We start from the raw sequence: 121,896 nt of genomic DNA, 5'->3' as shown, positions 1-121,896 counted from the left end.
AAGCAAGTACAATTGTAATAAATTTCTTTGTGGGGTTCAAGATGGCAGATTATGTTAGCTCAGACTTCTGTCTGTCTCTGGCTACAGTTTCCAGCTCCTCAGGCCAACTGGGAGATATAAACTTCCCAGTCGAACCTAAGACTTTATAACACATTTCCTTGCTAAAACTATGTAAAGCAATTAATGACTGGGCTTAGTTTAATACAGATGGCAATTTAAAGTAAAGCAAGCACTACAGCCTGCATTTTTATTTTATACAATACTTTAAATGCAAATTAACAAATTCAGAGACTAAACAAGAATGAGAATCCATGGCCAAGGTTCACTACTCAGCAGCTAAACATGAGTAGTTACAATTGAAAAAATACTGAAAACTTAAAATATACCTATACCGTACCTAGCCTCTGACAAAAAAACAAAACAAAATCTGAGCATTAAAAATGTACATGTATTTTTTGGAATTTCTATCCAACTTCTATTTATTTAGTTATTTATTAATTTATACATTCATTTTTGTGTATGTGAATTTCTAGAATCTATGAAATGCCAAGAACATCAAATCAACAAAAACAAATCTAATTGTCTCAGAAAAGTTGCATGTAGATAAGATGTGAATTGAGAAATTTTCAAGTTTTCAATTCTATATCATGCATTTAAATTAAGTGACTTGTACTATTATACAAGTTTTGTCCATATATTTATGAGCTTAACTGAGGTTGTTAACCTGTTAGTTGACTTCAGGTGCTACTGTAAATAGCCTACTATCTGTTTTTAAAGAAAAAAAATATTTGCATACAGCTTTAACACACACACACACACACACACACACACACACACACACACACACACACACACACACACACACACACACACACACACACACAAACAAAATTGGATGTTAGGTTTCGAGTTTTTTAGTTTTCTTTAATGTGCCTGAAAACATACAGACATTGATGGCCTGAAAATTGCCTCTAGTTGTTCATGGTCCACCTGGGATAAGTTTTTAACCAGCCTGTCACCAGTATTCCTGGGAAAGGCACTGGATGGATGAATTAAATATATAAATTAATTCATTTGCATATAAGTACCATTTATTTATTAATAAAATTAAAAATGTGTAACAACCTTAAACCATCAACTTATATAACCAGTAGAACAATTAATTTTACATGGGAGCTTTTTTACACTTAATTTACACATACCGCGGTAACTGCTGGCTTTAAATAAAAAATAGTGGGTAAATTATTACCACTTGTCATCGTTGGCCATTTCTTTCGTCCTCGGTGTATGGAGCTTGAGGGACATGGTCTGTATAAAAGCAATTACACTGAAATCTGTAGATTAACACAGCATGAATTATGTTCAAGCATGTAAAGCCAATATTAATAATTATCTAAACTAATTCATTTAAATAAACCAATCGATATACTCATGTATACAAACACTAAACCATGAAACTGTAACCATATATTCAGGTAAAGCTTCACCATAATCTTCTTGTCATAGTCTAAAACAATTCTGCTTACCAAAACAGTTGCAATTCTTCAGAAAACAGTCTCTGTAACTGTGAATTTAAACAAAAAATACTCAGACAAGTAAAATGCCGTTCTGTAGATAGGACCGACGAATGTACAGTATATAGATGGATCTAATATTTATCTACCTATTTTATCTGGTCATGGGAATGACATAGCTTTTCCGAAGTAAATCCTCTTGTAACATGACAATTCGAAACATTGCAGTATTTAAATGAAACCTTAAGGGATAGACTCATAATGTTTACACCCTTAACCATAGGACTACTACACACAGACTTGTCTCTCTGTGACAACAAAAATCAAGTTAAATCCTTCCTATTTTCCTCGGGTCTATCTGACCTGGCTGGGAAGTTTAATGAAAGTTTAATGTGTCATAACTTGGGTTTTCTTCTACATATTTGCCTGAAATTTACCAGGATTGTTCCAAATTATGAACTTTGCAAGGAAAATTAATTTTGTCTATTTTCGTTGAACTATGTGTTCAGACCACTATATATATGACCACTATATATATGCGTTTTGGATCGTCCAGGGTCAGTTGGACCCGGCCACATTTAGTGGGGCAATAGGTCACACTTTTGCCCTTTGCAGCACAATGAACAAACATACACAGAAGACACAAAAATGCACACATAAAATGTCCACTAACACAGGCACCCAAAACACACACTCACAGACCACACACACACATGCACACACAAACACACACACAAAAAAAGCTACATATTTGTAAATATTTCACAATTTTGATATGCCTTTGCCTAGTAGAGGGCAAAATATGATCTACCGAAATGATGCTACACACACACACACATGCGCGCACACACACACACACACACACACACACACACACACACACACACACACACACACACACACACACACACAAATGTAACAAATATAAGGCTGATCACACAGAATGGTGATAATTGTATAATAAGAAAACAGGTTTTATTATTTGCTGACATTAAAAATGGTCAAAATGGTTTCAAAACAATCTCCTGGCTTTGAAATATACCAGCCTGCAATTATGCATCAACTTTTGTGCCTCTATAGTGAAAATAATTCAAAATTTCTGTTTTACTAAAAAATGGGGCATTTTTGTATATGAATAAGGTTTATTATATATTTTTCTGCAAAATACATTTAAATAAAGGTGAAAATGGCCATAATATATACTTCATTTTTTATAAGCAGTCAAAACCAACAAGGTCAAGTTGACTCTCGCTCCTAATTTGTATAAGAATTCAGGAAAGGAAAACAGGAGGGTTAAGTAAACTAAAATTATTTGAATCTTTTGCTTACTTTTAATTTTAGTTTGTCTCTTACAAGAAAGTTTGTACAGCTAAACAATTAATAGTACAAAAATATAATTAGTGCTCTACTAGTATATTCCTACTGTACTGTAATTTAAAAAAAAAAACAGCTAGGGTTGAGGAGGTCTGCATTGATTTATAAGGTTATATATGTCTAATAAGTAATCCTTTGCTGCTCTAGTCAGCATTGTATTGTAAAATTATATTTTAACATGGCTGATATTTTTTTTGGTTTAGTATAAATGCTGAAATATAAATAGCATAACAGCAGCTAAGTTTGGATGTCAATTCCCTTGGAATCACATAGATTAAATAACGCTGGAGGAAAAAAAATAAATAATAATGCTTTCTGTGCGAGTCACTGAGAGGCAACATTGCCAGAGAGAGAATAGTGTTTAGTGTTAGTGTTAGTGAGTAGGAAGCCATAGATTTGAAAATGCAATAAATATTTTTTGCAATAAATATTCCTATTATACAATACACAACCCTCTAATTTATTACCAAGTTATCATTGGCTGGTTGATATAACCTGGTGGATATGTTGGGATAACAGAACCACAGTAACATATGTAATTAGCATTTGGGTATGCCTCCAATGAAAATCAACTGAAAAATGCCAAATTACCTGCGGGTAAGGTAGGTACACAACACATCAATCAGGTGTTAATATAACAGTATTTATTGTTATTCAGAATGACTGATATACAGCATGTCACTGGGAACCATGATGTAGATCTTTAATATAAGAATATTTAAAATTATATACATGCCAGAAGAGTTTATTTGCATGAGTTTAAAACATGAGTATAGCCTCTATTTTTTAACAATATTATAATATGACAAGATTCTTCTACTTGCTTGATTATCAATCATTATATTGCAATATAACATTTATATACTTTGAAAATCTCAGACAGAATCTGTATCCTGTATTTTTTCCTCTTTCCACTTTCTCAGGATATCTTCAGTTGCTTTTAGGGTTGAGTCATCCTGTTCATAGAAGAAAAAACAATTCAATGTTGCACTGTGATGTAATACATGTTCCACAGTATAAACTATATTTAAATGGCACTTATCGTACTCCCACAAACAGTTCTCTTATAATAAGCAAGTATCTCCTAGCTACTTTATTAATTAAATGTTTATCAAAAACGAATGTATTATTTTGATAGAACATGAATAGGCCTTGTACCACTGTAAAGAGTTCATACATCAAATCACCTTCACAAAGCAGATTCTAATGTAGTTCTGGAAATCAGCCTTGTGTTCCGGGCTGCAAAATGCAGATACAGGGATAGTGCTCAAACCCTAAAATAACATACAATAGACCTCCAGTTAATTTGACACTATAAAACAACATTGAATATATGATATTATTTTCTAATCAATATGATGTTTAAATCTCTTACCTTCTCTTTGATAAGCCATTTAACAAATCTGTAGTCATAAGGTTCATCCTTAGTGTTTGGTTCACCCAGATCAACTTCTACAGGAAAGACATAGCATTTAATACTGGGTACAGACTATATTTGGGTTTTGATTTAATAATCAGTATCCATGGAAAGAATGTGTAGCCTTACAAATCCATACACCAATTTTTCATAACAGGGTCGTCTAATATCAATTATAGGTAGGTTTACCGTTGCTAGCTTATAATCATGTTCAGGATGTTTTTAGACACTTGTGGAAAATAAACCAAGACAATGTTTAAATCTCTAAATTCACTGTCATGCTAAAAACCTGCTAAGCTACTCATTAGCTAGCTAAATTTCACAAAAGGTGGTAATAACATCTAGGTAACAACTTTATCCATAAAGTTTATCTATCTATTCAATATTTACATTTAAAAGAAATAAAAATAACCAGCTTTACTAGTTGCATAAACTGCAATGAATTAATTTACAGACTCACTAATGCAGCTCCAAGCGCCTTTGAGTCTGATTGGTGACAATATGTTTACTTTTAACATGTCAGTCATGTTCATTACTGATTTAGTGATTGGTTACAAGGTTCCACCCCTTTAAGAGTTCTCCCAATAATCACATGGAGAAGCTTAGAGAAGACAGGGAGGTGACCAAGAACTCAACTTTCACTTTTATTAAACTGATCATCAGAATTTATTTGATATTGTGACCAGATAGAGTTTCCCAAAAGAGCCTTCCCAAAAGACTTTTATACCATGAGCAAAAAGAAAACAAAAAAGGCTCTTTGGTCTGATAAAAAAACAAACAAAAAAAACATCGGCTTTCATAGACCGTGCTTTCCCATATGAAGGGAAATATGAATAGATCAAAGGCAGAGGCAGCCTTGATGAAACCTGCCCAGACAAGTTGCACTGCATATATAGATGCATATTTCCCAAAATAAAAACCCGAATTACCTATTGTAAGCAGTGTCGAGGGAAGCCTGGAGCCTATTCCAGAGGGACCATGCAAAACATGTATTACAATATCGGTAGGTGTTAATAAAAGGGGTTTAAGATTAACACTAAACTAAATCTAATATTTCAGTGTTTCTAATAAATGTATGAAACATTTAAATAAGTTGGGCAGTATTTGTGCAGATGTATTTGTGCAGATGGTGCTGCATTTATTATTATACATGTATAGTTACTCTGCAATATGTAATTATAAGCATTGTAGTTTTTTATTTTATTGTACTATACTTTTATACTGTGTTCTTTTTCACAATTTCCTTTCATGTAGGCATTTGTACAAGTTCCCTGATTTGCCTTGCATGTTTTATGATACTGTGTGTGAGTACTCACTCAAGGTGGAGATGTCTGTGACGATGAAGTAGCCGCCGTCAGGTACAAACGGTTGCAGCCCGATGCTCCTCAGGCACTCAATTAACCTGAGCCGTTTAGCCTGGAGCAGCATGAGTTGTTGTGTGAAGTAGCTTTCTTCTGTACCGAATGCATCATATTCCTTCTGAAAACACACAGCAACAGCCTCCTACAAAAAATAAGTTGACTTTAAGATCATGCAGTTGTTTAGTGTATTGCTGAATATATTTTATGGCTAAGATTATATTCCATAGAATTCATGTTTATTGTTTTGATTTTCAAAATCCAATTCCTTTGTACTCATTTTGGATTATGTACCTGAGTTGGAGTAGGACAATGCTGTATTGAGTTCTGATGGATTTTTTGCATGTGACCCAAGATGTGTCTTGGTCCTATTGCCCAGCCCACCTAAAAAAAATTAAACCAGTTTCTTACATAAATTTCTTATTGTACTTAGCAGACACCCTTATCCAGACTGACTTGTAATGTCAAGCTTGAATGTGAATTGAAATGTCAAGCTTGTTGAATAGATCAGGGTTTAAGAATACCATAAAGGTAAATCTATGTTAGAGAGGTTAGTACAGAAAGAAATCCCAAAGTAACAAGTGACAGAACAAGCAGCTGATTCTCCTCATGTTGCGTAATATAACCTACATGACCAAGTCAGGTTAGCAATGTGTGGAGAGAAGGAATGTTGAGATCTTTCACAAGGTGTCTGTGGTACAGTACAAGGTAACACAACCACAGCTCTGTCTAGTATAGGCCATCCACCAGGTGATTGTGTAAAGGTTACATTAGCCAGAGAAGCAACCAAGAGGCCAAGGGTATCTCTGAAGGAGTTGGAGAGAGAAACAGGGTAGATTGTAGATGGTCGAAGGACAGTCATCATCTAAATACTGCACACAACTCATATTTATGAAAGAGTGGTCAGAAAAAAAGTAACTATATATAAAAAGTAATATAAAATCATGTTTCTAGTTTATCAAAAGGTTAGGTTGTACAATCTGAACATTTTAATTCAACAGTGCTTATACTGTATCCCTTAGAACACAAGCCCGAATTCCCCCACCCCCCAGCAAAGCATGATGATGGTTGCATTATTTTGTAGGGAAGGCAATATGTATGGTGCCAACTATAGGACATTCATAAAAAAATCTGTTCAAATCTGGAAGCAAGAGACTTGTATGAAGGATCCTCTCAAGGTTTCTTCCTCATGTCATCTTAGGGAGATTTTTCCCAGCACACACACACTCTCATTCACTCACACACTCACACACTACAGACAATTTTCCAGAGATGCCAATCAACCTACCATGCATGTCTTTGGACCGGGGGAGGAAACCGGAGTGCCCAGAGGAAACCCCCGAGGCACGGGGAGAACATGCAAACTCCACACACACAAGGCAGAGGCGGGAATCAAACCCTTTAGGTGTGAGGCAAACGTGCTAACCACTAAGCCACCGTGCCCCCCCTCTGCATTCAATTCAATTCAATAAATTTGAACAAGTTCTGAACAAAGTTTCAGTGTCCCAATGGCCCTTTCACAAAATTTAGAAATGTATTAAAAATTTCTAAAATTTTCATTTGTATTAATCATCAGTTCACCCCTAATTTTCAGATTTTCAGTTCATCAGCAATGATTTAGAAAAGCATATATCTGTCTATATAAAAAACCCCATTGCATTTAAGAGAGCAAAAACAAGCCTTCAGGTAAAAAGGACTACTATGCATTTAGCATCAAACTCAAAAAGCTTCAGGAAATAACTGAATAAAGGGTCTTAATTCTTGTTTTAATGCAATATTTAACTTTTCTGTTTTTAGTAATATTTCAACATATTGTCAAACATTTTCATGATGTAAAAAAATCTGAATACATTCTAAACACAACAGCAAACTGTGATATATTTAATGAAAGTGGATTACACAGTATGACCCCATTACCTTCCATCCAGTGACGCCAAAGATCTTGCCTGCAGTCCCAATGGTAACAGTGCGCTCCCACATGCCAGGAAAAGTCGCTGTAAAAGGATATTTATCATTACATGATATATCACACACTGGTTCTAACTGAACTATTCCACTATATTACAAATTAAGAACTTTGCCTAGGTCCTAAAGGTTCTTAAATATATATTTTTCTTACCTATTTTAATATGTTGTGCTCCATCATACGTAAGCAATTCATATACCTCATCACTGATACAAATAACATCATGCTTTATACACAGGTCAGCGATTATCTGTAACTCTTCCCTCTGAAATACCTACAAAAGAAATAGTTTGCAAACAAAATAGTTTGTCTAGTTTGCCAACAATATTTACACATCAGATTAATATCTGGAGGAAAGTGGAGGGAACTCACCTTGCCCAGTGGATTACTGGGATTGTTAATGATAATAACTTTTGTTTTAGAGTTAAATTTACTGGTCAGCTCTTCAGAACTGAACACCCAATCAGCACTGGACACAGTTGGACCGGTGACTTTTCGCTGTAGGATAAACACAATCACCCCAGCTTTGTATGTGTAATAAATTATGGGTGAATTCAAAAATGTACAATCCAACCAAACAACCTTACAGTTTTTTAAAATGAACACTCACAGGCTTGAGGGGCACATGGATGGGTTTTCCTCCTGCCATTAGCGTCATGGGCTCATAGCAATGATAGGAAGGTTCTAAAATGATCACCTAGACCGATACGCATGAGAAAGATAGAGAAGGATAACAAAATTATGAACATTCCCAAAATAAATCTAGCGGAAAATCTTGACAGAAGAGTGAAGGTTATTAGTTATTAACAGTAATGAGGGACTTAATATTAATGTTAGTATTGAGCTATACTATTTATTATATATAACAACCCATTCAATCCACACATGCAAAGAAAACAAACCATAGATGTCCGTAAATTAAGTTATGTTTAATAATGTTAAATGACACAGGGAAAAAAGTATTGAACACGCTTATTGAAACATATTTAATACTTTGTACAAAAGCCTTTGTTGGTAATGAGAGCTTCAAGACGTCTCCTGTATGGAGAAACGAGTTGCATGCATTGCTGAGGTGTGATTTTGGCCCATTCTTCCACACAAACAGTCTTCAAATCTTGAAGGTACCGTGGGCCTCTTCTATGAACTTTGATCTTTAGTTCTTTCCATAGATTTTCAATTGGATTCAAGTCAGGTGATTGGCTGGGCCATTCTTTATTTTCTTTCTCTGAAACCAATTGAGAGTTTCCTTGGCTGTGTGTTTGGGATCATTGTCTTGCTGAAATGTCCACCCTCGTTTCATCGTCATCATCCTGGTAGAGGGCAGCAGATTTTTATCAAGAATGTCTCTTCACATTTTCCCATTCATCCTTCCTTCAATTATATGAAGTTTGCCAGTACCGTATGCTGAAAAACCGCCCCACACCATGATGTTCCCACCTCCAAACTTTACTGTTGGTATGGTGTTTTTGGGGTGATGTGCAGTGGCATTTCCCCTCCAAACATGGTGTGTATTATGGCATCCAAAGAGTTCAATTTTGGTCTCATCTGACCAGATTATATTCTCCCAGTATTTCACAGGCTTGTCCAAATGTTGTGCAGCAAACTTTAAACGAGCTTCAACATGTCTTTTCTTCAGCAGTGGAGTCTTGCGTGGTGAGCGTGCATACAGGCCATGGCGGTTGAGTGCATTACTTGTTGTTTTCTTTGAAACAACTGTACCTGCTGATTCTAGGTCTTTCTGAAGCTGTCCACAAGTGGCTGTCACAACTTGGCTTTTGGACAACACTTCTGATAATTCAGAAATTTTGCGAGGAGCACCAAGTCCTGGATGTTCTTTCCACTTACGGATTTTGGCCCAAACAGTGCTCACTGGAACATTCAGAAGTTTTGAAATCCTTCTGTAACCAATGCCATCAGAATGTTTTGCAACAATAAGGTTGCGAAGGTCTTAAGAGAGTTCTTTGCTTTTACCCATCATGAGATGTTTCTTGTGTGATACCTTGGTACCTTTTTATAGGCCATCAGTGTGGACAGAACCAGCTGATATTAATTTGCATTGACAAGGGGAAGGATTGCTTTCTAATTACTGATTGTCTTTGCTTTCCATGGCTTTTTGCACCTCCCTTTCTTCATGTGTTCAATACTTTTTCCCTGTGTCATTTAACATTATTAAACATAACTTAATTTACGGACATCTATGGTTTGATTTCTTTGCATGTGTGGATTGAATGGGTTGTTACCAACATTTACAATTTCATGTCAATCGCACCTTTAGAAATAAATTTACTGAGAAAAATAGTGACGTGTTCAATACTTACTGTAATTTATAATATAGTATATTATATAATATATATAATATTGATGTTCATGAGACCACAAACGTATGGCCATATAGAGCTCAATTGAAATTATACTCCAGTTTGTCCAATTTACTATAAAATCAGCATTACATTAAAAAGGATTTAATACAAACACTTTCTATTATTTACCGGAGTTTAGCTGTGATAAATATTACTTTAGGGGACTTACTTCATCGTCTTCATAAACCAGAGCTTGAACTGCACAAAAAATAGCCTGATAGGCTCCCATGGTAACCAGGATGTCCTCCATGGGATGGATGTCTCGGCCCAAAATCCTCCCAAAGAATTTGGCAAGGATTTTGACAAGAGGTGGATGCCCCTGTAGATCACATTACACCTTTCGTTAATAAACTGAATTTAGATGGGGTACTGATTAAGTTAAAAATCATTTTTAATTAAGAATCATCAAGGGAGAACCTGAAGAAATTTACTTTTTAGGATGGGTTGCTAAGAAAATACCTACATATCAACTTTAGGATAAGGGAAATGAATGTTAGTGGTAAGAATGTATGGAAAAAGAATAGCTCTCTTACATGACCACGTGTGTACTGGTGCATATGAAAGCCTCCATTGACAGCATTAGAGAGAGCCTCCTGAGCAAAGCTGGCTAGAGGAAAGTCTGGAAATCCTTGGCCCAGGTTCACAGCCTTGTAGTCAGCAGTTAGTTGCAAAAGCTCTAACCTTGTAGTAAACAAAATGGTGAAAATCAAAGTCTATATCATGTTGGCATGCTCCTGTGTATATTTATAATTAACCCAGGCAGTGGGTATAAGCTTATATGTAAATACAGTAACTACATTTTCTTTTATGACAAAATGTTTGTTTTTAATGTTTTTATATGACTCTGTTTAGGTCTAGCCCATGAACACTACAAATGAGTCTACAAATTGCGTGTGCATATGAAAAGTGGGAGAGGTTTCAGAGCAAACAGCATCGGTTTGCAAGTGAACATGTTTGGAGTAAGAGCACAGAAAATCTGCAAAACAGGACGTTTCTGATAAGCACTGGATTCATTCGTTATTGGAAATGCTATACCTGGATCTGTCTTCTGCACGGACTAACCATGCAAAGCCTGCTACTCTATCTATGTGGAAGAACTGAATTTCCATAAGCTCAAAGATGTTGGTTATTTAGTAAATATGTCATTTGGTTGTTAATATTACTACCAATTCTGTTTGTATATTTTTATATATATGTTTATTTGATCTTATGTTGTTTTACTTTTGTATTTATAAGGGTCCTGGGGTGCGATGGGATAGGTGTGGGATGGGGGGTGGTTCTGGTGTTTCATCATGTTCATATTCATAACATTCATTTAGTTCATAAGTTGGTGTGTTCTATCAGAATAAAAACAGTGAATTACAAAATAAAGATTAGTTCTCATCAAAAAAAAAAAAATCTGCAAAACAGCTTAAGTTATCATGACATCATGACTAGAAGGTGAAGGTGTCTACTGCCAGAAAAAAAGGAAAGCTAAAGCTCTAGGGTGTCTCCTAATAAAACTGAAGCATATTATCTTGGGATACCATATACTTTTGCTGACTGCCTCACTCCTGGGTGTGTGCCGCTTGCAGGACATGGTGTTGTGTAAAGCAAGAACCTGTTTCAAAGTTTATCCTGAAGAAAAACAATTAAATAATAATAAAAAAAAAACATTATAATCACACATTATATTTGTGTGAATAAATATGTATTTTATCCATACAGTATTACCTTCATTTCTATGCTACAAAATTACTGCAACCAAAGCTTGAACCAGTTTGACATTAGACAACAAAAGAAGCTAACAAGCAAATGATTAAATAAATAAAAAATATAATAGAAAAAGACAACACTATTAACACTTATTTGCTTACCAAAATAGCTGAATAGTTGAATAGCTCGACCAAAACTGACCTGATAAATTTTAACAAACCTAATAAGTAATATTTTGTTGTCTTCTTGATCTCTACTCTGCCTTGTACTTTATGGGAATTTACGGAATGTTGTTACCACTCCTCTAGACTTTCCAGTATTTAAATTATATGTTAAGAGTTGCCCTTGAATTTGCATGAATTACTTTTGGTTAACCAAAAAAAAGATACATATATAGTACTTCTGTCTTAACTGTTTCCTGATGTGTCTTATGAGGACATAAATAAAATGCAACAGGAACTGGAAGTATGCAGGTGTCTGTGGATTGGGGTAAAAGCTGTTACCCAGTCTGGGAGTCCTTATGAGGAAATGAGGAAATGAGAAAAGTAGGGGTGTGACACTCAACACAAAGGCTTCGAAGCTTGAATTGAACAAATGAAACTTTTCACAATGAAGCACTTTGCCAGAGCTTGATTTGTTTTGCCATAATCTGTGATCTGTGACTTTGATTTCCACACTCAAACACGTGATTCTTTGTATCCTGGAGACAATGCTTGTAAATTATTAGCATGGAACCAGTAGGAAAGAATATTCTAAACAGCATGAAAATAGTAAATAACAATGTCATAGTCCACTGCAGTTCCTTAATAATGTGTTCCTTTGTAAATGTTTGCCAAAACTTATATTTACCTAATTATATAGAAACCTGACCATCAGACCCATATTCAATTCAATTTAAAATGTAAAGTATAAAGGATAAAAATAAGTTACTATTTATCTCTAAAGATTTTCTTTAACGAGCAAGCCAGAGGTGATGGTGGCAAGCAAAAACTTCCTGAGATTATATGAGGAAGAAACCTTGAGAGGAACCAGGGGCAGAAGGGAACCTTGTCCTCATTTGGGTGACAGTGGTAGGTAAATAATGTCAACTAGATTTGTAAAGATCATCGCGACAAACTTTGATGTTGGCTTTGATGAAGCAAGTATTCACAAAGGCTGGTTCTTTTTGGAGGCAAGTGCACAGAAAGCTTACAGTATGAAATCTAGTGGAGCCTAGGGTGTCAAAACATTTGGAGGAAGTTCCCCTCATTGCTCTGAATGTTTTGATATATCACATGCCCATGTTGTGCTAATTTTTGATTTTGCTTATTTTGGAGCGGGGCTACACGTGACGTCACGTGGTGTCGAGTGCCGTCACCAGAATACCCGGTGGGGTGCCAATACTTTTAGAGAAAAGTGGCTACTGAAGGTTTGGACATTTCATGTCAATACTGCAGTTATTATGGGATTCTACTTATTATCATACTGCATAGAAATAGTACATGCAATTCTTAATGTTGATTGAATGATAGATAGATAGATGTGTGGTAAATGTAATGTAATGTACATCCCAAATGTAATAAACCTGGCAGAGTACGGTGTAAATCTTGCCGAGTTATAAACCTCCAAATTTTATAATGGGAGTCTATGGTAAAAAACCCATTTTGAGCTTCCGTACCGTGAATGCCGGAATTCGGATCACTTAGAAAAGTAATAGCAACAAACTTCAGACCAGGGTCTACTACATATCTGAATTTGGTGCATGTGGCTCGAAAGCTCTAGGAGTAGTAGCAATTAATGAAAAGTTGGCTAAGAAAAATATCTCCAGTAGCATAACAGAATGTTGGCTTTTACCAAGCCAACATAATAATGTCATATGGGCACGGTGAACATCTCATTGCAAAACAGTGGCCATTAATATCTGTTTTGTGACACATGTTGCTGCTGTAACAGCCTCCACTTTTCTGGGAAGGCTTTTCACTAGATTTTGACTGTGGTTGTGAGTAATTCTGCTCATTCAGCCTCAAGGGTATTAGTAAGATCAGGCAAGGAGGCCTGGGGTGTAGTTGGCATTACAAATCATCTCAAAGTTGTTCACTAGGGTTGAGTTCAGGAAACTGTGCAGGGACATCAGGGACATTGTCATGCTGAATCAGGTTTGAACCCCATAATTCCGGTGAGGGAAAATTACATTGCAATATATACACACACATTCTAGCCAATTTTATGCTTCTAACATTCTCGTATATAGTTCTGAAACTGTGGTCTGCTTTCTTGTCTGTAAAATGCAGATACACAGAGAGTACCCAAATGCTGAAAGAACATCCAAAACACATCCTGTGCATTTTCATTAAATAACAGGTGTCATTTGGAAAAGGTAAACATCTTGTGATTTATAGCTACCCTTCTCTTTAATAAGCGACTTGACAAAGCTGTAGTCATAGGGTTCATCCTTGGGGTTCAGGTCATTCAGGTCAACCTCTACTGGAGAAAGACATCAGATTTAATACTGTAAATGTGTCTTAACATTGTCTGTCTACTGTTTACAAATCCACCATTCCTACCAAGCTGCGCTTCATTTACTGCTAATTCAGTGTATGTGTGCTGCGTTTTTTGTAGGGAAATGCAGATACATGAGATTTCTACACTATCTTGTTTATAGTGATTACTCTATCAGTGAGTAATTAAATAAGAAAAAGTAGCTAGTTGAATTGGTTCTTACATTTGTTTGACTCCATTTACTGCTAGGCAAATTATTGCAGTTATTGAGGTTGTCATTAGCTTGATGACAACCACTAGAAAGATTTTGTGCATTTTTTGAAAATTAATCAAGGTGATGGTTCATCTGACATTGTCAAATGGAGTGTATATGTGCTGGGAAAATTTGAATGTAAATGCAGATAGATGCGATTTCTACACTATCTAGTTTATAGTGATCACACCATCAGTGAGTAATTAGATAAGAAAGAGTAGATAGTGGCATTGGTTACACTTGTTTGATTATTAGCCCTTAAGGAAGTTCTTGGTACTGAGCCCCTGTATTGTTATCATCCTGTAGGCTTAATCTTTCATGCTACATATAAATATAAATATGAGAAGTAGCTTTCCTTTGTGATAAACTGTTTATATTCCCTTTCAAAAGCCATAGCAACAGCCTCCTACAAATGCCGCTAATATGTACATTTATCAAAAAAAAACCATCCACTTTATTAGGAACACCTTTACACCTCAACATTCACAGTTATCTAATCAGCCAATCATAAGGCAGCAGCACAATGAAAACAAAACAAAACATTTAAAAACAAGTAGCTTCAGTTAATGTTCACATCTAAGGATATAGAAACATAAAATACTCACCCTTTACAACCTTAGTAGCAGAAAAGCATTTCAGCATACCACAGCTAAACACCACAACTGGTTCCACTCCTTTCACCATTGGGGTTTGCCACACTGCTAAAATTTCTCTCATCACTAACCTTTGAGGATGGTAAGATAACGTGGAACAGGCACATTGTGTAAGACACACAAAAACTGACAGAATGTCCCCCTAGTGACCAGGCAGGGAATAGTCACAGCTATTCCTTACAGTACAGGTGCATCTCAATAAATTAGAATGTTGTGGAAAAGTTTATTTATTTCAGTAATTCAACTAAAATAGTGAAACTTGTGTATTATTTAAATTCAGTACACACAGACTGAAGTAATTTAAGTCTTTGGTTCTTTTAATGGTGATGATTTTGGCTCACATTTAACAAAAACCACTCACCACCATTTCACTCTCAAAAATTAGAATACTTCATACGACCAATAAAAAAGATTTTTAGTTAATTACTGCCTCAATTCTTCATGTTATGGAGGTAATCAGTCTGTGGCACTGCTGAGATAGTATGGAAGCCCAGGTTTCTTTGACAGTGGCCTTCAGCTCATCTGCATTTTTTGGTCTCTTGTTTCTCATTTTGCTCTTGACAATAGTTCAGGTCTGGTGAGTTTGCTGGCCAGTCAAGCACACCAACACTGTGGTTATTTAACCAACTTTAGGTGCTTTTGGCAGTGTGGGCAGGTGCAGTCAAGGCATCAAGAGCCACCACACAGACATGTCAAGGAATTTGGCTACAGTTGTCTCATTCCTCTTGCTAAGCCACTCCTGGACCCCAGACAATGCCAGCATCTTTCAAAAAACTGGTCAGCAGAAGAAAGCATGAAATGCTCTTAAATTTCCTGGTCAATGCGTGCAGTGACTTTTTTAACCAACACAGTTGACCGAACACCAGCAGATGACACTGTACCCCAAATCATCACAGACTGTGGAAACTTAACAATGGACAACAAGAAACTTGGGCTATGAGCTTCTCCACCCTTCCTCCAGACTCTAGGACCTTGGTTTCCAAATGAAATACAAAACTTTCTCTCATCTGAAAAGAGGACTTTGGACCACTAGGCAACAGTCCATTTCTTCTTTTCCTTAGCCCATTTAAAATGCTGCTGGCATTGTCTGGGGTCCAGGAGTGGCTTAGCAAGAGGAATGAGACAACTGTAGCCAAATTCCTTGACATGTCTGTGTGGTGGCTCTTGATGCCTTGACCCCAGCCTCAGTCCATTCCTTGTGAAGTTCACCTGAATCTATTTTGATTGACAAGCCTCTCAAGGCTGTGGTTCTCTCGGTTAGTTGTGCATCTTTCTTTTAACTTTCTGTTCAATGTTCAACTTTCTGTTAACATGCTTGGATACAGCACTATGTAAAAAGTCAGCTTCTTTGGCAATAAATGTTTTGTGGCTTACCCTCCTTGTGAAGGCTGTCAATGATTGTCTTCTGGACAACTGTCAGATCAGTCTTCCCCATGATTGTGTAGCCTAGTCAGAGGTGGGAAGTAACGGAGTAAAAATACTTTGTTACTGTACTTAAGTAAATTTTTCTGGCATCAGTACCACTATTTATTTTTCGGACAACTTTTTACTTTTACTCATTACATTTTTACACAAATATCTGTACTTTTTACTTCTTACATTTTCAAAACGGACGGTTACTTTTAGCATTATTTCTTCTCATTGAGTGCTGTTTCCAGCCTATCATCCTGTCATTGTGCGGCTTTTTCCCCATGTGACTGGTGTACTGTGTTATTTACTGGCTATCAGACATAGACTAATGATAGCGCAGTTAACAATGAGCAGCACGCCTACAAAAGTAATGGCTAATGTTAATTCAGAGGGAGTCACCGATGTTAAAATAACTAATAACGAGGACATTCCTGAACACTGATGGCCATATATGAGGGAGATGTTTGTAATAATCGGCGTCAAAAAGGATTCCTGGCGAATGCGTTGCAAATTGTGTCAACCAGGGGCGGTTCTAGCCCCTTTTTAGGGTGGCTTCAGCCCCCTGTCTGTGATCTCAGCCACCCTAAAACTATAAGTATAATTTTTACTTTCATAAATAAACAATAAAAATTACGGTAAAATGCAGAACATGTCGTCGATGGGAAAGAAAATTATTTATCAGTTTGATCCAAGAGCGATTTTTTTTTACTTTGCTTTTATTCCATACTTTTACACGCGTGTGTTGTAGTCTTTCAAAAGTGTGTCTTCAGCTGTCTGCTTTATTTGAACAGAAAAGCACAGGTACGCGCAGCGTGCACGCGCAGTCAGAGCTGGAGGCGTTTATCTATAACGTTAATCGGCGGAAAGACGCAAAGACGGCAACCAAAAGCAATGAAATTTCAAATATCAACATCAGCACACTCCAAAATTATATATATACACACACACACACACACACACACACACACACACACACACACACACACACACACACCACACACATATACATTATATATATATATATATAAAACATGATGTCCAGTTACCAGCATGACACTAAACAGGTAGTAGTAACGGCAACTTTTTACTCAAGTACATGTTAGACCCCATACTTCTTTACTTTAACTTGAGTAAAAGAGTGTAGTCACTACTTCAACTTTTACTGGAGTCTTTTAAAAAATTAGTATCTGTACTTCTACTTAAGTAAAGGATGTGTGTACTTTTGCCACCTCTGAGCCTATAGTGAACCAAATTGAGAGACCATTTTGATGGCTCAGGAAACCTTTGCAGGTGTTTTGCGTTGATTAGCTGATTGGCATCTCACCACAATTAAAAGAAACAAATGCTTAAACTACTTCAGTCTGTGTGTACATAAAATTAACATTGATGAATAAGGCCCACTTGAAAAAAACACACTTTTGCCTGATACATCATTTTCTGCAGTAGTGGTTTTGATCACATGTAGCGGTGAAAAAAACAAGAATCTCCAGCATGATTGTAAAATTGTACTTAAATCATAAGTTGCAAAACCAACAATGATACTTATAAAATGGGTAAGTAAAAATGTCAGTCTGACAAAACTGATTATAAGTCAGAAGTTCTCGAAGTGGAGTCTATAGCAGTGTATATGATATTATTAGTAGTAGTAGTATTAGTAGTAGTAGTAATATTATAATTATTAGAACTGGCAACGGAACAGTTTAATCTATACCCTAATAACACAAAAACAAGTCAGCCTATAAATATTCTGATATATTGTAGGAAAGTTCTTATAAAATTCTTTACCAATTAAAAAAATTTAGACAAAATATTATTGCTCATATTTCTAGAACTATAGAATCCATAATATTTTATTTTTTATTAGAGTTAAAGGATTCTCTGTCAACAAAAAGTGAGATTTAGTGCAGTATTTGCAATAAATAATCAAATTATACATACACAAACTGCTAATTTATCGCTAAGTTACCGCTGATTTTGATTGGCAATGAACCCTGGTGGATTTATTGAGATAACAGAACCACAGTTGCATATTTAATAAGCATTCGGGTTTGCCTCCAATAACCATCAGTGTGCTCTGCTTGTAATCAACCATATTTATTGTTATTCAGAATGACTGACATACAACATGTCACTGGGGACCTTGATATAGATCTTTAATATCACCTTTACTCAACACATCTTAACCCCAGTTATCATGCCACAATTATTCAGTGACCAAAATGATATACATGCCAGTACAGTTTATTTGCATGTGTTTAGCCTGATTTTAAACAAGTCTATTTTTTAACAATATTATAATATGACAAGATTCTTCTACTTGCTTGATTATCAATCATTATATTGCAATATGACATTTATATACTTTGAAAATCTCAGACAGAATCTGTATCCTGTATTTTTTCCTCTTTCCACTTTCTCAGAATATCTTCAGTTGCTTTTAGGGTTGAGTCATCCTGTTCATAGAAGAAAAAAACAATTCAATGTTGCACTGTGATGTAATACATGTTCCACAGTATAAACTACATTTAAATGGCATTTATTATCCTCCCACAATCAGTTTTCTTATAATAAGCAAGTATCTCCTAGCTACTTTATTAATTAAACGTTTATCAGAAATGAATGTATTATTTTGATAGAACATGAATGGACTTTGAACAACTGTGAAGAGTTCATACATCAAATCACCTTTATAAAGCAGATTCTAATGTAGTTCTGGAAATCAGCCCTATGAGCTTGGCTGCAATATGCAGATACAGGGATAGTGCTCAATCCCTGAAAGAACATACAATAGACATCCTGTTAATTTAACACTATATAACAATGGCCACTTTGAATATATGAGATTACTTTCTAATCAATATGATGTTTAAATCACTTACCTTTTCTTTGATAAGCCATTTAACAAATCTGTAGTCATAAGGTTCATCCTTAGTGCTTGGTTCACCCAGATCAACTTCTACAGGAAAGACATAGCATTTAATACTGGGTACAGACTATATTTGAGTTTTGATTTAATAATCAGTATCCATGGAAAGAATGTGTAGCCTTGCAAATCCATACACCAATTTTTCATAACAGGGTCCTCTAATATCAATTATAGGTAGGTTTACCGTTGCTAGCTTATAATCATGTTCAGGATGTTTTTAGACACTTGTGGAAAATAAACCAAGACAATGTTTAAATCTCTAAATTCACTGTCATGCTAAAAACCTGCTAAGCTACTCATTAGCTAGCTAAATTTCACAAAAGGTGGTAATAACATCTAGGTAACAACTTTATCCATAAAGTTTATCTATAGTTTATCTATCTATTCAATATTTACATTTAAAAGAAATAAAAATAACCAGCTTTACTAGTTGCATAAACTGCAATGAATTAATTTACAGACTCACTAATGCAGCTCCAAGCTCCTTTGAGTCTGATTGGTGACAATATGTTTACTTTTAACATGTCAGTCATGTTCATTACTGATTGCTTACAAGGCTCCACCCCTTTAAGAGGTCTCCCAATAATCACATGGAGAAGCTTAGAGAAGACAGGGAGGTGACCAAGAACTCAACTTTCACTTTTATTAAACTGATCATCAGAACTTATCAGAATCAGAAAGGTCTTTTTTGCCAAGTACAGTATGTTTTCACTATCTCACTCATTTTCTACCGCTTATCCGACTATCTCAGGCGTCATCGGTCATCGAGGCAGGATACACCCTGGACGGAGTGCCAACCCATCGCAGGGCACACACACTCTCATTCACTCACACACTCACACACTACGGACAATTTTTCCAGAGATGCCAATCAACCTACCATGCCTGTATTTGGACCGGGGGAGGAAACCGGAGTACCCGGAGGAAACATGCAAACTTCACACACACAAGGCGGAGGCAGGAATCGAACGTGCTAACCACTAAGCCACCGAGCCCCCCAGTATGTTTTCACATATATAATAGACCAGGGATCGGCAACCCGTGGCTCCGGAGCCGCAAGTGGCTCTTTCATCCCTCTGCTGCGGCTCCCTGTAGATTTGGAAAATAAAAATTTAAATTAAACTTATTTTATTTAGTTAGTTAGTTTAAAATAAAAGGTAATTCTAAATTCTAAGATTATGATGCTCTTGTTACATTAAAATAAACCGTGTTTAATTTTTTTGTCGCTCAAAATATGCGTCATAACTGCCGACTTGTGAAATCCGACACAATAGAAGCAGACAAAAAAAAAAAAACACACAGAAGCAGACGCATTTTTGGTTTGCTGCAGTCAGCAAGTTAAAATTTTGATGTCATACAGGGCTGTCAGGTGTCACGCATTGAGAGTGACAGTCACGCATTTGGGTCTTTTATCACGCTTTCCAGCCACACATCGTATTTCTCACGCAGAAAAACTTTTTGACTATTTATCATATATTTAATAAGCTGCAGCGCCCAAAATGTATCAGTCTGCACCGCTGTCTCTATGGAACCGGGCAGGAATCACGCATGTCTCCCCTGAAGTAATTAGTCAAGCCTGACACTTATCAGCCAATCAAAAAAGAGGCTACACAATAGCCAATCAGAAAATAGCAATATCTGGGAAAGATTTAACCCAACAACCAATGAAAAAAATTTGGGTTGGGGGGGGGTGGTTTGGAGATGTCACGCTTGCCTGTCTTCAAAACTTGAGAGCCGAAGAGGACTCGATTATACATTGAACATTTTATTTGAAAGTAACCTTCAACCTAGCGTCTGAATGAAATAATGCAGAAATAAAATTTCGTTTACTCGGTAGCAGTTCATTGATTTCATAAATGCAACACACTACAGTTTTTTCTACACTTGCAGTGTTATCTTCATTTTAGACGTCAAAAGGGTTTTGTGGCTCCGTGTGTTTTTTTTTTCTGTGGGAAATGGGTACAATGGCTCTTTGAGTGTTTAAGGTTGCCGACCCCTGTAAGAGACAGTTGTATGTACAGTGGAAAAAATGTGCAAATTGAAATATAAATGTGCAAATTGAAGTATAAATGAGTACATGTAAACAATGTAGGAATAGGGTTTGTTCTGTTTATGTTAGGTGTTTATCAGATGAATGTTAAGTGTTCATCAGATGGATTGCAAGAGGGAAGAAACTGTTCCTATATCTGGTCGTTCTGGTGCTCAGGGCTCTGTAGCGTTGAACAGATTTCAACAGTTCAAAGAGTGAGTGTGCTGGATGTGAGGGGTCCTGAGTGATTTTCTTTGCCCTTTTGCTCACTCTGGAGAAGTACAAGTCTTGGAAAGTGGGGAGAGTTGTGCCAATGATTCGCTCAGCAGTCCGGACTACCCTTTGTAGTCTTCTGAGGTCAGATTTGGTAGCTGAGCTGAACCAAACAGTAATTGAAGTGCAGAGGATGGATTCGATGATGGCAGTGTAGAACTGTTTCAGCAGATCCTGTGGCAGGTTGAACTTTCTCAGCTGGGGAAGGAAGTACAACCTCTGCTGAGCCTTTTTCGCAATGGAGTCAATGTGAATGTCCCACTTCCGGTCCTGGGAGATTGTGATTCCCAGGAATCTGAATGACTCCACTGCTGTAACAATGCTGTCCATGATGGTGAGGTGGGGGAAGAGCAGGGGGGATTCTCCTGAAGTCCACGATCATCTCCACTGTCATGAGCGTGTTCAGCTCCAGGTTGTCTAGACTGCACCAGACAGTCAGCCGTTCAACCTCCAGTCTATAGGAAGACTCGTCACCGTCCTGGATGAGGCCGATTAGTGTGGTGTCGTCTGCAAACTTCAGGAGCTTGACAGGGGGGGTCATTAGAGGTGCAGTCGTTATATACAGAGAGAAGAGTAGTGGGGAGAGTACACAACCCTGAGGAGCGCCAGTGCTGATGGTGCGGGTGCTGGATTTGAGTTTTCCCAGTCGCACTGGCTGCTGCCTGTCTGTCAAAAAAGCTGGTGATCCACAGACAGACAGAGGAGGGCACAGATAGCTGGGTTAATTTTGGCTGGAGGAGTGATAGGTTGATGGTGTTAAAGGCAGAGCTGAAGTCCACAAACAGGATCCTCACATAAGTCCCTGGTCTGTCCAGATGTTGCAGAACATAATGCAATCCCATATTGGCTGCATCATTCACAGACCTGTTTGCTCTGTAGGCAGGGGGTCCAGTAAGGGTCCAGTGATATCCTTCAGATAAGCCAAAACCAGTCTTTCAAATGATTTCATGACCACAGAAGTTAGAGCCACAGGTCTGTAGTCATTAAGTCTGGTAATTTTGGATTTCTTTGGGACGGGAATGATGGTGGAGCTTTTGAAGCATGAGGGGACTTCACACAGCTCCAGTGATGTTTTGAATATCTGTGTAAAAACTTATTTGATATTGTAACCAGATAGTTTGTAGTTTACCCAAATAAAACCTTTTGTACTTTTATGCCATGAGCAAAGACAAAACAAAAAAAAGGCTCTTGGGTCTGACTAAAAAAAGCGTCATTAAATTTCATAGACCGAGCTTTCCAATATGAAGGGAAATATGAATAGATCAAAGGCAGAGGCAGCTTTGATGAAACCTGCCCAGACAAGTTGCTAGTCATACTGCATATAAAGATGCATATTTCCCCCCAAAATCCTAAATTGTCTATTCTAAGTAGTGTTGAGGGAAGCCTGGAGCCTATTCCAGAGGGACCATGCAAAACATGTATTACAATATCGGTAGTTGCTCATTAAAGAGGTATTAGAGTAACATTAGAGTAAATGTAATATTTTAGTGTTTCTAATAAATGTATGAAACATTTAAATTTTTATGTTAGGCAGAATGTGTGCACATGGTGCTGCATTCTTATATAGTTACTCTGCAATATGTAATTATAAGAATTGTACTTTTTATTTTATTCTACTATACTTTTATACAGTGTTCTTTTTCCCTTTATGTAGGCATTTGTACCAGTTCCCTGATTTGCAATGCATGTTTTATGATACTGTATGTGTGTGAGTACTCACTCAAGGTGGAGATGTCTGTGACGATGAAGTAGCCGCCGTCAGGTACAAAAGGTTGCAGCCCGATGCTCCTCAGGCACTCAGTTAACCTGAGCCGTTTAGCCTGGAGCAGCATGAGTTGTTGTGTGAAGTAGCTTTCTTCTGTACCGAATGCATCATATTCCTTCTGAAAACACACAGCAACAGCCTCCTACAGAAATAAGTATACTTTGTTTAGTTGACCAGAAAAACAAAATTAAATATGTTGCAGTGTACCATTTACAGTGTCAATTATGTTGACTTTATGATCATGCAGTTTGTTAGTGTATTCCATAGAATTCATGCTTATTGTTTTGATTTTCAAAATCCAATTCCTTTGTAATAATTTCGGATTATGTACCTGAGTTGGAGTTGGACAATGCTGTACAGAGTTCTGGTGGATTTTTTGCATGTGGTCCAAGATTCGTCTTGGTCCTATTGCCCAGCCCACCTAAAAAAAATATCCAGAAAGAATTCCCTGAAATGTCAAGCTTGTTGAATAGATCAGGGTTTAAGAATACCATCAAGGTAACTCTATGTTGGAGAAGTAAGTACACAAAGAAAAGAAAAAAGTGACAGAACAAACAGCTGATTCTCCTGATGTTATGTAATATAATCTACATCTCCAAGTCAGGTTAGCAATGTGTGGAAAGAAGGAATGTTGAGATCTTTCACAAGGTGCCTGTGGTACAAGATAACACAACCACAACTCTGACTAGTATAGGCCATCCACCAGGCGATTGTGTAAGGGTTACATTAGTCAGAGAAGCAACCTTTGCCCCTTTTCCACCAAGGCATTTTGAGTGCTGGTTCCGAGCCAGAGCCTAATTTAAAATCAGTTCTTTTTTTCGACACAGAAAGCACCGGCTCTGAAAAGAGGTTCTTAAGTAGCACCAAACATTGCTGGTCTAGATTTAAGAACTGCTTGTGCCAGGGGCTGAGGGCGGGGTTATTGTGAAGAAACAAGATATAAGAGAACATAGTTAGCACCATTTTAAATAAGGATTCACCGCGTTTGGATGCCAATGTAGGTTCGCAAAGCAATAAGCATTAACAGTAAAGCAACATCCACCATTGTTGATGTTGTGTTTGTGTTTGCCACTGCTATGCTAATGTTGTATACAGTGATGTAAGACTTGGCTCTGTGATGGCTGTCTAACCCATGGAAAGGCAAGCTGGTTCTTAGAAGGCTCGCCAGTGGAACCAAATTCGAACCAGCACCAGCACAAGCTCTGAACCAGCACTCGGTTCTTTCTGGTGGAAAGGGGATATAAGAGGCCAAGGGTAACTCTGAAGGAGTTCAAGAGAGCAACCGAGTAGATGGGCGATGGTAGAATAGTCTAAATACTGCACGCAACTCATATTTATGAAAGAGTGGTCGGAAAAAGTAAATATATATAAAAGAGTAATGTGAAATAATGTTTCGAGTTCATCAAAAGGTTATGTTGTACAATCTTGACATTTTAATTCAACAGTGCTTATATCCCTTAGAACACAAACCTGAACCTCAACCACCCTCACCCCCCAGTGAAGCATAATGGTGGTTACATCATTTTGTAGGGATGCTTTTCATTAGCAGGCACTGAGAAACTATTCAATTTTGAAGGCAAGATGTATGGTGCCAGATATAGGCCATTCATAAAAAAAAGTCTGGAAGCAAAAGAGTTTGATCAAACATACACACTAAAGTTATGCTGGAATGGTTCAAAACAGTTTGGCTTTAAAGCAGCACGTTTGACAGCGACAGCCTTTTTTGATGTCTCTGAGGAAATACATGCTGCTTGATCAGATCTCTACAGCATCAAAAGGATTCAGCCATTTTTGTCCACACAGGCTGCTCAGGTACTTGTTCAGTCTCTTGTCATCTCAAGACTAGACTACTGCAACTCGCTGCTTGCATGTCTACTTATGAATATATTTCTTCCTCTGTAAATGATCCAAAATGCAGCTGCATGACTTGTTTTCAACCTGCCTAAGTTCGAGCATACCACCCTGCTGCTGTGCTCCCTAAACTGGCTACCAGTAGCTGCATTCAACAGATTCAAAATGCAGATGCTTGCCTACAAAGCCAAAAATGGACATGCTCCCGCTTACCTCCAAGCCCTCATCACTCCTCGTACTGCAATTCACACCCTCAGAGCTATTAGCACCGCCCAACTGGTCCCGCCATCTCTCAGGGTAAGAGGTAAGACTCTTTTCTATTCTGGCACCGAGGTGGTGGAATGAACAGTCCGGATAGCTGGCTATCTTTAAACGACGGCTGAAGACCTACTTCTTCATGGGATACTTGAACTAGCACTTTCTTTGCTGTTTATTGTATGTGTTTATTAAAAAATGGTATCTTAATTCTGTAACCTAGTGAACCGGAGTAAATGTATTCATTGATAGAGACTTAAAAGCACTTTTGTAAATGCTGTAAATGTAAATTTATATATATGTATTCACATATCTGAAAGTCTTTATGAAAATATCCATGAAAAGTTCATTTAATTCAATTCAATAAATTTGAACAGGCTCTGAGTGTCTCAGTGGCCCTATGACCCTTTCACAAAGTTTATAAATGTATTAACAATTTCTAAAATTTCCATTTCCATTAATCATCGGTTCACCCCTGATTTTCAGATTTTGAGTTGATCCAAGATGATTTAGAAAAGCATACATCCATCTATATAAAGACCCTCCATAACATTTAAGAGCAAAAACAAGCCTTCGGGTAAAAAGGACTACTATGCATTTAGCATCAAACTAAAAAAAGATAAGGTTGCTTTTGCTACTAAAGGGGGCTTAATTCTTGTTTTAGGCAATATCTTACTTTTTCTTTTTTTGGTAAAATTTCAGCACATAAAAGTAGTTTATGATTTTTCATAAAGTAAAAAAATCTGAATACTTTCTAAAAACACGGTATTTGATCCAACAAAAAGCACACTGAGATATAGTAAAATAATGAAAGTTGATTACACCATATGACCGCATTACCTTCCATCCTGTGACACAAAAGATCTTGCCTGCAGTCCCAATGGTAACAGTGCGCTCCCACATGCCAGGAAAACTCGCTATAAAAAGATCTCTATTATTATTTTTTATACATCACTGATCTATTCTTCTATAGTTTGGAAATTTGCTTAAGTCCTAAAGGTGTTTTATATATATATTTTAAAATCATATCAAGGTTTTTTCTTACCTATTTTAATATGTTGTGCTCCATCATATGTAAGACATTCATATACCTCATCACTGATACAAATAACATCATGCTTTATACACAGGTCAGCTATCATCTGTAACTCTTCCCTCTGAAATACCTACAAAAGAAATGTCTAGTTTGCAAACAATATTTGCACATCAGATTAATATCTGGAGGAAAATGGAGGGAACTCACCTTGCCCAGTGGATTATGGGGATTGTTAATGATAATAACTTTTGTTTTAGAGTTAAATTTACTGGTCAGCTCTTCAGAACTGAACACCCAATCAGCACTGGACACAGTTGGACCGGTGACTTTTCGCTGTAGGATAAACACAGGCACTCCAGCTTTTTATGTGTTAGAAATTATGTGATGAATTTATATATGTACAATTCAACCAAAAAAACATTCAATACAGTTTTTCAAAATGAACACTCACAGGCTTGAGGGGCACATGGATGGGTTTTCCTCCTGCCATTACTGTCATGGACTCATAGCAATGATAGGCAGGTTCTAAAATGATCACCTAGACCGATACGCATGAGAAAGATAGAGAATGATAACAAAATTATGAACATTCCAACAAAAATCTAGTGGAAAGTCTTGACAGAAGAGTAAAGGTTATCATAACAGTAAAGAGGGACTTAATACTGATGTTAGTTTATATATATAATGCACATTTGTACTTCTACTTCAATTTGTCCAATTTACTATAAAATCAGGATTACATTAAAAAGTATTTAGTACAAACACTTTCTATTAGTTACCGCAGTTTAGCTGTGATAAATATTACTTTAGGGGACTTACTTCATCGTCCTCATAAACCAGAGCTTGAACTGCACAAAAAATAGCCTGATAGGCTCCCATGGTAACCAGGATGTCCTCCATGGGATGGATGTCTCGGCCCAAAATCCTCCCAAAGAATTTGGCAAGGATTTTGACAAGAGGTGGATGCCCCTGTAGGTCACATTACACCTTTTGTTAATAAACTGAATTTAGATGGGGCACTGATTAAGTTAAAAATCATTTGTATGAAGAAATGTACTTTTTAGGATGGGTTGCTAAGAAAATACCTACATATCAACTTTAGGAAAGGGAAAAAGAATGTTAGTGGTAAGAATGTATGGAAAAAGAATAGCTCTCTTACATGACCACGTGTGTACTGGTGCATATGAAAGCCTCCATTGATAGCATTAGAGAGAGCCTCCTGAACAAAGCTGGGAAGAGGAAAGTCTGGAAATCCTTCGCCCAGGTTCACAGCCTTGTAGTCATCAGTTAGTTGCAAAAGTTCTAACCTTATAGTAAATAAAATGGTGAAAATTTCAAAGTCTGTATCATGTCGGCATGCTCCTGTGTATATTCATATAAACCAGGCAGTAAATAAATAGCTTTTCTTATATGGCAAAATGTTTGTTTTTAAAGTTTTTATATGACTCTGTTTAGGTGGTAACATACAAATGAGTCTACAAATTGTGATTGCATATGAAAAGTGGGAGAGGTTTCAGAGCAATCAGAGTCAGTGTGCATGTGAACATGTTTGAAGTAAGAGCACAGAAAATCTGCAAAACAGCTAAAGGTATCATGACTAGAAGGTGAAGGTGTCTATTGCCAGAAGAAAAAAAAGCTCCAGGGCCTCTCCTAAAAATATTAAAGCATATTTGTGCACTTTAATTATCTTGGGATACTTCAAACATTCCTGTACTAGAAAAGGTGAGTAAATCATTACCATATATGTTTGTCTATTCCCTCACTTCTGAGTGTGCGGCGTTTGCAGGACATGGTGAAGCCTAAAGAAAAACAATTATTTAAATAAAATAAAAAAAACAGTATAATCACACAGCACACATCATATTTTACAATTTAGTTTTTATTTGTATGGATAAATATGCATTTTATCCATACAATATGACATACATTTGTGTGCTACAAAATTACTGCAACCAAAGCTTGATCCATTTTGACATTAGACAAACAACGAGAGAAGCAAACGAGCAAATAAATAAATAAATAAAATATTATAGAAATAGACAACAGTATAAAAACTTATTTGCTTACCAAAATAGCTGAATAGTTGAATATCTCAACCAAAACTGACCTGATAAATTATAACAAACCTAATAAGTAATATTTTGTTGCCTCCTTGATCTCTACTCTGCCTTGTTCTGCCACTTTATGGGAATTACTGAATGTTTTTCAACTTCAAGTTGGATTTGCTACCACTCCTCTAGACTTTCCAGTATTTAAATTATATGTTCAAGAAAAGGGTTGCCCTTGAATTTGCATGAATAAGACAATTTCTACTTTTGGTTAAAATAAATAAATAAATTAAATTAAATTAAATAATGACACTTCTGTCTTAACTGTTACTTCTTAGCTTATCATTTGTTATTTGTTAACATGAAAACAATTGAAATAGAGATAATGGATAAAAAGTATATTGAGCATACAGTGTACGTGTTTGTCTCTAACTTTTCTAAAGAATGAAGTTATATTATTGTATGCTATAGCTCTCACTCTCATATACAGACAGGTTTGCTGACAGTGGTGATGACAAGACACTCACGTGTCTTATGAGGACATAAATAAAATGCAGCAGGAACTGGAAGTATGCAGGTGTCTGTGGAGTGAGGTAAAAGCTGTTACCCAGTCTGGGAGTCCTTAAGCAGATTCTACAGTATCAGGAATAATAAATATGTATGCCCATGTAAATATCTGGGACCACTGGAAGATCTGTTTATGGTGATCACTTGGTCCAGGGTTCCTGCTACTGCCTCAGAGATCTCTGATTGAGCTCCCAGGGAATTGGAGCAACCCAACAGATGTGCTTAGTGATGGGTGGCAGTGAACTGTAATGTACTGTAATGTAGAAGAACCCCAGAGGGGAAAGTAGGGGTGTGACACTTAACACAGAGGCTTCAAAGCTTGAATCAAACAAATTAAACTTTTCACATTGAAGCACTTTGCCAGAGCTTGATTTGTTTTGCCATAATCTGTGACTTCATTTCCACACTCAAACTATTTAATCAAATTATTAGCATTGATCCAGCCAAGAAAGCTTCCCCCTCAGTCCTGTATGTCATCTCAGTCCTGTTCTAAACGGGATGAAATAAGTAATTAAAAATGTCATAGTCCCCTGCACTGTTGGACAGGTCATGCTTATTAATAAACATATTCCATTCCAAACTTAAGATGACATTAACTCCTCAGTTCTCCCGATATTTAAATTCATTCATAAAGTCATTTATTCATTCACTGAGTAAGTACATCAACATTGACACATAACACATTTTTATTGCCTACATTTATTGGGATGTCTACATGTGCTTCTTCCTTCCTGTGACACACAACTGTGTTCAAAGATTACACAGAATGTGTTCCCTAGTCAAAGTTAGCCACACCTTATATTAACCATCTTCATCATGCAGAAATACTATTTAAAGCCAACAAGCAATTGATTATGAAAGATAAATGGCTTCATGTTCACTACTTAGACTTTCTATGTTGTGCCAAAGGTATTGTTGTGCATTATATGACAATTAGTCTATTTCCTGTCTAATAGCTAACTACAAAGTCCTGTTTAATTTTCATGAAAATAAATTAAAAAATAAATCCACATATGCACAGCAATATCAGGATTAAATCTTAAATGCCTCTCTATAATTACATGTAAAGGAAAGGACATGCTAATATGCACTCACAACTGTGGATAATCCTTTATGTACGAGCACAAACTAAGGTGTGTCACAAAATGGGACAGGCACCAATAGATGGCAATATAGATAGAGTTATGTGTCACAAAATGGGACAGACACCAATAGATGGCAATATAGATAAGATTTATTTTACAATGAAAAGGGAATACATTAACTTAGAACCACATAGCAAAGTAGCAAGAGACACACACTAATGGCAAGGCTTTGAGCAAAAATATACACATTAAGCTTTGGAAGCTACATTTAAAACATGGCATAAACAGACATTAAATAAAGAAACTTAGATTGACTGCTGAACTTACACAAAACACATGAGCATAATCAAGCAGGAGCATGTGACAAAGAACAGAAGTAGACTTTTTACATAAAAGTGACAAAAATAATGCTCTACGAGATTTAGATAAATGCACCGATAATAATAGAGCTAGGTAGAGGACTAGATTCATATAGAATCTATAATCACAAACACAAAAAAACAAAACAAAAAAAAAACAGATGATCTTTTGAAAGTTGCTCATAATAATTAAAATGTATAGTAACACCAGCTAGAATTGTTGAGGGACTTTTCTGGGCACATGTCCTGAGGTTTACTGGTTAGCAACTTAGCTGGGTTTTGACAAGGTTACTGACATACAACAAAATATATCTACAGACAAAAAAAAGGAAAAAAATAATTGGTTTAATTACTACACAGTTATAATAAAGCAAGATTCTTCCTACTTCCATACATCTGACTTGCAAAGCTCGTTTTGGACAGAATCATATTCCATTTATTTCCTCTATCCACTGTCTCAGAATATCTTCAGCTGCTTTGAGGGTAGAGTCATCCTTTTATAAAAAAAAAATAAAAAAATAAAAAATATATGAATATTTATGTATTATGATGAATCTCATTCATTATACTGTCTGCATAGCTGATGACAAACAAATACTAATTAAAGGACTTGTAGAGGGGAAGTGGGATGAGCTGGACTACTGTTCAGATGAGCAAGGCCCTTAACCCTCAACTGATCAGTTGTATAAATGAAATAAATGTAAGTCGCTCTGGATAAGGATGTCTGACTCATGCCATAAATCTAGTACAATTTTAATCAATTTACAATTTATCTGGAAAATTACAGGGTATGTTAATGTAATTCCAGGGTTTTTGTACTGACAACATACATTAGAGGGTCTTGATATGGTAATATTTTGCATACTTTTCTCTGTATTATTCTTATTATCAATTGTACAATATATGGCATAAATAGATATAAACCTGACCATCAGACCCATATTCAATTCAATTTAAAATTTAAAGTTTAAAGGATAAAATTAAGTTAATATTTATATCTAACAATTTTCCCTAATGAGCAAGCCGGAGGTGACGGTGGCAAGGAAAAACTCCCTAAGACGATATGAGGAAGAAACCTTGAGATGAACCAATTTCAGAAGGGAGCCTCATCCTCATTTGGGTGACACTGTTAAGTAAATAATGTCAATAATGTCATATGAGCATGGTGAACCAAACAAAACCTTCCACTAGAATTTAGAGTGTGGCTGTGAGTATTTCTCCTCATCCAGGATCAAGTGTATTAGTGAGATCAAGAAAGGAGGCCTGGGGTGTAGTTGGCATTACAAATCATCCCAAAGATGGTCAGTACGGGCTGAGTTCAGGACACTGTGCAGGCAACTCATTATCTTTCACATCAGGGATATCGTCATGCTGAACCCCATAGTTCCGCTGAGGGAAATTAAATTGCTATATACGTTCTAGCCAATATTAGGCTTCTAACATTCTTGTATAGGTGTGATGGGAAGGTGTCCACATACTGTACCTTTGGATATATTGTGTATCTTAAGAAACAAATTTACCTTTACAAAGCAGAATCGGATGTAGTTCTGAAACTGTGGTCTGCTTTCTTGGCTGTAAAATGCAGATACAGGGATAGTACCCAAACGCTGAAAGAACATGCAAACATATCCTGTTCATTTTCATTAAATAAACAGGTATCACTTGGAAAATGTAAACATCTTATGATTTATAGCTACCTTCTCTTTAATAAGCCACTTGACAAATCTGTAGTCATAGGGTTCATCCTTGGAGTTCGGGTCATTCAAGTCAACCTCTACAGGAGAAAGACATCGGATTTAATACAGGAAATGTGTCTTAACAGTGTCTGTCTACTGTTTACAAATCCACCATTCCTACCAAGCTGTGCTCCATTTACTGCTAAGCACGTTATTGCAGCTCTCATTAGCTTGATGACAACCACTAGAAAGATTTTGTGCAGTTTTTGAATATTAATCATTTTGATGGCTCATTTGCAATGTCAAATGCAGCGTATATGTGCTGTGTTTTTTGTAGGGAATTTTATAGTTTACACTATCAGTGAGTAATTAAATAAGAAAAAGTAGCTAGTTGAATTGGTTCTTACACTTGTTTGATTATTAGCCCTTAAGGAAGTTCCTGGTGCTGAGCCCCTGTATTGTCTTTTATGTACATCTTATCAACCTGTAGGCTTAATTTTACCCTCCTCTACTCATATAAATATAAATATGAGGACTCACTCAGGGAGGAAATGTCTGTAATCATGAAGTAGCCACCCTCAGGCAGGATAGGTTGTAGTCCGACACTCCTCAGACACTCAGCTAACCTGAGCCTTTTGGACTGCAGCTGTGTAGGTAGTTGTTTGAAATAGCTTTCCTCTGTGCCAAACAGTTCATATTCCCTTTCGAAAGCCATAGCGACAGCCTCCTAAGAACACAGCTAGTATGTACATTTATCAAAAAAAAAACCCTCACCATCCACTTTATTAAGAACACCTTTATACCTGAATATTCACGCAATTATATATGTGGCCAATAAAAAGGCAGCAACACAATAAAAAAAAAAACATTTAAACACAGGTAGCTTCAGTTAATGTTCACATAAACTATCAGAATGAAGAATATATTTGAATAGTGTGGAAAAAAAGATGGGTGGAAATGTCTTGATAAGAGAGGGCAGGATCAAAATGGCCAGGTACTAGGAAGGATACAGAAACTCAAATACCCATTATTTACAATCATAGTAGCAGAAAGGCATTTTAGCATACCACAGCTACAACAGCTAAACACCACAACTGGTTCCTTGTGAGAGGAAATTAGGAAAAATATCACCTAGTCTTTTTCCAGTCTTTAACTGCCCAGATATACTGAGCCCATGCCCTCTCAGATACTTGTTCTTGGCTGAAAAGAGTGGAACCCAAATTCACATCAATGTTTGTGCAAGGCTGAGATGCTTTTCTATTTACCTACTGTACAGACTACGATAGGCTTCCTGTCAATTCAGACCAGTCTGGTCATCTTCCTCTGTTCTCTTTCATCAACAAGGTGTCTCAGACCCTCAACTCAAAATTTTTTTGTTTTTCACACCATTCTGTGTGAACATTTAAGACTCTACAGTATGTGATGTTCTCTGGAGATTATCACATTATTATGTTTGATGTGACCATTACCTGAAGTCTTGGATCTGTACCTGTATGATATTATGCACTGTGCTGCTGCCATCTGATTGGCTGATTAGAACATTTAGAATGTGCAGGTGTAAAGTGGATGGCAAAAGGAAAATGCTCTTAGTTGTCTTTTTACCTGATTAAGAGTGGGACAGTGATATAAGGAGTTCTGATGGACAGTTTGCAGATGTTTCAGTAGATGTCCCGGCCCTATAGCCCAGCCCACCTAAAGCAAATGTAGGAATCAGGAAATGCATTCACAAACAAGGATGAAACATAGAGAATACAATTATTCTGGATTGTGTTTATAGACAACTGCAGGAAAAAAAAGCAGTCTTCCAGACAAATCCATTAAAATATTACAACATTTAGGTTGCAAATGTGAAATGCACAAGTGAGTTTTCCTAAACATTGAAACATACCAGACTCATGAAGTGATATATAAATATTACCTTCCATCCTGTAGCACTGAAGCTCTTGCCTGCACTGCTAACAGTGATCGTACGCTCCCACATGCCTGGAAGACTGGCTACAATTGAAACACAGACAAATAGATACAAGTACAAGTAAATTATCTGACAAAACCTTTAAGCAACCCTTATTACTTATCCTTGATAGAACAATAACTTATATGCCTTATACTGTACATTATCATGTTTATATTCTAAATGTTGTAGATTAATATGAATGTCTCAGCAGTCACAGGAATTGTGATTCTTACCTATTTAAAAAAAAACATCATTTTGAGGCTTTTCTGCTACTATCAGCTCTAATCTCAAATCATTACGTCTTTAAATCTAGAGGAAACTCGTGTTCTTACCTATTTTAATATGTCGTGCTCCATCATATGTAAGCCACTCATACACCTCGTCAATGAAGCAAATAACATCGTGCTTTATACACAGGTCAGCGATCATCTGTAACTCTTCCCTCTGAAAGACCTAATAATTGATGAAATTATTCATCTTCAGATTTCTTTTAATATATTTGCCTAAGCTATTAAACTCTGAAAGCAAATGGGCAGAACTCACCTTGCCTAAGGGATTATTGGGATTGTTGATGACGATAGCCTTTGTACGAGAGTTAAATTTACTTGCTAGCTCTTCAGGACATAACACCCAATCAGCACTAGACAAAGCCGGACCGGTGACCTTTTGCTGCAGGATATGAATAAACACCCCGGTTTTTTTTGTGTGTGTGTGTGTGTGTGTGTGTGTGTGTGTGTGTGTGTGAAATAATTTCTGATGAATAAATAAACACACATTATAACTAGTGCACTTGAGCTTTTGAAAGTTAAAACTCACAGGCTTCAGGGGGACAAAGACAGGTTTTCCCCCTGCCATTAATGTCATGGCTTCATAGCAGTCAAAGAAAGGCTCCACAATGATCACCTGTACCACAGAACAAGCATGAGAGAGGATGGCACATATGGATCTCACTGATAATGATCAAACCTCATCACTTTCACTATAAAATCAGTGGCATTTAGAAGTGACAAATATTTATTCCAAACCATAATAAATATCACACACAAACTTACTTCATCACCCTCATCAACCAGACCCTGAAAGGCACAGAAAAGGGTCCCATAGGCTCCCACAGAAACCAGTATCTCCTTCATGGGGTCTATTTCACGGGCTAAAATCCTCCCAAAGAATTTGGCAAGGATCTTGACAAGAGGTGGATGGCCCTGTAAATCAGAATGCATTTGTACTCAATATAACAGGATTCCCCATGAATAATACAAATATATTGGTACATAAGGCCAATTAAGCCTGGGATTTATGTGCGTCTGAAGTATTAATGTGCATTTCTATGTACATCTGTTGTTAGTAAACCTTTTTTAGATTATTGTTTTATATTATTTAACAAACCCTAAAATCGAGATTAAAAATTAAAATGAACAACAAAAAAAGAAAATGTAAAAATCACTTACAAAGGCACGTGTGTACTGGTGTGTGGAGGCTCCTCCATTGATGGCCTTGCAGAGAGACTCCAAGAGGAAGCTGGGAGGAGAAAAATCAGGGAATCCTTGTCCCAGGTTCACTACCTTATACTCAGCAGCTAGCTTTGTAAATTCCAGCCTTAGCAGATAAACACAAATAATCACAATAGGTAAATTGTAAGATCAAGATGTATTGGTATACTTAGTAGTTATACAGGTAGATGTATAAAGGAGGGTACGAAAAATGTCTATAAGTAATTAATTTCACCATGGCCAGGACTGTAATGAACCTGCATGGAAATGATGTACATGTACTCCTCAACATACTGGAAGGAAGATGCTTATTGTGTAGGCAAAAAAATGTTATCATTATAAAATTAAGCATAATGGAAACACTAGAAGCCAGAAATGCCTTATAGGTAATACTGCATAATCCAAGTAATTGGATAATTGTGTGCTATACGAATTAGACATAGTACAATACTATGTGATTTTTAACATAATCCAAATGTCCAAATGTGGAAATGTATGAAAAAGAAGAAATAAATGATAATAAAAAAAATGTTTGCAAGCATGTAGAATAAACATATGTGTGCAACTGGAGCAAAAGAATTAGTGATGCATATAACAGGTCTGTTATAGGTGAACCAAAGCCAGGCTCTTCAGACAAAAACAAAAGTGCACTTTGGTCATCTTTTTAAAAAAAAAAAAAAAAGTAAATATTTACCACACATTCTTGTCCACTTTTTCAAGCCTTCGTGCATGCAAATGCCGGGACATGATTGTCTGGAGGGGGGGGGGGCATAAAGTTATAGGAGCATTTACACAGCAAATGTACAGTATTTATGAAAATCCTGTAAGTTCAGAAAATGTTTACATATGGCACATTTATATACAGATTACAATGTCAAGTTTAAATTGCTTGTATTTCAAATTTTCTAATGAAAATCTTGTGAAACCCTGTTATATAATGGCATGAAATTAAAAAAGTAAGTCAGTATAAATCCATAAATTAAGACTAACAATAACAGTGATTTTATTGTTATTTTATTATTCAGTAAAGTTTAACACTTTAGAACCAATAAGCACTAAATGACCAATAAGGTAGTGATCTGATATGTTGTCAATCTGTGCATACATCCTCTACTGCACTGCAGGATGTGTTTGGTATCTACAATATTCCATTTATAGATCAAACAATTTTCTGTCATCTCACTTTATCCACATCTAATGAATCTTTTGGTGCTGGTAATTATTAAAAGATTTTCATTGTGTATCATTGATATACTGATTAACACTGATAAATGAGGCCCAATGTCAGCAAAAAAAGCTTGAAAAAAATTGTCTGATACATCATATTCTGCAATAGTGGTTTTGATCACATGTAGCGGTGAAAATAACCGGAATCTCCAGTATGATTGCAAAATTGTACTTAAATCAGAACAAGTTGAAAAAAAGATAATACTTTTAAAAAAATGGAGAAGTGAAAAGAAAAAAAACACAGTCTGACAAAACTGACTATAAGTCAGAGGTTCTCAAAGTTGAATCTATACCTTAATAACACTATTATTGCTCATATATATATATATATATATATATATATATATATATATATATATATATACACACACACACACACATATATATAAAATTATATATATAATCCCATAATATTTTGTTTTGGCTCTCTGGCTATAAACTCATGAATTAAATGACAAATATTTCTGCTTACCAAAATATTTGATTTCTTCAGGAAAAATCAATTGCAGCTGAAATAGTCTGAATTCAAAAAATAAAGTTGAATCTAATACTCATCCAACACTGAACATTGGGTTATTTTAAATATATATGTATATAAGTCTCTCTAAACCAACCTTGATCTGCAGGTTAGTGGGAATTAGTGATGATTTCCAAACAGTGGCACCATTTACCAGCACCCTCCTAAACATAACAGGGTGCAATGTTCACCTTCAGGGAAAGAAATTAAATGTAATTCAGACTATAGGGTGGTTGTTGTTGTTTATTTCCATTATATAATATTCAAATTCCCGACCAAAATAGCCATTATATCATTACTGTCACTACATTATATCCTTCCGCGTTTTAAATAGCACAAATCCTGCTGGGGATTATAACATCCTTTAAAAAGATTTCATACGACAGTATAACAGTTACCGTGTTGTTTATCCGCATTACACTGCTGCTAACTTTTCTTTCTGTAATCAGGTGCTGGTTCGTCAAATCATGGCTCAATCCCAAACACCTTATTCCTCCCTATATTAAGGGCACTACAACGCTTTAGCTGTTGTGTTTGTGCACTAATAAGACTCCACAAGGCGTTTAGACAGTCACCTGACCCTTGAACCTACTACCGGTGTTGGCGGAGTCCAAAAGAGTGAATCAATTGCGGACATTTTGGAGTCGACACCGATTCATATACACAGAGTGATTCGAAGACTCTTACATTCATTCTATCCCAGACTGTATGAAAGCTTTGTGTCCCTAGATCTGCTCTCCATCCTAGATTATATTTTTGACAAATGATTTCATAACACACTCAAAATCACGAGTGCACATAGAGTAACAGGTGTAATGACACCTGTAATGATGTAATGTGGGTGTAATGACAAGGAGAAATATTTACTCATTAATCCTCTTTAGAAATGTCTATCTGCATCTAAGTCTATAATACCTAATTAGCACCCTAATAGTAAAATTTTCAAGTTATTACACCAACCATCCATAACCTCAAATCTGCAGTGGACACATGAGGCAGAAAGTAAACAGTAAGCGAGTGAAGGATAGCCCTTTAGGTTTGATCTTACAAATTACCAAATAAGATAGTACTAGCTATGGTACAAACGTGTCAACGTGTGCAGTGCATCACATGCTGACTCCTGTCCACTGCCTAAAAGTACCTACATTAAATTTGTCACAGCCATTTTTCCAGAACAAGGGAAAAGTACAGAATATTATCAGAAGCAGGTTTATTGGCCACGTCTGTTGACACACACAAAGAATTTGGTTCCAGCTGTTTGTGACTCTCAAAACTACAGACATAACACTATACTATACAAGACAAATGCATGTGGATATTTGATTTTAGCACTCCTGTCACTCAGTAGACAACCTTCTCACCTACTTGGCCCAATGTCCCTTATTTCAGAACAATAATTATTAATCTGCTGTTACAATATAGCATCAAAATAAATAGGAAGCCCATTAAACTAGGATGCCACAACTTCTCTCCATTAAGATCATTGATTGTAAAAATGGCAACAGGTTTTGAATCTTAGTGAATTCACACTAAAGGAAACAGTGAAAAGTAAACACCAAAACTGTATTTATTGAACTCCAAAAGATACAATTATGGCTGACACACCAACTCTTTCTTACAAACAGAAAATTCAATGACAAATACATACAACCAATCCTATCATTGTTTCCCAAATGTCTGTAATAAAAAAAGAAAGAAAGAAAAAAGAAAAATTCACCTTACTAAACAAGTTACTGAAGTTATTCAGTGAGGTATTAATACCACTATCACCAATAAGAGTTTAATGGCTTAATGTATCTAATATATTTACAGTGAATCAAGACAATTTTACAGATTGGAAACAAAAGTTTGGCGTTTGTCATTTTCTTACATTTCACCTAAACCCACTCATTTCTTTCTGTTCATTTCATTTCCTCTCTCTACACAGCTGCTTTCTTTATATCCTCAGGCAGCACCCTCCCTTTCTTCCTGACTCTCTGTTTACGTTTCTCCATCTTGTTCTGCTTGGATTTCTGTATGTTTCTACGTCTTTTATCTTGCCTCTTTTGCATCTTTTCCAACACATGCTGACTCCGTTCAGTCCATTTCTTTTTCCTCCGCATCTTCATTTTCTCCTTCCTCTTTAAGGAGGCACGAAGAAGGTCTTCGTTGTCTTTGATCTTCATGCCCTCGGCTTTGTAGAGGATGTTTGTCCACCGCATTTTCTCTTCTTCCTTCTTGGCTTTCTCTTCATCTTTCTCTCTCAGCTCCTCAAGACGGGCCTTCCTTGCCTCCACTCGGGACAAAAGCTGTTTGAAGTTCCTGCCTGTGAGGGGAGTGAGAGTTCCTTTTACCTTCCTTTTCTTTTTCTCCTTTAACTTGGTTGCTTTGTCTACATACTCCTCCCCTACTTCTACCTTGTTGAAGATAATGGTGTTTGTGTCCTTAATGGCAGCTTTACTTGTTGTAGAATCACTCTGAGGTATAGGTATCGGTTCGCTTTCGCTTTCTACTTTGACCTCTACGGAAGCACTGTCCGCTAACTTCTTCATGCGAAATTCTTTCCTTTTCCTCTTCTTGCGTTCTCGCTCCTGTTTTCGTTTTGCTCGCCGTTTCTGAACTTCCTCCGAGGAGGGATCCTTTGGAGTGCCCTACACAACAACAAATACAAAACAGAAATAATAAATAAAAAAATAAGTACACACACACACACACACGTATACACATACATACACACACACACATTTTATACATATACATACGCACACACATTTTATACACACACACACACACGCACGTATACACATACATACACACACACATTTTATACATATACATACGCACACACATTTTATACACACACACACACACACACACGCACGTATACACATACATACACACACACATTTTATACATATACATACGCACACACATTTTATACACACACACACACAAATATATATATACAAACACAGAAATCAAGCCTGAATCATCAAACCTGAAACACATTAAATATATTTATACTGAAATATTCAAGCTTATGTTAGCATTTTTTGTGCCATTTTCTGGTTGGTGCTGTATTTTCATTATTCCTGAGGGAGATTAACTTAATGTGTAACAATCAGGTTTTGTTATTAACTCCTAAACAAAAAGAGCATGACTTTTTCTTCTCATTTAACCTTTAACCAGTTATGTTCAACGTCAAGGTCACATAGATTTCATACCTGTCCCCGAGATGCTTCAATCTTCTCATGAAGTCTTTTCTTTAAAATATCCACCGCATTAAATTCCTCTGTCTTTGCAGCTTGGATTGAAAGATGATAACGATACAAAACTTATGTAAGATACAAGATTTATCAGGAATCTTTACTGATTCATTCAGATGTGGGTTTGTGGTTTACCTTCAGTCTTATGCTTTATCTTTACTTGCTTCCCATGCTGAACTTTGGCCTGGGCAGCATTCTGTACAGCTGTACCACGTTGCTTCTGTGCTGGTATATGAAAACTCTTTGGATTTGTCTTCCTGAAATCAGTGTTCATGTTATGTCCTTTTCTATGCTCCTGTTTGTTCTTTTGCTTCTTTTTGAGTGGACCACCTTCACTGTTACCTTTGCCTTGAAATGGAACTGAAATAAAAAATAATAGATATAATTTTTTTCCTGGGGACTTACTACACTGTCTACAACCCAAGCCAACAGTATTGTCTGCACTCTCCAAAGGGCATTTTACAAATATCTAATGGCATTACTACCATGCTAAGGACTTCAGAAGACTTATTGCTAAAAATAACATTTATTGGTGACGGTGAGTTTTATACAACCGCACAGTGAGTACAAACAATTCATACAACACTATGGGTTTAGTAGTAGCAATATTTTTGGAAACATGAAAGCCAAGCGTGTTGGGTGCACTCCTACTTAAAAATTCACTGTGCTTGTATAGTGAGGTCACATTTAATACTGAAGTTCCAGGGCAGATTTAAAAAAGTAATCTACCTTTTGCTTGGAAATTGCTAAAAATGTCACAAATTAAGTCTTCATTTTGTTACATGACAACATGACTCTGTTTTGCAAATTGATTCCAAAAGAAAAAAAGGTTTGAGTACTTTACAGAGACTAACATTACAGAGGTACTTTGTAGATAATATTTTAATTTGTATTAACTTTGTATTAATAAATACGCATGAGATTATAACATCATAACTATTATACCATAAAACCAAAATGTCAGAGGATTAATTTTTCTTCATGCTTCCTTTTGTCATCACTATTGTACCAATATTGTATAGGCCTAAAGATTCAAACCTCTAATACAACATTCTAATATCTATATTTCTCTCTCTCTCTCTCCAGATTATTTCTCTCTATATATATAATAACAACACTATAATATCTCTCCCACTCTCTCTCTAGAGGGAGAGAGTGGGAGAGATATTATAGTGTTATTATAGTATCTCTCTCCACAATAAAAAAATCATACCAGCCCCAAGCAATTAAAAATTTTGGTTAAGGAAATAAAAAGTCTTAAAATTGAGTGACTGACCTCCAACTGAAACTAAACTCTATTACATGTGATTTTGATGTACATTACATGGTAAATGAGCACAGTACTCAGTGTACATGCTATCCAAAGAATTTTCAATGTGAAAGTAAGGAAGGAAAACAAAAAACAATAGGTATTTGTTTCTTGTGTAGCATATTATTTCTATTGTCCATTTCCTAGTTAGTGTTCTGTGCAAAATCTAATGTAGAAGATTCTCCAAAATGTAAGCAGTCGCAGTTACTTGAAACCAAACGTATCAGACAGAATATCTAAGTCTATGTATTTACCAAAACTATGACCTGGATAAAGTGGTTACTGAAGCAAATAACTGTAATAGTTTCAGACTGGTAAAGTAAGTGGACTGTCAGGTCTGATATTTGACATATAAACACATATAAACACATATAAACACACACACACACACACACACACACACACACACACACACACACACACACACACACACACACACACACACACCATAGCCTCTCTTGTTGGGCTTCTGGTCCTCAGAATGCCAGCTCTTGCGGGTAAACTTCTCCAGGTACTCATATTTGGAGGCGAGGCTAGACATCTTAGGATATTAAACTGTAAATAAAACGTGTTTGTACAAGTTAACATGCATTGAATTTCCAGGAGTCTTTGCTCATTACCAACAAAAACGCTACAAACAATTATCTTAGAAATGAATGTAGTTACTTACCTGTTAGCAGCTTCTAAGATCTTACAGTAAGTGTAAACATACAAATATATGGACTGTAAGGAATGAGTAAATAAACGTGGTTACATTTCTCATCCTTTTAGATCATACAATTAAATCATGCCCAATTCTGAAACTCAAAATAAATGACAAATATTCTGAAATATTCACGTCTCTGAAGTAGGTCTCAGCTCAGACACGTGTTTATATCGCGCATGCGCGATCTTCCTGACGTTCCGGATATGGTTACATTGAAAACATTCCCTATAGCACACGGAAGTGATGTTAATATGGATGCCTGCTGAACTCCTACTAGGTTACATAGATACACGCTGGAGATTTAAGGTTAAAAATACTTGTTAAAATAATAAGTGTATAATCATGAGCAGTTTCAAATGTATTCAGACGCTGTGCGGTTACAGCCGCAGGATCATTTGGATTAATGTAAGTTTCTTTTGATTAGTTAATATGACTAAAATAGACTCTTAATATTTTGATACATAAACACTAACTATATGTAAACATAAGGCATAATCACGCTCTCAACAAACTGTTCAAAATGTTCTAAAATTAATATTAATTTAAAACCCACATGTTAGTGTATCTTTGTTTATTTATTTTAATTATCTACTTTTATTTGTTTGTTTGTTTGTTTGTTTATTTATTTATATTTTATTTATTTATTTTTCAATTTTACTTGTCATAGAAACTATCTTTGACATGTAACTATTGAATATTTTACTGAAAATAAAACTGAAAAAAGTTTTCAGATGTTCAGCCAATAAAATGTACATTTCATCTGTTTTCCAAAAAAAAAACACATTTTTAGTATTTGTTAATTTATTAACAGGTGATGTTTTTTTTCTCTAGGTGCAAAATCCCACAAGGAATATTTACCACAGGCCAAAAAACTGTCAGAACCTTTTTAAACATGAGCATGGTAAGAATCTGGACAATGTAATCAAATACATTATACTGTGTATATATATTGAATTGTGTGTCTTTTACAAGGATTATAGGCGTAAAGGCTCAGAGATCCCTTTAGTAAATAAGTGAATAACATTGAATACCTTGTTACAATGGCACCTGTCAAGGGGTGGGATATATTAACAGACAGAACGAGGCATAGAAGCCTTTATTATCACCACATATACATGACAGCACAGCGGAATTCTTTTCTTCACATACCCCAACTGAGGAGGTTGGGGTCAGAGTGCAGGGGGAAGCAAGTTAACAGCAAGTTAACAGTTCAGTTCATGAATTTGACAAAAGGGCCAAGTTGCGATGGCTAGAGGACTGGATCAGAGCAGCTCTAAAACTGCAGGTTTTTTGGGGTATGTAGTGGTTAGAACCTACCAAAAATGGCCCAGGGATGTTGTTTGAAAGACACAAAGTGAAAAAGACTCTACAATCAGCATGGTCTCTGAATATTTAACCTCTGTGAGTTGAGAATTTTAGGGTTCAAACACTGCAGTTGAATTACATACAGAATTATTTCTACCCTAGTCACTGTCACTTACTGTAAATTCCCGGTAACAACAGGAAAGGTATCAGCGCAATATTTGCTCTTTATGAATTCAGCTTCTGATCTGTTTTACAGTTAAATTTGCCCTCAAGCGTCAACAGTTCAAATCCACTGTTGTCCAGGAAGAACGGAGTGAGGATTCCATACTGAAATGGTTTCTACTGTTGATCCCTATTACCACCTTTGGCCTCGGAACCTGGCAGGTACCTCCTTCACTGTGTTTAGACTAAATAGAAATATAATTGGTCATGAATGGGTTGGTGTGGTGGTAGAGTTTCTGTGATAGGTGTTTCTAGCATTTGGTGGTGCACTGTACTGGGCTAGATCTGCATAGACAGCACGTGACACATGGGATTACTGTTACTGATTATTGTACATAGAACTACTTGGAGACTGTCACGTCATTTTTGAACTGCAGGAAGGAATTAGTGTCTATAATGAACTCGGAAATAATCCTGAACTATCAGTACCTCAGGAGCTCCTGATCGAGCACAAATCGACTGGACTATAAACCATTTTGGAAAGTACATTATTTACATTTACATTATCTACCGTCCGGTTTCACCCAAATGAGGATGAGTTTTCTTCTGAGTTTGGTTCCTCTCAAGGTTCCTCCTCATATCATCTCAGGGAGTTTTGCCTTGACGCCATCACCTCAGGCTTGCTCATTAGGGATAGATGTTAGAGATAATTAGTAACTTAAATTTTAATTTTAAACCTTTTATTCTGTTTTTTTTTTGTGATTGAACGTTTCTGTTAATAGCATTTATACATTTAAAGGTAAAACGGCGGCAGTGGAAGCTGAAGCTGATCAATGACCTTCATTTATTGACGACCGCAGATCCAATCCCTCTTCCCACAGAGTGAGTCTGCCATGTTTGCCCTACACATTAAAAAATTGGTAGTGAAGTCAATTACTTTATTAATGAAATTTGTATGTGAATGCTTATTTGCTGCAGTCCTGCAGAGTTGAAGGATCTGCAGTACCGGCGTGTGACGGTCCGTGGTCGGTTCGATCACTCTCGGGAGTTGTACATCTTGCCACGTTCGCTGGTGGATCCTGAAAGAGAAGCTCGGGAGGCAGGCAGACTGTCATCCAGTGCAGAAACTGGAGCTAACGTCATTACACCATTCCACTGTACTGATCTAGGGTGTGTATAAACACGCACTGTACCTGGCCTTATAACATTCATTCTTAATTCATTCAACTTAATTTGAGATTTCTGTCACCATTTTTAATCCCTCAGGATTACCATCTTGGTGAATCGAGGTTATGTACCCAGAAATAAAATTAGACCAGAAACGAGGATGAAGGGGCAGGTAAATCAACTTTATTTATTTAATTAATTGTGTTCACTCAAGTCATTGCATGAAATTTTTGCTGCTCACTAAAAGAAATGTTAGCAGTTGTACATTATTTTAGTATTTACACTATTCGTCTTTTGCTGAAGAAATGCTCATGTGCAAGGAGAGATTTTACTGCTTTTGCTTCATTTTGCAGGTGACAGATGAAGTGGAGCTGGTGGGTGTGGTGCGTTTGACAGAGAAGCGCAAGCCGTTTGTTCCTCAGAACAACGTAGAGGCGAATCGATGGCACTATCGTGACTTGGAGGCCATGGCTAAAGCAGCTGGAGCTGAGGAGATCTTCATCGATGCTGTGTTGGGTCAGAGATCCTTTTTATTTACAACTAATCTACTCAATACACAAGTACTCTGTGGTTCTGCACAAGTAACCAAGAGGTCTTAATCTAGCCTAGAGCAAGATTTCAGCTAATTGGATCATTATCAGTGATTTGAATATTAAGAATATGTATCCTAATTGATTTTTTTTAAGGCCTGTACAAATTTCTCAATTTAGCAGTGCAAGAGTAAATGTGTAACACAGAAGTAATACAATAAAACAATGAATTGAACTGTACAATGGAAAAAGGTTTGTGTATAATAGCCCTGTAGATTAACCAATGTTTTTCGGTTCATACTCAGACTTATCTAGTCACATTTTCTCCATTCTTGCCATCGTATATATTATGACTTCTCAATATAATGCATGCTGATTGTGTTTTCAGTTCTAAAGACCTAATATTCAATGACCTTAGCTCAAATTTACTGGCTGATGAATGAAGTAAATGATACTGAATCCAGATGTATATCCTAACTTCCCATACAGAGAGTACAACACCAGGAGGACCTATAGGAGGACAGACAAGAGTAACACTGCGCAATGAACACATGCAGTACATCATTACATGGTGAGTCAGTGACATCAATCATGGAGTGGTAAGATTCTTTTTTTCCTTTACTTTAGAAGTGAGGTGCAGCCAGGCACACAGACCAGAGAAACTATGGTTTAATATTTGTTTTAATTACATAACTCTTGGTAAATGTGTGTGATTAATAATGCATGCCTAGGTACCCAAGGTGATAATGTTTGTTTTAAATGACATCAAATCTTTCTAATGTTCTACATAATTTTATTTCAGCCCAAAAAGCAGTTATGGCTTTATAATATATTTTTTATGGCCTAGTTCCAGCTTGCTCTTTAGGGAGCATTATTAGATTTATAGTAACTTCATTTTGAACTTTGACATTTTTACTGTTTCTATACTTATGTAAAGCTGCTTTGAGACTATTTGAACTGTTTAAAGCACTACATAAATAAAATTGAATAGTTTCAGTATTTCTTTCAAGGTGCATCACACTAAAATATGACAAAGTAATTTATGAATAAATTGTTAAGTGTGGTCTACAATCAAGCATGAAAGTAAATTCACTTTTTTTTTTTTTTACACATCCTAGGTACGGACTTTGCGCTGTTACTTCCTACATGTGGTATGCAAAATTCATCAAACGCCTTAGCTTATGAAACACTTTTTGTATGGTGTAAAATGTGGTCCCCCCCCCATTGTTGGTCAAGTATGAGCAAATTAGAAATGAAATTCTTTAAAACTCCTGACTGCAAGTATTTATTTTATTTTTTTCGTCTGTTTGGAAATTCTGTATACCGCAGCTCTAAGAACTGGAGTTTGCAGTCATGTATTCAGAGACCTTCTAGTGCAGCAATCCTACTATGAACATCATCCATTACTCGAACACACTACATTGTTCACTGCAAAAGCCGGGCACTTGTGCAAGGCCTTTAAACCTCAGCTGCATAAAATGAGAAGTCTAAGTAACTCTGAATAAGGGCTGTCAAAATTAAATATTTTTAATGAAAAAAAATCCAGTCAACAACGTAGCTTCCCTGATCTTATTCTCTCCTGCATTCTTGTCAGATATAATCATGTAACAGAACTCCATGACCAAAGGTTAAACGCTGTTCAAGAACACTTGTTTCTCTGCACCACCAAATACATTTGATGCTTTTGTTGAAATGTATCACTTTTCCTGACTATTTATGTGGCCAAAAGCTGTACACAGATTATTGTGTAATCTGTACACAAATTTGACTCTTTTGTTAACACGTATATAGAGGAAATATACAAAAGAAACTGATGTGGCATTATAGACACTGATTATACTACAGCTGTAAATCTCAGGCTTTGGTGCCTTGGTTCAGGTATTCATGTATCAAACCCACCCTAATCTGTAGTGAATTCAGAGAGCAATAATATACTTTTGCCAGTTGACAATTTAAGTTAACCAAATAAAGAGCCAGAAAACTTCAGTTTCTTTTTTATTGTTTTACTAATAAACACATCTGTGCTAGAAGCTTAACCCAGTTTGGTAGCCAGCTCCTTGGCCTTCGCCTTTTCAAGTTTAGCAATGCGAGCTGTCGACTTGGGGCCCAGGATGTTTCCACCCCAGTGACGACGGATCTAAGAGAGGAACAAAAATGAAATCAGAACATTGGCATACATGCAATTAAAGATTTTTTTAGCCAAAATATGGATTACATACATTCCTCCATTAAAAGTTGTAAAATCAATTTCCAGCATGCCTTACAGATTGTGATTTGGTTCACTTTAATTTTAAAAGCAATAGTGCAAAATAATTGTAGCCACTTATGCACTGCACTGACCTCCTCATATCGGTCATTGTAGTTGGTCTTGATGGCCTCTACCAGCTTGGCAAGAGCAGCTCTGTCCTCACTACATGGTCAGGAAACTCATGTTAATCATAAATTCTTGAGATGCAGCCTCGCAATAAATCAACAGTCCTCTTTGGCTCAGGGTTAAAAAGCTCATTTGAAACAACATGGTTTTTCAGGTGAAGAAATTCAGACATCATAGCCAAGAGGCAGAGTATGCAAACAAGCATGGGGATATAAAAAAAACTTCCTTACGGGTTGGTCTGTGTGAAGCAGACAGAGGTGCAGGTCTTCCTGTGTACAAGTCGACCCAGTCTGGCTTTTCCTTTCACAATGCAGTAAGGTACACCCATCTTACGGCACAGAGCAGGCAGGAACACCACCAGCTAAACAACGCATGCAGAGTGTCTAAGTTAACCACTTACAATAACCAGAACTAGAGATTCTACCCAAACTACTGAGTGCACATTTAATGAACAGCTTAACTATATGCAACACAATATGAATGAAACTCCTGTGGTTGTTGCTCAGGGTTAAAAAGCTCGTTAATTTTGATCTTCATAGTACATTCAGGTGAAGAAATTCAAAACATCATTGCAGCAACCACAAGGTTTAGCAGCTTAACATGTTAATGCTGAAGTCCTTCAGCCATGAAGCACTGACCTCAATTGGGTCGACATCATGAGCGATCACAACCAGCTGGGCCTTTTTGCTCTCTACAAGGGATGTGACCGTGTTCACACCTGGATGACAAAATATGATAAATGTTAAACACTGCAAAATTTGTGTGCATATATATACATAAATAAAAGAGAAACAAAATAGGCATTTCCCCTACTGCACTACTTCCATGATGGGGGGGGGGGGGGGGGGGACCTATAATGGCAATCACTACAGAATAAGACCACAGAACCAAAATGCTGAAATTAAAGGCATGTTCTGCATGCATTTCTAACCAGAAACACAATGGACATATTTTAGTACCCTGGAAATAGTGGGTCCAAAAAAAAAAAAAAAAGGTTGTCTTTGGGCAATCAGGCAAATCTCACAACAGGAGCCCAAGCACCAAGGAACAAACAATACAGATCTGGAATGAGGTTTTTTTTTTTTTTTTTTAAATAAAATAAATTTTAAAAAATCATAGCAGACAACAATTTACCACAATATGCATTCCAGATGGGACAGCACCATGACAACTACACAATTGAAAAGTATCAGCCGATTCACCTGAATTAAAATTTGTGTGCAGGGAAGGAGGGGAACACATTGTAGTTCTCTCCCCCGAATAATTCCATAGATCAAGCCTCCTCCTGCTAATTACAGCTCTTCTCTTTTGTCAAAATACAAGTGCAAACAGACAGAAATCCACTCACCTGCACGGAGGACAGGTGGCCTTTTAGTTGGGGCATCTCCCTTCCCTGCAGCCTTCTGTTCAGCACGAGCCAGCAGCCTGCGCTTCTTCTCCTGCTTGGTCTCAGGCCTGTACTTGTGAGCCAACTTGAACAGCTGGGTAGCTGGAGAACAAAACCCAACTTTAATTCAGACAACTGAGCATTTTAATAACACACAGTGAGAGTCAGCTGACTGGCTTTTGCAGGAAATCCTGCGTTGAATTAAAAAAACTTCTCTGATCTGAAAACATGGATTGTTCCAAAAAAAATTAAAGGAAATTTTCTACACTATGCAATCTGTTTAAAGTTAGTGGTATTTAAAAGTGCCAGCATGAAGAATTGTGAAAGACTGTTATAGAACAATCATGACTAACTTTTCCACAAAAGATAACTTGCAATTATGTAAAATTGTTTATCAAGATCTTAGAATTTAAAATAACCAAACCTTCACAAATTTGAGATAAATACCTCAGTGCATCAGTGATCTTGGTGATAAAAAAATGTCAGCATTGACTAATCAGATTTTCTTCACATCATCTGCACAGCTTCAGCTTAGTGCTGTTTTTAAAATGGTACAACAATAGCAGAACTCCACAGCTAAAACTGTATCCAGTGGCAAACCATCAAGCCCACTCAATGTCTGTTGACTTACCGGTCTGGCGGTCCAGAGCCTGGTTGAACTGGTTGATTGCAGGAGGAACCTTCAGACGCTTGTACAAGATAGCCCGCTGTCGCTGCAGACGAACATATCGTGGCCATTTCACGAACCGGGTGAGATCCCGTTTGGGCTGGATGTCCTGACCTGATAGAGTGGAGGAAACAGGAGAACTTGTGAGGGGAAAATTAAAACCATCACACAGGTCAGTAATCACCAGGGTGCATCAGCGATCTTGGTGGGAAATTGTCTGCATTGCTGTTAAGATAGCAAATATTCTTTTACATCATCTGCACCACTTGGGGCAAAAAGCAGTGTGGTGTTTCATGGACAGGACACACTCATACTTTGTTCACCAAAGCATTACTCACCAATGCCAAAGTTCTTCGGCCTTTTCTCAAAGAGGGGGTTCACAACCTTCTTGACCTCATGCTTCTTAGCCACCAAAGGGGCAGGTGCCACCTTCTTCCCCTTGGCCTTCTTTCCTTTAGGCTGGGGGGACAAAAAGCATCTTTAAACTGTACAATCGATCAAATAAAGACACTGTTGAAACTTCAACATTTGAGCTTTTGATCAGGATTTCTTAGGTGCAGAAGCCACATGATCATTTTCTACATCCCACAATATGACATAAGGCTTTAAAAATAATTTCTCAGGGTCGTTCTTTCCTGAGAAAAACAAAACGTATGCTGAAAAAAAAAAAAAAAGATACGTTTCCGCACTGAATAAACGACTTTACGATAACAAACGTATTCATGCAGACCATCAAGGTCCCATCGCTCCTGTCTCCAAATAACTGCTGCTAAATAACGCGTATTTTTAAAACAGAAGCGTCAAGAAGGCGAGTTGTTCCATAAACTGGAAACATTCTAATGTTAAAAAAAATAAAAAGTTTCGTTCGAGTCTGGACTGCAGGAAAAAATTGGAACCTAAGTAGCCAAAAAGCTACAACTAAGCTAACCGACTAAGCTAACATGCTAAGCTAACCAGCTAAACAGCCTTCTACCTAAACAGCAGGCCATCACAAGCCTAAAAAACTAAACCAAAGCCGACATTTTACACCAAACTCGGGCACAAAAGAGTAATTTAACAAATACAGCTCATTTCCCACAACACAAAACGTTTCAAAGCTGACAGCATGAAGACCCACTGAGCAAAACACGACCAAAAGCACTTCAGAGCTACAAACCACATCACCGAAATAAAACCTAAATAATTTACAAATAACCCATTTATTTCTAAGTCATACACGTCAATATGTAACATAACAACAGTCTACATTGCACACAACCCATTTCTTCGAACCCATATGATATTATAAAGTCGATGTTTAAGGATTTTTATAAGGATGGGATTCCGACTCAATAACAGTTTGACGCTCACCATGTTGGTTCAGACAGAAAGGAAGACGCAAAGGCTTGTGGGTAATTTTAAGACTCTTAGACGTTGGGAAGTGACCTCATTATCAAGCGACAGAAGAACCGTGTTCAATGGTTTGGGAAATTGTTTGCGGATTGCAAGTAATATATCTATATTTTTATAGTGCAGCTAATTTATTTATTTTTTGCATGTATTATTGGCCTTAATTTGATAATAAATGAAAGTGTGATACATTGATAAAGTGCAAACTTTCAAAACATTGAGAATTTTGTTGTTTTCATTTGTTTTCAGTGAGACAGTGAGAAGAAACGTTCTGAAAGAAAAATAAAATGGCCACACAAAGAGTTCTCTCTCAAAGTAAAGAGACTCTTCTGCAGAATTACAACAAGAGACTAAAAGATGACATCAGATCCATACTGGACAACTTCACTGAGATCATCAAAACTGCCAAGGTGGGTCTGTGTGAAACATGGAATCTTAGTGTTTCATTCAATCAGGGGTTTAATGCTTATTTTCTCTGGTTAGAAATGTACAAGTTTACATCCTAGCACACAAAAACTTCCTCTGTTTGCTGTACAAGCAAGCTGTAAATGTTTAGCTATGTCCAGTCTCAGCTGAAAGTCTCTTTGAATAAGCAATACCTCCATTAAAAGGATGATTTACATTTCCAGCATTTGGCAGACGCTCTTACATACATACATTATATTACATACGAATATATATATTTTACAACTGACATTGTCTCAAAGCAACTTTACAGAACATAAACATAGAACAAAAGGTTATTATAAAGAATAATAAAGATAAATATAATAATAAAAAAAGATAAGATATTTAAATGTGTATGTATTTATCCCCAATGAGCAAGTCTGAGGTGACTAAGGTGACTGTTGCGAGGAAAAACCCTTGAATGGTGAAGGAAGAAACCTTTGAGAGAAACCAGACTCAAAGGCGAACTTCATCCTCATATGGGTGACACTGGAGGGTGTGATTATAAATATACAGCCTGATAGATGTTGTATTGATGCAAAAGACCACATGGAGTTCACATCTCCTCTTTAGTTTAGCAGAGTCCAACTGGAGCTGGTAGATCTCTAGATGCCTCAGGATTCTCACAGAGTCGGCCTCATCTCAGTGGAGGTTCAAATTCTTCATTGCACGGAAGACAATCGGAGCTGGTACAATTTCTGGATGCCTCGGGATGGGTAGAAAGAGAGAAGCAGTGGAGAAGAATTAGCATAGCTGCTGTTCATAATATTAGCAAGCACTAGATGATAATGTGCATTTGGTCTACTGTAATAGAGCACAAGATTATGGGATGTATTATGTGTATGCCTGACTAAAGTGATAAGTTTTTAAATCTACATTTAAACTGGGAAAGTGTGTCTAAGCACCGAACACTATCAGGAAGACTATTCCAAAGTTTGGGAGCTAAATAAGAAAACGCTTTAGTAGACTTAGATATTCTGGGAACTACCAGAAGTCCTGAGTTTTGTGATCTCCAAGAGCATGAAGGATTGTAGCGTATTAGATTGAGGGTTAAGGGCCTTGCTCAGGGGCCAAACAATGGCAGCTTGGTGGACCTGGGATTGAACTCACAACCTTCTAATTGGTAGCCTAACACCTTAACCACTAAGCTACCACACACCCCAAAATTTGAGTCATAACTAAAGCTGTACAGGATATGCACTAGTACTCTAAGTTGAGCATTAAGTCATAGAAATTTTGTGTAAGAAACAAATGTTAATTGTTCATTCGTTTCTTAGGTGGAAGACGAAACCCAGGTCTCTAGAGCAACACAAGCAGAGCAGGACCACTATGAAATGCACGTCAGAGCTGCCAACATCGTAAGAAATGTTCTGTCTGGATTGTGATTCGCTAAAGCCTACATTTGAAAGGCGTACAAATATAGAATTTATGACCTGTTAAACTGTATATGTGATTTAAAAAGGTACGAGCTGGTGAGTCTCTGATGAAGCTGGTGTCAGACCTGAAGCAGTTCCTGATTCTGAACGATTTCCCATCTGTAAACGAGGCCATTAGCCTGCGCAACCAACAACTACGTGCCCTGCAGGAGGAATGCGATAAGAAGCTCATCTCCCTGCGCGACGAGATCGCCGTCGACCTGTACGAGCTCGAGGAAGAGTATTACTCATCCAGGTACAAATAGATCCTGAACCAGAGACCCTGCAGTCCTGTAGTCAAGTATCATATACAGACTCCCTTATACGCACATATCCAATAACACGTAGTGCCTTAGACCACAATGTGAGTGTAAGTGTCCCAAATTCATTTATACAAGCATTCACAAACTTTAGTGCCTTTAAAATGGAAGAAGAACATAAAAGCAGGCTAAACGTGTAATGATCTTATAACATTTATCATTTTTTTAGCTGGATAGTCAAAAAGGACTAAAAGGAAACTACGAATTAATTATTAATGGTTTTTTTTTTACACTAAAGTTAAAAATATATATATATGCAAAAGTGTGCTTGAACGCTATTAAATATTTCCATACATTTTATTAAAAGTCAAATCAAATAAAACATGCATACTGTACACAGTAAGTTAAATAAGGACAGTAGAATACGAATATATAACTATTCAAAAAGGTATGTAAAGATAGTGTATAACGCTGTTTATGGTATATTAGTTCAACTTAATAGTAGTCATGTGACTTTATTTAAAATTTCAATATACATAGACTTATGCAAACAAGGCTTATTTCTAATGCAAGTAACGGTAGCTTTATTAAGCACGTAATGGACTTCATGTTAAATATACATTTTAGTCCTCCTAATGATCCCATGAACATATTGTTAAATATTCAAACAAAATATATAGAATATAATATGTAATAAAACATTTAAAATATACCAAAGCTCTGTGTTGTATTAAACATGCAAGTTTAAATAGAAAAAAAGTTTTAAAAAAATCCATCACAGATGTGAGAACTGGCCAAGTAAGTGGCCTAGTGTACTAATGAGCACGCTGGCTTCACCTCCCTCTATTAAATTATTCTGGAGGTTCCTTAACACAGTGGCTACACATATCTTCAGTCCATTAATCCAGTAATTTTCTCATAAACAGTTCTAGTTTTCTTTTAAGGTCGTTCAAACCAAACATGTCATGTTAAACTCGCGTCTTATTTGGAGTACGTAGCCTAGGCCTATTTTGAATTAGCTATAAGTTTTGGGTCTTTAACCTTCGATACAAAGGGCCGGTGTGAGCGTAGGGTTTTATTTCATCCGAACAGAAGGCATTTGATTTGACAAGGTGATCAAAATGCAAATATAAACAAATTTGCTTGCTCAGATTTACTGAATATTTTATAATCAAAGCTACACATACGGGTCGATCACCATGAACACTAGTGAAGCTTATATAGTGATATGTAAACTTGTATATCATAAAGGGCAGAAATTGTGGTAAAACGTAGACATACCTTTATACTTTGTATACATGTCTTATGCACTCACAAGACCAGCTGTGACCTGATAAAGAAACGGTTACAGATTGAAGTTCTCTGGGACTTTAAAGCATCGAATATTTGTCGGATTTATTTTAAACCTCACATTAATCAGACTAAAGAGGGTAAATAAAGTGTGATATCTATAAAAGACTCCAAATGCATCTTGCCTAGTAGCTAATCTAGAAAACTCTTACTTACTTTTCACTTCAGCTACAGTATTTTGCAGAATACAATTATACAATATTACAGAAATTAAGCTTAAGTTTGTAATCCATTGAGTTCACCTGGTGACCGGTCGTTTTTTTTATTTTTTATTTATAACTTCCACGGCTGTTACTTTGGCCTTCGGTTTTGTGTGCGAGAAATTCCACTTAAGCTTTAATAACAAAGCCGGAGGACTTGGAACTGCTGGTGTGGAATTGCAAATAATGCTCATGCATTATACAAGTATATACAGAGAATCAGCAGGTCCAAATGAGTCCATGTCTTTTTTTTATTTATTTATCTTTTTAGGATGCAGAAATTTTGAACAATGTTGTAATGCACTAAAGTAGTTCTTTCTCTGATTCTGTACCTCTGAAATGAGGAGCACTCTGGGAGTTTTAATAATCTTGAGTAATTCTTGTCATTTTATGGCCTGTATTTAGATTTCCTTTATTGTATACGATGAAAAGAGATTATCATTCACCTGTTAAAATGTTCACAAAAAACATGTATGATTTTTATATAAGTACATTTTTAGCTTGCACTGGTAACTGGTAACATCTCTAATATTTACACTGGTCTTATTTTATTTTATATTTTTTTTATTTTCTCCACTGTCAGTTCTTCCTGGAACTAGAAAGCTTAAACAGTGTAAGATACCAGATATGGATCAATAAATTTACTGTTTAGAGTGTTATAATGTTAACATTTCCACCACTGAGTCTGTTTGGCCATTTTAAACATTACAAATAAATCAGAAAGGAAAAGAGAGCAACTTTGATGTCTTTAGTATTTATTGGTCTCATCCAAATTGGATTTTCTGCTTCTGAAAATTCTTTACTAATCTTAAGCGTTTACTTCTTTTAGCTACAAAGTGAGATCCTAAATAATAGTCAGTATTTTTGAGATTAGAAAAGCAATTGTTACTGAGTAGAAATGTAATATGTAACATTCAATGGTTTTATAATTGCAACAGGGCTTAAACTCACTTGGATTATATAGGACCTCTTTTTTTAGATTGAATCGGCTTCCTTCTGCTTCTGTGGTGTGTGTTTTGCTTTCCTGGCTTCATACTTTTAAAGGAAGTTTTCAAACTAATCATTTTCTACCACAACTGTAGTGTTACTTTTACCCTGGACAAGGGTTTCTCTGTATTGAGAATTACTGAGTTTAAAAAACCCATCATAACGATAAATATTTAAACAATGTGCATATTTTGGTCAAACAATTCAATCTATTTTTTTAAAAAATCGCTTTAAAAAAAATTATTAATTTTTAGGAGGAATCCGAGATTTACCAGTATATAGTCCGGAAAAAAAGGAAAGTACACCCTCCATCAGTTCTATCTTTTTATTTATCAAGGCCTTAATAACAAGTGTGAGATCTTCACCGACTTCTATAAACTAACAAATAGCTGCTGGTGACAACAACAAAAAGCCACAACACTTTTGAGGGTGGGTGATGACTACAGCATGAAATCTGTTGTGGGATGTTTTCTTGATTTGATTGGTTTATAGACATTGGTGAGGACCAGTCATTTGTTGTTTAAATTAAAAAACTATGTATATTAACTGTAGCATGCATTCGAACAAAGCTACTATCCTTGCCCAACTTTCCCCGACTGGTCACCTGCTAACCATCTGCCCTCTTCTACACGTGTGAGCTCAGACACTCACAATTGCCCAGTGTCTTATCTGTACATTTTGATTGACAGATGAGAGAGCGGGCCATTCGTCAAGATGAATTTTCCAACATTTTTGATAGAATTAGAACTACCACCTTCGTGTTTTTCTTGCTCTTTAGCTTAGGAATTGCTTAGTTTGTTAAAGCTAAAATGTGCAGGACATGAGAACTCCAGAAGCAGGGTTGGGAACCTGTGCTTTAAGGTAAGCTAAGAGTTCATGTAGGGCATGAACTTTACTGAAGAGGAAGATTTTTGGTGTGTAATGTGTTTATGTGACATTTCTAGCTGTGGACAGTGGGACGGTGTCGAGTTGCCACTTTGCGAGGCTTTTCGTCAGCGAGACAGTTGGGGGTCACCCAATACGGCCCTTGACCCTTCGAACGGCGTTACAGACGATTCGGAAAGGCCGGTCGCTACAGAAACAATGTCCCATCACCTCAATGGCCATGGAAGCAGCACAAATGAACAGTCTTGAAAACAAATCAGTTAGAGCACATCAGCAACTTCCTTCATCTATGCTCTCGACGTTACTTAATTCCTGAGCCAAATAATAAAAAAAACTTTTTCTGTGTCTGACTACTGTACATTCCTCTCTCAGACCTCACAGTATTAGTGTATGTGTTTACCGTACATGACTTATCACTCTTAGGTCAGGAAGACCTAAATGTTAGATATCTAACGTATTTTACTTGATACTTCAGCACATAGAATCTCAGTCATTTGTTTAATTTTTTCTGCTTGGTTCCATCTATTGTGAATAAAATGGTTTGACAAAGTAATACGTTTCTGAAGTTTTATTTACTTGGAAAGCTGATGTAGGTATATTAAGTGTTCACGGTTTATAAAAAAGAAAAATTAAAAAAACAAGCACAGACTGAAATAGTACAACTAAATATTTGTTTATATAATGTCCAAATAAAAATTTAAAGATGCAGTATGTAGCAGGAATGCTGGATGTGAGCCTGGAGTACCTGGATGGATGGGAAACGGAAACACACACACGTGCTTTGGGGCAATTTAACATTGATACACCTACTGGCATGTTTGTTTGTTTTTTTGTCAGATGGGTGGAGACCAGAGATCATGTCCAACTCCAGAGAGACATAAAGATAAAACTCTGGAGCTGTGATTGAGCAGTGCTTCTCTCTGCACCACCATGTCACTCGGGTTCTCACATTACAGCCAAAACCTTCCACTGAGTCAGTAGAAGTCAGAGAATCAGTATCTTCGGTTCATCTTCTTGAATTTCTCGTAATGATAGTCATCCGTGGCCTTCTCGTTGTTCGGTCTCTTGCGGTAGTTGGGTGGTGATTCTGAGATACAGTAAAGGAAATGAGCATCAGAGCAAAACTGATGTAAAGTTTTAATATAAAACTTTATATTATTGTGCTGCTTGTATTCTGGTCTTACAAGATTGCACTCTCACACTTGTGTATGTATGGATGTACGGATGTGTCTAGAAATACATTTATCTACGTGTGTACACTGCCTATACAACAGTAACCAGGATAATATATAGTGTATGTAGAGATAATGTACAGAATTGGAGATAAACTTAAGTAGGCTTTAGGTGAATTTACAGTCATTTAGAATGGAGCATGATGACGAGCTTCAGGTGTGAGTGTGAAGCTTTGCACTTACTACTTTCCGGTGCTGGTTTCTCAGTATCTCCAACACGCAGTGGTCGTGATTTAGGCTCTTCTCTGTGCCGTCTATGAGGTGCGTTCACGTCTTCGTGGTAGACTGAAAAGTGAGTAAAATTCAGATGACGGACAGGTAAACCAGATACCAGATTTTTTTTTCAGATACACAAAATAGAGTGATTGTACATGGTCCTAGAGGACATAAAACTCACAGCGATTATGCTGGACGTAGTTCACTGCGATGTTAGTGGGAACAAATGAGGTGCCGCTGTCTTTCTTCTTGTTCCTCTGCTCAGCAATCAGCTTTGCTTTGGCATCCTCTGTACTGATTATGTTCTTTATCTTTGCACTGCACAGGACAAAAGCAAAAGTCACACACACAAATGTACAAAATACAGAAAGCGAAACAAATGAAAGAGCAGTGACTGCTCATAGATTTCTTTCTAAACATCACCTTGATGTTTATTGTCATTTTGGATGTTTAAAAGTCTTTATAGGATTGTTCCACTTTAATAGTCTACTATTATTTTATTCTGGTTTTTGGTTATTATTACCTACATTATTTAAGAATTTTATTTATATATATTTTATTTATTTATTTATTTATTATTTTATTTATTTATATAAGAATTATTTATTTATATATATATATATATATATATATATATATATATATACACACACACACACACACACACACACACACACACACACACACATATATATATATATATATATAAAAACTTTAGGCTGTCGAGTCCATGTTCTGCTTGGTCTGAAAGTGTGGATTCATTGATATTATAAACGATTTTTTTTTATGTAAAAATGTAAAACATTGGGTTTAGTTATCTGTAAGGAAATGTCCAGTTAACCTTCATGGGAGGATTTTCCATTGACAGTCAGGGAAAGGGATTTCATTCGTATTAACTTTATAAGCTCAAGAACACAAGAACTAACTTATTTAATGAGCTATATATTCATAAATATGGGTAATGATTGGCAGATAGAAAGAATGAGCAGAAAAAAATTTGTTTATATGGTGAATTGTCTTTCCCCTTGTTCTGAACTCATTTATCACTTGTGGAGGTTTGATTAATTGAAGCCAGCCGTCTTTACTAAACCCAGAATGCGTCATGGTTCCTTCTTTTTACAAGCCTCAGTTCATTACGCTCTCATTCATGAGATATATAAATATTCATATTTATTTATCAGACATTAACTTTACCGGACAAAAAAAGCTGTGTTTGCACTTACTCGATTCCCAAGTCCACTTCTGGGATGCCGCTAAGCATCTGATTAGACAACATCTCTTCTGTCTTTTCAGCAGAATTGACGCGGATGTTCTCGGGCAGCTCATACAGTTGATCCTCAGCGTTCTTCATTTTCACCTTCTGTTCCACTGCCTCCAATAATCCCTTCTTCTTTTTCAGCTCTGTTTCGATGTACTTCATCCTGTAAGGAGGAAAAACTGACAAATGAGATGATACAAAAAAAAAAAAAAATCATTTATATTTTTCACCACTGTTTAGATTTTCCCTAAATAGTTACAATTCTCTTACTGAATGGATCTCTAACTGTCCATTAAACTCATCTTTAATATTAAAATCTATATACAGCTTTGTATACATACATGTCTGCATCTTCATCTCGTCTGTTTGTTTCAGCAGAGAAAGCAGTTCCCAAGTTCAGATCATCCTCTGTACTGCTGTGGATAAAAAAAACAATTGAAACATTATTTTAAAATGTGCTCATTCATGACCAATGTAAAAGAACCTGAGGAACAAACACTGGCCTTTCACATGTATTCACTGGGACACTCACGTATCTAAGGCTCTGTCTTTCACTTTCTTCATATCCACAATGCCGCCTGTCTTCAGCTTAAATGGATCATCCTTATAGACAGACAGACAGATATTCAATTTCTTCAGTTTGCAACACACCATGATGATGTACCATATTCAATCATGCAGTAAACATACCTCGATCTCTGCTTCCAGTGGTAGCTTCTCTCCCACAAGTAATGATGCTAAACTGGGTAGGAAAAAAAAACTTCTTTTAGCCATTAATCTGTATTCATCTTATATTTTTCCTATTGAATGCCTGTTACAACAATCAAGAATAATAACAATTTTGTCAAACTCAATATTTATGTCACATCACAAAACTTATGTACTTTTCTGTCCACTATTTTGATTACGTGCAAAAAGTCCTGACACGAGATTTAGACAGGTTATCTGTGCTTAATTGTATGGGGATGTGGTAGCCTAGTGTTTAGAGTGCTGACTACCAATTGAAAGGTTGTCAGTTCGATTCCCAGGTCCACCAGTCTGCCACTGCTGGGCCCCTGAGCAAAGCCCTTAACCGTCAATTGCTCAGTTGTTTGTTTTGTTTTTTTAGATAAAGATGTAAGTCACTCTGGAAAAGGGGGTCAGCTAAATGATGGTTTTAAATGCTAAAACCCAGGACAAATGGGAACAAACGCTCGTCTGTTCTCTGTCAGTATTTTGAACTACAGATACGACTTCTGATTACACAAACCCCATCCAGGTTAAGGTTCGCTATTGTATTATGAATCATTATGTGCTCCTTAACTCAAATTCATCCTTTATTAAATTCACTTTTAAAGATTTTAGATTAAAATTTAAAGAATATTGACAAGCAGCAAAGATCTTCCAGGACAAAGATCTCAGTACTGTAAAAGAATCACTAAGCACATCATAAACATTACAGTGCATGGTGTTTTAGGGTGGATGGTGTAGTGCCTTCATGGGATACCATCACCTTCATTAAGAAACATACACAAAGCCACAAAAACAATAACAACAAACCTCTAACAGACAGCAAATAATCTATAAGACACCTGAAAAAGTCCTGGGAGGCCAGAATACAGTCCAGATTTGGTCCGAGATACATCTTTCAATGATTACACACGTTTTAAACAGACCGATACTATAGGAATGATTATGTATTAAAATGTGCGCATTAATATAAAGCTGTGCTTTGCCGTACAGCCGGAACTACTGTCAAAACTTTCTGACCAATTAGAATCGAAAACTGAACAAATCTCACCTCACACCTTTCTGCCTCTTCCGTAAATTCTGCAGCTCCTTTGCTTCTTCAAGTTTAGACCTGTGGACGATGTTATTTAAAACTCATCATCAGTTAGAACAACACAATGTCTTTATAGAGAGCCACTATCAGAATCAGAGTAAAACACAGTTAGCGAGCTAAAGCTTGCAATATCGATTAGCATAAGATAATGTGGTGGACAGATTATCTACCTAACTTCAGCAGTTACTTCGTCAGATTCCTCTTCATCAGAAGACTCTTTCCTTCTCCTGAGACATTTGCCGGCTGGCATGATTAGATATTTAACTGCGTATTGTTATGAAATGTAACCAATACAACGTCCTGCTCCTAACTGCGCCTTTGAGAAACAATATTCACTTCTTCTCCTAACTGAGGCGGCCGCCAGCCAACGTTACGTTTTATTACCGCCACCTACTGGAGTGGAGGGTGTAGTGCCCTCGAGAGATTTTTTGTTTAACTCTGGGATTCTTATAAAATATTTCACTGTAGAATTAGAAATGACAAGTAATTGTTTTATGAACATATTTAAATTATTTAAATATTATATTAGTCATTATTAAAATTTGAGCAATTTGGTCATTATTAAAATTTGAGCAATAATATTTTGGTATTAATTTGAAACACAGAGCTTTTATTTCTAAATGTTTTCTGTTTACATTACATTAACTTTGAGGTGACATTTATATCTTATATAAATTGTTATATCTTTTATATATATATATATATATATATATATATATATATATATATATATATATATATATATGAGACTTGTCTTTTATAAGAAATATTATAATAATATATCATCATTTATTTGACTTGCTTTACAGGCTTATAAATAAAAGAACTCAGTGGTATAAAAATAAACATAATAATGGCGGTGTGTGGTTTCCATCACTGCTACGTTTGCAGTCTCCACTCGCTGCACTATGAAGGCGCCAGTGGGCGGTCCCAGTACTGGTTGCCATAGTAATAACGTTCATCACTGTACGCTGTTTGACGAGCATAGATATCCATGTTTGCCGAGGGTCACGTGCGCTCTACTTGCCTTCACTCCTATTGGTAGATGCTGCACCAACTCAATACATATTTGCATAAAGTTAAACATTGCCCAACGTTGTCACGCCCACTTTTAGTCACTGTCACTGTATGTAGCTCATGTCCAGGTCTTATTGAAAATGAACAATTATTTTATTTATTTATTCTTGTTATTTATTTATTTGTTTGTTTATTCAATATTTAATTATTTAATATTATTCGATAAATAAATAATTAAATATCACTGACAGCAGAGGACCTATGTCCTATTCACCAATCACATGTTCCTTAAAGTGTAAGTAGTGTAAAAAGTCTACTCGTGTGGTAGAATATTTAGATTAGACCAGTCCAGTGCTCTTGTCTCTCATTGACTCCTCACCCATTATCCACATTAACCATCACTTCTATAAGCTGAACAGATGTATTTCATTTCTCTATTTCCAAATTTCAGTATCAGCTTTATCATGAATGACTGGTCATTTAGCTGCAGTCAGTACTCAGTACTCACTCAGTCCTCTCTTGGGCCTATTATTCCCTGGTGTAATAGCACTTGTCTAAACCCGAATAGCTGATTGCTGGATGGCTGTGTATCAGGGAAAGCTAAGTTTAGAATATCCTTGTATGTTGTTTTTGCATAAAGACTAGCTAGTCCTTAGTTCAGAACACTTCAATAATTAATCTAAAATTCAGCCATGTCCTGCACGTGGCTTCTTTCTTTGCTTATTGGGTTGCCAGTTACGTTGTGATCCCTCTGTTTTCTTTTGGACTGATTCTTCCCGGCGGATTTTGTTTTGCCTGAGAATGGACGGTTGGGAATTTTGCATATATTACATTAAGTCAAATTGGTAGGTTAAATTAATAAAAAGAAATAAATAAACAGTGAATGCTTAGGCTCCACAGCACCGTGATGAAAAGGATCATGCATTAATGCACTTTTTTGGCAAAAGGTTTGTGGACACTTAAACATATTGAACATCAAGATATAGTTCCCCTTTAATAATCTCCACTCCTCTGAGAAGTCTTTTCGCCAGATTTTGGATCGTTGATGTGGGGATTTGTGATCTTTTAGCCACACAGTGGGATGTTTGGGATGTGGTAGCCTAGTGATTAAGGCATTGGACTACTGATCGTTAGGTCATGTTCAAATCACAGGTCCACCAAGCTGCCACTGTTGGGCCCCTGAGCAAGGCCCTTAACCCTCAATTGCTCAGTTGTCTAAAACAAAATCAGTTGTAGGTCTCTCTGGATAAGGGTTGACAGAATGACAGAAATTAAATGAAATGACAAGATCATTCAGACACTGATGTCTGGTGAGAAGTCCGGTGACACAGCATTTCAATTCATTCTAAATTAATTTAGTGTGGTTAAGATAAGGGAACTTTGTATAATACTTTGGGGGGATGGAATGTGAAGGCCTTCACCATAGCCCATTAATAATTTTGTGTCCACTAGGACTAGAACACAGATGTTGTACATTTACATTATTTAGCAGACACCCTTATCCAGAGGAACTTCCTCCGTTTTTTGTTTTTTTTTATCTAATTCTATACAACCGAGCAAATAAGGGCCTTGCACATAGGCCCAGAAGTGGCAGCTTGGTGGACTTGGGATTTGAACTCACAACCTTCTGATAGGTAGACCAACACCTTAGCCACTAGGCAATCACATCCCTGTGTTATAGTTTAATTAAAAAACTGACAAAATATTATGAGTAGCTATTGAAATGTCACCCAGTTAAATATCATTTTTGACAAACAGTGGCTTACTAACATCTACAGATGAATGAGAACTGGAAATCTATTTGAGAGTAAGCTGACTTGAGTATGCCCTCTCTACCCCTTTGTCTCTCTGCCAAAGAGTTATTGTTAAAAGTGATGAAAAAAGAACTACCAAGTATTTTGACTACAATTACATATTATCGAGAAGGTAATTCCACCTTCCACCCCTTCTATGATGCCCTGGACAGATACAGGTATGTTCTGTTGCAGACTCATGCAACCAAGGTGCTCCACAATCCTTCAAATCCTTCCTACCCGTGTCCATCAGACTTTAAAATTCCTCTGTACAACAAACATATCTCATAGTGCATCGATATACCTTACTTAAGTGACTTGGAGCTGTGGTAACAAAACCAATTTCCCCCCAGGAGTCAATAATGTATTTCTGATTCTGATTCACTCTTTAATGATTTCATTTGAAACTGCTTCTATTGGGTAAACTGGCTAAAGATTAAATAAAAAAGGTTTAATAAAATGATACTCATCATAATTCTCATAATTAAATCTGTCTTTAGCAGAACTGAGTGCTTACTTGAGCACTAATTGTAACATTTAATTTTACAGGACAGTTTGGAATTTGGTGTCTTTTCTGTAAACAGAATATCAGGTGTGATTTGAAAGGTCAAGACCAAAGGGTGTGCAGTTTTCTTCAGATCATGTTGGATGAACAACCTGCACAAAAACACAGTCTTCTGAAAGTGATAAGAGAGTAAGAGTTACACAAATCATATTAATCCGGAGATAAAGTATACACACTGTAACCCAAGTTTGACTACATATAAATTAGTAATAACAAATGAAGGACTCTGTTTTATTTTTTATATTTATTTATTTAGATGACATACCCCCAGGCAGCTTTGGGTCTCTCTGATCACTGCCTGGTTCATCTTATACGAACCTACAGGCAAAAACATAGATCTGTAAAACCTGTAGTAAAGACTGTAAAGAGATGGACCTTTCCGATCTGGAAGAGCTCACAGAGACTGTAACTTCATATAGCAGTTTCTGTGAGGACATATGCATCCCCACCAGAAGTCATCTAACATTCAACAATGATAAGCCATGGTTTACAGGAACACACTGAATGAAGGAGATTAGAGCAGCTAATGAAGGAGATTAGAGCAGCTAAGAAGAGCTAAGCTTAAAGGTTGGAGGTTCAGTTCACCTCTAATGACTTCAGTCTCAAAAGGTTTGAAAGCCATCACAAACTACAAGACACCACCCCCCACCACTGCGGTGAATCAACAACTTGCTGAAGATCTGTATCCATTTTATTGTAGATTCGAAGCCCCCACACCCATTCTGATCATCTATTTACACAACCTTTAACAGCTCCAGTAACCTCTCTCTTCCCCGCTCCTGCACTCCAGATCAGTGAGATGATGTGTGCCAGGACTTTAGAAAGAACAAAAGACAAAAGGCACCAGGCCCAGATGGTGTGACAACAACCTGTCTGAAAATTTGTTCTGACCAGCTGATCCCATCTTCACACAGATCTTTAACAGATCACTGGAGCTGTGTGAAGTCCCTGTCTGCTTCAAATGTTCAACCATCATCCCCGTCCCAAAGAAACCCAAGATAACAGGACTTAACCAATACAGACCTGTGGCACTGACATCTGTCGTCATGAAGTCATTTGAAAAACTGGTTCTGGCTTATGACTTCACTGGACCCCCACTGGACCCCCCCTGCAGTTTGCTTATCGAGCAAACAGGTACGTTCAGTGAACTTTTGACTCCATTACATCCTGCAACTGCATCCTTTTTGTAGATTTTATTTCGGCCTTCAACACCATCATTCAACACTCCTCCAGACCAAACAAACTCAGCTATCTGTTCCTAACTCTATCTGTCAGTGTTCATCTTCTGACAGATAGGCAGCAGCTAGTAAGAGAGGAAATTCAGGCCAAACGGCCACTCCACCAACAATGGTGCCCCTCAAGGTTGTGTTCTCTCCCCAGTGCTTTTCTCCCTGTACACCAATGACTGCACTTCTAATTACCTCTCTGTAAAGCTCCTGAAGTTTGTGGACAACACTACAGTTAATAAAACAAATCCCTTCTATGCATGCGCAAGCTGTTTCTGATTCTGATCATTTATTTTATTTATTTGTCAGTTATTTACCATAGTGTATTCATTCATTCATTTCTACCGCTTATCCGAACTTCTCGGGTCATGTGGAGCCTATGCCTATCTCAGGCGTCATCGGACATCGAGGCAGGATACACCCTGGACGGAGTGCCAACCCATCGCAGGGCACACACACACACACACTCATTCACTCACACACTATGGACAATTTTCCAGAGATGCCAATCAACCTACCCTGCATGTCTTTGGACCGGGGGAAGAAATCGGAGTACTGGAGGAAACCCCTGAGGCATGGGGAGTACATGCAAACTCCACACACACACAAGGCGGAGGTGGGAATCGAACCCCCAACTCTGGAGGTGTGAGGCAAACGTGCTAACCACTAAGCCACCTTGCTCCCCCATAGTGTGTTCATGTCAGGCTAATGAGCCTTTATATAATCTTAGAATCTCCTGCTGCACACACACACACACACACACACAAACACACACAAACACAAAAACACACCTTTTAAGAAAACACCCAATCATCATATAGAATGTACTAGAAACACAGCAAAGGTTATTAGGCTTTCCATAAACACTTTGCCATACAGTATATTTACACATTTAAGCTGGTAACGCCTCGCATAATTATTTTCTCCACCTGAACATTAATCATCCCTCAACGATTGTTAGTTCTTTGAAACAACAAAGCAGTTTCTTTCAGTCCGAGTTGTTTCCAACGCACAAAAAAGTAGCTTTTGTAAAGAACTGGCAACCCGGGTCACACATCACACTTTGACTGCTAGTGTTTGCGTTGGTTAGCTTTAGCTTAGCCTGCTAACGCTGACTGCAGGAGGATAAATGGAATTTGCGCATTTCATTTTGGCCTAAAATTGCAGAGGTTCATTTCCTCTGCATGTGTTGGTGAGGTGCGTTTTTACTGTTTATTTATCTTAAAATAATAATAATAATAATAATAATAATAATAAATGTGTTATGTTTTGTTAAATCCAAGCGGTTTTATGTGGACATTAGCCTCCGTTGTATATACGTTTAAATGGACCTTGAGCTATTGTTGCTAACAGCGTTGCTTAAAAGTGTCAGTAAGCAAACCGATCATTTCGAGTGTGATATGCAGTGATGTTGTAGATAAATAGCCAGCTAACTGAATTCATCCCAGCGGTTTGTGTGCTGTCATTGTCATGAAACAGCAGTCATGATGGCGAAGGAACATGATAAGAGAGCAAACAAAACATCACAGCAACATTGTGTTCTAGACATGAAGCTGTACTGTATCATTACACTAAACAATAATAAAGTAAGATTATAATACATGTTATTTATTAATAACAAAATATCCAGCATGTTTACCTCCTGTCTGATGTACATTTACCATAGGATTGTTTTTGTTTTTGTTGACAAGCTGAAAGAATAAATAAATCTGTTATTTATCAAAGTATAAATTTATAAAAGTGAGGTTTTCTTTTTTTAAAAATTCTTTTATTTTTTCAGCTTGTGCAGTTTAATACCGATAGTTTATACAACTATATCTACACGTCATATATCCAGACATACATCATGAATGGATGATGTTTGTATTAAAATGTTCGTTTACTTTGTAAAGTAACCGACACAGAGGTTTGATTGGAAATCATTCTTTTTATCATCAAATAAAAAACCCACCGTGCAGCGTTGATAAAAACATTTGTATATTATTCAGAATAAAATGTAAGAATGTTTAAGAATAAGCAGAATTTTAGTGAAATTCGTCTAACGTGACGTTTTAAACCTTTTAAAAGTTTCACATGATTTCAGGGCTTCTTGTATGTTCATGAAATAATTTGAAAGCAGTTGACTTTCCTATCATCAAGTGTATGAAATAACATTGGGGTAGAAATTATTTTTGGCTTCTAGACGGTTCTTTTGTGAGAGCTAGAAATGGAAACATGATCATGAAACATGGTAATCTTGCCTGATAGAAATATCATTCATATCAAATATTACAGCTCCAGGGTCTGCAGTTCAATCGTGTAGTTTTTCCAGGTTTTTCGGTTTCTTTCCACCCATAAAAAACATGTCAGTAGGTGGAATTGATCGTCTAGATTGATATAAATGTCTCCACAATGACCAGGAAGTGGAATCACTGAATAAATAACATTGAGTCTTTTTATTTCTAATAATGACAATCCTGTGGTTCAGCACAGCTTCCTCGAGACTGTGTGATAAAGCAGGTAAAAGTTTTAGTAAGTTTCCCCTACAAGCTGACAGAAAAGCTTCACTCTGCCTTGTCAGGGGTTTATAAAGGTCTCTGGAGCAGTCCATGTGGGATGAACACTAATCTTCCAAAAGAGAGCGCTGTCTAACACGTCTGATGATTCAGTAAACTCTCGTGCTATACTGGAGGATGTATTGATTTGCTGTGACTCTGCCCGAGCCACCATTCGTCTGCATCTTGATGAAATAAATAATTTAGAGAAAACTGTTTATATTTTACATGTGATAGAATATTCAGTGCAATTTAAATGATAAGTAAAAGGTTATGCTGGCAGATACGTTACATCCAAGTGTTTGTTTGTAATAAAGAGCACCAGATGTGTCCCTTTTTACCTGAACTAATTTTATATGCCCACAATAACAGATATTTCCATTACTGGGAGTGCTTAATCCTGGTCAAGAAGTGTTTATACAACACATAAATATAGTTCTGACAATGAAGGAAAAAAACTTTATTACCTGAATTTACTCTACACCGCATGATATGTATCATATCTGGCACTTATTGTTTATTCTATCACTAAATACAGTGTGTAATTAGTTGTCTTCTTCTCTATAGCACAACGCCTCATTTTTTTTTTTGGTTTGCGACACAAGAGACAAATCATGACAGACTGTGGAGATGTTTGTCCTCACTTGGACTCCATAGGTGAGGTAACCAAGGAGGAGCTTCTGCAAAAATCAAAGGTAACGCAACCAATATAAAATCTGGTCACTTCCAATTATTTGTAGTAATTTAATCAACATGCTCAGATACGCTGTAGAAATGTCTTGATATACAAGCTCATTTTTACTTCACCAGTTTGTCAAAGGCATTTTAACCTACAGGTTTCCTTTACTTACAGGGCACTTGTCAATCGTGCGGTGTAGGTGGTCCCAACCTCTGGGCATGTCTTCAGGTGAGCCGGAAAATAAGGGTTTTTTATTTTTTTCTTGTTCACTCGGTAAATGAAAATGTTCTGCTTGCATTTGCTACAATGGTACAATTGCAATATATTTTGTGTCAGTCCAGGAAACCCTGATGTGATTGAACACTAGAACACAGCCAAGAGCTGTGTTCTTTGGTATGATTTCTTAGTTAGAAGTGGTGAAATGTTTGTGTGAGTTATAGCAATAGCTTCCCAGTAGTGGGATATTCTCCCGAATTTGATCTTGGGTAATTCTCAACCCCCCAGCTAAATCTTCCTTATCATATTACAGCTTTCAGATTTGCATGGCTTCGCATGAAGCCGGCCAACTTTTTATGGGATAAGTTAACACACTCAGAAAGTGACTCTCAGATCCTCTCCCTTCTACGTGCTTGAGCTAACACACACACACACACATGCACACACACGCACACAATTGTCTAGTGTGACTGATAGAAATGGGAGAAGGAGTATTCCATTTTTCTCACCTTGCGAGTATGGCCATGTTAATGCTTGCATTTAGTTTAAATGAAACGAATAAATAGTGTTTGCTTCTTCAGCGTGACTGTCCCTACGTAGGCTGTGGAGAGTCGTACTCCGATCACAGCACCACACATGCGCAGGTAACTCTGAACCTCACGTATATCCTCTCCTCTCTCCATCCTTTCTCAGAATCACCTTTCCTTATCTATTCCCTTTATTCATTCATCTCTGTAACTTCCCTTTTCTCTCCAGGTGAAGAAACACAATCTGACAGTGAATCTGACTACGTTCAGGGTGTGGTGTTATGTGTGTGAGAGAGAGGTGTTTCTGGAACAGAGGCCTGTCAGTCCATTGGCAGTAACTCAACGCTACAAACATCTCGATCAGGTATCCTCATATCTTTTGTCCGCATCTGTGCTAGAAACCTGAACTTTAAGATTTTGTCTATAACATTTTTTAATCGCTAACAGGGACATTCTTCAGCCAGGCGTTATTGTTCCATTGTACAATTTTTCTGTTTAAAAAAAGGTGCCAAAAAGGATCAGTGTATAAAAGAGAATACCAATAATGTGATTTTGTTTCCACATACCCTTTTTCTTGACCTTATTCTAGCCTGTATTTCTTCCTTCTCGGGTTCACCTTATTTAATTTAAAAGATGACAGACGTATCTCCTTTTTCTTTGTGCGTTTTTTTGTTATGCGCTTGCAGGTGAATTTGCACTGTGCTCATACACCAAAGAATGTTTTTTTCCCAGGATTCTCCTCCTCAGAATCCGGCTCACCCGTTAAAAGCCGTGCCAATCGCTGTGGCGGATGATGAAGGTTCGGAGTCTGAGGAAGATGAGTTTAAGCCAAGAGGTAAATTAACACCACAACTATAAGCTATTTCAAAGCCATACATAGTGTTGGTTGATGGATTGGTGTGACTGTGCACATGAAATGAGATGTACATTATATGGTCAAAGGTTTGTGGACACCTGGAGGCTTTATAGTATGACATCAGGCACTGATGATTGGGGTTGAGGTCAGGATATGATTGAGCTTGATTTGTGCTCCGGGATATTGTAATGCTGGAACATGTTTAGGCACCTTAGCAGTGAATTAAAATTGTATTGCTACAGCACACAAAACCTTTCTATGCAAATGTATGCTTCCAAATTTGTGGGAGTCACACCAATCCATAATTCCCATAAAGTGTATTTATCCCTGCTCAGTTTTAATTCAAACACAATCAAAATAGTTTCAGCTAAATAAAGTCGCAGTTACAATTTTTACATTTTATATTCACATTTAAATGTCACTAAACCAGACATTGTTGCACTTGTTCAAGCCCAAGTCAGACTGGATTTTTCTGACTGAACAAGAAATAAAAAAGAACTGAAAAACAACAAAAGCACTTTTTTCCCCCTCTGGATCAATTGCTGGTCTTTAACACTTATTTTCAGTATTGTTTTTATGATGTTTAAAAGTATGTTAAGTTAAAAATAAAATAAAATAGAGATATAATTATTTCCATTTCTATTTTTTTTCTTTCTGTATTCGACCTACTCCATTGGGTGACACCCAATAGATGGATTATAAATCATTATTGTTGTAAAACCGTATACTTTAAGGTTAAATGGTGTAAAGTATGTTGTGAAGGTTAATGAGTCCTCGTATACAAAATCTGCGAATATCCATGTGAGAAGGATTCCATGGACTGAAGGAGGACACTGAGAGGCTTTAGGGTATTTATGTTCTCCCCCTTTTCTGCAGGCCTCACAGGGATGAAGAACATTGGAAACTCATGTTACATGAATGCAGCATTGCAGGCCCTCTCCAACTGGTGGGTTCATCGTTCTTTATATCCTCATTAGTTATGTGAGGAGAGCGAATGGAGATCGGTTGAAATGGATGGAATAGAACTGTACTGCAGAACTTTTATTGCATATTATCTTTTTGTGTGTGATTTTTCTCTCATTTTCTCGTCATTCTTTTCAAATATGTTTATTTTACCAGTCCTCCTTTGACGCAGTTTTTCCTGGACTGCAGTGGGCTGGTGCGTACAGATAAGAAACCTGCATTGTGCAAAAGCTATCAGAAACTCATCTCTGAGCTCTGGCATAAAAAACGGTACACAGACACACAGTTACACTGCTGTAATCTAATATGCCTAGGTTGAAAAAGGGCTTTTCTATTTTTGGGGCTGCTCTAATAGATTCAGTCATAACAATGATAGTTCATTGCTTCCATCTGGTCCAAGATTATAATTCATCCTGTTCTCCTTTTAGCTCCTGCCTCATGGTTACTTTCATTATTTTCCATCATCCTGTTTCTTTCTTCTTGTTTAGACCCAGTTATGTTGTCCCCACTAGTCTGTTTCATGGCATCAAACTGGTGAATCCTATGTTTCGAGGTTATGCCCAACAGGTTTGTAAATAATACTTTCTAATACTTGCACAAACACCAGCTCACTGTGCTTTACTCACAAAAGCAACTAACCATGTGGCTTTAATGTTTCTCACAGACAGTTTTGTGCTTTCTGGCTTGGATAAGACAAACGTACTGTACAGACGTAAACAATAGTGATGAAACTAAACACAAGTACATACACACAAGTAGCAACACGCTATGGGACACAGTTCTCATCATGCAATGCTGTATAGGTTGGGTTATTGGTCTGTGGGGTTGGGTTACTTTCTCACGATAAGCGAACCACCCCAGTATGTCACAAATGAACCAAACCAAGTAAAACATGCACTATGTTATAAAGTAAGAAAACTATCCAGATTTCGATCCAAGAACAGGACACCACATCTCATGCCTTGAAACACTGGTCTTCAGCAAAGACTTGCTAACTTTTTGTCAAGAGGATAAATACATTGTGCTCTGAACATTTCCTAAATGTGTGATAATGCCTAAACTAGCTAACTAGCCTAGTTAGTTGGTTTCCTGTTGGTAATGAATTTATGATTTATCCACCCCTGTAATATGTGAAAAACAGTCCACCGTATAGCAACCTATATTATAAGAAGCAGTGCTCATGCAATGCAAAAACTGCTTTTCAATATTGTACAAACAGTTTCAACTTGGCTTTCTCAGCATGCTCTGTGCCCTTCAGGACACTCAGGAGTTCCTGCGATGTCTGATGGATCAGCTGCATGAGGAACTGAAGGAGCCTTTTAATGACTGCAGCAATTCCATCACTGATAACGATTCAGAGAGCAACCACGACAACCAAAACCATGCTGATGGAGACCGTAGTCCCTCAGAGGATGACTTCCTGTCATGTGACTCGGGTTCGGGGAGCGAGAGAGGTGATGTAGATAGAGCAGGAGGTGAGACGGAGCTCCTTATTCAGGATGAGTGCACAGGAGCGAGGGAGAGCAGTGGGATCTCTGAGAAAGAGAAGCTGAAAGAGAGATGGAGAGAGGACAGAGGAGAAGAGAGAACACCAGAGATGGATGAGGATGCTGATGTGGACACTGCAGTGCAGGAGGAACAGAACGAAAGAGTTGGAGAGCAGATTGGGACCAGGAGAGTTCAGGGAAGTACAGGTACACGATTAAGTAGATTAAACCCAGAGGAACACTCTGAACACCGTTCTCATGATTCTCTTTTATTATTTTTTTATTCTTTTATTAATCAATTACAGTCAATTCAAATTTGATATATTTTTTATCCTCCTCACTTTTCTTTTCTTTGTCAGAACCAGACAATGAGGTGTCCATGCATCTCCCATCCTCTCGTCCCTGTAGCCCCACTCACAACATGCAGGATTTTCATTCAAAGCTCTCCAGCAGCCTGCCCAGGTCCAGCCCAATACGAGCCAGCCCTGCCTATGCCTTCAAGAAAGGTCTGAGAAATACAAATATATATTTTTTAAATATATTGTTACAGCAAATTTTTGAAATCAGATCTTTACCTACTTAAAATTGGTCTGATTTTTATCTAGTGTATGTCAGTCAGCCACAACATTAAACCAGCATTGAAAGATGATGGGAATAACTTTTATTATCTTTTTACAATGGCACCTGTCAAGGTTTGGGATTTATTAGACAGCGAGTGAATAGTCAGTTCTAGCTAGACGTTGCTTCGGAAGTAGGAAAAAAGATCAGTGGCAGTGTGGACATGCTGTGGGTCACTGGCAGGTGAGCATCAGAACTTTGTCTGATGAAACACTTCTTCTTTCCTGGTGTGTGTTTGTGAAATGTTTACCTGGTGAAGTGATTGCACCACTGTACACTATGGGAAGAAGGCAATCGGGCAGAGGTGGTATTATGCCCCACCTCACTACTTGCAGGACTTAAAGGATCTAATGCGAACTTGTTGGTGCCAGATACCAAAGCACACCTTCAGAAGTCCCTGCCTCAATGAGTCAGAGGTGTTTTAGCAGCACAGTGCAATATAATGCAGGTGGTTTTAATGTAATGTCTGATTGGTGTATATCTGAATGATAATCACAGCCTGTTTATGGAACATTTACTAAAAACAGATTTATAATGGGTGGCACGGTGGCTTAGTGGTTAGCACATTTGCCTCACACCTCCAGGGTCGGGGTTCGATTCTCGCCTCCACCTTGTGTGTGCTCCCCGTGCCTTGGGGGTTTCCTCCGTGTACTCTGGTTTCCTCCCCTGGTCCAAAGAAATGCATGGTAGGTTGATTGGCATCTCTGGAAAATTGTCCGTAGTGTGTGATTGTGTGTGTGCCCTACGATGGGTTGGCACTCTATCCAGGGTGCATCCTGCCTTGACACCCTGAGATATGACGCCTGAGGCTCCCTGTGACCCGAGGTAGTTCGGATAAGCGGTAGAAAATGAGTGAGTGAGTGAGAGATTTATAATGGAACCTTAACAGCAGTTCTTGGGGCAATGAACAATTTCTTCCATTCTTTATTCAGTACTTGTGCTTATTCTTGTATGTACTAATATGTATTTTAATGTATTTATTTACTTAATGCTTCTTTTTTGTCCTTTGTTTGGCCTTGGAAAGCTTTCCCAAGACTTAAGAAATTGAAATTGTATGCTGCATTATTCACAACCACCCATTTGTGTTTAACCTTCAGCTCAGATGCTCCTGGGCACCAAGAAGAAGAAACAGTCTCGGTTTCGCAGCATTATTTCCGACATCTTCGATGGCTCCATTCTGAGCCTGGTCCAGTGTTTGACATGTGATCGGGTGAGGAAGCTCATGTGTGTCCACTAGATGGCAGCAGTAGCAATGTGTAAAAGAGATTGTGGTAACACAAGACCTCTAATATTTGTAATAAAATATATGTAATCATTTATTATAATACAGTAACTGCATTAAGATGTTAATGGTTTTTATTTTTGTGAAAGCATTAACGGTGCTTTTTCTACTTCTCTAGGTGTCAACAACTGTCGAGACCTTTCAGGATTTGTCTCTGCCAATTCCAGGTAAAGAAGACCTGGCTAAACTCCACTCCTCTATCCACCAGAGCACTCCAGCCAAGATTGGAGTGTGTGCTGACACCTACGCTGCCCAGGGCTGGCTCTCCTACATCATGGATTCGATACGCAGGTGTGAAAACCAGCCAGATAAAATTTATATTTCCATGTAGCTTTCTATTTGCTTTAATGTATCAGATGCATGTATACAAATTTTGCAGGATTCTTTCCTATTTAGTTTACTTATGGTTTTCTAGCAGCTCCCTGCTAGCTGTGGCATAGCTACTGGTGTATGTTCACTAAAAAAAAAACGGAATGAAACTGTATTACAGGCTTTAGTATCAGAATCTATCGGAAACCGTATTGTTGAAAACTAATTGTTACAATTGTGTAACACGAGCTTCATTCTATTTTGGACATATCAAACATTTTATGTCCATAAACGCACAGTATCTCCCCAGTGTTTAACTGGTTTGTGTTCTGGGGACTGTGACGACCATAGCGTACAATTACATAACCTTTAGACGTTACGTTAAAAACCTTTACGTTAAAATATATATATATGAGTCCTGGTGTCCTTGTGTTGAAGCGGGGATTCACTGGAAATATCTACTCATATCATGTCTTATGGATAAAAGTAATTATCCATAAGACACTTTTTTTTCTCAGGGGATCATGCCAGCAAAATTTCCTCACAGCATAACACAGCCACTGTTTATATATTTTGTGTGCGTGCCTGTTGTGTATTTAGGTTTGTAGTGTCCTGTATCCCCAGCTGGTTTTGGGGTCCCATGGTCACACTGGAGGACTGTCTCGCTGCCTTCTTTGCCGCTGATGAACTGAAAGGTGAAACACAAACAAACATTAGTGTAGTTTCACTACTTTACTGTTGAAGCTCAATCTCTGTGACAACAAAAATGTGTCATTTTTTAAATGCCCATTTTCTGTCTTAGGAGATAACATGTACAGCTGTGAACGGTGTAAAAAGTAAGCGTTTAAATGTTACCAGATCATATTGTCTATTTCTGCACTCTTCCTATAAATGCCTGATTTCAAAAATGCTATAATTGCTAAGCCGACGTGACCAAACGAAAATCTTTGCTTCATACAGGTTGAGAAATGGTGTGAAATATTGTAAAGTCCTACAGCTTCCAGAGGTAAGAGTCTCCTTTCATGCTTTTTAAGTCTCTTAACCAAGTCTAAAATGTTTATTTTGTAACTATATATTTCTCTCTCCTATGCTATACCCAGATTTTGTGCATTCATTTGAAGCGTTTCCGGCACGAGGTGATGTACTCCTTTAAGATCAGCAGCCATGTGGCTTTCCCACTTGAGGGTTTGGACCTGCAGCCCTTCTTAGCCAAAGACAGCTCTTCTCAGATTACTACTTATGATCTCCTTTCTGTGATCTGCCACCACGGCACAGCCGGAAGTGAGTCAACACTTGCTGATTCAAACTAAAAAGCAATACGTTTTATATATGCTGGGTGTAAACAGTTATATGGTGCAGTTGCACTGAGTTACAGTAGAGATGAAATGAGAAGCAAAATTACTCTGATGCCTACACTTTGGCCTTTCCGTCACTTAGGTAGTGGTTAATCTTGGGCGCAGAACGTTTGTAACTCATCTCTATTTCTTTGTGAATTTGAATCCAATCAGGCCTTCTGTTTCTTAATGTTGACGAGTGATTTGCAACTTGTGGTATTGCCTTTATATCGCTGCTCTCAAAGTCTCCTTCAAAAGGTGGAGTGTGTTACCGTTACTTCTGTGAAGAGTGTAGGTGATGTCACTGCTGTTTTTGGGCTTTTGTCTTTGACCCTCCTGTCCGATGTGTGTATTGTTAGTACACAGATTTACTTTCTTTTTCAGGACATTACGATTTGTATTGTGTTGGCTTTACCCAATGATGGTTAATCTTCTCAGGTTTAAAATGGCTTGCTTTTCTCCAAGAAACAGCTCTGATCTCCATAATGGTTATCACAACAAATGTAGTCTCACAGGAAAAACCAACTGCTCAGACCAAAAGTAGACTTTCAGAGCTATTCATTATATACAATGTAAACAATCAATCAAACTGAACACATCTGGAGAACAAGAAACAGCTGTCACTCCTAGTCATGTCACTCAGTTATTTTTGTTCAATGCTTTCTTGAGTGCTTTTGCTATAACTCCTTCCCCATGCTGATCCCTTTTCACTCCTCCCAAGGAAGAGCACTTTGGGAAACACTGTTATAGAGGAACTAAATGATTGTTCTAATCACACAAGCAAAAGGTTGTGATTAGGCTGAAATTATCAGATGTTCCTTTGAGGTTCTAATGAATAGAAATATAAAGAATGTGCTATTCTGCAGTTTATTTGTGTCTGAGCACTCACATATGTAGTATATGTTTTGGTTTGACTTTCTCTTAGGTGGCCACTACATAGCATATTGTCAGAATGTTATCAATGGCCAGTGGTATGAATTTGATGATCAGTATGTAACGGAAGTCCATGAGACGGTTGTGCAGAACGCAGAGGCCTATGTCCTCTTTTACAGGTAAGACTCGTTCAGCTTATGTTAAATGGTTTTTCTACTTTTTTCTTCTTTCTGTTGACTCGTTTGACATATTTGTGGGTTAGAACGCTGCATTCCCCGTGGTCATATGGTTATTTTAAGATAACATTTTGCTTATGTTTGCTTTGCTTATGTTTGCTTATGACTTTTTTTTTCCTTTTCCAAGGAAGAACAGCGAGGAATCAGTACGAGAACGGCAGAAAGTCATAGCTCTGGCTAATCTGAAGGAGCCCAGTCTTTTACAGTTCTACATTTCCAGAGAATGGCTCAACAAGTTCAACACATTTACTGAACCAGGACCTATCACAAATCATACCTTCCTTTGTCAGCATGGAGGTAGACAAACACACATAAACATAAAGTATATCACTCTTGTTTCTTGTTTTTTTATTTTTTTTTTGGCTAAGCAATTACATTAACATCCTCCTATAAAATACAAATCAGTGTTGGTTGGAAACATTTCACAAGAGCCAAGACAAAGTACTGACAAAGCTGTCAGTGTTTCTTGAGGATGCTGTACAGTAGATACTAGTAAATAAACAGCTATTCATCTTGGCATTTGTGTTCGACTCACTTCGAGACAGATGTTAATATTCAGTCAGAACATGAAGTCCATGTATGTATTGTTGGAAGAATGCTAACTTGAGTTGCCATCTTGTTCAGGAATCCCTCCTACCAAATACCACTATGTGGATGATCTGGTGGTGATTCTCCCTCAGAATGTGTGGGAATACCTTTATAACAGGTGAGTATGGTCGTAAACTCTGATTATATTAAAGAAACACTTAAATCTTTCATCCAAAACTCCGGTCATCTGTAATGGATAGAGCAGCTGTAGTTAAACAACTCTGACAATAGAATTTAAATTCATTTATGCAATATGTAGGCGTTGATTCAGTAAAATTGTGCTATTCAATGCAAAGGTGAAACTCCAACGCTTAGGATTGGACAATTAAGATAATGAGATGAAACTACTTACCTTTAATATTCACCAAATATATTCTGATGTATGTCTTTTTTCCAATCAAATCAAGTCTTATCTAACTTTCCAACATTAGAGCAATATAGAAAACGGTAAAAAGAAATTACTTCATGTCAGTACTGACCTCATGTCAGTACTGATGTTATCATGTTAGTACAGCATCATTTCCAATGTGTCATCGTTCTTAATAAATTCATCATCCAGACAGCAGTGAAATTGTGCAACATGCTTGCGTTTTTCCATGGTGCAGGTTTGGAGGAGGTCCAGCTGTAAATCACCTCTATGTGTGCACTATCTGCCAAGTGGAGATTGAGGCCTTAGCCAAACGTAGGAAAACTGAGATTGACACCTTCATCAAGGTCAGAACATCAACATACACAACGAGTATGTAAGTATTATTTGTTTCCTTGTCATATGGCTAACAAAGTTGTCACCTTGCTCTCTGTTTAGCTCAATAAGGAGTTCCAGGCCGAGGAGGCTCCAACAGTTATTTTGTGTATCAGCATGCAATGGTTCAGGGAATGGGAAAACTTTGTCAAGGGTAAAGACAATGGTAAGAACAGATTTCTGACTTTTGGATAAAAGCAGTGGATAATTTTGCAGCTACTGTAGATACTATTACCATTAGTATTATAACGCCCTAAAAGCTGCGTAATCTCATCTCAGGACTCCTATTTATACTCCTTTCTGTATCTCTTACATTCTGAGGTGAATGTAAATTGATTATGTCAACTATATATCCAGTTTAGATTTACATGCATCTCCTCTGTACTTATAGATGCGGCAATATTAGAATGTGTGTATGCGTGTGTAAAGGTTACATGAAAATTATTTTTGCTCTCATACAAATTGCTCCTTGTTTTATTATTAAAGACACTGGCATTATTGGCCGGATTTCTCAGGAGCGACATTACTAAACAACACACAAGTAGAAAAAGTTGGTTTGCTAAAATACAGGTGGAAATTTTATGAGACTACAGCTAATTCTGGAGAGGTGTGGCACACACGATTTCACTACATGCTCTCAGCCTAATGGTAAGGAAGGTAAGAAACAAGCCAGCAGTCATTTCAAAAAGAACTGCAGGACAACCTGAAAGCATCAGGAACAACAGTTATACACAGAGAACAATAAGCAAATAACTGCAATAATCTCTCTTTTTACACCCCATGCAAAACTCCTCTGCTAAAGAAGCACAAAGATTCATGTATGGATTGCACATAGGATTCAAAGAACATCAAGTGATCATGAGACTGCTTCTCTATAAACAGCATGAATGAGGTCATGAATGAGCAATGCAGCAATTGAATCTGGGAAGAAGATCCAAAACATACAGGCAAAATACTCCAAGAAATACCAAGCTAATCTCCATAAATCCCATTGAAAATATGTAGAGGATTTTGAAATTGCAATTCCACCAGTGGCCCTATGTAAACGTGAGGAGAAGAAGATTATTTACCATATAGAATGCAAAATAGACTTGTTTAGAGTTTGTACTGTGTTTAGAAGTTGTTACTGGCAACAGCATCTTTGCAAAAAGTATTAATTGCCGTGTCTGAAGCCTTTTTCCTTGTAAAGTCTGTAAAGTTAAAATGGATATCTACACTGCAGTATATTAAATAACAAGAACAAAAGCTGAGGCTGAGGTATCTAACAAGCAAGGGAAAACTCTAGCCACTAGTTTAGCACAGCATGCCTGAATCATCTCACACTGAACCGAAATATAAACAAACAGACATTGTACAAGCTTCGAATAGTCTCCGCTCTTGACTTTCACGTCTCCTACATAGCCACGGACTTTCTATAATAACATTGACACCACCAAAGGTTTTTTAAGAACACCCATTATACTCACTTTTAAAATGTAAACACCAAAATGTAAGCCTCTTCTTATGTTTTATTCCTACCCTTAATCATCTTATCATCAGTCTTCTCTCTTGGTTCTTTGTTTTAGAGCCTCCAGGACCAATTGACAACAGCAAGATTGCCGTGATGAAGGGGGGGCATGCACAGTTAAAACACGGTGAGTTTGATTAATGAGCATAAATTTCAAGGATCATATTCAAATCTTTGAATATTTTTATCATAGCTTCACTATGATGTTTGTGTGTGTATGTACTGTATATGTATGCGTGTGTGCACTTGGGTGTCTGGATATAAACAGGGGCTGATTATGGACAGATTTCTGAGGAGACATGGCAGTACTTGTTGGGAATTTATGGTGGCGGCCCTGAGATTGCAGTGAGGCAAAACGTAAGTTCTGCTGAATCAGATACACACGGAGAGAGGAAGATCGAGGCAGAAACTAGAGCACTCTGAGCAAGTAGGTCTCAACACTTTGACTTTATTTTAAACATTATTTTGAAAAAGCTATCAGTTACAATGTGTTCACAGCAGCAAGTATTGTTAATGAGCATTAGGGGACAAAAGTGTGAATGAAGACCAAGCAAAACAACAGCGGAGAATCGCAGAATTTTTTTTTCCCCAGAGGAAGGGAAAAAAATAAAAACCCTTTATAACCTTTTGTAGATTATAGTCAACAACCGAGAATAGCCTACAATATAGAGTACTGTATAGAGGGCTTTGAAAAGATGTAAATCACAGATAAACCAAACGTAACCAGATTAGTAAAAAAAAAGAAACAGCATCTCCATTGGACAAAGATCAACTTGGACCATAATAATGGGAAGCAGAAAGTATGGACAAGTGGTTTCCTTGTATTTACTGATGAACGGGGGACTGCTGACAAAACCAGCACAATGAATTTTGAAATGTATAGAGTTGGATTGTCTACTTTAATCATTTTATCAGTGAAATGCTTTTAAACTCTAAATTGGACAGAGCTTTAGAGATGGAAAATGAAGCAAATCAATTCAAAACATTTTAAAGGCAAAGAAGTGGAATTTTCTCTTAATTCTGAACGCATTTAACTTATTTACTTATTTGCTCAATTCTAACTCTTGTAGGAAAGGTATTATTTACTGTCCATTTTTACCCAAATGAGGATGAGGTTCCCTTTTAAGTCTGGATCCTCTCAAGGTCTCTTCCTCATATCATCTCAGGGAGGTTTTCCTTGCTGCCGTTGCCACTGGTTTCTCATTAGGGGATAAATAGGAACTTGACAAAAGCTGCTTTGAGACAAGGTGAATTGTATAAAGCACTATAGAAATGAAATTGAATTAAATTGAACTTGGTGGAGTTAAAATGAAAGGATAACAATAGCAAGCAGAAACTGAAGACAGCTGTAGTAAAGACATCACCAAGGATGAAACGCAACGTATGGTGATGATTATGGGATCCAGACTTCAGGCACTAACTGCAAAATGATTAAAAATAAAAATGCATGTAATTAATGATTGTTAGATTGACACTAAATAGTTTGTCCATTAAAATGGGAAGCGTAAAGGGCTGTATTTCTTGCATCGTTCAAATTAAAGCTGAAAGTCTGTATTACATTTTTAAAATTATATTTTTACTTCCTACTTTCTCAGTTGTAAAAATTACTGTCCAGATATTTCTGGGCCTGACCATAGATTTTCTGCTATGAATAAAAGATTTTCTAGTTTATTTCATTTTGGCACAGTACAGCTGTATGACACCACGCAACCTTTCCATGAGAGCGATTTCCGTATGGATTTGTGTATGGTGTATTACATGACACGCCAGACTGTTGTGAACTCCTTCGTCACAGCACTAAAAACGATTAACACAAGAACTGTTTTGTCCTCTTTTCTTATGCATGCAGGATTATAGTACATGTGTACGGGGTTTCATTCTTCTTTCTGTCCCATGTAGGTGACATCCTGAATGGAGGCGAAAATTATTTGCACCGTGTTTATGCCTGCTTTCCTGTCAGCACTTTGTGAGCATGCCTAATGCTGTGGTCTGTTACTTCTGTACAACTTCAGTGTCTAGTAACACATGGTTGGTATACTAGAAGGTCTGCATAGCAGGACAGTGTCAGGAACAGTGAGTCACTCATTTCATGAAGTTGGGAGATTGGGCCCATTTCCCCTCTTCAGACCTCCTGCACTCACATTTAACCATTATTTCTTCCAGATGTCAGAACAGACATCTGCACTATTGCACAGGTTCTCTCGAGTACAATGCTATCGAGTAAAAAGCTTACAAGCACTTTTTAGAAGGTTTTAAATATTTATTCCCAGCAGACACATGTCTAACTGGGATTCATGCATTACTTACTATAGATGGATGAAGGCTACTGTACCATAAATCTCTACACACAGATAACAAATTCATTCAAAGTGGATTGAGTTTGCACCAATAATACTGTAACCATAAACCCAAGCAGTCTAAATAACGATACACACCTTATCTTTGGTCTGTCCTCCACATTTTTCTAACGGACTGCTAATGTTGTTAAAGGTGGTACATGTGGCTAGTAGCCTTCTTTCCGTCTGAGTCATAGCAAACCGTTTAGCGTTTATTTCAGAACCACTTTTGACTTCCATGTAATGTGATGTGATCAAAATGATCCTGACTCATTTGAACTCTAATGCTATTATGTCTGACACAATTTGACGTAATCTGTGTTTCAAGTTTAATAGTGGAATTTTAATTTCATTAAAGGGGAACCACGACAATTACGACACAGAAAGTGAGGTCATACCATGATGAGCCAGGCTTTGCTGGTTCAGTAAGAGACTGCTGTTCTTTGTTTGGTCTGGTAGCCATTTTTTATTATGGTTAAATTTCTAGACTTTAGACTGTCCTATACTGTGTGTCAATTGTGAGCGATGGGTTATGTCTCTGTTATGTCATTTGAACCATCAATGTACATGTCATTAAAAAAAAAAAACAATTATGTAAAAATGAAAGTTACAAAAATTAGTATGTTACTGACCTTTATTTATTTATGTTTATTTATGTTTAGCTCCTGTTAAACTTCACCAGATTAAACTGTTGACAGTAAAGGCAACATTTTAACTTGTGTTTTTGGTTAATTATTCAGTTCAGGGCTTGTGCAATGAAGTCAGGTTCACTGTTCTAGGAAGGATGGTGAATAAAGCGTACTACATGTTGTTCTTAGTTGAGTTGATGGCAACATGCGGCAGTGGCCTTAACAAGCCAGCCTTTACTATCGTATCATCTTAATTCTGCCGTTGATCCCATCTACATTTAAAACATGCATATTTAAATATTATATCATGGTCAGGTGAGATGATTGTTTCATTAAGCACAATCACAGCACAGTCAGCTAAGCAAAGCTTGATAATCCGATCGGTAAATTAAAAGTGTTGAGAACAAAAAACGAATGCTTTGCTGATTATATGAATTGCGACTATTTAAAATGCCAAGCTTTAGTGCTTGTGTAACGGCTTTTCGACTCTGAGCGTGTAGATGTCACTGACACATGAACTAATAAAGCCTGTTTTTTTTCCATCACTGTGTTAATTTTTCTTCATTTGAATTTTGATGGTGAACATGTTTGAGCTTCTATATTAAACTCATTCTCGTGTAAATGTGTAATGAGAATAATGACCATAAAATCTAATGCCTTCATGCATCATATCTACAGCTTGTAGTAATGTCGTAGGAAAAAGATGGATTTTATTATCGTGATGTTTCGATTAATGATTAAGACCATTAGGTAAGGATAATTATTGAAATTATTTTTATTTAAATAATTGTTTTTGTAGGAAAATAAAGAGTGCTGTGATTGTGAGAGAGTTACTGTTACCACAAAGAAGGTGATCATTTTTAAACATCCCGAAGTGGTTCATTCCTTGTACACCACCAATGATTAGATTTGTGTTGACTACCGATGACACCTCCCACTTTTATCTGTGAACATTGTGGAAGTTCCATGTAATAAATTCCTACACACAAACACTCACCTTCATTTTAATAGCAAATCCTGCTCATTTATGCAGTTATCAAATCATTCAATTGTGTGGCTTCAACATGTCCAGGTTCAGAAATCTTCATGCCTGACAGAGTGGAACATGATCAAACCTGATACCTGTTATGCTTTTCTGCTCACTATGGTCTGTAATGGGGCTAGATTGAGTTACTCTAGACTTCCTGTCAACTCAGACCTCTCTATTCATTCTCCTCTTATCTCTTTAAGCAACGAAGTGTTTCAGGCTGCAGAACCTCAGCTCACGTACTGTTGAGAAAATCCCATGAGGTCCCAATACTCAACCAGTCCATCTGCCACCAACAACACTGCCATAGATTTTTTTCTCATTCTGATGGTTGATATGAACCGTAGCCGAAGTTGACTTGCATCTGCATGATGTTCTGCATTGTGCTGCTGCCACACGATTGGCTGATTAGATAACTGCATAAAGCAAAAAAAGGAATAAAAATCTTGTTGATGAGAAAATGGAACATTCTTTGTCCTGAAGTTTATTCCAAAGTGCTGACACTGGAGACTCCTTTCTTAAATATTAAGTCAGCTTGTTTGTAAAAAAAATGCTGTGAATTTCATCATGCTTTTTTTTCCTTCTCTAAATATGTATATGGTTTTCTTTATACAGTTTCGCTTTTATTATTGTTTATTATACTGGGCATCCTCCTCCATGTCAGTCTTACAATATCAGAATCACCTTTACTGCCAAGTACTGGGGGATTTACATATACAAGGATTTTTTCTTGGTGTATTGGTGCATAGTGATATGAAGCAAGGGAAAATAACCTTTAAAAACTATGACAGTAAACTTGAAATTTAAGCAATAGCTGTACAATAGTGCAGGATGCTAAATTGCAAAAGCTACATGCAGTGCAGATGAAACACAACTGTACATTAGTGGACCAGAACGTGCACTTTATTATGCAGCATTAAATTGCAGTTGTCATGGACTCAAATCTGGTATAAAATGATAAAGAACACCTTTGAACCAATCAGACTGAATGTACGTAATTCACAGAGTGGATAACGACTGGTGTCTGCCTTTAATAACATGCTGACTGGCCCAGCTGAGCCCCATCATCTGTCCCTCATCCATCTTAATCCTTCCATTCAGTAGAGCTAAAGTGAAGTCCATGGCTACCCCAGGGGAGGTGTGTAGGAGGCCATGTTAGTCCTGATGTCACTCTGAATGCAGATGAAGAAAAGCACTTACAGACAGAGCAGGAGACGAGAGCACGGCATTACAGACGAGCTTTTCAGCATCATCAGCTCTGCTGTGGAGACGGGATCCTCTTCTTCCTAAAAAGGTGAATAGTCACATATTTCTTCTTCTTTTCAAAAATAGTATCAGTACAATGGGCAGCATCAGAAGAAGGATTTCACGTCTGTCTTTGACAATAGCGGCATCCTCTGGCAGTAAACCCTAGCATGTGACAAAAGGAAAGCACTTCAGGCTCGTTCTGACAACAAGGGTGTGTCCTAGCTTGCTGAAATCACACTGTGGATGTGTCATAGCTATAAAGACTTGAGAAGCAGCATTTGATCTAATTATGCATACTTAACATCCCCGTGTTAATGAATGTGTTACTTCACAAAGCTACTGTTTAGTTTGTATTAAAAAGTGTTGAAATCCTTTTAAACAAAGATAACTAAATTGAACCCTACTATTTTATGTTCCTTTATTCAGATAAGCAGAATTATAGAAAAGTTTCCAAAATGTGATCAGTAGAATTAGCAGTGCTGAAATATACAGCAGTCAGAGGAGGTGTGTTTGAATTCTTCTTCTCCTCCTCCTCCTCCTCCTCCTCCTCCTCCTCCTCCTCCTCATGAACTCACCAAAATCATTGCAGACATCTTGAGGCTGTACAGAGAGCAGGTCCAACCATTAAAATTCTTCATTCGCATACCAATTAATTAATATAATTATCTGATATAAACCACACCTTGAAATTAACCAAATCTTTTAATGCTGCTTGGCTAGATTTATTGTCTCCATTGCCATTGTGTCAGAAAAGCTTTAATGTGTATTATATGCCTCTAAGTGTTGAAGCTGATTAACTAAGATTATCTGTAATACCCTGGGCACCTGAGTTCACATCTCATTTTACTCCTCACAGGAAGAACAGAATCATGAGTGTCCATCAGGCTCAGTAAAACATGTCCGAGCAGCAGCCACTCGAACGGGTCCGAAACACACCCAGGATTAGGGGACAAAGCAGGACATTGCTGTCATCTCAGAGGCTGTTTGGATACCCGTTCCTGTGGTATAATAAGAATAACGCTGAGGGCTGGACCTATATCTCTTATCAGTTGAAGGTGTGAAATGACGTTTTCTTCAGGGAGGTCCTGTAGTTATTTGCTTTTGACTTTTGTTTAGTGTACAGCCAAACTGGAATGTTGTGTTGTGACCCTGTGACCTCTGACCGGCCTTCTTCAGACATGTCTGCACAAGATGCTTTCTTGCCGTCTTTTGTCTTGCGCGCCACATTATCGTCGTCCTTCCCTTGAGGCAAGGGTTCGCCAGGAAGCTAAACTAGACACATTAGTAATGCATTTTGTCTTCCTGTTACACTCACTGAGAATGTCCCAGGGTCATTCAGTGAGTCTGATATGAGCTGTCATTTCTTTCCTCATATATTAACACATTAGGCTTTTGGAAGTGTTAGAAAAAAAAGTTAGAGTAGAGTACAGTAGATAATGTGAGTGACTTATTGTGCAAAAACAAAATAGAAAGAGCTCTGTGTGTGTGTGTGTGTGTGTGTGTGTGTGTGTGTGTGTGTGTGTGTGTGTGTGTGTGTGTGTGTGTGTGTCATTGCATCTGTGTCAGTAGCCTATAAGCATTTTTACAGCTGAGCTTGTGGTTGAGTTTAAAGGATATATTCTCTGAGAATATGGAACATTGCTGTGTTATATGGTTAACAAGGAGATAAGCACCACGTTGAGTATAGCTCTAAGTGTGTTTTTTTGGGATTGAACACTGAAAGCATAATGCAACAATGGGCTGTGCAATATGCACTCAGTTAATTGACAAGTGCAGCATGTCGGATTCACAAGCTGGACCGAGAGCCATGGAAATGTCTGGCTTTCTGAATGTTCCTCAGCAGGACTACCACAGACTGTCCGGTTTACACTACACCTCTTCTTTCTCTGATGCCGAGGACTGCTGTGACGAAACAACAAGTACAAGCTCTTCCTCAGATTATCTTGGTATGGATGACTGCTAATAATGTGCACTGGAAAGTGCACTGAATGGCATCATGGTGTCTGGGCACCTGGTCTTAAATCCTCTACCCTTTGTGCCATGACCATACATTCATTCATTTTCTACCGCTTATCCGAACTTCTCGGGTCATGGGGAGCCTGTGCCTATCTCAGGCGTCATCGGGCATCAAGGCAGGATACACCCTGGACGGAGTGCCAACTTATCGCAGGGCACACACACTCTCTCATTCACTCACGCAATCACACACTACGGACAATTTTCCAGAGATGCTAATCAACCTACCATGCATGTCTTTGGACTGGGGGAGTACCGGCTGGGGGAGTACCGGAGTACCCGGAGGAAACCCCCGAGGCACGGGGAGAACATGCAAACTCCACACATACAAGGCGGCGGTGGGAATCGAACCCCAAACCTGGAGGTGTGAAGCAAACGTGCTAACCACTTAACCTACCGTTCCCCCCGTGCCATGACCAATATTCTGTTCTTGGTCCCTGTCTTAAACACTTTGTATTATATTCTAACACCCTTAGATGATGTACATGGCTTTTAAGGACACAGATGTCTCACATTGCACTAAATTTTATTACATTATCAACATTTAGCAGACACCCTTTTCCAGAGCATCTCATAATTTTTCAGCACTATGTCATGTCATAGCACATCATGCTGTATGAATACTGTTTGATAATTAGAAAATGAATTATAAGGGCAAAATATTATAAAGATACAAAACTACAGGTTTAACAAGCAATGTTAATTATTATTATTATTATTATTATTATTATTATTATTATTATTATTATTATTATTATTATTATTAATAATAATAATAATAATAATAATAATAATAATAATAATAATAACAATAATAATAAGCATTGTTTACAAATTATAATAATTATAAATATATACAAATAATTTAGGTTCTTTATTGGTTGATATCACAAAATAATGAGCCCTTAATGGTTTACTAATTTATCAGTATGTGTTTAATGGTTTTGTCATCAGAGTTAAAGGTCCTTTATTAATACTGTTGTCACTACTGGAGATCTTGTGGTCTGCTATATATTAAATTTAGATAAAACATTTCAAATTTGACACAGAATAGATCCTGGATCAATAACTAAATCAAGTTATTTAGGATCGAATGAGCTTGGAAAACATTCAGTCCACTAGTTCCATATATTGAATGGAAACCACAGATCAATTCCCACTGGAAGAAACAATGTCTAAAGTTTTTTAATTTTGCATTTGTTTTGCTTCTGGAACAATTTTGTAGCTCTTTAATACATTATTGGCAAATTTAGTCCTTACACACAATGCAGACAAAAAGCCTGTGCTTGTTCTTGTACTACTTCTAACGGTTCTATGACCTAATTCTACACTACACTACAATACACTGCACTACACCACACTACACAATGCTACGCTATGTAAAAAAATTACACTACACTACATAAACACTACACTACACTGCACACTACAATACTCTGCACTCAACACGACACTCATGCAATACAATTAATAACACTACACCATGCTAAACGATATTCAGTACATCACAACACTACCCTGCGTAGCAATACATATCAATACACTACACTACCTACTACACAATACCACTCTACATGAAACTTGCATAATACATAATAATACACTACATTACATTACACTTTATACTAATCTACTTTACATAACAATACATATCAATACTCTACCTTACACTACACTGCACACTACACAATACCACAGTCCAAAACAATACATATAAATACTTTACACTACACAACATAACACAATACTATATACTACACCACACTACATAACAATAAACTCCTGTACACTAAAATTTCCACTATGCCCAATGCATAAATATTCGATGCATGATGCATCAGATTTTATTTGCTTTAGTATAACATACTGTACATTCCACATTTTTATTCTCTCTTTATTTGTACATTTTTGTTAGCTTTACTTGTGTACATATAGAATCCACATCAGTATTCTATTATTAAATGTCATTAGATTATTAAACCAAATTAATAATAGCAATAATGTACAATAATTTTGTTGAAGTTTTTAGGCCATGATACTTTCCTGATTGATCAATATTACTTTATTAAGCTTAAGTATTTTTAATTCTATTCATCAAACACTAATGACACTGGCGTCTGGTAAAACATAAAAGTCATATTTAAGAAACAAGCTTAAAAAACAACAACAACAACAACAACAACAAAAAACAGCATGATGAAAATGACACTACATAACACTACACTCACTGCATTACACAACACTATGCTAAGCAATACTACAACCCAACACAATACACTACACTGCACTACACTACATTACACTACATAACTCTAAACTACACACAGCACTGCACACTACATAACGATACACTACATAACCCTACACGCTACAGTATACTACACGGCACACTACATACCCCTACACAGTACAATACAGTGCACATCACATTACACTACATAACAATATACTACATAACCCTACACTGTACACTACACTGCACACTACATAACAATGCTCTACATAATCCTACACTGTACACTACACTGCACACTACATTACACTACATAACCCTACACTGTACACTACATCCCAAACTACATTACACTACATAACCCTACAATGTACACTACACTGTGCACTACGTTACACTACATAACAATACACTACATAATCCTACACTGTACACTACACTTTACATAAAAATATACTACTTATATACTACACCACACATAAATATTCTAAGTATGATGCATCATATTTTATTTGCTTCAGTACAACATACTGAAAATTAAACATCGCACATTTTTCTTCTTTCTTTATTTGTGAATTTTTGTGTTCATATAGTATCCACATCAGTATTCTTATCAAATATAATTATTATTAAATATAATTATTAAATATAGTTATTAAATATTATTAAATATAATTAACTTATTAAAGCAAATAAATTTTATATCACCATAAGATTACCCAGCAATAAAGTACAATAATTTTGTGCGGTCTTTAAGCCATGATTTTTTCCTGATTGATCAATTTTACTTATTTAAGTATAACTATCTTTAATTATATTCATCAAGCACTAATGACACTGGTGTCTGGTAAAACATGAAAGTCAAAAATCAAGGAACAGGCTAAAAAAAAAATACAGCACGATGAAAATATTGTATAACCATTTTTCTATAAGTTATGTTTGTATTGTTTTTTTGAATTCCAAATAAAGTTTTTGTTAATAAATAAATCAGGCTTAAAGTCATTAACAGACCGGAAGTGTGCTAATTTATGAAACCCTGTTAAAAATTCAGTCTTTCAAAGTCTGTGAGGAGATAAGTGGTCACATTAACATACAAGATCCGTCTTGCTTGTATTTACAGCATAAGTATGTTGCAACATTTCTCATGTTCCAGGAAACCTCTACCGTATTGGGCAAAGGCAGGAAGATGTTGCTCTGGTTTAAGCCAGTTTCCAATGGCTCACTGCTACATGAGCTTACTCTGCTGTGTTGCTTTTTTTTTTTTTTTAACTGTGATATGCATTACATACTGTAAGAAAAAAATGCGTAGTGTAAAAATAAGACGATGATGTTGAAGATCTTAATAAAGAACAATAAGTTTATTCCAGCATAGCAGTGACAAAATACATGGCGTACTTTGGGTTCGTCGGAGTCAGAAAGAACCCAGAGCAAATTCTGCTCAAGCCTTATACACAGTTTTCCTTTTTGGTAATTTAAATGAAGTTTCGCTCTGAATGTGTATAAGACCTTGTTGAGCTTTAACGATATAGTCGTCTTTTCTCTGCATTAATGTCATTAGCATATTATCCAATTTTGGCAACTCAAAATCAAATTCTGGGATATCTTCCACGAAACCTAGTTGTTCCTCTGGATTCAACGACAGTGTTTGTTGGGTGACATTTATGTATGGGAAGTAATACTTTCCTATTGACCAAGCTGTATCTGGTGTTAAACAAAATGAGGTATCGTTAATCTGACAAAGTGTCTGGTTATCATTAACAAAGACAGAGAAGTGATCAAGAGTTGTGGTGACACATGTTTTCCTGTTTGAAACTATTACTCTTGTAAAATTATTGTGGACATGTGTTAGATCGATTTCACAAGCCTCATAATTAGTGTGGGGTGCCCCACATAATGGTTGTTTTTCCAAGGCATCACACTCACAAATAAAACCAATGTAGTTTTGTCACAGCGTTCTATGTCCAGTCCTCGACATTCTCCTGATGGTAACTGTGTGATAAACCTAAAAGTCCTTAAAGTCCATTCATTAATACATTCTTCTGTAATATTCCCAAATTGTCCATGCTTAGAATCCTTTCAAACAATTCTTCAAATCCTTTCCAATCCTTGAGATTATTTACTTAAAGATGTTCTCTGAGGAGGTGATGAACTGGTTACAACATCACTGTGATACCTCAGGAACGCTGTTGTCAAGAAGACCTTCACCAAGGTGAAGTAAGTTTCACCAAGACCGGAACCTGGATCCATTGTAGATGAGCACTTTGGGACAGCGTTCGGCACTGCTGTCACGAGAGCTGCCTTTCATGTCCATTCCCACATCCATTTCTTTTTGACCTGAAAAACACTTGAAAACATAATGAGTTTACCCCCCCCCCCTTTTTAAAACACAGCACACAAAAAACATTACAAACACATAAAAACACTTGAAAACATAATGAATTTACCCCCCCCCCTTTAACACAGCACACAAAAAAACATTACACACACATACAACATAAACTTGCCTATTTACATGGCCCTTATGACTGCCATCAGTTTTTTTTATGATATTAATGGACCTATGTGAAATTATCTCTTACCAGGTTGATGGTTTTTAGTTTTGTGATGTGAATCTCTGCATGGTCTCTAACGGTGAGCAGACCATGGGCCCTCATTTTGGCAATTCTTTACCACAACGTTATCACTTTCAAATTTGTGATGGCGCACATTCTGACCAGAATGCATTTTGTTTTTCTGACTTTGCCAAATTTGTTGAGTAGTTTGGTGTAACTGGCAAGGAGTTACACAGATTTTTGAGCTCCTTTCTCAGTCTGTTTACTGTAGCCTCTAACTGGTTTAAATTTGTTTTGGGGCCTGATATCTTAAGGGAAAATTTGCATTCCCTTGAAATATGTCCCTCTTTGCCACATGAATAACACACCAGGGGGTTATCAGGGTTACGAAGGGATAGTCTTTCCTTTCTATCTTCAGTAGTGTAGTTCTCATTTTTCCAGGAAACCTGGCTGGCTCTATTATTGAGATTTTTAACACCTACTGCTGAAACAGGATGGGAGTTAGCAACGTTGTTGAAAAACTGTGTCATTTTAGCAATGGTGTCATTATAATCAGAAAGATGGGTTACAAACATCGACACAGCAGAACAGGTGAGTGAGTCACATTTGTTAATCAAAGCAGATTTAAAACTGACATCATTCGGTGTGATATCAGGATTGCCACTGAAAGTTTTAAATGTCTCCAATAATCGTTCTGAAAATGCCATGGGGTGCTCCCCTGTCCTCATGTGCACATCCGATAATTTACCCCAGTCAATTGACATTACACATAGGACTTCAAGCAGTGCCTGTTTCCTCTCTAACTTATTGGCAGTTCTAGTTTTGACTTTCTCATTTAACGCTCCAGACAAAGTGTCAGGCAAACACACAGTTAACAACACACAAGCATCACCATCTGTGAATTTGTAAATGTCAGCATATAACTCGAAAACCTTTCGAAAGTCTAATGGATCTTGTTTGGCAGGATTTACCAATACTTTTATATACAGTTTTCCTTTTTGTTAATTTAAATGAAGTTTCGCTTTGAATGTGTATTGAGTGTAAGAACTGAATGTCTCCCGAATGGCTGGGCTACACCTTGTTGTCTAGCTGATGTCTTTAAATGTTAATCATGGTCATGTACACCTTGCCTTGGTATTGTTACAATTGCTAGCACCCAAGTGGTCACATTAAATGGTAATCGCGGCCACAGAGACCTTGGCTTGGTATTGTTATCAACCAAGTGGTCACTTCAAATGGTAATCCCGGTCACGTAGACCCTTTGTTCGTGGTGATCCCTAATGTCCTCCCGGAATTTGGGTGCAATTTCTGTAATTTCTTACAATACCCTAAGCCTTACCTACACTATATGGGCAAAGGTTTGTGGACAACATGACCATAACACCCATATGTGGTTCTTCCCCCAAGCTTTTGCCATAGACGTCGACATACAAAGAGATTCAATTGTATTCTCTTTGTATGTTGCAGCATTAAAATTTCCCTTCCAGCTTGAACAGGTTGTATACATCAAATACATCAGTATCTGAGTAGAAATTAATTAGACTGGAATTGAATTCGAATGCTGACGGCATCCCAGGCCTCCTCACGATTATAGAGATCCTCATGGATCTGAATTACAAAATTGTAATTAATCCAACTTTCACTAGTATTAGAATATTAGATTAATTCCATATTAATTACTGCCATCACCTGTGCTGTTATTAAAATCAACATCCATATGCCTTATGAGTACAAATAATATGTCTGCTTTCCTACTTCATTTAATGCTGATTGTTTCTTATTCAAGACTCAGTACAGATCATTTTCATACCAAATAGTAAACAGTTTGTGTCAAATATAGCTGAGCTGAGATACATAAGGGTCTGACCTCTTTAGAGACATTATGTAATAATAATCATTAAGTAATGGATTTGTTAATTGAGTCATTGAATTATAATTTATTCTTATATTGTATCTCAAACAGTAGCATGGCCTTTGGGACATTTAGTAGTAAATATATTTTTAGTGATGTGAATGTTTTTGCTATTCATGGCCAGGTTTTTTCCCTTTTCAATATAGCAAAATGAATCCAAAATGATATCAGATATCAGCAAAAGTCTTCTTTGGTTTACTTTTTTTCTTTCTCACATTTGTACCTACTATTCATTTTTCATAGTTCTTTGTGACAATTGTATATTACAATCACACCCCCAGTGTCACCCATATGAGGATGGGTCCCCCTTGAGTCCGGTTCCTCTCAAGGTTTCTTCCTTTACCAATTTAAGGGAGTTTTTCCTTGCCACTGCTGCCCGAGTCACCTCAGACTTGCTCATAGGGGGATAAATACAGATTGTGAACTATATACATCTAATAATAATCTTGAATTTTTTATTCTGTTAATTCTTTTTCTTTTATTATTCGTTATTTCTTTTATCATTCCTTATGTTTACCTTCTGCTCTATGTTTATGTTCTGTAAAGCTGCTTTGAGACAATGTCTATTGTAAAAAGCGCTATACAAATAAACTTGAATTGAATTGAAATGAATTGTGCCTGCTTGAGCAAGATTAAACGCCTTCCTCTATTATTTTATAATATTTTAAATGTGAAATCCAGACATTTATGCAAGATTTTCACTGGGGTAATAAATATACCTCATTAAAAAGACTTTTCTTCCTCCATGTGGATATTAGATCATTTGATGTTAACTTGACAAATGTTGTTTATATATAAAAAAAATTCTGTTATAGAATTTTGTAGAATACTGTATGATAAATGAGTTTCACAAATAAGTAACACAAATATAAATATGTTATTAATGGTAGACACACTAAAGAAAGTAGGCTTGCTTTAGGCAAGAAAGCACAACTATGTGTAATCCAGGGATTCCAGCAGTAGCAGCTGTGAGAAGCAGTGACGCTGCGTAAAAGTGGAAACTGAGTAATCCTTGTTAAAATAAGGAAGAGTAGAGAGGCAGAAGGAAAGGGAAGAATCACAAGGAGAGAGAGAAGAGGGAGGGAAAGCGGAAGCTCGTCAGTGAAAGTTTGCTCTGATTTGTGTGACTCAGAGCGTATGATGCCTGATACTACGCATATAAAGCGCAGTGGAGTCCAATGCGCCTATCAGCGCTCCGGTGCGTGAGGACGGAATGGACGCCATGCTAGAAAACTCGGTCTTCTCCTGCTTTGTGTTTTACAGCATACTGTTAATCCTGAAGATGTACACCATTGCTGTCATCACTGGACAAGTGAGGCTTCGGAAAAAGGTAACAAAAAGGACTCCAGTACAACTCGCGATCAGTAGAAGAAAAGACTTTTTCCCACATGTTTGCAGCCTGTTTAGTGTACTGTTTAGTGTGTGATGTATAGGACACAGCTGTAACGTGAAATGTTTTCCTGTTAATCCATATATATATATATATATATATATGCATGCCCCTAATTGGAAATAATAAACACAAAGAAACTGGATGCGAGGTTGTTACAGATCTTTTAGTCTCTTTCATCATTACTTTGGCATCTTTTTTATATCCTCCTGGTCAATAATTTATGTTTCAGGACTGTTTTCCTGCTAATATTAACTCTTAATTTCATATCAAAAATAAGGCTTATGTTTGATTCCACGACTGGGATAAAAAAAAATCATCCCACTGATATTATAAACATATATAAATGATATTATATGAATATAATATGATATGATATTTTAAACATATATAAAAGTGAACTTCTTAACATGTTTCAAATACATAACGTAATACATAACGTTTAAAATTCTTACAATTCGAAAGGACAAACATTTTAGCCTCATTATACTGAAAGGAGATTTCTTCGTGCTAATGACATGGATACTATTTATACACGTTTTTGTTCATTTGTTCATTCAATTATTAGAATAAACTTGTCATTTAAGAGAAAAATGCATCCAATATCAGCAAAAATGTCTAATATTTTTCTCCAGGCATTTGCTAATCCAGAGGATGCAGAGCGCCATGGAGGAGCACAATTCTGCCGTACAGACCCATACGTGGAGCGCTGTCGGAGGTAAGACTACAAACAACTTTATCTGCTGTTGATGCAATGTAAAACAGAGATTATGTTATGTGATATTCTATCTTATCATGGTAGGTCTTCACTTCCAGTTCAATTGACCAGTCTAACAATAAACTAGAAACTTAACAGACCAAGAGTAAAGCAATGCTATCGTCCTGCGCCAGTAGAAGTTAATATGTTCAATCTGGCAACATGTTCCATCTGAGCATCTGGGCTGAATATTTTCTACCTTTGTTACACAGCTCTAAATTCTTTAACCTAGAGGCCTTCTCAGAAATGTGGGTGGGGTCTTTTTAAAAACAACTAGTTTTTGTTCATTTACGGCTCCTCATTTCATCTTATTTATACAGTATATTACAGCAAAGCAAGAACATCTATGCATCAACTCAATCAAGCCAATTTTTTGTGTCCCAAAAACATTTGCACTCTGAAAGGAAATATAAACCATGCATGAGTCTAAAATGTATTTACAGCTGGAGAGTTCCTTCTACTTCATATCTATTCACCATTTATCAATCTTCATGATATTTCTCTGACTAATACATTAAAATTAAACATTCGTTGCGAGGCACAGTTGGACTCAGATCGTGGACACAAATACCTGGCCACAAATTAATTTCCTGCAAGATTTTGATAGATAATTACTCTTGATAGAGATGTCTAGCAATAAACACAGACTTTCATTAGTGTCAATTCAACAACCTTTTTCTTATTTATGCACCAACTAAATAAACCACAGCAATTTTGGTTGCTTGTTCACTTGGGACGCCGTTAAAAGAAACTAAAACTGCTCTTATCTATTTAAGTTTCCTCCCAAGATTTCTTTAAAATAGCAGAACGCACAGGAACAATCGGCATTTACAAAAAAGATCATTTCTGTTGATCATGTAGCTGGGTATGATCACTTCATTAACCATAAAAGGAATATTACCTAAAAGATAAATAAAAGATTAAAAATGAGTTTGCATTGCCTCCCTAAACAAAGCCCATTGTTTCTTTTGACTCAGTTCCAAGTAAAGTCCATTTCAAACCCAGTCTCTTTCCTTCCTACTACCAGTAGTGGAGTGGAGCAGATTGAGAATGTCATCACAGAACAGTATTTTTTTTTACAAACATTCCACTCCCATTGTGCTCTAGATTATAACAGGCCAGTTAAGTTCCAGCTGCTGCTCCAAAGAAAATCTCCCAGCTGTTATTCTCATGGGACTCGGATGGAAAGTTCTTGGTCTTACTGTTGAAACTAACCATGTAGTTCTCGGTCTGCATGATTTAACACTATGCAGATAAGAGAAAGTTTTGCCTTAGAATATCATCATATAAAATAAGTTAGTAAGACAATAAGCCTGAAGTTACTAACTGTGAATTTCCAGCTGATTCTTCGGCTAATTTTCACTTTAAATTCGTGTATTTATAGCTCATTGGTTAAGGTGCTGGGTTGAAGGTCTGGGTTTCAACCCCCAACACTACCAAGCTGCCACAATTGGGCCCTCGAGCAAGGCACTTAACATTCTCTCTGCTTCAGGAGTGTTGTTTTGTGGCTGTCGCCAACATTATTGCATTATTATTACTGTGCTGAACTCTACATGAAACAAGGAAAGCTTTTTCATAGGTAGTGGAACCCAGCAACATTGACTAGGATTGTACAAATCAGTATAAGATTGTGAGAAAATGTGCTGATATTTTCAACCTGAGTCCCGTTTTTAAAGGAACTTTTAATGGGCATTTTTCTGATATGAAACAGTTGAAAGGAAAAATATTTGGAGGGAGGAAATGGTTTACAAATGAAAACATTATTACTTGGCTTGGTTGAGTAATGCAGGATTTTGTGGCTCTGATCCTTAATGTTGCTCCTCATGTTGTGTAATTTTGTGAAATTCCAGGTGTAGATGCCAAATTCTTTATGGTCAAGAAGAAATATATCCATTTCAGACACTGATTATAAGAACTTAGTGCACATGAGGAATGACTACAAGAGTGAATCTGGCTGACGCAGTAAAAGTTTTGTTAATGTTTGGATTTTGTTGGCAGACACCTTAGAATCTGGGCATAATGTCAAGACAGTGAATCATGTATAACTCAGCCAGATGATTCTTAAACAAATGTTATAGCTTTCTTGCGAATGCATGCATTGACACAAGTATCGTCAAAGAAACCCCATAAGGAATTTATATTTATGCTTCATCAAGGGCCAAATAATTTCAGAAACACTTCCATATTTTAACAGTTAAAAATACAGGTGTGTGTATTTGTGTGTTTCAGAGCTCATTTCAACGCGATGGAAAATATCTTACCCTTCATTTTTCTGGGTGCCATCTACTCCATGACGGGACCATCACTGCTTATAGCAAAAGTTCACTTCCTGGTCTTTTTCTTGGGTCGGATGTTGCACAGTGTCGCCTACCTATTTGCCCTAAAACCACCAACACGCTCATTAGCCTACATCATTGCTCAAGTTCCCTGTATCTCCATGGCCATACAGATACTTCTCACTGTGGGCTTTTCTGTATGAGACATAACTCTTTAATTAAGTTGCTACTATTTTAATTATTGATAGCTTGAGGACTAAATATAATGCTTCCATTCAGTATATTGTTTGTGGGACAATTATATTATCAGTTTGCCAATGAGCCAAGTAGATCACTATGCTTTTATGAGAAACTGTTAAGATTGTAATGGTCTGTTTTCATTTCACTTTGTTGTATTTGTTGGAAGGCTGGAGTGTCAGGAATCAAATGAAAATTTGAGTAAGGCTCAGTGTCCTAAAACTAGTGGCCATGAAAGTTTCTTCTGACTGTTTACAAAGCAGCGGCTACTCTGTAAAAGCCATGTCAACAATGACAAAAGTGTTACTCAAAAGATTTTCAGTTAAATGATTGGATACCATTTTAAAAGTGCCTTGCACAGTGTGGGACTTTTAGAGCTAGTGTAGCTTTAAATACATGTTTTTACACAAAAACTAGCTTAGCCGCTCCTTCTTGTAGATTGTAGAACTCATTGGGGGGAAGTCGTGGCCTAATGGTTAGAGAGTCTGACTCGTAACCCTAAGGTTGTGGGTTCGAGTCTTGGGCCGGCCACGAATAAGGTGCCCTTGAGCAAGGCACCGAACCCCCCAACTGCTTCCCACTGCTCCGGGTGTGTGTTCATGGTGTGTGTGTTCACTGCTGTGTGTGTGCACTTTGGATGGGTTAAATGCAGAGAACACATTCTGAGTATGGGTCACCATACTTAGCTGTATGTCACATCACTCATGGCAACATGGTTACTTTGCCTGTTACAGTTTAAAGCTGCATTATGTGATTATGCTAGAAATTAGCAAGTGCTAGATGACCTGATCGCCACCAAAACCCATGCTTGTGCACTGCCTAAGATAATGTTTACGCATGTGTGTCAATGTTCTAAAAAGATGAATTAATTAGTAGTCTATTAGCTAGCTTTTGTTTAGTTGTTTGTTTAGGTGAGCTAGCTACATGTAAAATACTCACTCGTTTAGCCAAATTTGCAAAGCTGGCAGTTATATACACAAGCAAAATGTAATGTTTTAGATTCTGCTAGAGATAAGACTATTATAATGCAGACTTTCCCAGATAATAAGCTTTCCCAGATGTTCTGTCGCTCTCTTAGGCTCTTTCCAACACACAAACAGCATCATGGAATGTTTACTTTATGTTTCAGTTAATTTGCTAGTTTTGCTAGCTCTGCTGAAAAAATATAAAATGCTGTTCTTGTTGCAACACATAATTTCCCCATGGTGGAAAAAGCAGATAAACCTGATAAAGCAGATACTGTAAGTTTTTTCGTGCTTCAAGGGTCCTCCTTTGATTAATTGATGCAAACTACTTTTAAAACAAAAACTACAGTGCAGAATAAATGTAAAACAACAACACAGTAAATTCAGCAACACAACATCTACTCCAAATGGAAAGGGTGTCCTTTTTAAACATCACATGGTAAAACTGTACTTTTTCCATTCTACTGAATAACCAAGGCCTTTACATTTTCACATGCTCATACAAATCAATTGGCAAAGTGACAGCGTATCTGTGACGCATTTGATGAAAACAAGTGCAGATAAAAGCATGAGAAGATGTAGGCTTACATTTCCTCTCGGTGTAAACATCCTCTCTAGACTTAATGTAGATAATCAGCAGCAAGCATGTGATGTTTAATAAGGACCTAAACTTTCTATTTCAAGTTAATGTTGTTGCATCTTCAGCTTTACTGTCGGCTTTTTTTCCGGTTTGCTAACATGTTTTGGCCGCTGTAGGTAGTAATCACCGACATATTACCATAAATACCCTAAATCTGAAAGTTAAAAAAGCTCTAAAAGCTAAAAAATTCTACTAATGATACGAACGTCTTTTCAATTAGCAAATGAACTGCTGATTACATTTTTACAGTGTAATTATGAATGTGTGCTATCTGATTTTATATTCCACCTGTCTTTTACATTAGCTCCTTTCCCCAGTTTAGTAGTTTTTCATTTTCTATCACACATTGCAGCTTTAACGTGTGCTAATTAAACAATGTCTTTATGTCAAAGATGCTTGATGATTATAATCATGTATAGTGTTTTAATACTGTATTTTTTACTGTGTATTTGTACAATAAATTATTATTTAGTTCTTTATCTAAAGCATATATTTTGTATATTTACCATTTTTTCAAATAGTCTGATGTCTCTGAGTATGACACAGCTGCCGAATATATATATAAAAGTGTGTCTAATAAAGGTATTATCCAGAATGCTTTGTGTGTGAGGGTTTGTGGTTGAAAATAGCAACCCCATGGCGTTAAAAAAAATCCTGAATTCCAACATTCCAGTTATTCATGAGCCAAAATAGAGTGGGGTAGAGATAAAGACACCATTCCAGTTGCTTTCATTTCCTCTATTAAGTGACAAAACACACTGAATTTTATACCCTGCTGATAAAACACAATCATTTTAATCATGCAGTTTACATTTTGGTCTACATCTATAAATTTTGTGCCACTTTTGTGCACTAAAGAAATATATAAAAATAAATGAATAAATAAATAAACCCCAGAAAATTCTGCAAGCCTAATTTCACTTTATCATCACACCATCATTGCAACAACAAAAAAAAAATTCAAGTAGGCACACCAGTGATAGAATCACTATACATAAGGAAGGAAGCAAATATGTGGGTATAGGCTTGCATGTAAAATTAATGACATATTGGCAAAGAGTGCACTGGCATGCCTCTGAGCTCAGAGCTGCTGCTGTGTGTATGTGTCAGCACATGTTTGTGGTATTTCACGTTTGTGGAACTAAAGTCTGTTAGTTAAACGTGTCATTAAATGCATTAGTGTTTTTGCATTGAAATTTTATACTTCAAAAGAAAGGGATTTATCAAAGAATGATAAAGGAATGACAAGAAACAAAAATGTCTGTTATAGCATCTTTTACAGTGGCTGAGACAAATGCTTTAATTCTTGCTCAGAATGACACTGAAGAACCCTTTGGCCTGGTTCTCATCTAGGGGTGTGTCAGTATAATAGTATACCATGAAATGTTCATCTGGAAGAGAATAGAGTCTTTATTTGTCCAGTGTGGTGCTTCACACACAAAAGGAAACACCTTTCAGACAACTCTAGAAGAGTTAAAGGTCATTGGACCTTTCTTTATGGAGCAGAAAAGACAGAACAGGACCCAAAGGTTTAAATAACAGACATGTGGCAGGTGGCAAAAATGCCCCCTGCTCCTACATATTCCTCCTCCTTCCACTATACTATTTTTTGTGTGATCTGAATTTACATCTTGAAATAAATTGCTGACTGAGTTTCCTTTCACAGATTTCAATCAAACCAGTTTTGCAGAGCAGTTTACTAGAGGGTGTGAATGGGTGTGTGTGTATGATTGTGCCCTGCGATGGACTAGCTCCCTGTCAAGGGTGTACTCGGCCTCGTGCCACGAGTCTCCAGTGATGGTCTCCAAGGCCGGGACCCAGAAAGATAAATGTGGTGAGAGAGCAGATGGTTGGACATTACTACGAGTGTAAAAACATGATGATGTGCATCATGTAAATGTGATTCTCATCAGGTAAACAGTATGGTCCCATAAAGCATTATTTAATTCTGTTAAGTTTCAGTATACTGATATAAGAAGAGCTTTGATGGATTCTTCAGTCTCACATAGTACTGCTGTTTGTTTCTGATGGTCTCACTGGATACATTTCTAGAAATTGCTGGTATATTAAAAAAACTGTTTAGTTTAGTTTAGAATATGAATGTGACTCGATCTCTTCTCTTACCGTTGATGTGACAGACATCTGTTATATGAATTATACATTTATTTTCATTGCAGGGTTTGAAATAAATTTGCATGAGGTCTAGAATTATACCTCCACGTGTATAATTATATGTGTTTTTGTAAATACCCTCCTTTCTGGTTGTTCTGTAATTTAACATTTTAACTGTATTATCATGTGACTTTACAGTGAAAAACCTGGGGATAGAGAGAGCAGAGTTTAAAAAGACAAAGAGGAGTTGTACAGGTGATGATAGATAATAAGGACAATGCTGCTTACGTCACCACAGCTTGAGGGTCCAAGTGTAGTGAAGGGTTTGCACTCGGGTCTCAGCTGGTTTGTGTAGCAAGGAATTGTTAAACCATGATGAACTCAGAAATGATGCTGATTCTTTAGAATGATACTTAAAGGTTGCACAAAAGCTCTTGGTTACACAACTGCACTTGGCTATATAAGGTTATAGGAAGGAAATGATTTATAAGTACACTCTCTGATGTCACCCAGATGAGGAAAAGTTGCTGTTTGTTGTCTGTTTCTCTCAAAGTTTCTTCCTCATATGGCCTCAGGAAGTTTTTGGAAGTTTTTGAAAGACATAAATCTTCCAATAGAGAGTCTGGTGTTTTAACAATAAACATAAAGAACCTGGGTAAATACTGTTGCCCAAGATAGTGGATAATCTCACATGCATACTATAAATTTATACTAAAAAAATAATCGTAAAGACTTTCTTGTGCTCATCTCAGGACTGTGATTAAATGCTAGAATGTTTTAAATAATTTTGGTCTTTTTCTAAATTTGGAATAGGATTTTTAATTTAGCATATAATAATAATAATAATAATAATAATAATAATAATAATAATAATAATAATAATAACTCTCCTGTTTAAATGAAAAAGAAGAGGAAGAAGAAGAAGAAGAAGAAGAAGAAGAAGAAGAAGAAGAAGAAAAAGAAGAAGAAGAAGAAGAAGAAAGTAAATTAAATATTTCTAAAATCGTGCCCCAGAAATCAGATTTTCCCCTCACCTTTAATGTGATATATAAACAGGTTTGCATCATTGACTCACTCAGAAATCACAAAAGAGCCCTTCGGAGAAGATTCTCATATTCTCTTTACCAGAAATTCCTACTGAGGAATGTCTGGTCACTAAACCATGATCTGAAGCTTAAGTGTAATTGGGTTATGCAGTAAGACAACAATCAGGCACACAAGAGCAAGTCCACATTTGAATAGCTCAACAAAGCTAAGGCTCATGAAGCTATTTGGTTATAACACATAACACCTCCATTGTAGCTAACGATTCTTCAAAGAAGAAATTATTCTGATCCACCTTTATTAGGAGCATTGAATTGAAGTTACTACTACTACTACTACTACTACTACTACTACTACTACTACTACTACTGGTACAAACAGTTACGTTTAAGGGCAATTTCTTTTTCACGTGGGTGATATAGTGGGTGCCTCGTTTTGTCTTCAATAAATAAAGTAATAATTTGAAAACTAATTTGTTTCCTCATGAGGATTTGAAACTATTTCATGTAATAAATATGTAGAATTAGAGAACATCAGGAGGAAATTAATTTTTCATGACACTAGATGGCTTGTTATTCTAGTTCATGTATATACTTCATCTTATATACAGTATATATTGTATAAAAATCAACTTCACATCAGCATCATGCCAAGATCTCATACCTCTAATTCAACAGTGTGGCAAACCTCAATTTCAGGAACATGAAAATATTACAAACTGATTGAATCATCATAAAGCTTTATAAGATCAAGATGACATAAGAGCGAAACCACACAGGTTTCTTTACAGCCTTAGAACCAAGCCCACAGCTTGCTTGCACAGCTCACGATGGAAGGAATTGCAATAGTATGTTCACAGCAAACATCAGTATGAATTAAATGTGTGGCCTCTGTTGCATTAACTGCTGTATCCTGGTTGGTACCAGATATACTTCTTGAATATATCAGAAACTGATGATATTTTGGAATTGTTATTGTCGCCCTTATGTCTAATCTTATCGATATTTTAAAAAATGCAATCAGTTGAATGTTCCTGGAACTCTTGCATTTAATTTCTCTTGCATTAAAATTATTTGTGTCTGTATTTGTGCATTATTAAAAGAACATTTCCAGTTCATCTTGAGACTAAATTAGGTCACAACATGCGTCTGCGAGCCTTTAGACTGAAATTGATATGACCGACGTCTGTGTTTTCCCTTACAATAAACCAGACAGCCTCTAGAGAGTTCTAACTCCTGAGAGTCGACTTTGCCAGATCTACAGATTTAATGCATTTTACACGCAGACATTTTACAGGCTGCTCAACATCACAAGCAACAAGCAATGGTTAATGTTTGACAACACTGCCATCTAGCGTTTAAACACAACATGACAACAATATCTTTGAGTTTACATTTAAGGCATTGGGCAGAAGCCCTTATCCAGAGCGACTTACATTGTTACGTCATTGTTACCTCATTTCCACTCATCTTATGTCGTTACCTCCTGTTGTAAGGTAATAAAAAAATTCTGTAAAAAAATATACATATTTATAAATAATATCAGTTAGTTAACAACCCTCAATTTAATATTTGATATTAATTCTTAATGTAATAACCATTTATTTAAATTACATAATTTATATTAAGAGATGTCTATATCTAAGTAAAACTACTCTGAATGTCTAACCTCTGGTCATAACAGCCTGTATTTAGAGGTGATCTTTAACCATTGTGGACAGGACTAGCATAACTCAAGAATCTGCCCCAACAACATAATTATGAATGTATGATAATTAAAAACAAAACCATTAATGCTACTGACATGCTCCTAAACCAAGATCAACAGTAAGACTACATGTGCCAGGCTACATGTAAAGAAACAATTGGCAAATGGCCACACATTCACAATGTTGGAGCTTATGTGGTTTATTTGTGTACTTCAGTACCTCTAAGACCAGACCTGTCCAGATTGGCATCACCAGTAAGCCATGTGACTGTGAAAAGTTTATTTGTTTACTCAAAATCTAATGGCACTTAATGGCAATTTCCTTTAAGTAGTCAGTAATGAAATTTGTCAATTAAGTCTACAAATTTCCATTTCAGATATTAGACTAATTTTTCTTTCCAGAGAAACAAATTTATGGTTATGAGGCTGATGGTGCTTGGACATCATAAAGCCTGAACTGCGATCTTATTGCATCGAGTTTCTCTGATGTGTTTCATACTTAACACATCTTTTTAATGCAAATTCAAAACTGCAACAATCGATGTTATGTACTTTTGCATTCAAAGAATGGAGTTCAGGCTCCCAGTTGTAACACAGATAAAGTGGTGTGAAAAAGTGTTGGCCCATTCCTGATTTTTAGCATGTTTGTCACACTTTAATGTTTCAGATCATCAAACAAATTTAAATATTAGTCAAATATAACACAAGTAAACACAACATGCAGTTTATATATGAAGGTTTTTATTATTAAGGAAAAACAAAATCCAAACCTACTTGGCCCTGTGTGAAAAAGTGCTTGTCCCCTAAACTGGTTGGGCCACCCTTAGCAGCAAGAACTGCAATCGAGTGGACTTGCAATGAGTCTGTTACCGTGCTGTGGAGGAATTTTGGTCCACTCATCTTTGCAGAATTGTTGTAATTCAGCCACATTGGGGGGTTTTCTAGCATGAACCACCTTTTTAAGGTCTTGCCACAGCATCTCAATAGGATTCAGGTCAGGCCTTTTGACTACTGTAGGCCACTCCAAAGTCTTCTTTTATTTTTCTTCAGCCATTCAGAGGTGGAATTACTGGTGTGTTTTGGATCATTGTCCTGCTGCAGAAACCAAGTTTGCTTCAGCTTGAGGTCACGTACAGATGGCCACATATTGTCCTTCAGGATTTTTTGGTAAACAGCAGAATTCATGGTTCAATTTATCACAGCAAGTCTTCCAGGTCCTGAAGCAGGAAAACAGCCCCAAACCATCATACTAAAACACCACCATATTTTACTGTTGAACCACAATAACAAATTTGTTTAATCTTAAACATTAAAGTGTGACAAACACACGCAAAAAAAAATTTCCCTGTTAATTAGAGTGACTGTAGCCCGTCATGTGCATCTGTGAGATCATGTATTGAGAAAAGTTCAGTAAGTGTTTTCTACTGAGTGCAGTTACCCCGTGATGTAGCAGTTTGGAAAAAAAACACCAAGTTTCAGTTGAAACTAGGAGAAAGTTACGTTTGATGGTCTTCAGATATTGTTATATATCCTGACCAGGACAAAACTGTTATGAATCAACAACAACAATGAATGAATGAATGAATGAATGAATGAATGAATGAACAAACAAATACATAAATGAAAAAATAATAAAATAAAATAAAATAAAATAAAACTAAACAAACAAACAAATAAATAAATAAATAAATAAAACCACACTATATTTAACTAAAACAGTGCTCGTTCTGAGAAAGTTTAACCTCAGGTCAAATATAATGACAAGACTTTTCATTAATTTTCAGTGTTATAAGCCTAGGTTTTAATTGTTTGGTTTTGAACACAGTGTTTAGAAATATAAAGTGAAAAGGACGTTTCAGGTCAGTCCTGTTGTAGTTTATTGTATATCCGGTAGGGGACCTGCTACGACCTTCATCGTGTCGAATCCGCTGCAGAGAAAGTACAGTCCATTAAAATGCTTTTTAACGACGATATAAATATATGTAATAAAACCTCTCTGTGTGGATTTAATTATCGCATTTGTTGTTGATTATTTACCGCACGATTTTGCTTCCATATCGCGTGTAATTTTGTGTCGAACCAGGCAATATTTTTGCATGCCTAGATTTACCAGGCTGTTAAAAGCACACCTTCATCATGGCGGCGCCCGTGAGGAGCAGCGATACTTCAGTTTCGGCGCCGTCTACAGCAGCGTCCGGAGCCGAAAATGTCCAACTACAGTACAGTGTTGTCTTGGATCATCTCATCGGCGAAAGGAGACAAGTTAAAGACCTGAATCCGAGCGTTATGGGCGCTTTGCCGAACCCGCACAAAACGGATGAGCAGAAGATGATTGAACGTGGAATGGAGAGCTGCGCTTTTAAAGCAACACTGGCGTGTGTCGGAGGTAACGAGATACACACAACACCCAACAGTACTACTTCTATATTGTCTTTATCAGTTGGACTAGAATGGAGATGAATATTGACGGTCTGTCAAACACAATGAAGTGATGAACTGCAGTCATGCTGAGAGTTTGTGTGCAAAAGAGAGACAAAATGGCTTTATTACATTTCTGTCTAGATCCCAAAACAAATATATAGTGGTAGTGAGTTAGGGAACAGACATGAAGGGAATGGCTAAAGAAGCAATAACTGGCATTTATTTCTAGTAAACATCTAGAAGATGAATTTAGTATGAAGTAGTTCACGTTGGAAACAATGGTGACCAGTGATTGGTCAATGGGAATGACCAGGATCAGTGATTGGTCAATGGGAATGACCAGGATCAGTGATTGGTCAATGGGAATGACCAGGATCAGTGATTGGTCAATGGGAATGACCAGGATCAGTGATTGGTCAATGGGAATGACGAGGATCAGTGATTGGTCAATGGGAATGACCTGGATCAGTGATTGGTCAATGGGAATGACGAGGATCAGTGATTGGTCAATGGGAATGACGAGGATCAGTGATTGGTCAATGGGAATGACGAGGATCAGTGATTGGTCAATGGGAATGACGAGGATCAGTGATTGGTCAATGGGAATGACGAGGATCAGTGATTGGTCAATGGGAATGACGAGGATCAGTGATTGGTCAATGGGAATGACCAGGATCAGTGATTGGTCAATGGGAATGACCAGGATCAGTGATTGGTCAATGGGAATGACCAGGATCAGTGATTGGTCAATGGGAATGACTGTGAGCTGGGAATGTAGGCTCATAGAAGCTCAGGTAGGCTAATCTCTCAACTCATATTACCATCTGCTGTGATGTGAGCTGGGGAACTGTGTAAGGTGCAGGACATAATGTCTGCATAGTCACTTTTATGTTTTTGCTTGTTTGTAATAAATTATCTAAAAGGATTTAAAGTCACGAAATCTAGCAGCAAAGTTATTGCTTTGGCATCAGTAACTGAGCTACTGAGTAGATTCACTTGTGTTGGTGCTGGGATGTTTACCTAGAGAGACAGTGACTACAGTATAAAGACTGATCAAATAAATCTCTAAAGTTGTCGTTTATTTTGTTTTGCCAGGTTTTGTGTTGGGTGGTGCTTTTGGAGTCTTCACAGCTGGCATCGACACCAATGTTGGGTTCGATCCTAAAGATCCGCTGAAGACCCCCACAGCGAGAGAAGTGCTGAGAGACATGGGACAGAGAGGAATGTCCTATGCCAAAAACTTTGCAATTGTTGGTGCCATGTTCTCATGTACAGAGTGCATTATAGAATCAGTAAGTTTTGCGATTGATTTCCCCAACTCATGATATTTGAGAGAAAAAAGTTCAAGAATCTAGCCTCTAACATGTAAATGCAACAAAATAGAGATAAAATAACTATTCTGTCGCAGCATCGCGGTAAATCTGACTGGAAGAATGCAGTGTACAGCGGCTGCATTACTGGAGGTGCGATTGGATTCAGAGGTAGGATTCACTTTAACATTTAAACACCTCTCTAAAACTTCACCGTTTTGCCTGGTTTGTACACAGATCGAAATCACAATAATTCCTTGGTTAAATCCTTCCTGTTGCTACAGCACTCAGCTAAAAGCCACGAATAAGGGGCTGGTACAGGATTATGCAAAACACCTGGGGTGAAATATCCTCCATTTAAGCTCAGTTTAAGATTTTTTGTTATGTGACCTCATTTGTGTGTAAGCTCAGATCACAGTAATTGATTTTATGTAGAATGTAGTCATTTCCTTCTAGGATATTCGTTGTATAGTCCGACATGTGGAACAGGTTTTCTCCAACACTGTTATAGACTTCAGCCATGTGTTTATTGGGATCTTGTCATACTGTACAGTTGGATTGTAATGTTTTTAATGAAATTGCATAGTGTGAAGCTGCTTGTAAATCAGGGTTATTTATTCATATTTATCTGTGGTAACTGTAACTATTTATGATCCACTAGCTGGACTGAAGGCCGGGATTCTGGGCTGTGGAGGTTTCGCTGCTTTCTCTGCTGCGATTGAGTATTACCTCAGATGAACGGCTGCTCCAGAGCTTCCCGAGTAGGACGAGCTCCTAACAAGAACCTGTAAAAGAGCAGGCTCCGAACATCGACAGACTTTTTCTTACTTGTCAAATGATTTTGAAATTCTCACGGAGAACCGACTTACCAATGCAGTGACCCGGAGAAGTGTGTAATATGATTTCCGAGTGTCCTGTTGGGGACACTGTAGACATGTCTGCTTCAGGTTGCCTTTTTAACTCTGCCAAGTGATCTACATACTAGTGAAAACCTTTCCAAACGTTTTCCACACAGAGGACGGCAGAAGCGGAAAGGGATCATGGAGAGAATTCCTGTCACCGAATGCTTATTGATGTGTACTGTAGGTGTCTTTTTTTTTTTTTGACCCAATAGCTGTTTATGTATATAAACAGACAACTACTAAATAAAATATGAAACTTTATAGTGGGTTTTGGAATAGCTGGATGACATCTGTGGTTAAAAATTTACGAATGTTTTTGTGGTTTAAAGTTAAATGTCAGATTAAATATATGAGAGAACTCTTATTATTCTGGAGATCTTATTTATTCTGGTCACAAAACAAACTATAAGTGAGGGTCTTATTAGTATTTAGTGGTTATACAGGACTCGCTGTTCCACTGTGGTAGAAATGTTAACTGAAAAAAACGATCATATATTAACGTGAGGAAAATGACAGAATATACTAAAGAAATGAGACAAAAATTGTGTTTATAAAATCTACATACCCTGAAAATCACCATATTCATTGTTGGGGTAAAAATGAAAAACAAGCAATGCTTAAAAGTGCTTGGAGGAAAGAGAGGATTTGTTCTTGTTTGCCTTTGAAATGAGTTTGTATTTATTTTAGATTTGGAGACTTTTTCCTCATGCAAAGTGATGAGTTTTCGCCTCTCTAAAGATCCTCCTCATTTTGCATTTTGTGTAAAAATTCTCCAAATCTACAATAAAATACAAGCTCGATATTCTGAAAGCCTGCAAGTATCAATCTTTCAGCTAACCACAAATGTACAGTAAGCACGTGAGCATCGCCGGACTCTGGATGACTTTTGTCAGTTGAGTTTTAAAACAAATATATAGATTTATATAAAATTACAGAAATCAGGATATAGATTTAGATTCGTCTCTTAATAACGGAGGCAAGGAAACCTTACTGAGATGATGTGAGGGAAGAAACCTTGAGAAAACAACAGAAGAAGCCCGCACACTGATTAACTGCTCCAATAAATTTAATGGTGCAACGTTTCGACCAGCAGGTCTTCGTCAGGCACAATATCAGAAAACCTTTAGATCGTTATCCTTGTACAACTGTATGTATTGAAATCAACAACAACGCTGATGTATACACTGTAGAGACTTGTGTGTGTGTGTGTGATGGAAAGATTCTCAGTTTAAGCTTTGGGATCATTGTTGAGGTTTTTTTTAATATAGATTAATATTCAGATGAAATGATACGCTGTATGAGAAAGGATCATAGTTTTTAACGACGTTCGGATAAAGAACATCCACAATCCCATTTAGCAACAAGCTTGTGTCAGTCCTCATGCTTTACATGCAGGGCAAGCCTCAACCGCAGCTGTTTTTGGTGTAAAGACAAGGATAGTTATGCAGAAAAGACTCAAATCACCATTGTTCGGAATTGTGGAACATCTGTAGATGACTGTAGAAGCTGTTCGGCCATGTGGCCTGACGTACCGGTGGATTTTATGAAATCCAACTGAATCGTGGCTGGATTTTCAAGTGGGACAGTGATTCCAAATTCCACACACAAATGGTTCAATACAATGAAGTCAAGCTGTGTTTGTTGCCACACTGACAGTCCAGGAGTCTTCCATTGCAAAATTAAGCATGTGAATTTAAGTGCCCCTTACTGACCCCTCACACACACAATGTAATCATCTACATTCACTCAGAACTCCAGTAGGAGGATCGAACACTTAGTTATATTCCTCTACAACAGAGCCAATACTTGTGTTAGAGATGACTACGGAAAAGTGGGATTTGATCTGGTGCCGTTTGACCCCAGCACCTGTGTTTGGACTAATGGTAGCGGTTAAGGCTCTGGGTTGTTGATTGGAAGATCAGTGGTTCAAGCACCAGCACTGCCAAGCTGCCACTGTTGGGGCCCTTGAGCAAGGCCCTTAAGCCTCACTGCTCCAGGGGCTCAGTATCATGTCTGACCCTGTGCTCTGAACCCAACCTTCACAGTTGGGATATGTGAAGAAAGAATTTCACTCTGCTGCAATGGATATGTGACAAAAATCGAGGCTTCTGTTCCGTTTTCTGTTTCCTCTCTGCAGCACCATAAGGTTCATGAGCTGTAACAGCAAATGTCCCAGTGATCATACGTAGTGACAACGATCTGGCTTCATGTTCACACACACACACACACACACCAGGATGTAGATCATATCATAGTAAAGAACTAGGAGTAGATTAAAAGGGACCGTCTCAAACATTATATATATATATATATATATATATATATATATATAGACTGTTTTAAGTGCTTTGGGGTCAGTTTGGCTTCACTAAATCCAAGGTGCTGTTTCATGGTTTTAAAATAAACGCTTTTTTTTTTATTGAGATGTAAAAGTCTCGTTTTAAATGTATCTGGACCCAACAAAGTTTCTAAGACTGTTAAGCAACTTGCCAATATGTAAGACATATTTAGGCATCATGACAAACATCTGAATAAAGAAGGACTTTTTTTGTGACACACAGACCACAGATTTCCAAACTGGAGGAAATTTTAAATGGGACTCAAGTGATTTACAAATCTAGGGTTATTTGTAACATGATTGTATTTCTGATCGAATTTGAGGCTTTAAACACAATACAGTTTACTCAAGCTTCCATTGTGGTTCTTGTGATTTAGTGAACCGTGTGTGGAAGAGAGATATAAAGACAGAGATAAATCTACACACCAAAAAAACACACTCGCACAGAACTTCGGCAAACGTGTGATTTACTTGTAAACGCAGTTTCACGTTTCAAAAATAAATTCCTCTCATTTGAAGGTTAGTCGTATGCAGCAGGTCATTTACTTCCGAGAACAAGACATTGTTCAAAATGTTACACGACAATCAAACCCAAATCTCATTCTATATCAAATCTGATACATAAATATATTTGTAAAGTCGATATGAAAATAAGAAGCGACAGAGAGAGATTTTATGAATTATAAGAACTATATGAATTTACATTAGGAAACAAAATGCAAACAAAGCATAAAGGAGGTCGTTCCTTTGATTTTTTAGGACCACATGTGGACAACGATGAACAGAAAGATGTGTTTAGTGTTTAAAGAAGCTGCAATAAATGTTGGATAGACGTGTTAGTGTAGTTCAAGTACAGTAGGATGCCTTCAATTTATTGCTTATGAGTTCACTTATAAATCCACTGACAGCAGAGCAGATCAAGCACGAACATTACATACAGCCAGAAAAGAATAAATGCTTATTAGCGTTAAGGGGATATTAAATTATATTAACTTTCTTAATTGAAGAAAAAATCAAATAAAATCCTCTTTCCATTTCATTTCCTCTTTACCTCCAGCAGAACATCACAGTATATTTGTCTTGCGAGTGAAAAACAACAACAAAAAAAACAACAACCAGAAGACACAGCTACAATGAGTGAGTGTCCCCTGTCCTGTGCTAGGCTGTGCTGTGCTGTGTATGAACCTCACATCAATTAAACAAAAAGGCACAGGATCTTGTCTCATACCTTTATCCCGGTCATATGCCTCTAATCGAAATATAACCGCATTAAACTAAGCATCATAATACTGACTCCTGCACCAGCTTCAACTATGGAAGGCCATACTAGCATAGACGTTTTAACTTAGACCGAAGCAGAAAATGACCTAGATATACAATTCAAGCAGTTCTTTTCCCCCCACAACACTGCACCAAGATCAACATAAACAAAGCACTATAAACTGATATACTGAAAGACATCTAGTGTGGCCGGTCCTATATGCGTATTTGTTAGTAATTGATGAGTAAAGTGCCTGACGCTCTTTGGTCTCCAACTGCAAATATTACAACAAAAGCCACGTTGGAAGACAAACCACCAAAAAAAAAAAAAAAGATTTTTCCATTTCAACTTTTTATGTTCACAGTTTCAGCTTTCATATGTTTAGTAAACCTCTACAGAGATCAGGTAACATCATCTTTACCAAATCCTGAGAGAGAAACAAAGCCTCGTAGGAGACTAAGCTTAAGACTTGCTACTAATGGTGTAAAATAAATGAACAGGATTAATAATTAATAAAGGCTGTGTGTGTGTGTGTGTGTGTGTGAGATGATGTTTAAAGTTCTGCAATGAGGAACTGAACACATTTGAGGCTTCAAATCATTATTTCCCAAACTATGTGTATATACATTTGGTATATAATGACTCCAATTAGAAATAGTAATAAAAGAAACATGTCAGTCCCTTAAAACTGTGTCAGTCAGTTCATTTATTTTAATAAACGCTACAGTTTTTGGTTAATATTCCAAAGTAAACCTGCAATCTGATTAAATCTTTCCAAATCGTACACAATCCAATGGACAATTAGCCAGTGAACCGAGTCATGTTTGGTGTCTGATGTGCACATCTGTGAGCTGCGCTGTAACGTAGCTAACCAGCGATGTGTTACAGCTCCAGTGCACAACTAAAGAAGTAAAGCCTGATCAAACAAACAGGTCTCAACCGATCCGTTCCATTTAGAGTAAGTGTTTGGAAAATTGTGTGGATTTTTGTGTAACTCTTTGTATATATTCTTGAGAATTAAGCCAGAGAAATGAAAAGGTATAGAAGTGGGAAGCCTGAACTCTACACAGACAGAGTTGATGAGAAGGGACCGGGGAATCGACGGACGCAAAGATATTTCTCATCTAACAGGCAGAAAATGCAGGATTAAAACAAACCTAATCTCATGTTTGAGTCGTCTGTATTATAAATATATGATGTGTACCTTTATATGTTTAAAAATAAAAAGCATGCGATTTAAAGTAGATAAGCAATATTGAAATTACAGTAATAAAATCTTTTTTGAAATGCAGAATGCTCTTGGAAGCTTTCTTGCTACTACTAAAACAACTTCGTATATTAAAAAAAAACAACAACAATGAATGTATGAGGATCTGGTCACTACCCTGTTTAAATGTGTCCTTCTGTTGTGTAATGGCTGGTTTCTACACAAACACTGTCCTGAGGTGAAATACTCTGCCCTGTGGAAGGTGAAACCCGGGTTTAGCTTATGATGTGTTTCTTGACTGCTGAGAAGAATTTTAAATAGGAGTTGTTAAAAATAATGGGACCCATTTCGAGAAAATAGCATACGATCACGTAACCTTCTAGGTTTTCCTCTTTATAACACTTACTGGCAAGCGTGAGAACAGAAACACTGCCGCCTCCTTCTACACTGGAGGAACTGAGTTTCCTCCATACTTCCAAATCCACATAAAAGGGAGTCATATAGTGAAACACACAGAAATATAGTCAGCCATTTTACCCCTTAAAAACAAAAACAAAACAAAAATCAATCCTGGAACAGTTAAGGCCAAGCAACAGGAAATGCCTATTATGCCTAAAGATGTCATGATTAAAAGGTTATTGGAACTGGTACAAAACGATAAATGTTAAAGTAGAGGTTATTCCTAGTTTAAACATCATTCATACAGTGGAATCTGAAAACATCTATGAGAAGTGGCGGAAAAAAATAGTAACTTCAATCCAAATAGTGAACAGTCTTTCAGTCTGCAGAATGGAAGGAGTACAGGACACAATGCAGCCTGAGATCTTTTCACTCGTGTCTCCCTCCCTGCTATACATCTTAAAGTAATACCGTGAGGCAGAGCACCAGTATGACCAGTATGACCAGTATGACCAAGCGCATCCTCCCGCAGCAGAGAGGACCAGTTCACTTTAAGTGTGTACTCCAATTAATTGCAGCACCCTGAGATTGTAACAGCCATTTGTGTGTGTGTGTGTGTGTGTGTGTGTGTGTGTGTGTGTGTGCAGAGAAATACTAGTAGACCCTTCACAGAATAACTAACAGCAGAAGTAGTTGATGCTAATCTGTACTGGAGTATCTGAGCGCTTGCTTCTCGCTGTGCCATTACCAGTTCTCTTTCTATTCAGCCTTGGTATGGAGTGATGAAGTCTGGTCCTGGTGATTGGTGCTGTGTCGGCGCTTGTAAAGACGGTAGCCTTTTCGGCAGAGCAGGATGAACCAGTAGAGTTGGGGCGAAAGGATGCACATGTTACCCAAGTTGGCGTAGAGCGGGAGGTGCAGGGGCACGGCATAGAACGGGAGGCTGTAGTGTGCTCCGTAAACCCAGTACATGTAGGGGAAGAGTGCGATGCGGCACACGAAGAAGCTCAGCAGCACCATGCAGCCGTTCACTTTGTGCAGCCAGCAGTCTTGCAAACCCACCTACAGAGGAGAAGGAGGGTGGGGGACGTAGGGGTAGATAGTAGGGGACCAAAAAACATAGTGGTGAAATATTCAAACAGCGAGACTTGGAATAAAAAGTTATAAAAGGTAAGAATAAGGGGGTAATATTTGGCACAGTTTCAATAAATCTCTCAGACATTCTAAAAATAAATAAATAAATAAAATTCTCAGTGTAATAAAACACTAGAAATAGTTCTTAAAGGGATTTTGTGAAACAAAGCTGGTGGTCCACTTTTTTTCTTACAGCCTGGTAGGAAACACAATAAAAATGTCTTCAGTAAGTGGACAGGTTTCATTATCAAGCTGTTGAAATACATTTGTCGTTAATCTACTCCCTAAAATGGCAAACCAGTGTAACTGTTGTGTAACTGTAACAACTGCTGTTAGTGTAAACTATTACAAAAGAGGCATATCATGTAGTTCCTATGGCAAAAAGCTGAAGATACAGCAAACAAATGTAAATAAGTTGGAGCATATGGTAGAGAGCAAAAAAAAGTTCCATTAAAAAAATAATAAGCACAGCATGTGAAGTACAGAGACATAACCGAAGACACGGCTTAAAGGGGAAAAAATCAAATCAAGTCAATCTGACAACCAATCTGGGTGAAACTAGGAAAAGAATTGAAATAGAGTTAAATGAAACGGACGGCAGCAGGCCATGGAACACAGAGAAATAGAAAGTGCTTAATTCTTTGTCTTATTTCTGCTTTGGCTTACAAGTTTTCACCCAGGTTTCAGAAAAAGACCTGACAGACAGCAGCTTTTCTAGGCCGAGCTGCAGAAACAGCATTCTAAAGCTGCTGAGCAGAAAATACTCGGAGAGTGAATGTGCATCATAGCAACCTCGGTGAGAACAATACCGATAATGACTGACAAGTTCCCAGAGATCGGCAAATCTGTAAGCCTGTCATCAAAAACTTGCATTTAGCAGGAGTGTGTGTGTGCGCGTGAGAGTGTGTGCAAGTGTGAGTGAGTGTGAGCATGAGAACATGTGTGTGAGCATGTGTGTGTGAGTGTGAGCATGAGCGTGTGTGAGAGAGAGAGAAAGCATGTGTATGAGTGTGCGTGTGTGTGTGTGTGTGAGCATGAGCGTGTGTGAGAGAGAGAGAAAGCATGTGTGTGTGTGCGCGCGTGTGTGTGTGCGTGTGTGTGTGTGTGTGTGAGCATGAGTGTGTGAGAGAGAAAGCATGTGTATGAGTGTGTGCGTGTGTGAGTGTGTGTGTGTATGAGCATGTGTGAGAGAGAAAGCATGTGTATGAGTGTGCGTGTGTGTGAATGTGTGTGTGTGCGTGAGCATGAGCATGTGAGAGAGAGAGAAAGCATGTGCATGAGAGTGTGCGTGTGTGTGAGAGAGAAAGCATGTGTATGAGAGTGTGCGTGTGTGTGTGTGTGTGTGTGTGTGTGTGCGAGCATGAGTGTGTGTGAGAGAGAAAGCATGTGTACGTGTGTGTGTGAGCATGAGTGTGTGAGAGAGAGAAAGCATGTGTATGAGAGTGTGTGTGCGTGTGTGTGAGCATGAGTGTGTGTGAGAGAGAGAAAGCATGTGTATGAGTGTGTGTGTGTGCATGTGAGCATGAGTGTGTGAGAGAAAGCATGTGTATGAGAGTGTGCGTGTGTGTGTGCGTGTGTGTGTGAGCATGAGTGTGTGTGTGAGAGAGAGAAAGCATGTGTATGAGAGTGCGTGTGAGAGATAGAGAGAGCATGTGTATGAGAGTGTGCGTGTGTGTGAGTGTGTGTGTGTGAGTGTGCGTGTGTGTGAGTATGCGTGTGTGTGAGTGTGCGTGTGTGTGAGTGTGCGTGTGTGTGTGAGCATGAGTGTGTGTGTGAGAGAGAAAGCATGTGTATGAGACTGCGTGTGAGAGATAGAGAGAGCATGTGTATGAGAGTGTGCGTGTGTGTGAGTGTGCGTGTGTGTGAGTGTGCGTGTGTGTGAGTGTGCGTGTGTGTGAGTGTGTGAGAGATAGAGAGAGCATGTGTATGAGAGTGTGCGTGTGTGAGTGTGCGTGTGAGCATGAGTGTGCGTGTGAGAGATAGAGAGAGCATGTGTGTATGAGAGAGAGAGAGCATGTGTATGAGAGAGTATGCACATCTGTGTGTGTGTGTGTGTGTGTGTGTGTGTGTTACCTGAATCAGGATTTTGCCCAGTGAAACAAAAGGTGTGCTGATTTCTGTAAGGAAGAGGCAGCCAATGAAGAAATCACCTTGGTCCTTCCTGAAGAACTGAGTCAGAGGAAATAAGAGTCAGTGCCAAACACACAGTAAATATCCTGCCAGATGTCTGGTACTAACAGTTCTGACATGCATGGGGTTTTGGGGCGCTGCTAGTATTGCGATTAAAACCTAAAACGAGCTGAAAAGCCTTCATCTCCAATTACAAAGTGTACATTTCAGTTACTACAGACTTCCTGTCAGCTCGGAGCAGTCTGGTGATTCTCCACTGATCGCTCATCACCAAGCTGTTTCAGACATGACACTCGCAGGATGTTTGCTCTTCGCAGCGCTCTGTGTAAACTCTAGAGACGGTGTGTGTGAAATTTCCAGGAGAATTTGGCACCAATAACAGCAGCGCAGTGGTTCATAACGCAAAAACAAATTCATCTCCGTTCCAGTGTCTCACACTGTCTCTTCCCTTCTCTCGCTCAGCGAAATGCTGCATCAGTACACGAGAGATTCAGAACTCATCTATGCGATCTGGTGTGTCCACGACGGAGATGATGGATAAACGCGGAGGCGGAACGGTTACTGAAACACGGAGGCCTCCCTCAGTGCAACACTATATACCAGACTCCCAGCAGTGTGCACGTGTGAGTGAGGAAACCAGGTGTCTGAATATGTTAAGAGAGGTTCTGTATTCTTCTATAAGCAAGTGTAGGTGTAAAGGCTGACTGAAGTGTAGCAATAAGCTATATTACATCTTAGTGGGAAGCATTTAATAATGACGCCTTCTCAGTCATGCGGTCATCTAATTCGACAATAAAGTGGCAGCATTAAATCGATCCGGCAGGGTTGATGGAATCAGATGGGCTGGTCTGCGATTTTCCTAAACTGATCAACAAAAGAATAAAAAAATTAAAAAATTGTTGATCAGTTTAGGAAAATCGCAGACCAGCCCATCTGATTCCATCAACCCTGCCGAGTTGAATCGATTTAATACTGCCACTTTGTCAAATTGTTAATTATTGTTTTATATATGATAATTTTGAAACGTAAACATGTGTCTGTATATTTGTGTTTAATGTGTGTGTGTGTGTGTGTGTGTGTGTGTGTGTGTATCTGTGAGATATAAGCAGCAGCTGTGTGTGAATAATACAAGGCAGGTGTAACTTGATCTCATATGACTACTGACATCACAGCATCCAGACACAAAAGGCCAGGTTTCCTCCACACTGCAACATTACACTGCTGTGTGTGTGTATGTGTATGTGTATGTGTGTGTGTGTGTGTCCTTGTCCATCAGTACTAGCAGTGCAACAGCAGTCATTGTGCTAACACCCTCCTCCACCAGGTCCTTCTGTGACAAAAGAACTGCATTACCTTTCTTCTTTTTTCGTTCTCTCTATTACACTGCACTGTTCCACTTGTGTGGACTTCGTCTCTCTTTTCTGCATCTCATCTTTCACATTTCACCAAACCCTCTATCGGTGTCCTTTACTGTCTACTCATCCTTTAACCCCTCAGCTGCACAATCACTCGCTCTCATCTCTCCCTACCCCCCCGTCTCTCTCTATCTCTCCCTATCATCTCTCTCTATCGTCTCTCGCCCTCTCCCTCTTCCTCTTTCTATCGTCTTTTGCTCTCTCTCTCTTTCTATCGTCCCCCCTCTCTCTATGGTCTCTTGCTCTCTCTCTCTATCTGTCATCTCTTGCTCGCTCTCTCTCTCTATCACCCCCCCCCCCCCCCCATCGTCTCTCCCCCTCTCTCTATCGTCTCTCGCTCTCTCACCAGTGTAATAGGCAGGAGAATGGTGAGGAGTGCAATGTGATGAAGGACCAGCAGGGACTCTCTCGTCACAAACAAGCTGATCGTCCTCAGTGAGTGTCCTCTGTAATCCTCATGACCACTGACCCGGAAACGGTAGTAGTGGCTCAGATACATGGCAATGATGTCATATGCCATGTAGGGTACCCCATAACCAAGGACAAATGAGGTTGCCAGCCAGTGCCTGAAAAACAAGTACATTTAATGCTTGTGATGTAATTTTATTTCATCACTCCTAACAGTATTTATTAGCAGAAAAAGAATAATTAGTAATTTTTTCTATAACTGTTGTTTTCACACACGCTGCAGGAGCACATTCACTCGAATGGATTAATGGACACTGACATGACAGAGCTGATTGGTTCATATGGGCAGAGACAGTGTGGTATTAGATGACTCACCTGTTTGTTATCACATTTTCTCTGCATGACGACACCACAATGATTCCAGCCACGGTGGCCATGATGGCGTGAACAGAGGAGACCAGCCTGCGAGAGACAGACGAACAGACAGCAGTGTGACTTCTAAACCAGCAGAAACACACCTACTCCTTTGGCTTCTTTTAGCAAATCCTTATTCATTCAACTGTTCATCTTTAGCAAGTGCTTGTTCCTGCTCAGGACAATGATGGATCAGGAGCCGGGTTTATCACAGCTCACAATACACATGTGCACACACATATTTAATAACACAAAGTAATACACACAACCACGTG

The 121,896-nt window shown here is 37.3% G+C and overlaps 12 protein-coding genes, 1 long non-coding RNA gene and 4 other non-coding genes across 24 annotated transcripts in view; 5 read left to right on the top strand and 12 right to left on the bottom strand.

The window, feature by feature from the left end:
* Positions 1-903: 903 nt before the first annotated feature.
* LOC113655143 lies at positions 904-1,798 on the bottom strand. The gene is made up of 3 exons (XR_007139568.1): positions 1,527-1,798; positions 1,250-1,334; positions 904-1,039 (listed from the first exon to the last, which is right to left on the bottom strand). It is a non-coding gene; the product is annotated as an uncharacterized LOC113655143 (long non-coding RNA).
* A 1,734-nt stretch (positions 1,799-3,532) lies between these two features.
* LOC113655085 (kynurenine--oxoglutarate transaminase 1-like) lies at positions 3,533-15,265 on the bottom strand. 2 transcript variants are annotated; one of them, XM_027165377.2, is made up of 13 exons: positions 11,846-12,554; positions 11,516-11,606; positions 10,523-10,670; positions 10,159-10,308; positions 8,240-8,326; positions 8,002-8,127; positions 7,783-7,903; positions 7,581-7,657; positions 5,958-6,047; positions 5,622-5,808; positions 4,264-4,340; positions 4,076-4,162; positions 3,534-3,844 (listed from the first exon to the last, which is right to left on the bottom strand). In XM_027165377.2, the coding sequence occupies exons 2-13, from the start codon at positions 11,566-11,568 to the stop codon at positions 3,764-3,766; spliced, it is 1,284 nt and encodes a 427-aa protein (XP_027021178.1). In that variant the 5' UTR covers positions 11,569-11,606; positions 11,846-12,554; the 3' UTR covers positions 3,534-3,763. The 2 variants fall into 2 exon arrangements, with proteins under 2 accessions (XP_027021181.1, XP_027021178.1); XM_027165380.2 differs by lacking the exons at positions 11,516-11,606; positions 11,846-12,554 and adding an exon at positions 15,021-15,265 and having other exon boundaries at positions 3,533-3,844.
* A 3,286-nt stretch (positions 15,266-18,551) lies between these two features.
* On the bottom strand, positions 18,552-28,839 carry LOC113655073 (kynurenine--oxoglutarate transaminase 1-like). Its single transcript, XM_027165358.2, has 13 exons — positions 28,681-28,839; positions 28,352-28,412; positions 27,773-27,920; positions 27,433-27,582; positions 27,065-27,151; positions 26,821-26,946; positions 26,623-26,743; positions 26,418-26,494; positions 23,803-23,892; positions 23,427-23,613; positions 19,358-19,434; positions 19,164-19,250; positions 18,552-18,931 (listed from the first exon to the last, which is right to left on the bottom strand). The coding sequence occupies exons 2-13, from the start codon at positions 28,402-28,404 to the stop codon at positions 18,851-18,853; spliced, it is 1,284 nt and encodes a 427-aa protein (XP_027021159.1). The 5' UTR covers positions 28,405-28,412; positions 28,681-28,839; the 3' UTR covers positions 18,552-18,850.
* Positions 28,840-30,444: 1,605 nt separating this feature from the next.
* Positions 30,445-38,078, bottom strand: LOC113655194 (kynurenine--oxoglutarate transaminase 1-like). Of its 2 annotated transcripts, XM_027165581.2 has the most exons (15): positions 37,935-37,999; positions 37,634-37,727; positions 37,492-37,538; positions 36,487-36,545; positions 35,751-35,898; positions 35,355-35,504; positions 35,119-35,205; positions 34,846-34,971; positions 34,635-34,755; positions 34,267-34,343; positions 33,951-34,040; positions 32,889-33,075; positions 32,370-32,446; positions 32,193-32,279; positions 30,445-31,166 (listed from the first exon to the last, which is right to left on the bottom strand). In XM_027165581.2, exons 4-15 carry the CDS (start codon positions 36,537-36,539, stop codon positions 31,098-31,100), a joined length of 1,272 nt encoding a protein of 423 aa, XP_027021382.1. In that variant the 5' UTR covers positions 36,540-36,545; positions 37,492-37,538; positions 37,634-37,727; positions 37,935-37,999; the 3' UTR covers positions 30,445-31,097. The 2 variants fall into 2 exon arrangements, with proteins under 2 accessions (XP_027021382.1, XP_027021381.1); XM_027165580.2 differs by lacking the exon at positions 37,492-37,538 and having other exon boundaries at positions 37,935-38,078.
* Positions 38,079-39,085: 1,007 nt separating this feature from the next.
* Positions 39,086-42,990, bottom strand: surf6 (surfeit 6). Its single transcript, XM_027165481.2, has 6 exons — positions 42,929-42,990; positions 42,761-42,813; positions 42,538-42,645; positions 40,917-41,141; positions 40,740-40,819; positions 39,086-40,166 (listed from the first exon to the last, which is right to left on the bottom strand). The coding sequence occupies exons 3-6, from the start codon at positions 42,629-42,631 to the stop codon at positions 39,456-39,458; spliced, it is 1,110 nt and encodes a 369-aa protein (XP_027021282.1). The 5' UTR covers positions 42,632-42,645; positions 42,761-42,813; positions 42,929-42,990; the 3' UTR covers positions 39,086-39,455.
* Positions 42,991-43,008: 18 nt separating this feature from the next.
* Positions 43,009-47,946, top strand: LOC113655149 (surfeit locus protein 1). The gene is made up of 9 exons (XM_027165483.2): positions 43,009-43,201; positions 43,628-43,697; positions 44,358-44,485; positions 45,063-45,145; positions 45,242-45,433; positions 45,530-45,602; positions 45,784-45,946; positions 46,450-46,531; positions 47,079-47,946. Exons 1-9 carry the CDS (start codon positions 43,139-43,141, stop codon positions 47,143-47,145), a joined length of 921 nt encoding a protein of 306 aa, XP_027021284.1. The 5' UTR covers positions 43,009-43,138; the 3' UTR covers positions 47,146-47,946.
* rpl7a (ribosomal protein L7a) lies at positions 47,943-51,776 on the bottom strand. Its single transcript, XM_047809009.1, has 8 exons — positions 51,739-51,776; positions 50,727-50,847; positions 50,353-50,502; positions 49,683-49,823; positions 48,973-49,052; positions 48,565-48,695; positions 48,301-48,370; positions 47,943-48,097 (listed from the first exon to the last, which is right to left on the bottom strand). The coding sequence occupies exons 1-8, from the start codon at positions 51,739-51,741 to the stop codon at positions 47,993-47,995; spliced, it is 801 nt and encodes a 266-aa protein (XP_047664965.1). The 5' UTR covers positions 51,742-51,776; the 3' UTR covers positions 47,943-47,992.
* LOC113655216 lies at positions 48,443-48,514 on the bottom strand. Its single transcript, XR_003443646.1, has one exon. It is a non-coding gene; the product is annotated as a small nucleolar RNA SNORD36 (small nucleolar RNA).
* On the bottom strand, positions 48,832-48,909 carry LOC113655212. The gene has a single exon (XR_003443642.1). It is a non-coding gene; the product is annotated as a small nucleolar RNA SNORD36 (small nucleolar RNA).
* LOC113655218 lies at positions 50,174-50,242 on the bottom strand. Its single transcript, XR_003443648.1, has one exon. It is a non-coding gene; the product is annotated as a small nucleolar RNA SNORD24 (small nucleolar RNA).
* Positions 50,578-50,650, bottom strand: LOC113655217. Its single transcript, XR_003443647.1, has one exon. It is a non-coding gene; the product is annotated as a small nucleolar RNA SNORD24 (small nucleolar RNA).
* On the top strand, positions 51,742-57,874 carry med22 (mediator complex subunit 22). 2 transcript variants are annotated; one of them, XM_027165488.2, is made up of 5 exons: positions 51,742-51,875; positions 52,027-52,187; positions 53,502-53,582; positions 53,687-53,895; positions 57,381-57,874. In XM_027165488.2, the coding sequence occupies exons 2-5, from the start codon at positions 52,065-52,067 to the stop codon at positions 57,568-57,570; spliced, it is 603 nt and encodes a 200-aa protein (XP_027021289.1). In that variant the 5' UTR covers positions 51,742-51,875; positions 52,027-52,064; the 3' UTR covers positions 57,571-57,874. The 2 variants fall into 2 exon arrangements, with proteins under 2 accessions (XP_027021289.1, XP_027021290.1); XM_027165489.2 differs by lacking the exon at positions 57,381-57,874 and having other exon boundaries at positions 53,687-56,182.
* Positions 57,875-62,213, bottom strand: c26h9orf78 (chromosome 26 C9orf78 homolog). Of its 2 annotated transcripts, none has more exons than XM_027165485.2 (9): positions 62,020-62,213; positions 61,808-61,867; positions 60,718-60,769; positions 60,560-60,630; positions 60,369-60,440; positions 59,993-60,190; positions 58,951-59,087; positions 58,737-58,838; positions 57,875-58,408 (listed from the first exon to the last, which is right to left on the bottom strand). In XM_027165485.2, the coding sequence occupies exons 1-9, from the start codon at positions 62,097-62,099 to the stop codon at positions 58,314-58,316; spliced, it is 867 nt and encodes a 288-aa protein (XP_027021286.1). In that variant the 5' UTR covers positions 62,100-62,213; the 3' UTR covers positions 57,875-58,313. The 2 variants fall into 2 exon arrangements, with proteins under 2 accessions (XP_027021286.1, XP_027021285.1); XM_027165484.2 differs by having other exon boundaries at positions 60,369-60,443; positions 62,020-62,212.
* A 5,265-nt stretch (positions 62,214-67,478) lies between these two features.
* On the top strand, positions 67,479-84,708 carry usp20 (ubiquitin specific peptidase 20). 4 transcript variants are annotated; one of them, XM_047809279.1, is made up of 25 exons: positions 67,479-67,647; positions 69,552-69,679; positions 69,838-69,891; positions 70,461-70,523; positions 70,636-70,770; positions 71,139-71,241; positions 72,139-72,208; positions 72,382-72,495; positions 72,714-72,792; positions 73,484-73,919; positions 74,072-74,218; positions 75,428-75,540; positions 75,731-75,903; positions 76,522-76,616; positions 76,724-76,757; positions 76,882-76,927; positions 77,022-77,202; positions 78,181-78,307; positions 78,492-78,661; positions 78,989-79,070; positions 79,558-79,666; positions 79,758-79,860; positions 81,260-81,328; positions 81,470-81,558; positions 83,101-84,708. In XM_047809279.1, exons 2-25 carry the CDS (start codon positions 69,599-69,601, stop codon positions 83,110-83,112), a joined length of 2,685 nt encoding a protein of 894 aa, XP_047665235.1. In that variant the 5' UTR covers positions 67,479-67,647; positions 69,552-69,598; the 3' UTR covers positions 83,113-84,708. The 4 variants fall into 4 exon arrangements, with proteins under 4 accessions (XP_047665235.1, XP_027021278.2, XP_047665234.1 ...); XM_027165477.2 differs by having other exon boundaries at positions 67,480-67,642; positions 81,470-81,628; XM_047809278.1 differs by having other exon boundaries at positions 67,480-67,647; positions 76,546-76,616; positions 81,470-81,628.
* An 11,593-nt stretch (positions 84,709-96,301) lies between these two features.
* ptges (prostaglandin E synthase) lies at positions 96,302-102,014 on the top strand. Its single transcript, XM_027165570.2, has 3 exons — positions 96,302-96,484; positions 97,180-97,262; positions 99,531-102,014. Exons 1-3 carry the CDS (start codon positions 96,368-96,370, stop codon positions 99,778-99,780), a joined length of 450 nt encoding a protein of 149 aa, XP_027021371.1. The 5' UTR covers positions 96,302-96,367; the 3' UTR covers positions 99,781-102,014.
* A 6,119-nt stretch (positions 102,015-108,133) lies between these two features.
* Positions 108,134-111,279, top strand: timm22 (translocase of inner mitochondrial membrane 22 homolog (yeast)). Its single transcript, XM_027165350.2, has 5 exons — positions 108,134-108,221; positions 108,387-108,668; positions 109,799-109,995; positions 110,112-110,184; positions 110,675-111,279. The coding sequence occupies exons 2-5, from the start codon at positions 108,419-108,421 to the stop codon at positions 110,749-110,751; spliced, it is 597 nt and encodes a 198-aa protein (XP_027021151.1). The 5' UTR covers positions 108,134-108,221; positions 108,387-108,418; the 3' UTR covers positions 110,752-111,279.
* Positions 111,280-113,703: 2,424 nt separating this feature from the next.
* tlcd3a (TLC domain containing 3A) overlaps positions 113,704-121,896 on the bottom strand; it is a 17,055-nt gene continuing 8,862 nt past the window's right edge. Inside the window, exons 2-5 of the mRNA XM_027165347.2 lie at positions 121,583-121,669; positions 121,146-121,365; positions 119,328-119,423; positions 113,704-117,182 (exon numbers count right to left, since the gene is read on the bottom strand). Of these exons, the coding sequence (XP_027021148.1) occupies positions 116,880-117,182; positions 119,328-119,423; positions 121,146-121,365; positions 121,583-121,669 (706 nt within the window). The 3' untranslated portion in view covers positions 113,704-116,879. The remainder of the gene's footprint in view (positions 117,183-119,327; positions 119,424-121,145; positions 121,366-121,582; positions 121,670-121,896) is intronic.

This window comes from Tachysurus fulvidraco, chromosome 26 (genome assembly GCF_022655615.1).
Source record: "Tachysurus fulvidraco isolate hzauxx_2018 chromosome 26, HZAU_PFXX_2.0, whole genome shotgun sequence".
In the NCBI taxonomy this organism is placed as follows: Eukaryota; Metazoa; Chordata; class Actinopteri; order Siluriformes; family Bagridae; genus Tachysurus; species Tachysurus fulvidraco.
Note: the sequence above shows the minus strand (reverse complement) of the source record. Positions and strands in the feature narration are given on the sequence as shown.

Coding starts and splice junctions, on each gene's coding strand:
- LOC113655085 (XM_027165377.2), bottom strand. CDS start 11,568: ATGTCCTGCAAGCGGCACACACCCAGGAGTGAGGCAGTCAGCAAAAGT. Junction 10,671..11,515: donor GCAGTCAGCAAAAGTATATG/GTATCCCAAGAT, acceptor GTTTACTACAAG/GTTAGAGCTTTTGCAACTAA. Junction 7,658..7,782: donor AGCACAACATATTAAAATAG/GTAAGAAAAATA, acceptor ATCCTTTTACAG/CGACTTTTCCTGGCATGTGG.
- LOC113655073 (XM_027165358.2), bottom strand. CDS start 28,404: ATGTCCTGCAAACGCCGCACACTCAGAAGTGAGGGAATAGACAAACAT. Junction 27,921..28,351: donor GGAATAGACAAACATATATG/GTAATGATTTAC, acceptor ATTTACTATAAG/GTTAGAACTTTTGCAACTAA. Junction 26,744..26,820: donor CCCATAATCCACTGGGCAAG/GTGAGTTCCCTC, acceptor TTTCTTTTGTAG/GTATTTCAGAGGGAAGAGTT.
- LOC113655194 (XM_027165580.2), bottom strand. CDS start 37,708: ATGTTTAGGAGGGTGCTGGTAAATGGTGCCACTGTTTGGAAATCATCA. Junction 36,546..37,633: donor CCACTAACCTGCAGATCAAG/GTTGGTTTAGAG, acceptor CCCCCCCTCCAG/ACAATCATGTCCCGGCATTT. Junction 34,972..35,118: donor TCTTTGTCCCCCTGAAGCCT/GTGAGTTTTAAC, acceptor CATATCCTGCAG/CAAAAGGTCACCGGTCCGGC.
- surf6 (XM_027165481.2), bottom strand. CDS start 42,631: ATGTCTAGCCTCGCCTCCAAATATGAGTACCTGGAGAAGTTTACCCGC. Junction 40,820..40,916: donor GATAAAGCATAAGACTGAAG/GTAAACCACAAA, acceptor TTTCAATCCAAG/CTGCAAAGACAGAGGAATTT. Junction 40,167..40,739: donor TTGAAGCATCTCGGGGACAG/GTATGAAATCTA, acceptor GTTGTTGTGTAG/GGCACTCCAAAGGATCCCTC.
- LOC113655149 (XM_027165483.2), top strand. CDS start 43,139: ATGAGCAGTTTCAAATGTATTCAGACGCTGTGCGGTTACAGCCGCAGG. Junction 44,486..45,062: donor TTGGCCTCGGAACCTGGCAG/GTACCTCCTTCA, acceptor ATACATTTAAAG/GTAAAACGGCGGCAGTGGAA. Junction 45,947..46,449: donor CTTCATCGATGCTGTGTTGG/GTCAGAGATCCT, acceptor CTTCCCATACAG/AGAGTACAACACCAGGAGGA.
- rpl7a (XM_047809009.1), bottom strand. Junction 49,824..50,352: donor GGCTCTGGACCGCCAGACCG/GTAAGTCAACAG, acceptor TTTGTTCTCCAG/CTACCCAGCTGTTCAAGTTG. Junction 48,371..48,564: donor TGCTTCACACAGACCAACCC/GTAAGGAAGTTT, acceptor CTGACCATGTAG/TGAGGACAGAGCTGCTCTTG.
- med22 (XM_027165488.2), top strand. CDS start 52,065: ATGGCCACACAAAGAGTTCTCTCTCAAAGTAAAGAGACTCTTCTGCAG. Junction 53,583..53,686: donor ACGTCAGAGCTGCCAACATC/GTAAGAAATGTT, acceptor TGATTTAAAAAG/GTACGAGCTGGTGAGTCTCT. Junction 53,896..57,380: donor GAAGAGTATTACTCATCCAG/GTACAAATAGAT, acceptor TGACATTTCTAG/CTGTGGACAGTGGGACGGTG.
- c26h9orf78 (XM_027165484.2), bottom strand. CDS start 62,099: ATGCCAGCCGGCAAATGTCTCAGGAGAAGGAAAGAGTCTTCTGATGAA. Junction 60,770..61,807: donor AAGAGGCAGAAAGGTGTGAG/GTGAGATTTGTT, acceptor TTTCCTACCCAG/TTTAGCATCATTACTTGTGG. Junction 58,839..58,950: donor CTACGTCCAGCATAATCGCT/GTGAGTTTTATG, acceptor CTCACTTTTCAG/TCTACCACGAAGACGTGAAC.
- usp20 (XM_027165477.2), top strand. CDS start 69,599: ATGACAGACTGTGGAGATGTTTGTCCTCACTTGGACTCCATAGGTGAG. Junction 69,680..69,837: donor AGCTTCTGCAAAAATCAAAG/GTAACGCAACCA, acceptor CTTTACTTACAG/GGCACTTGTCAATCGTGCGG. Junction 71,242..72,138: donor AGATGAGTTTAAGCCAAGAG/GTAAATTAACAC, acceptor CCTTTTCTGCAG/GCCTCACAGGGATGAAGAAC.
- ptges (XM_027165570.2), top strand. CDS start 96,368: ATGGACGCCATGCTAGAAAACTCGGTCTTCTCCTGCTTTGTGTTTTAC. Junction 96,485..97,179: donor AAGTGAGGCTTCGGAAAAAG/GTAACAAAAAGG, acceptor ATTTTTCTCCAG/GCATTTGCTAATCCAGAGGA. Junction 97,263..99,530: donor TACGTGGAGCGCTGTCGGAG/GTAAGACTACAA, acceptor TGTGTGTTTCAG/AGCTCATTTCAACGCGATGG.
- timm22 (XM_027165350.2), top strand. CDS start 108,419: ATGGCGGCGCCCGTGAGGAGCAGCGATACTTCAGTTTCGGCGCCGTCT. Junction 108,669..109,798: donor AACACTGGCGTGTGTCGGAG/GTAACGAGATAC, acceptor TTGTTTTGCCAG/GTTTTGTGTTGGGTGGTGCT. Junction 109,996..110,111: donor CAGAGTGCATTATAGAATCA/GTAAGTTTTGCG, acceptor ATTCTGTCGCAG/CATCGCGGTAAATCTGACTG.